Raw genomic sequence first — 144179 nt, forward strand, 5'->3', positions numbered from 1 at the left:
AAATAAATGCTTTTCTCCCATCCCAATATCTTCTTATTTCATCCAGGAATCAAAGTGTAAACTGAGGCCTTTTATGATTTGGATAATTATTTCTACTTTGGATATTAGCCAACGCTTAATTTAGCTATGTAAGTCTATATGTTTTTAAGATACAGAAATTTTGCTACCCCATTTTACCAGAATGAAGCCCAAATGACCATGAAATTGATGTGAAATTGTCATCTTTTATTTGGGAAAAAAAAAGCACTGAAAACTATCTGGGATATTAAAAACAGACAGAATAGGTCAACATCCCTCAGGAAAGAGAGTTAAAAGAGCAATTCCACCTGGACTGTGAGCTTAGTTCCCCTCTAGGAACTCCTGAATCTGTGTTCTTCTCTCCAGTCCTCTGGAGGGAAAGGTCAACTTCTATGAGTCAGATATCTCGGTCCTTGACACTGCACTCCCTACAATCCTGACCTGGTGAGCAAAGATATCTCAGTCCTTGACACTACACTCTCTACAATCCTGACAATCTCTACAATCAGATGCCTGCAAAGCCAGCAGAAGAGACACAATGATTCACAACTAACTTATCAAGAGAGAGAAGGTACTGAGTCAATAAAAAGAATTAGAAATGTACTATCCTGTTTTTTTAAAACCTGATTTATTCTATTCTCCAAAATAACTGAATAACAGTAGTTAAATTTTATAAAGAACCAAAAATTGTTAATAATAGCATACAAGAAAAAAGGCAGGATTTTTTTCTAGCTGCAAAATAATTATTATTAAAAAATGCCTTAAATTTTCCATCAAAATGGCAAGGTTTAAAGTCTGTATGTAGTGGCATTTTTAAAATGTTTTTGCAGATAACAGGAACCATGTAAGACATAATTTATAGTAAATATGTTACATATGTATTTTAATAATGTTAAAATGTACTCTCCTTTTTGATAATATATCTAAATAAAAAAATTCTTGGTATATACTATTTAATTCACTGCCAGACACTATACATTTCACTTTTGATACTTTTTCTCTTGCAAGCAACATTTACTTAAGTTAGTCTGTCACTCTTTATTCCTCAAGATTATCCATTCATTTCATATTCAAACTAAAAATACAGTTTCTTTCCTGTCTAGAACAATTCTTCCAGAATCCAATGGTCATGTAAATAACATAAATATCCTGCCAAAAGTGCATTTGGGAAGGGGTCTGAGATTTTTCATTTCCAAGAATGTTCCCAGGAGATGATGTCATCCATAGCAGATTATGAGCCATAATTTAATAAGCAAGGACTGTATGAAAGAAATATGAATAGATGAAGCCAGAGACTTTCTTATTGATATTATTATTATTTCCCATTCTTAGATAGTAAGCAATCATGGGAAGCTTATTGCAGCAGGAACCAAAAGACCTGGGTTGTAATGTTAGTTACAGCATTTAGTAGCAATTCTCCCTCAAGACCTTAGTTACATTCTATACATGAAAAAATTGGGAAAAGGCAGTAGAAATGTGCCTTTCAAGTAATTAAAAAACTTTAAAATATCCAGAATTTTTGTTGACTGGGTTTCATTTGGAATATTGTATGTTCAGTTCAGTTCAGTATGTCTAGGGAGAAGATTTATTAGGTACTTTCTAAATAAGCTGTAAAAAATAACAAATTTGAGTAAGCTCTAGTGAGGTGGATGAAGTAAGTCAGAAAGAGAAAAACAAATACAGTGTATTAACGCATATATATGAAACCTAGAAAAATTATATTGATGAACCTATTTGCTGGGAAGGACTGGAGATGCAGATGTAGAGATTGGACCTGCGGACACGGTGCGGGAGGGAGAGAATGGAAGAATGGAGAAAGCAGTATCAGCACATACACACTATCAGGTGTAGGATGGAGAGCTGGTGGGAAGTTTCTGGGTAGCACCTGGAGCCCAGCCCTGGAGGGATGGGACGAGGGGAGGGGAGGGAGGTTAGTGAGGAAGGGGATGCATGGATAATTATGGCTGATCTGAGCTGTTGTATGGCAGAAACCAATACAACATCATAAAATTTTTTTTTAATATTTAAATAAACAAAATTTATTGTTTCACTAGTGATTTAATCTTTCTCAAACCAAAGGTCTCTAATACCATGAGACAAAGTGCCTATTCTGCAGGTTTCTTAATGTGTTGGAATTGATTTCTTTCCATTTAATTCAGCAAGCCATTACTGCTTGCCTGAGATGAACACGGTTCTGTACTAAGTGTTGCCAGCCTTAGACGGTTAAGGGCATTTTATCTCATTCAGTGTAAATTTCTCAAAAATTTGAATTGTAAATTAGCATAAGGCATATTTTTTCAGTGTTGTGCTAGGGAAAGGAAATAAAAGGCACTTGAAATCAAAGTCTGCTGTAAAACAAGGAAGACAACGTAACTCTAAGAACTTTAGTCATCCCAATAGTCCAACTGGGAGAGTGAAAAAAGGTTTCTAGAACGAAATGATATTTGAGCTGAGCCTTGAGATTTTCAAGAGATGAAGGGCCAGCTGGAGAAAAGGGGATTGGCCAAACCACAGGTGTTTGCAGGGAACATAGAGACTACATGACCAAAGGTTGCTGGGGTATTGTAGATTGAAGGAAGGATTATAACCGGGGTTTCCATGCCAACAGATGCTGAAAAGATTTATCATTTATCACAGGCAAACTAGTGCTCTGATGTTCTAGCCAAGGCATGTTTTTCCAGACAGTTTCCAGGTATCCACCAAAAAAAGTACACATATATTTTATAAAACATTAATTTAGATCAATTTCCGTTGGACCTCATACTTCTTTGATAGTTGTAGTAAAGATTTTTCTCTTCTGCTTTTCAATAATGCTGTAGTTTATGGCTATTTATGAGAAAGATATTTACTATGGTTTTAATTTTCACTCTCCTTTCTCTCCCCGCTCTCTGACATGGAGTTCTCTCTGCCTATTTCTGGTATGTATTTATTGTCAGTTAAAATGTTTCTCCTGCTCCCAGATGTTTTTAAGAAGACTGTTTTCAAGGGGTTGTCTCTGCCCATTGCCAACTGCCATATGGTTTTATGAAGCTTGCTGACAGACTGTGATTCCATTTATTTAGAATAAATTAATCATTTGTCATAGAAATCAGTCACAGAAAAAAGTTTTTTTTTCTTCTCTTAATCTTACTTTTCAGCACAGCATTTGAATGCAGTCTACTTATTGTCATCCTTGGAATGGCTTCCAAGCAGTTTCTGTTATTGTAGTCTTCAAATATTCATTACAGTCTATGTAAGACATTAGAGAACTTACAGAAAATATCCAACATCATGGATTTTCATAAATTTCAAACCTTTGCTTATCTTTCCTGTTATACTACATATACCATTTACACTGTTGCACTATAGATACTAGTTCAAATTTTGAAATTACTCATAAAATCATACTTTTATCTTTATTTAATTAAAAAATTAACAGAAATCTGTTGTTTGAATGGCATCTGCTTTTTAGGCTAATTTAGAATGATTTATTATTTAGATGAATTATTTATTTAGAATAATTTAGAATGATTTTGGAGCTTTAAAAAATAGAATTTATATTTGAGACTTGGAGTTTAAGATCATTTTTTTAAAGTAGACACTATAAACATTGAAATAACTTTCTGACCAATGGAGAGAGAAATGAAACAGTTATTATTGGTGTAAGTTCCAGGTCTTTAAGTTGGTCCTACTTTCAGTAAAAAGTCTCTTTCTCCTAACTGAAAGACATAAGCAGAGACATTCAGAAAAGTCTACATTTTGAGAAGTGGATTTGAAACTTTACATAGTTCTCTTAAGCAGTTTTCTAACAGCTGAAATACTTTAGGCATCAGCCTTAGATGCCAGGAAGCATGGAACAATCAAAAGTTAAAGGAGAAAGTGAAAGCACATTTTTTATCAACCTTATCAAACAAATAAAAAATTAAAACATTTAATTTGAGTTAGTATATTAAAGAACTAACAACACTAATGTTTATTTTCCTTTGCTAATCCATCTGATTTTTTTCAACAGATAAAAAGGAGGAAAAACTAAATTTGTATAACAGTGTACTTTGCCTTCATGTTCATGAACTTAGAAGTATGTAAGTGTAGTTGTAAGTTGTAAGTCTCCAACATAGTATTTTCTTTAATTTTTCAGAGTATGTGAGTCAGCAGGAAGAACACTTCCAACTCTGCAAAGGTAAGGCACCAAACAATGTATAAGGGACGTTAAAGCCAGCAGAACCCCACCCTGACTTCCCTGATGACTTAGCGGGTAAGGAATCCACCAGCAATGCAGAAGACACAGGAGATGTAAGTTCAATCCCCAGGTCGGGATGATCCCCTGGAGCAGGAAATGGCAACTCACTCCAGTATTCTTGCCTGGAAAATCACATGGACAGAGTAGCCTGGTGGGCTACAGTCCATAGGGTTGCCAAGAGTTGGATATGATTGAGCACACATATCACTCCATCTTAACAGGGTCATGGACCACTGAGTGGGTTCTTATGCCACCCCTGCCACCATCTCCCAAAGGCACTTAGCTGAAAGTCCTGCAGCATTTTTTATTTGTTTGTTTGTTTTCCTTTTACTAATACCTTCATATCCATATCTGGACTCAAAATCCTTAGGTCTTATCTCACTAGCCTAAAGGATCAGTAAAATATGTTTAGAGAAAATCTCTCAGGTCTGCCTTTCTAAACGCTACTCTGGGAGTGATTCTTTTATAGCAGTATCAGAAGCAATTTAATATAGAAAGATACTTTCATGAACTGAGGTCCTGAAATTATTCGATTCTTCCAGCAAAGTTATAAGTGTATTGAAACAGTTGCTTTTATTGGAACAGTGCAAGTATTTTAAAACAGCCATAATTTGACATTTATGTGTATACTTATTCATTCATAAATATGCATCTAGTGCCTGCTACAAGCATTAACCTAAGTACCAAGATTTCAGGGAAAACAAGATAGACTAGTTCTTTGCCTCCCAGTAGAAGAGTAAGGCATTCCTATGATCAATATGAGTCATGTGAGATTTGATTGGCCAAAGTCTGTGAGTGGGAAATCTGTGACTGTACTGAGTCAGTCGGAGATGCAGGATGTGACACGGCTGCACGAGTTAGAATCTCAGATAAGGAAGAAGACTCAGGGAAGACAAGGAAGGGAAATGAAGAGTAGAAGATAGCGGAGGAGAGGAAGGGAGCAGACTATAGAAGCTATGGTTTAACCCATCGGAGGTGCCTGGTCTTCTGTGCACTTCAGTAGCCACATGCCATTTACAACTCTTGAACCATCTGTAGACTTTTTACAAAAGATTTCAAATTATTGAAAGAATGCAGAAGCAAAAACATTGCGATTTCACTTGGCTTTTGTGGATTAAGTATTTTTATATTGCAATTCAAAGGAGTTTCCAGGGAAGTGACTGTTTAAGGTGAAAGTTGACCCTTTTTTCTAAAAAAACAGCTTCATTGCAGTATAATTAATATGCTGAGAACTACAGAATTTGATGAGTTTGAACATACACAAATACCTGTGACACCATCACCATAATCAAGGTACTGGGCATATCCAACATGTCCCAAGGTTTTCTTGTGTTTCTCTGATTTTCTTGTTTCTTTGCGGTACACTTACCATGAGATACACCATCTTAGTGAATTTTCAAGTGCACAATTTCATCTTATTAATTATAGGTATTACGTCTTGCAGACTTCTAGACCTTAGTCATCTAGCATAACTGAAACCTTAAACACATTGAACAACCACTACCCAATTCTCCCAGTAACTAATGCTGTATTATCTACTTCATGAATCTGACTATTTTAGATGTCTCATGTAAGTAGAGTAAATCTTTAAAAATCTTCTGATATATTATGGGGAATAAAACAGCCAATAGATAAGCCCGCCTTGAATGAATAAAGAGAAGGACGAAATAGAAGAAAATTGACTAGAACAGGAAAGAGCGAGCAGCAAACAACTCAGAAAGTAAGCACCACTGATATAATTTTAAATATTTAAATATATTATAATTGAATTAATGACAGGTGACTTCATTGTACTTTCAGGGCTGAAATTTCCTGGAATCATTTTAAGAGGAGAAGAAACATTGACTTACCTTCCAAAAAAGGAGCTTAAAGAGATCAAGCACCATGGATCTAACTCACATTCCTGAAGATTTATCCAGTTGTCCAAAATTTGGAAATAAGTCCTGTCCTCCCACCAACCGCCATTTTCATATTCGAGTAATAATGTATTCAATTATGATCGGAGCCATGTTCATCACTATCTTTGGAAACTTGGTCATAATCATTTCCATATCACATTTCAAGCAGCTTCACTCTCCCACAAACTTTCTGATTCTCTCCATGGCAACCACAGACTTTCTGCTGGGTTTGGTCGTTATGCCGTATAGCATGGTGCGATCAGTAGAGAGCTGCTGGTATTTTGGGGATGGCTTTTGTAAATTCCACACAAGCTTTGACATGATGCTAAGTCTGGCCTCCATTTTCCACCTCTGCTCCATTGCTATTGACAGATTTTATGCTGTGTGTTACCCTCTACACTACACAACCACAATGACCATCTCCATGACAAAGTGGCTGCTGGCTTTTTGCTGGTCAGCCCCTGCTCTTTTTTCTTTTGGTTTAGTTCTATCCAAGGCCAATGTTTCTGGTATGCAGAACTATGAGATTCTCGTTGCTTGCTTCAATTTCTGTGCACTTGCTTTCAACAAATTTTGGGGGACGATATTATTCACTACATGTTTTTTTACTCCTGGCTCCATTATGGTTGGTATTTATGGCAAAATCTTTATTGTTTCCAAACGACATGCTAGAATTATAGACAACATGCCTGAAAACACAAAGGGGGACGTGAGAAAAAACTTATCCAAGAAAAAGGATCGCAAAGCAGCCAAGACCCTGGGCATAGTAATGGGAGTGTTTCTAGCTTGCTGGCTGCCTTGTTTTCTTGCTGTTTTGATTGACCCATATTTAGGCTACTCCACTCCCATGATAGTACTTGATCTTTTAGTGTGGCTTGGGTACTTCAATTCCACTTGCAATCCTCTCATTCATGGCTTCTTTTATCCATGGTTTCGGAAAGCTCTTAAATACATAGTGTCAGGAAAAATATTTAGCTCCCATTCAGAAAGTGCGAATCTGTTTCCTGAAGCACATTAAGAAAAAGGCCATTACAAGTGAACAGAGTATTGAAAGTGAGATTATTATTATTTCGACCTGAAGCATGTACATTACATCCCCAGGTCACTGCAAATATTATTTTATTAAATTTCAATAATTCTAGATACAAGAATAATTTAATAATATAATTCAAATCTATAGGTTCAACTTGTGTCTTGAAGCATGATATTTAGTAAGGACTACTTCATTCATTACAGTCTTTATTCCCTGTACTTGTTACATGCACCATGAAATTAAGACAATTGCTCTTTGAAGGAAAGCTATGACAAACCTAGATAGCATATTAAAAAGCAGAGACATCACTTTGCTGACAAAAATCTGTATAGTCAAAGCTATGGTTTTTCCAGTAATCATGTGTGGATGTGAGAGTTGGATCATAAAGAAAGCTGAATGCTGAAGAATTGATGCTTTTGAACTGTGGTGTTGGAGAAGACTCTTGAGAGTCCCTTGGACTGCAAGGAGATCAAACCAGTCAATCCTGAAAGAAATCAGTCCTGAATATTCATCAGAAGGACTGGTGCTGAAGCTGAAGCTCCAATACTTTGGCTACCTGAGGGGAAGAGCTGACTCACTGCACTCATTAGAAAAGACCCTGATGCTGGGAAAGATTGAGGGGGCAGAAGGAGAAGGGTTGGCAGGGGATGAGATGGTTAGATAGCATCAACGATGCAATGGACGTGAATTTGAGCAAACTCTGGGAGATAGTGGAGGACAGAGGAGCCTGGTGTGCTGCAGTCCATGGGGTCACAAAGAGTTGGACACAACTTAGCAGCTGAACAACAACAACAACTTCTTGGTAGAAAAGCAGATGTGCATAATAAATGTATAATTGGTAGCCAATGAATGTTTTTATGTTTACCAAAGAGCATTTATTAACCCAATCTGACTGCTGGTCTTGAAGTGAACATTTTAGGCTCTGTCCAGAAAGAGCCATATTAGGTTGTGAGGGCAAGGCCAGGATCCTTCTTCCTGAGAGTCTCGCAAGACCATGGACATGATCCTATTATGCCACTCTCTTCGCAGATGAGGACATTAAAACAGACTTGCACCCCCTTCAGTAGTACATACACTTCACGTCCAGTGATGGGTCTGCTCTGTTTGGCTTCCTTCATCCTTTAAAATTCTCATCTGTTTCTCTATTTCTGAACAATTTCTTTACTCTTAAAAACTTCATGCTCTGTGTGTTAGAGAAAAAAAAAATTATTCATGACATTTGTTAAAGACTATCAGGCAGACTTTATTCAAGGACAGCTTCTAAAATAGGGTTTTTGTAGTAAAGTAGAGAGATGGAATTCAGCTCTAACAAGGTGCAGTGGGGATTTGCTCCTATGGGACTGGGTTGTGAGTAGTGGATGGAAAATTATTAAGAGGAAATATCAAGGCGCATTCTTGCTAGACTGACTCATCAGAATTCTTGCTGAACGCGGGGCAGAGTGATAAGATAGTGAGGCTAGTCAGATACCAAGAGTGGGGGGTTTTTGCCAAACTGACTTAGCAGGATTCTTGCTCAGTCTAGAGTCTACCACGACAAAGAGGGAAGTCCAAGTTTGGCTTAGGCAAGCAGAGGAATCATAGGAGTTTGATTAAAATTTGATCAAAGGAGAGAGTCTTTGTCCTCTGTTTGTGTGTGTGTGTGTGTGTGTGTGTGTGTGTGTGTGTGTCTGTATATTTATGCCCATGTGCTTCTCACGGAAGCAGGATTAGGAATTTTCAAAGTGGGAAGGGAGCAGTGTGGGGATGGCCAGCTTTAGTATGTGGAACATTAGCATGTGATTATTAGACTGAACATATAAATCTATCTAAATATAAATGGGACAATCTATTAGAATGGACTTGGCTGGCTGTATAAAATATACTGGAGAAGGAAATGGCAACCCACTGCAGTATTCTTGCCTGGAGAATCCCATGGACAGAGGAGCCTGGTGGGCTACACTCCACAGGGTCGCAAAGAGTCGGACACGACTGAGCAAATATAGCCAAGAGGCTACAGGAAAATTGTCTACATTCACTGAGATAGATATTGCATACTCAATAAAGGATAAGAATATTTACTCAGAATTGATCCTCAGCATACGCCTCTTCTCCCACCATGTTAGCTAGTGTTCTTGCCTCCCATTTCAAAGCTTTGCAATCTACTCTGCACAACTATCCCAAGTTGACACTTTCCTCTTAAATATCTTACATGGTTTCCAAGCTAAATCCCTTCTGTTTGTCCAAGCCTTCTCCACGAACTCTGTGTAGAAAGCACAGATTCGGATTAGGATTTACAAGGTCTCTTGCCCTGGAGTGTCTGATGGATGGCATTTTACCAACAGGAAACACCTGCAGGAGATGTGAGGCTGGAAGGAGGGGCAATCAGGGTGCTTAACACAGGCCACCTCCCTGCCCAGTTACCCTGGGGCTGGCTGAGTCCTGCAGGAAAGGCCATTCAGACTCCTTTCCCAGAGAGCCATCCTCTAGTACTCCTGGAACCATCCTCATCTGCTATCAGTCTGGGCCCAGCCAAGGTAATGCTTCCGTGCTCATCATGTCTGCCTCTTTGCGACCTGATGGACTATAGCCACAAGCCTCCTCTGTCCATAGGATTTTCCTGCTATTGCTGTCCCTGGGTGCTAGAATTCTCTGTCTGGTTTCCTAAGCACTGCCCATGTCTTTGTTTTTGTTTTTTTTTTTTTTTTGGCCCATTTTTTGATTGGGTCATTTATTTTTCTGGAGTTGAGCTGGAGGAGTTGCTTGTATATTTTTGAGATTAATCCTTTGTCTGTTGCTTCGTTTGCTATTATTTTCTCCCAATCTGAGGGCTGTCTTTTCACCTTGCTTATAATTTCCTTTGTTGTGCAAAAGCTTTTAAGTTTCATTAGGTCCCATTTGTTTATTTTTGCTTTTATTTCTAAAATTCTGGGATGTGGGTCATAGAGGATCCTGCTGTGATTTATGTTGGAGAGTGTTTTGCCTATGTTCTCCTCTAGGAGTTTGATAGTTTCTGGTCTAACATTTAGATCTTTAATCCATTTTGAGTTTATTTTTGTGTATGGTGTTAGAAAGTGTTCTAGTTTCATTCTTTTACAGGTGGTTGACCAGTTTTCCCAGAACCACTTGTTAAAGAGGTTATCTTTTTTCCATTGTATATTCTTGCCTCCTTTGTCGAAGATAAGGTGACCATAGGTTCGTGGATTTATCTCTGGGCTTTCTATTCTGTTCCATTGATCTATATTTCTGTCTTTGTGCCAGTACCATACTGTCTTGATGACTGTGGCTTTGTAGTAGAGTCTGAAGTCAGGCAGGTTGATTCCTCCATCCATTTTTGATTAAAACTCTCCAGAAAGCAGGAATAGAAGGAACATACCTCAACATAATAAAAGCTATATATGACAAACCCACAGCAAGCATCACCCTCAATGGTGAAAAATTGAAAGCCTTTCCCCTGAAATCAGGAACAAGACAAGGGTGCCCACTCTCACCACTACTATTCAACATAGTTTTGGAAGTGTTGGCCACAGCAATCAGGGCAGAAAAAGAAGTAAAAGGAATCCAGATAGGAAAAGAAGAAGTGAAACTCTCTCTGTTTGCAGATGACACGATCCTCTACATAGAAAACCCTAAAGACTCTACCAGAAAATTACTAGAGCTAATCAATGAATACAGTAAAGTTGCAGGATATAAAATTAACACACAGAAATCTCTTGCATTCCTATACACTAACAATGAGGAAACAGAAAGAGAAATTAAGGAAACAATACCATTCACCATTGCAACAAAAAGAATAAAATACTTAGGAGTATATCTACCTAAAGAAACAAAAGACCTATACATAGAAAACTATAAAACACTGATGAAAGAAATCAAAGAGGACAGAAACAGATGGAGAAATATACCGTGTTCATGGATTGGAAGAATCAATATTGTCAAAATGGCTATACTACCCAAAGCAATCTATAGATTCAATGCAATCCCTGTCAAACTACGGTATTTTTCACAGAACTAGAACAAATAATTTCACAATTTGTATGGAAATACAAAAAACCTCGAATAGCCAAAGTAATCCTGAGAAAGAAGAATGGAACTGGAGGAATCAACATGTCTTTGTATAGTTTCTTTCTTTGTTATTTTTTTTTTTGTTTCTGTTTTTTTAATTAAACTCTCCTCAATCATACAGGCTGATTGCACCATCTGTTTCCCGCTGGACTGAGAACAAATGTAGCTTTTATTGTTCTGAGATAAAATTTTGAAATTCTCCTCAAAGACATCAGGTCTGTATCAGCCTGACTTGGCCTTTCTTTGTGCTTCTACAAAAATTAACTCTCTGTGTAGAAACAGTTTCTACACTTAGTCACTCTTCTGAAGTCTATCCTCCTCTAAAGGAAACCCTGGCCCCCTAATAAGTCATTCCCCCTGCGTTGGCCCTCCCTGGGGGAGATTCACCCTCCTCCACTTGGCAAACTTATTTTCTTTTGAAGATCAGTTGTCATCTTGAGATTTCTGGTGTCCTTTTGTGTATAAAAAAGACTATTTAAGATAATTTTGGCTTTTAGAATTAATATTTCACTTAGAAAACAATATTGAAGAAATTAGCTCTTCTTTTAAAATTTATTTAACTTATAATTTCTACTGAACTTTATTTAACTTAGAATATAAGTTATTCTACACTTAGTAAATTTTAACAACATCTTTTAAGAAGCAGTTAGAGACTTAGGTAATTGAATTCCTTCAATATTTTATTTACATTTATCAAATTAAAATTTCAAGGTCACTTTTTGAAAATTTAATTTAAAATTTAAAACATACATAAAACATTCCCCAGTACCTAACTCTTCCAAATTTTATGACTTACAAATATGGTAAATTTAAAAATCTTAACAATTATAATAACTTTAGTAAACTTAGCAAACTTTACTTCTTCCTCTCAACTTAAAAATCATAGCTAAATCAATGATTTAATGACATGTTTTTAAGTGGGAATCATAAAGCTATTGTAGTAAATGCTAAATTCCTGCAAACATTACAAATACTGAAAATGACAAATGTACAAAGCTTACTTTTAAACTGAACACAAACTATATTAATACTATGTGATTGATTTGCTTCATGTACCTGGGAAGAAATTGCTAAAGAGAAGTTTTGTAAACCCAGATGAACATGTAAAGAAAACAGTATTTTCTGATCATTCCTGTTCATTTTATGATGAAAATCCTTAGAGGCTGTAAAAGTTAATTTTGGCCAATTAATTTAAACATAGATAATTTGATTCTATTTTTTATAAATAAGCTTTAATAACCTCTAAGCATTGAGTATTTAAAATATAAGAATTCTGTGGTTTGATGGATAATAAAATTGTCATCATAAGCTTTGTGCACCATTGGAATTATGGTGCACTAGTGGATACACCTTCTTCCAGTGACTATGAAAATACCCACATAATGATGGAAGTTTCCCCTTTCCACTTGGTTGGTTTGAAGCATGGTTCTTATTGCCTTTTGTTTGGGCTCAGAAAATTATAGACAAAGCACTGCAGGGTGAATGAGCATCACTGATCTGTATATGGCAGCAAAAGGAAAAGATATATAAATTAGTCAAATTTTCACAGAAATTAAAAACCTCACTATTTGAAAACATGTAGCATCTGGTAATAAGTAGAGTGAGCATTAGTTGGATTTTAACTCCTTCCTTCCTTCCTCCTTCCCATCTTCCCCTCTCCCTTTCAATCTTCTCCACTTTTGCCTTGTGTGAGGCTAGTTCTTGATGCCCCTTTGGAGTCATGGAGATGATAGCACAAAACTTTTGTTCTCCCAGAGCCAATTCTCTGGTGACTCAATATAGCATTTCTGCTGACAACATGCCGAAGTTGTTAAAGAACACTCCTGTTAAAAGCAGAACCCTGGTAATGTAGCCACAGGAGGCATATTTTGTATATAAATACTGATGACAACACAGACTGCCAGGAGCCTACCAATATCTCAGGCCTAAGGGTCTTTTCTGGGGGAAAATCAGCAGGGAAGAGAGTGGTGAAGCATAAGGTTCATTTGCATGGTAAGACACCTTCGCACAACAAATAAATCACTTAGCCAAACAAATTCTGACAAGCAAAAGAGGAGTATATTAAGAGAGAGAAAAGATCAGATATATGTATTTATGTATGTATGTATGTGTTTATTTATTTCAAGTTCAAAGAACCAAACTTAAAATATTAATCAATAAATTCTACAAAGCATAAGATCTATAAAAATAAATTTGGATCATTTTTAAAAATCACTGGAATTCTAAAGAGGCAATTCTAAAGACCCACAGCAGTCATTTCTCACATCTAATTCACAAGTAATCTCTCTTACCTAGGAAATTATTGTTTGAGTGAGATAGAGCAAAGCAAGATAAAATTATCGTTTTCAGAAAAACAGTCTCAGAGGTGGAGTGTTTAAGCCTCATAACCAGTAAGAGGAGAAAAATCATTCCTGATAAAGCAAATATAAGTTCTCTCTTTATTTCTTCCATTTCATTTGCAATATATTATTGAGCTTGTTGGATATTTTCCTTCTTATTTGAGGAAAATACATATATATTAATAAAATTTTAAATATTTAATACTTGAGGGAAATTATCATATAATTTCTTTTTTCATATTTTCCTTAAAATTCTGAGGAAATTTTACATTTTTCAAAATTATTATTTCAGTGTCCTTGAGTCTGTTTATCCATTCTGTAATTTTTTCCCTGAAAGAATCAAATTTGAACTAAAAAGCAATACCGTTTTTGCTTCTCTCCAGAACTGCTAGTAAATATTTCTTTTTACTTCCTGGTAAAATTAACAATGTTCTATACTTTCCTTAGGCCATTCTTTGAAGTGTTGTCATTAATTTGATCCTTTTTTGAAATGTCAGTAATAAAAAAAAATAAGTGTAACAACAATGTCCCATGATAAAAGTCAGATGCCATAGAGGATTTAACTTTACATTGTTAAAAATTACTGTTATTAAAAAATTCTTTTCTGGAGGTGAATCTTCAACAAAAAGGAATTTTTACTTTGTTAAGTTTTTAAATAAAATCCCGTGCACTTAATAATTTCCTTTTTTTTTTTTTTGGACTATTTTCTTTTTTAACAAAGCAGTAGACTAATAGTAGTTATATTTGCATTTGCTTACTCATTTTGCAACTTTTAACTCAGAACTTAAGATGAAGGTTTAATTATCTTTGATATTATCTTAACAAATCTTCCGTGTATTACCTTTTAAAATACATGTGTCTTATTCTATCCTTTTGTCTTAATATGATAGTTAAATGTTGAAATATTTCTCAAATATACACAACCATTCATCAGAAACATGAAATAATACTATTAATTTCTAGCAGCTATTTCATAACTTGTCTTCCAAAACAAAAGAAACAAAATTCACTTTACAAATCTATGAGGTTAAATTATATCAATCCTTTGTTCATGGAATTTTCCAGGCAAGAATACTGGAATGGGTTGCCATTCTTTACCTGTAGGGAAGCCCATTAGTGACAAATGTATAAGTTATTTTGTGGTAATTGTTAGATATCTTTCAAGATAATTTTTAAAATAATTAAAGAAAAAAACTTTAATTCACAAGAGTAAAAAGGATAAAAATAATTTTTTAAAAGTTCATTTATTAAAGAAGTTGATTAGACATTTAAAATTTTATTATATTCAGTATCAGAGTTTAGGAACCAAAATGATAAGTAATCAAATAATTAGTGCTGGATACTCTGCAGTTTAAAAAACAGTTGAATAAATCTTTGTCTCTCACATTTTACTCTCTACATTTTGGTTTCTCAAGTTCAACCCAGTTGCATAATATTGGAACAATTTAGTTAAAATATATTTTAAAAAAATACTAGACTAAGAAATTAATTCACTATACCCAGAGCAAATAAAATGTGCCATAATATTAAGGTTTCAAATAATGCATATTGGAAAAATTTGTTAAGCTATGGTAGCAAGTATTGTAAATGTAAATTTATTTTCAAAGTTACATGTATTCTCACTAGCATCTTTTCCAAGTAAATCTGGCAAGGACTTGATGGTGGGTTCATTTTCCCAATGGACCAGTGAATGTTAATCTATTCTCAGGCTAAACTCCATTCTCCAACCTGGCCTTAGATCTCATGAATGCTTGTCATTTGTCATCAGAGTTACACATCCAGTCCTAGCACTGGAAAAACAAGTCAAACCCTTGTCATACTCCAGATGAGTCACTCTCATTATTTTCACATTTTAAGTACAACAGCATAAATTACATAAGGTAAAATCAATGAGCACCCTATCTGTCAAATTCGTTACCAATGCGAGACTTAAAATCTGTGGACAAGATGACGTCAATTTGAATGTGAGTTTATGAATGAATATGGCTGCCAAATGGAAGGAGACAACCCAGAGAATTTCACAATCTATCATTTGAGATATTTCCCACCCCTCTTTTGAGGCAATTCCTGTATAATCTTGTAGGATTTAGAGTATTTTTAGTTATGTATATAGTTCTAAACTCTGAAATCTAAATTGACCACAGTGAAGAGAAAAATATGTTCTTAATTGAATAGCATGTATTAATGGCAAGATGCAAAACATTTGCAAATACAACAGAAATTTTAAAAAAAGAAGATGCACAATCTTTAGATCACAATTCTTGTTTAAACTCAGCATTAAGGAATAGTTCCCGAGGTCCTGGTAATTCTTGAGGGGAATTATCCAATAAATCAAATTGATTAATAAAAGTGGGACAGGGAAAATTCCTGATCTGCCCATGTTTTCAGAATCCTGAGTAAGGAAAACATATTGTTACAATCAGAACATGCATTTACCTGGATTATTTAGATGGTTTTAACTGGGTTATTTAGATGTTGGGTGACAATATTCATATAGTTGTATTTAGTCCCTTTCTAATCAAGGGATGGTCCTTTGATTAATAGCACTGGCATTTCCCAAGAGCTGATGAGAAAAGCAGATTCTTAGTCCTCACCTCAGAACTAGAATCTGTGTTTTGAAAAGATCTCTAACTGATTCATATGCACATTGAAGTTATGAAGCATCACTCACCGTCAGTAGGGAGCTTATTCCAGGATCGAAAGTGCAGTTAGTTGGGCCTCTCTGAAAAGCTGCACTATTTTTATTGTTTTTCTTTCACAGGAAAGAGAAAAACACAGTATTTCTGCAAAAGACTCATAGTACCCACAAGACAAAGACAATGAATTCACTGGACATTTGGAACCCTTCAGAAGTACAATTCTGCTTTGCTCTGGTGAACAATTCATGCCCTAGAAACATGAGGTCTGGGCTGAGTGCCTATGCCATGTATGTGGTCATGATCAGTGCCATAGTAATGACCATGCTGGGCAACCTGGTTGTGATCATTTCCATTGCCCACTTCAAGCAGCTCCACTCCCCCACCAACTTCCTGATCCTCTCCATGGCCACCACTGACTTCTTGCTGAGCTGTGTGGTCATGCCCTTCAGTATGATCCGGTCCGTTGAGTCCTGCTGGTACTTTGGAGATCTCTTTTGCAAAGTCCACAGCTGCTGTGACATTATGCTCTGTACCACCTCCATCTTCCACCTCTGCTTCATCTCAGTGGACCGCTACTATGCTGTATGTGACCCTTTACATTATGTCACCAAAATTACCGTCTCTCTCGTAGGAGTCTTTCTACTCATCGGTTGGTCCATTCCCATCTTTTTTGCTTTCGGCCTGGTATTCTCAGAATTAAACATAATTGGTGCAGAAGACTTTGTGGCAGCCATTGACTGTACAGGTTTATGCGTGCTGATATTTAATAAGCTCTGGGGGGTGCTGGCCTCCTTTATAGCCTTCTTTCTCCCTGGGACGGTAATGGTGGGAATTTACATACATATTTTCACAGTAGCCAGGAAGCACGCTAAGCAAATTGGCACAGGTTCTATGATGAAACACATTGGGTCAGAAAGCAAAATGAAGGCATCAACCAAAACAGAAAGCAAGGCCACCAAGACTTTGAGCATCGTCATGGGAGTATTTGTGTTGTGTTGGCTGCCCTTTTTTGTCTTGACAATCACAGACCCTTTCATTAATTTTACAACGCCTGAAGATCTGTACAACGTCTTTCTCTGGTTGGGCTATTTTAATTCCGCTTTCAATCCCATTATATATGGTATGTTTTATCCTTGGTTTCGCAAAGCATTGAGGACAATTGTCTCAGGAACAATCTTCCTCCCTGACTCTTCCAGCCTAAACATATTTCCTGCATGTGCTTAGGCAATGCTTTCCATTCTCTACAATTCTTTCCTGCTAAGGAAACTGGACGTTCTTTCCCCCTAGAGGTAAGGGAGTGGATTGACCAGACAAGGATATTCTTCCAGTTGGTGTAATAGGCACCTGTGTATTAGTCACCCAGTTGTGTCAGACTCCTTGTGACACCATAGATTATAGCCCACCAGGCTCCTCTGTCCATGGAATTCTCCAGGCAAGGATACTGGAGTGGGTTGCCATTCCCTTCTCCAGGAGATCTTCCTGACCCAGGAATCGAACCCTGCATTGCAAGTGGATTCTTTACCATCTGAGCCACCAGCTGGTGTAATAGACACCTAGGTGGAATCAATAGATCTAGCCTTCTGGTTATACCAGAGTTCCCAAAGTGGTCAATTTCTGGGGTTGTGGGGGAGATACCTCCAATAAAAAGAAACTCTCTCCCAAGACTTGTTGATTCCCGAATTTCCAAAATTAGAGATTTAGCTTTTCACTCCTTTGGCATGTCAGATGGGGATCTTCTTTTTATCCTGTAAACATCAAAAGAGGAGTCAGTTGGACTTCACACTTTTAATAGCCATGTAGAGTTTATCTAAGTCTTCCCTGAGATTACTACATTTGGGGAGAGTGGGGAGAGCTTGAGAACATTGTGAGGCTGAATTACAGCGCATGTGAGGACACGGGAAGGGAGAAGGAAGCAGCTGTGGTTGCTTCCAGTTTTACTGATTCTGATTTAATCTCTTAAAAAAGAATTCAAGTGAATTTTGCAATAGTTTGATAAAACTGGACTGTCTCATTAAATAAGCAGAATGGATTTTAGGAATGTATTCTTTCTCTAACATATGTTTTTGATCTATAGAGTCACATGGCCTACATGTATACATACAAGTGCTGTGGACTTGTATGTGGACAGCTCTTTGGCTGTGTGTGCACATTTTATTCACCAATATTAAGCTTCATTCACAAAACTGAAGCTCCTTCCCTCCCTAGTGTTTTGGTTGATATTTACTGCCTCAGTGATTGTCTCTTCTCCATGTTGCTTTGCTTTTCTCCTCCTTCTCCTGCCCTAGAAACCTATTTCACCAAACTGCGTCCTTTATGATCTTTTCACCCTTCACACTGTTACTCTGTCTCTCTCACCCAGTGGTCTTTAGCCGGGCATAGTTTTACCCCTTGAGTGTGTTTGGCAAAGTCTAGAGACATTCTGGGTTCTTATAGCCAGGGAGGGAGTTCTACTGACATTTCAAGGGCAGAGGTAGAGGATATTGACAAAAATCATACAGTGCATGGAACAGCCTCCCTGACAACAAAGGATTATCTGGCCCCAAGCTTCAATAGTGCCATGGTTGAGAAATTCTGCTCTAACCTTATTTAGCCTCACAGGTTCAATTACTACCTCTCCATGTATTTCTCTCAAATGTATTTATTTTCAGTCCTATCATTTCCCCCAAATTTGAGCTTCTTGTTTCTTACTACCAGAAGAGGATCTTTTTGGTGCCCCAATAAGATGTTAAATTCAATGTAACTGACATCTTCCTTTTGTGTTCCCTGCCCCCCTTCACCCAATCCTGTCTCTTCTGCCTCCTGCTTTGTACTGGAATTGCATGATTAGCCATTCAGTTCAGTTCAATTCAGTCACTCAGTTGTGTCTGACTCTTTGCAACCCCACGAACCGCAGCACGCCAGGCCTCCCTGTCCATCACTAACTCCTAGAATTTACCCAAACTCATGTCCACTGAGTGATGCCATCCAACCATCTCATCCTCTGGCGTCCCTTTCTCCCGCCTTCAATCTTTCCCATCATCAGGGTCTTTTCAAATGAGTCAGCTCTTCGCATCAGGTGGCCAAAGTATTGGAGTTTCAGCCTCAATATCTGTCCTTCCAATGAACACCCAGAACTGATCTCCTTTACAATGGACTGGTTGGATCTCCTTGCAGTCCAAGGGATTCTCAAGAGTCTTCTCCAACACCACACTTCAGAAGCATCAATTCTTTGGCGCTCAGCTTTCTTTATAGTCCAACTCTGACATCCATATGTGACCCCTGGAAAAACTATAGCTTTGACAAGATGGACCTTTGTTGGCAAAATAATGTCTCTGCTTTTTAATTCATTCAGTTGCGTCCAACTCTTTGCGACCCCATGGACTGTAGCTTGCCATGCATCTCTGTCCATGGGGTTTTCCAGGCAAGAGTACTGGAGAGGGTAGCCTCTTCTTTCTCTAGGGGATCTTCTTGACCCAGGGATCAAACCTGGGTCTCTTGCACCGGAGGTGGATTCTTCACCATCTGAGTCACCAATACTGGAGTTAAGTATGCACAAATGTGTTGGTTGCTCATGTAGATTATGAGCTTCTTGTGTGCAAGACTCTTTATATTATTCATCTTTGTATCCCACAGTGATTGGTATAGTTCTTTTCCAGTAAAAATCACTGGATGCATTCACTGGATAACCAAAACATAGAAACTTTGAGGACAATGGGAGGGAGTTCCTCAAATTCACAGAAAGAAACAATGATAAAAGATATTGGACAGTGGGGGCTCCTTCTCTTGGCAAGGAAGATGGGGGAAAGTCCACTTGCAAAGAAGGAATTGAACTGAATCTGAAACATGTTCTAATGGGCTTTGGTCATATGTGTACAATATGTGCTGGGAAACTTGAGGACAAGGCCAGAAGAGGCACACAGTGGAAAATGCCTGACCAGCTCAGAAACACGTGCAACATTCAGACTACAATTTTCATGCTCACACAGTGAACTTCCTGAGGATAGAAATTAAGTCTCTCTTTTCCTAATGCCTCAGTAGTACAAGTGCTTTATAGAAAGGTGTGGTTGTACAGAAATATTGTTCACTATTCTATGTATTAGGTTGAGGGTTTAAAATTTATTTATTTTTAATTGAAGGATAATTGCTTTACCATACTGTGTTGATTTTTAACATACATTAACATGAATCAACCACAGCAGACTGAGATTTTTTTTTAATGTAAATCATTAGTAGGCTCATTCTTCCAGCCCAAATGGAATATAGTCACAAACTTAAAATCTGTTCACATGTAGCTAGAGCAACATATTCATCAACCTTAGTGTTTTTTTGCAGAAAGTAAGGTTGTTTTTCATAACAATAACCAAAAGTCACTGGCAAATTGCAAAAAGAAAACTTGTTACTTTTAGCGTGTATGTATTTGCTACAAATAAGTGTGTATTTGATTGTAGTAATTCTCACAGTGATATCAGACTATTTGGTTAACCAATCCTGCACCCCCCCCCCCCCCCACCATTCTCTGACCTGGTAAAATGACATCACACATCTATGCAGTACAGCTAATCCTAAAGTTTCCGATATTCATATAGGTAAATCCTAACGCTTTCATGAAACTTTTTGCTTTTTTAAAAAATCTATCCTTGTTTCAGTGTATCTACTGAGAAAACTACTCATTATTTTAAAACACCTTTAACAACATCTCTATTCAGTTGGAAATCCTCAATACCCTCTTGATCTGTGTTCCACTGAACATTCATAGCTTCCCAAAGTTAGTACTTGTAATTCAGTAGTTTGAATATAGCATATTTAAGTACTGAGATGTTTCAGCAAATTACTGTTATCACAGTACAGTACATGAAATCAAAACTGGGCATTAAGATGCTTAATAGAGAATTAGTTTATTCTGTTCTGAGAGCAGTAATGTTGTCATTCGGGAGGAGATTTTCTCCACCCATAATCCTGAAGGCAGTATTTGGAGGGTAAGGCACTTGTTTTGGAAAATCAAAAGAACAGGAATAGTTCCTCAGACTTCAGGCCAAGTTAGACCTCCTTCCAGGGACTGATGGGCAATAGACCACTTTATGATGACAGGAGCACTTTATAATCCACTTCCCATGATGAGCCTCTTTTCCTCTTTGGGGATTCAGCACAGATGTTTGGCTTGCTGAATCTGAGGGACTGAATAGGATGGGGAGCCATTCATTCAGCACATAGTTCTTTTCTTATTAAGATCACATAAAATGTGTTACCTAACATCAAGAAACTGGGGTCTGAGGCCATGGGGTGGTCCTTTTTGCATACCACCTAGCATTTTTTTTTTTTTTTTCCCACTAGGAGCTGAGCTAAATAGAGAAGAAATGAAGGAGCAGGTAGAAGCTTCTACCGCAGTCACAGTCTTTTCTTACCTCAATGGAAGACTTTTGTAGTTTTCAAAGGGTGTCCCATGAATGTTGTTAGTTCAGTTGTTTCACAAAACAGCTCCACATGCTCTTCCCAGGCCAGTCCATATAAAAAATGAATCATCCCACCCTTATTTCTAATCCAAAATAGATCTTCTATCTAGGTATTATCTAGGATGAACAGAGGAGTCATTTTCTCAAGAGCATGGTGACTGCCATGGACACTTTGTCCTCTTTGTTAAAAACCACTCAGTTCATTAAACATTTAATGGCATCTACTATGTGCCAAGAGCTGCCCTGAGCGCGTGTGGATCCGAGATGAATAAAACAAATCCTGGCCTTAAGAAGCTTGTGATCCGTAACCACTCAGTTCTACTGCAGGAAGCTAAGGCAGCGTGGAGGAAGAAAATTTAGCCAGGTTTGGGATTTAGAGAAGATGGCCTGCATTTTGGAGAAGGAAATGGCAACCCACTCCAGCATTCTTGCCTGGAGAATCTCATGGACAGAGGAGCCTTCTGGGCTACAGTCCATAGGGTCACAAAGAGCTGGACACGACTGAAGTGACTTAGCAGCAGGAGCAGCAGCCTGCGTTTTAGGCCAAAGGATTGTATCATCAGGTTCATTAAAGAACTCACTTCCAATCACTGCTGCTGCTGCTAAGTTGCTTCAGTCGTGTCCGACTCTGTGCGACCCCATAAAGGGCAGCCCACCAGGCTCCTCTGTCCCTGGGATTCTCCAGGCAAGAACACTGGAGTGGACTGCCATTTCCTTCTCCACCAATCAGACACAGGACTGCAAAGTCAGCGCTTATAGAGAAGTTGATGGTTAGCTGTTGTCTCCGGCTGACTGCTGCCTCGGTGCATCCTTCCAGGAATTTGGTGGGATATCTGAGGCTACCACTGGTCAGCAGTGCCAGCAGATAGGAGTGAGGCCAAGCTGGAACCTCTTACCTCTGTCTGTCCACCACTGTTATTGTTTAGTCACTAAGTTGTGTCCAACTCTTAGTGACCCCATGGACTGCAGCACGCCAGGCTTCCCTGTCCTTCACCAGCTCCCGAAGTTTGCTCAGACTTGTGTCCATTGAGCCAGTGATGCCATCCAAACATCTCATCCTCTGTGTCTGCCAGGGAAAAACAGCAGAATAATGACTGCAGCTTCATTTCTGCTTTCCAAATCTCCCCAAAGTTCCTCTAACGTGGAATCATATACATAAAGAGATTCTGGGAAACACATTTCTCAGGCTGGCAAAGCATAATTCATCACAAGGAATAAAACAAGCGAAAGAAAAAAGCAGCCAGATATTTGTGTGAGAACGAGTTTGGCCACGTGATATAGGGACATGAAACTGCAGAGATGTTGGGAGTGAACTGGGAGGAACTTCTATGCCTGATAAAGGGTGAATTTCACCCTTTAGGTGAGGGGGAGGCATTGAAATAGATTGAAATTTCCAATACTAGATTTTAACTGTTTCCTCCCCATCATATTATGCTTTGGTTTTAATATATATAAGAATAAAAGGATGCAAATTAGAGACAATTCAGGATAAATATTATATATAATACCACCTTTCCAGGATTATTGCTGAGCTAGGAAGTGGTTACATATAAGCTGTCTTAGCTACTCCTGTCTCTCATTACACTCTAGTCAAAATAATCCATGTGGACTCTTGAATGGCCTTTGGGATACCAGATGTGACTTGTTTAGAAGAAGGAGATGGAAGAAAAGATGTAAAACTAGGAGCTAGTATTCCTGAACAGTCTGTTTTGTGGTCTCGGTTCAGGAGAAATTATAGGCTCTACTTCATGGAAATAGCCTACACTTGTCCTTAAATCTGTATTGACTAGGAAAAGCTTATTTTTTTTTAATGTGCATTGTTTCAGAGGTGAGTGTATTCATGTGATGTTAATAGTTGAACCTCCAGTTCACAAGACAAATGAATTGTGTATCTTCTTGTGCTTGTCTTTTCTGTCTTAGTCCGTCACCTTAAAACCACGCACAAGGCAAGTTTCTGACAGTCAACACTGGGTGTGTCCCTGACTTTGCAGAGAAGGGGGAGGTACATGCCAAATTCCTTCCTTTCTTTTTGGACTTCCCACCTTGTCCTACACCCCTGCTGCTAGATGTAATCTATTGTTCCCCTTAGAATTCTGTCATTTTTGTGACATCAGTTTAATTTGCACTGTGGAATGATTTCTCCGAGGCCGAAAAGACACATTCCATCCTCTGGAGGTTTGGTACCAAGAAACAGAACAAGCAGAGTGTGATTGAACATGTTATTTTCCTTGATATTATCTCTGTGATATACAGACATATGAGTCTAATCGTAGGTCATCTTATTAATGGGGAAACAAAGGGAGGAAGACGATCAGTGATGACCTAGGAAGTGGCAGAACAAGAATCTAACTTTGTTATTTCCAGGTGAACTGTTTCACCTTCTGTGATTTCTTTAACCAGCACAAAACGGAGAGCTTAAAAAGAATCCATGATGAATCCCATGCAGGCGTCACAAACCAAAGGGCTTATGATCAATTATTCTCAATTATTTCTCATGCTGGGAGAAAAATATACAATCTTAAAGCAGAAGGGATATATGGAACATACTTAAAGTAAAATTAAGCAAAATAAAATGTAAATCCAGTGTCTTTAAATTTCATCTCTAATTAATTAGCAGGATAAATGATCCTATATTGAGAAGGAGCCTTAAACTACTGAGATGTGTGAACTGTGCAAACTAGGTCCCTGGGTACTCCTTCAGTACTAATTTGTTTCACATGCCAAAATAGAGGAGCAGTTTCTACTTGGAGTATAAAATCATTACCTGCTTGTACATCTGCCATCTTTGCTAAAGGAAGTGAATGCTATGTACCTTATGTCACCTGCTAAAAGAAGAACTCCTTTTCATGAAGTGATTCTGACTCTTCTGTAAGTAGCTTAAAAGCTCAGAATACAATTTTATTAGACTTTGTTTAAAATTTCACAGACTAGTAACTAGACTAGATAGATAAAATGGTTTTTTTATTTGTGACAGTTCCCCCAGGGTGTGTAAACATTGTGTTATCTTTAGAAATTGTGTAGCTCACAAAACTAAAATAGGGCAATTCTATTCATTTAAATTATTTGTATGCTGAATTCTTTTCCTGAGGAGAGTTGACATGTAATTCAAAAAGCTTATTCTTTGCAGAGAAGGGATGGAGACACAGATGGAGATAACAGACTTGTGGATGTAGCAGGGGATGGTGAGGATGGGACAAATTGAGAAAGTATCATTGACATATATCATTATCATAACCAGTGGGAAGTTGCCGTATAATGCAGGGAGCCCAGCCTGGTATTCTGTGATGACCTAGAGGGGCAAGAAGGCGGGTAGGCATAAGGGAGTTTCAAGAGGGAGGAAGTTATACTTATGACTGATTTGTGGTGGTGTACAGCAGAAACCAACGCAAAATTGTAAGCAATTACCCTCCACTTTAAATAATAAATTAAATGGAATATATTTTAGTCATAAAAAATTCAATCTTGCAATCTGAGACAACATTGATGGACCTTGAGGGCATTACGCTAAGTGAAATAAATCAGACAGAGAAAAATAAGTACTGTGTGATCTCACTTTTTATATGTTGAGTTTAAAAAAAGAAGCGCATAGATACAGAGAACAGACTGGAAGCTGCCGGAGACTGGAATTGAGTGAATGGGTGAAGGGTGTCAAAACATGCACACATCTGTTTATAAAATAATTAAGTCATGGGGATGATGACTGAAGTTAATATTACTGTACTGCATATTTGAAAGTTGCTAAGAGAGTAGATCTTAAAAGTTTTCATCATAAGAAAAATTGTGCAGTGTTGAATGCTAACTAAACTTAGTGTGCAGATCATTTCATAATATAAATATATATAAATATCAAAACATTATGTTGTTCTTGAAACCAAGTTAAGGTTACATGTCATTATGTGCATGTTAGTCGCTCCATCGTGCCCGGCTCTTTGTGACCCCATGGACTGCAGCCCACCAGGCTCCTCTGTCCATGGGATTTTCAGGCAAAGATACTGGAGTGGTTTGTCATTTCCTTTTCCAGGGGATCTTCCTGACCCAGGGGGATCGAACCTGGGTCTCCTGCACTGCAGGCAGATTCTTTACTGACAGAGCAACCAGGGAAGTCCCATATGTCATGATACCTCAATATAAGTAAATGAATTAAAAACAGCTTACTCAGTTGATTTTACTGTCAGCTTATTTAATTCTTAGAAGGTGGAGCTAGAAGTTACATCTCCCCAAGTAATGATTTATTAACAAGAATTAATTCTTCCCTGGTTCAGACTCAAAAATAATTTTGATTTTTCTCCAGTTTTATTGATATATAATTGACTTACAGTGCTGTATAGGTTGAAGTACTGTATAATTTTAAAATTTTTCCTTGTGAGGAGAACTCTTAGGATTTGCTCTCCTAACAATTTCCATGTATAACATACAGCAGTGTTAATTACATTTATCATGTATTTTATATCCCGGGTACTTATCCATCTTATAACTGGAAGCTTGTATCTTTTTGATTATTTTCATCCAATTCCCCCTCATCACTTATATCTCACTTTAAATTTGACAGCAGGTACGTTTTCAAAATGGAAGAGACACCTCTCAATAATTTTATACTCCCGACTGTGATGTAAATGGCAACCCACTCCAATACTCTTGCCTGGAAAATCCCATGGACAGAGGAGCCTGGTAGGTGTGAGGTTGCAAAGAGTCGGACATGACCAAGCGACTTTACCTACTTACTTACTTACTTACTGTGATATAACTAGCTTTTTCTTTGAGGAAATATGTACTTGCATCCTTCTTCTCTTTCCTTAAGGATGTGGTCTCCAGTACTTTTAAGAGTGCTTAGTCAAACAAACCAGGGCTAACAGAAGTAGCTCTTCTGGGACCTTGAGTCCCATGTTGTAGTTGATTTTCAAGGCACAGTTGATTCAAATCTTTCTCTAGTTCTTCCTATAGATCTCACTTTCTAGTCCTTTATCAGATAAATTTTGTTGTTGTTGTTGTTGTTGGGGACAGGCAACCCTTCCCAGAAAGAGAAGAACAGAAACCATAAATGAGTGTGGTCCTCAACCAAGATGCTGAAGAGCGCCCCGAGACGTTCTGTTACCAGGTGAATGGGTCTTGCCCCAGGACAGTCCATCCCCTGGGCATCCGGCTGGCCATCTACCTGTCCTGTGCGGCAGGCGTGCTGATCACGGTCCTAGGAAATCTGTTTGTGGTGTTCGCTGTGACCTACTTCAGAGCGCTTCACACTCCCACCAACCTCTTGCTGCTCTCGCTGGCCCTGGCCGACATGTTCCTGGGCCTGCTGGTGCTGCCCCTCAGTGCTGTCCGCTCCGTGGAGAGCTGCTGGTTCTTCGGAGACCCTCTCTGCCGCCTGCACACCTACCTGGACACCCTCTTCTGCCTCACCTCCATCTTCCATCTCTGTTTCATTTCCATCGACCGCCACTGTGCTATCTGTGAGCCCCTGCTGTATCCGTCTAAGTTCACGGTCAGGGTGGCCCTCAGGTACATCCTGGCAGGCTGGGGGGTGCCAGCAGCTTACACTGCCTTCTTGCTCTACACAGACGTGGCAGAGAGAGGGCTCCGCCCGTGGCTGGCAGAGTTGCCTTGTGTGGGCAGTTGCCAGCTGCTGTTCAATAAGTTTTGGGGCTGGCTAAACTTCCCTGTGTTCTTTTTCCCCTGCTTCATCATGATCAGCTTATACGTGAAGATCTTTGTGGTTGCAACCAGACAGGCTCAGCAGATCAACAACTTAAGCAAAAGCCTGGCTGGAGCTGCCAAGCGTGAAAGGAAAGCTGCCAAGACCCTGGGCATCGCCGTGGGTGTGTACCTCTTGTGCTGGCTCCCCTTCACCGTCGACACGATGGTCGACAGCCTCCTTAACTTCATCACGCCACCGCTGGTCTTCGACACGTTTATCTGGCTTGCTTACTTCAACTCGGCCTGCAACCCCATCATCTACGTCTTTTCCTACCGGTGGTTCAGGAAGGCGCTGAAACTTCTCCTGAGTCGGGAGATCTTCTCACCACGGACTCCCGCAGTTGACTTATACCAAGACTGACTGAATGCAAGCTTGTTTTCGGTCACTAAGTCATGTCTGACTCTGTGACCCCATGAACTGCAGCACCCCAGGCCTCCCTGTCCTTCACTAGCTCCCAGAGTTGGCTCAAACTCATGTTCATTGAGTCGGTGATGCCATCTAACCATCCAGGGATAGGGTTTTGCAAAAAGCAAGAGTGGAACTGTGAGGGTGGGCTGTGTCGTGTTGGAAGTTTGTGGGCAGGCTTCTAGGGTTTGAGCAGTGGGGAAAAAGACAAACCTCTTATTCTGGGAAGAGATACAGCATTCCTCTCCTTCCATGTTTCTACAGAATGTAGGGAAAGGAGAGAGTGCCATCCTCTAAATGTTTATTGGATAATTCAAAACTCTGTACAAATATTAATCTCCTCATTTATTACTTCCCTGAGACAATTAAGATGCAGAGGTGAGGGAAAGAAACCCAGAGGGCAGTTTTCTGGGTTCCTGACCTGGTCCTGTAAGCTGGCAGCACAGGAAAATATCTTACCCCTCCCCTCATCAGTTTCCCCATCAAAAAAAATCAGGGGTTTATACTCTTCACTATCTAAGATGTCCTTAAGTTCAAATAATTGAGCTTTGTATAATTGAACTTTGGGAAATATTGTTTGCATCCTAATTTTGCATCACTTTTCATAATCAGATCAAGTGTTCAGACTGTCTCTTTTTAAAAATGGTCCTTTTAAAAATGCTGTCTCTCTGGAACCCAGTTGCTAAACAGGTCAATGATAAGTCAGGTTTGTTTCAATGCTCATTGAGTAAATGTATTATATTCTTGGAGGAATGTTTTCTTTTTTCTTTAATAATTGAAAAATGAAAATATGTGGCATGTTTGTAAATTAATGATGTTCCACATCTCATCATTTTAATATTTTCTCCTTTTAAAAAATCATACAAGTTAGACCTATTTTTCCAGAGACACTGGTATGTGGATTTTCTTCAGAAAAATAAGTTATTTATGCCACATGCTTGCTCAGAATTGTATCATTCTTTACAGGAGCTATTATTAGGAAGGATGTTCCTTTTATGTGCATATTGTTTCTGTTTTCTTCCTAAATCTTTCCCTACAGGTCTCTAGTCAGTCTAATTCCATATTTCTTAGTGACTTTTTCAGATTAATAATTACTTACTTGGAAAACTATTTGTAAATTAATTTTAAGTGTCTGGAGTACAGATATATAGATGATATACAGATGCAGATACAGACGGAGACATAGCAATCAATAAATAAAGAAGTAAAAGCCATATTTTGGCAATGAAGTTAGCTAAAATGGATTTATTTCTTTTAATTTTTGATGGAAAAATAACTTTTATTGATCCCACTCTTTCATAATTAAAAAATACATTTGTTGTAAAAATATTTTCCAATATATTTTTAATGTTTTTAATTTTTTTTGACAACAAAAGCATTTTGTATTGGGTGTAGCTGATCATTGTATTAACAATATTAACAATAATGTATTAACAACATCATGTTAACAATGTTGTGATAGTGTCAGGTGAGCAATGAAGGGACTCAGCCATACACACACATGTATCCATTCTCCCCAAATCCCCTTCCCATCCAGGCTGGCAAATAACACTGAGCAGAGTTCCATGTGCTATATGATACATTTTTGTTGGTTATCCATTTAAACTATAGCAGTGTTCGTGTACACACTGCCTTATTCAATGTATTTTTTAACACTTAGTATGTCTTTGGAAGTAATTATTTTTTCTTTTACATTTAGCTCAAGCATTATGAGATAAATTACAAGTGAATTACAAATTCAAATTATCTTAGTACTATAGTTTTGAAACTTTAAGGAGCTTGGAACACTGTATCTTAGATGTAGCAATAAATATAATTTGCAAAGTACGTCAGTCATTATTTTTAAAAACACATTTTCCTCTTCCCTTCCTAGAATATATCCATACCCATTCCCAATCCATTAGGATTATAAAATAAGGATAATAAAACTTCTGACTTCATTTTTTTTTGCACATAACCATTTTATGACTTAATACATGTAAACCAAACCACTTATATATACTGTTTGCTGCTTGCCACCATTATAACGATGGCTGCATTAAAGTAACATGTCTTGCACACCTTAATCCATTCTCTGTGAGTCACAGAAGATACTTGTGGGTGTGTCTGGAATATCCATCATGTTTTAGGATGCACACATCTGTATGCCTACTGAATAAAAGTTATAAACTAAGGGCTGTGACTCAAATTCTAAGAAAACTGGTGTGAAGATGTACAGTAGGCTTTCTGAAGTTATATTCAGTTCAGGAAGTATGTGACTGTGATGAGAGAATTTGAAGAAGAACTTCAGAATATTTCCACATCTCCAGACAGACATGGGGTAATTAGCAAGAGACTAGGAGAGAAGGAGAGATGGAAGAAGGAAGATAAGAAAACAGAAAACTGACCAAGTACTCTGACATAACTAAAATCTTGGAGTCCTGGCTGAAGACACTAAAAAGGAAGGGATTTCAAAAGCAGAACTAGACTCCCTGATAAGTCTGTAATTTCTTTAAAGTGGAACCTTTTCCCACAGATAGAGGGAAAACCGATTATGGTACATTAGCTCTGAAATCTAAACAAGCCTAAGCAGCATGCTACATCATGAGCCACACATGAATGGTCTGAAGCACATACAGAGGGTCACCAGACTCACAGATCTTGAGTGGATTATTGTTATTCAGGCTGAGGGTACTGTGGACATCTTTTTTCCCATTATGAGAAATGTCTGTCTCTACCAGATAGAACATACAAAGACAATCCCAATGTACTCACATGGAAACCAGGTCATAAGCTTAGCATCCTGGAATGCTGATGCAATTATGCGAGAAAAAGAGTGGGGGGAAAAAATGCCTGCTATTGTTGCATTTAATCAAATAATCACAAAATCCTAGTTTGATAATATGGTGAATTATATTAATTGATTTCCTAATGTTAAAACAATTTCCATTCTTAGCATTGATTGAATCAAATTCATCATCTTTTTATATGTTGATATGTTTGGTTTACAAGCATTCTGTTTAGGATATTTGCATCTTTGTATACAAGTGAGATACCTTCTCATTTTCATTTTTCTGTCACCCCTGCTGTGAGGCCATTCTACATCAAACAATACGTTTTCACTGGAGATTATTAAATATAAGTTTCTTCTCTCTGTTCACACCTTGCAATACAGGGACTCCACCGTAGATATTTTGATATGGGCTCTGGCTGTTTCCTGGGGGTTTTTGTCACTAACTCCTCAGACGTTCTTGTAGGGGTGGGGGTAGTGAAGGTAACTAATAAATAACAAGTCACATATGTCTCACTAACTTTGACAATAAGGAATAAATCCAATATCCAGTCCAGGTAAAAATTTTTTTTCATAAATTACAATGCAAGAAATGTATTGTGGCGAAAGCAAATTTGCCACAGATTCGCTTAAATTCTTATTGGATATGGAAAGTTGTTTTCAACTATATTCTAAAGAATAAAAATAAAATAGTAATTATTAATAGTGGTATTTATTGAGAACTTAACTTGCATATATTATTATTTTATATGTTCTGAGCTTAAAATAGATATATGACAGGGCATTATGATAATATCTGATAACTGTAACATGGATATTTAGTTAAAGAGATAGAAAACTGCTCTATTTTATGTAATTGGAAAGGGCAGAATATCTCCAGATGTTTACATGCTGTTAACAGCAGCATCATGAATAGCAGTTCATCCACCCCTGCAGCTGTGCCGCTCTGTTATGAGCACCTGAATGGATCCTGTGTGAAAACCCCCTACTCACCCACATCCTGGGTGATTCTGTACATGGTGTTTGGCTTTGGGCTGTGCTGGCCGTGTTTGGAAACCTCCTGGTGATGACTGCCATCCTTCATTTCAAGCAGCTGCACTCACCAACCAGTTTTCTCATCACCTCTCTGGCCCGTGCAGACTTTCTAGTGGGAGTGACTGTGATGCCCTTCAGCATGGTCAGTCCGTGGAGAGCTGCTGGTACTTTGGGTGAACTCTCTGCACTTTTCACACGTGTTATGCTGTGGCACTTTGTTACTCTTCTCTCTTCCGCTTGTCCTTCGTCTCCATCGACAGGTCCATTGCTGTTACTGACCCTCCGGTCTATCCCACCGAGTTCACGGTGTCTGCGTCAGGGGTCTGCATCAGCATCTCCTGGATCCTGCCCTTGTGTAAAGCGGGGCTGTGTTCCTCACAGGTGTTCATGAGGACGGGATGGAGGAATTAGTAAGTGCCCTCAGCTGCACTGGACCTTGTCAGCTTGTTATAAATCAATTTTGGATTTTGATAGACTTTCTATTATTTTTGTACCTACTTTTGTTATGATAATTCTGCAAAGTAATATATTTCTTGTGGCTAGACAACAGGCTATAAAGATTGAACATATTCCTAACAAAGTAGAAGGATTATCAGGCATGTACAAAACCAGAGTGACTAAGAGAGAGAGAAAAGCTGCTAAAACTCTAAGTATAGCATTTTTGGTGATAGCATTTTTGATCTCATGGTTTATATGATTGATTCATTTATTGATTTTCTTGGGGGGTTTATAATGCCTTCATATGTTTATGAGATATTTTGCTGGTTTGGTTTTATAATTCTGCTCTAAATCCTTTGATTCATGCTTTATTTTACTCTTGGTTTAGGAAAGCAATAAAAGTTATCATAACAGGCCAAGTGTTAACAGACAGCTCATCAACCATTACCTTATTTTCTAAAGAGAGCTAATTTTCAAACCGAGGAATTTAATGATTTATTTGGAATTTCTCAGTAACCGTGGCATACAATACATTGTGTAAAAGTGTTCCATTCAGCTGGGGAGGAGAAACGATACCTCAATTTCAGCAGCATCACCTTCATGCTCTTACTTTTCTGATGAGTGAACATTTTTAATCATTTAACAGAAATATATTCAATAAAAATATTTGACACAAGTTGATGTTTTCTCGTTTCCTCAAATCTGCACGCTTCCTTGCTTCATTGTTAATGGTTTTCCTTTTCTGGGCCTCTCTTTCAGGCTGACCTTTCCTTCATTTTCAAAAGTTTCTTAGTTCCATGTCCCATGAAAGTCTTGTGTTCCCTGTCTTTTTTTCTGAACTCAGTTAACTTCGTTCTCATTTTCAGAGGCTTGTATTTTTGGGGAAAGGTCTTTTGGTCCTTGAGTCAAGTCAGGGACCTCTTGGTCCCTGAGTCATATGCATAAGCCATTTCAGACTCAGGGTTGGACTTATATCATTTGGGGATTTCTGTAAATGTGGGAATAGCCATGAACAGGTGGTGCTATTTCCACGAGAGAGATTATCTTTTTATGACTATTTTTCTCATCCCATCAAGTGTGTTATTTTACCTTCCAGTTATGACAGGGCAATTTTTTTCTATAAACACTATCCAAAGTTTGTCCACTGTTTGCTTTTTAACTTCTTTTTAATATTGTACTCCAGTACAGCCAGTTAACAATGTTGTGATAGTTTCAGGTTCACGGCAAAGTGACTTAGTCACACATATACATGTATTCATTCACCCCTGAAGTTCCCTCCCATCCAGGCTGCCATATAACATTGAGCAGAGTTCCCTGCACTATACATGTTCTTGTATGTATAACTATAGTTCCATACACTATATATGTTCTTATTGGTTATCCATTTAAAATAGAGCAGTGTGTATGTGTTGATCTCAAAAGATGTTTGCTTCTTTTCATTTAATAGAAATACATTTTGTGTGCATATTCCTAGTATATATTTTTCTTACGTAATGAAAATAAAATGTAACAGTGTTGGTACATTTTAGGGTTGTTGTTGTTTAATCTCTAAGTTGTGTCCAACTCTTTTGCGACCCCATAGACTATAGCCTGACTGACTCCTCTATCAGTGGAATTTTCCAGGCAAGAATACTGGAGTGAGTTGCCATTTCCTTCTCTAGGGGATCTTGCTGAACCAGGGATCAAACTCACACCCCCCTCCTTGGCAGGCAGATTCTTTATCACTGAGCCACCTGGGAAGCCCAATATTTTAGGGACTACCTCTTAAAGTGATTAAAACATCTCAAGAATTATTATATCTTACTGTATTAAAGTAGTTTAATATTGTTTTGCAGCATGTCTTTAAAGCTTCCGAGGTGGCTCAGTGGTAAAGAATCCACCTGCCAAAGCAGAAGACTCAAGAGACATGATTTTCACCCCTGGATTGGGAAGATCCCCCAGAGAAGGAAATGGCAATCCCCTCCAGTATTCTTGTCTGGAAAATCCCATGGACAGAGGAGCCTGGCAGGCTATAGTCCATGGGATTGCAAAGAGTTGGACATGACTGACCATGAGCATGTCTTTAAGATTCTTCTACTCTTCCTTCACTAAAGATCATGTGCTGCATGGTGGCTCTTTATTAATACACTAAGCCTGATTCTGCTTTACTCAACTTCCACACTGATATCACACACTTGAGATCCATTCTCATATATATTCCTTGGGTTTCTGTCAATATAGATGGGCAGAATCCTGTTTGGAGTTGCATGCCTTCACGAGTCTCACTTCGTACTGTTCCCGTTGGGTCCTGCTAGGACTGGGTCCTGATGATGGGGAGGAGATGAGGACAGGTGTGAGGGGTCGCCCTGAGGAGGGCCCAGGTGCGTTGTTACGGCAACTACCTCGGAGGAGGACCCCACTGCTCCTTCAGACAAAGGAAGACTGAATGTGTCAGGCAGTGAGGGGACGGCTGCTGCTTCTGCCAGAGAAGACTTGGCGAAATTAGAGGCTGGAAGTAACCAGTTTCATTAGGACCTGCCTTCATGTCACCATCCTAATTTCGAGAATCCCTTTCCTTGCTAATCAATGCCAGACTTTCAGTGAAAGAGGCTCTAGAAATTTGAGAATTCTGTTTGCCTTGTAATTTGGGGCCCTGCAGATTTCAGCTTGGAGTTTGGTTTTCAGAAACTCAGTTCTGTGACTCTAGGATATGAAGAGTTCTTTCAGAGCTTTCATCAAAGCTTTCAGGTCTCTTATAGGAATGTTGAGCCGGCACTTTAAAGCCTTTAAGCTCATCCCCCCCCCCCCCCCACCCCGGCCCCCACCAAGTTCTTCAGAGCAGTTAAAAGAAACTAATCAACACAAGAAACTGCTCATTTTTACCAAAATGTTTAAAGCAGCAAGAACCTTTGGCCACCCAGAGCCCTTACTTCTGTAGGCACTTGATTACAGGTGTCTACAGATGCTAATTTGGGTAAATGTTTTTCCGTATTTGACCTGATTCTGTTCTCTTGATACTTGTTTCTAGCTGTGCTCCTTATATTTTGTTTCTCTGTTCTTTCTTTCTTTTTTTTTTTTTATTTTGCTAAAATAATACTTTTAGTTTTGTTTTTTTCCCCTTTTGGCTTCCTAACCATGGAAAGACAAAACATGCATTTGGCTAGGTAGGCTCAATATTATTAAGATGTACAATCCTTCAATGTGAGGAAACCATAGCAATTTAAAGTTTAGATGCTTTGCAGCTATTTGCAAAGCATCTAAATTCATAAATCATTGTTGTGGTTGCTGTTGTTCGGTCACTAAATCATGTCCAACTCTTTGCAACCCCATGGACCACAGCACACCAGGCTTCCCTGTCCTTCACCATCTCCTGGAGTTCGCTCAAACCCATGACCCATGGAGTCAGTGATGCCATCCAACCATCTCATCCTCGGTCACCCCCTCTCCTCCTGCCCTCAATCTTTTCCAGCATCAGGGTCTTTTCCAATGAGTCAGAAAATCATACATGATGTAATTAAATGGGGAAATGAGAAAATTTACTGTCCCAGTCAAATATTCCAGTGCCCCTCTTCGTAATTGGTTTAAAGACTCAATTTTATAACACTGAACACTGCTGGAGTTTTTTTGGTTTTGTTTTTTTAGGGTTTTTTTTTTTTTTTTTTTTGTTTGCTTTTTTGACAAGGTGGTTTTAAAAGTTTTATAAAAACTAAAGACATAAGATGGCCAAAACAATTTTGGAAAGGACAAAAAAGTAACAGGTTTACACAACTTGGCTTTAAGATTCAAGGTAAAGTTTCAGTCAAGACAAAAGTGTATTGACCTCAATATAGAAATAGAGATCAACAGAATAGAAGAGAATCCAGAAATAAATCCACACACATATGGTTGATTGATTTTTGACACAAACAAACATCATTCACTGGAGAAAGATAGTCATTTCAAGAAATGCTGCTGGAATTAATGAATATCGTTATACTCCTACTCATTCTCCCAATAAATCTCAGACTCCTCCTCATAACATATTTAAAATTAATATAATGTAAGTCATAAAACACTAGCAATAAAATTATAAAGATTCTAGAAGAAGCATAGAAGAAAATAGTTGTGACTGTGTTAGACAATTTTCTTAGACAAGGAAAAAAAAACTAGAATTAAAAAAATAGTAAGTGGGACTTCATTAAAAATAAAAGCTTCTAATCTTTAAAAGACACTCTCAGGAAACTGAAAAGTCAAATATTCAAAAGATAAATGCCAAAAGAACTTGTGCCGGGAGCCCTTATGGGAGATCCCACCCATGACGAGGTCATGAGGAAAATACCTGACATGCAAGGCCGTTTCAGGATACAAGGGACCCTCCAGATTGGCCCCAGCCTCTATCCCACCCTGTATCCTCCCTCCTTTTCTGCTGTTGTTCTTGTTCGCCCTGCTGCAGATTCTTGTGTTGCCTGCCGAAAGCTCTCCTGCTCTTCTTTCACTGATTAAAGACCAACTTAAAACCCTAATTAATAAATCTCCTATATGCTGGTACCCTATGAAGGGGCCAGGGATGAAGGAGATGCTTCAATTCAAACCCTTTTGCTGGCATTCTGGCTTGTTTGATAAATGTGTGCTCTCATTGCAAAAAATGCTCATGATTGTTCTAAACATCCTAAGCACAGTACGCTAACAAAAGAAACTATTAAGCATAGGGCCCTCCGCGGCGTGAGAAAAGCTCCACAAATAATAGTCACAAATGTGCCTAGTAGAAAATACTTTAGATAGAGGTTAGCTGGTGACTTCTTGCAGGTAGTTAACTTTTAGACTAAGAGAATGTTTTGTGCTATATCTGCTGTTTTTGCAGTCCTTCGCATTTCTGTTCTGTAAAAATGTAATCCTATCTAGTTCCCATGGAGATGATGCCTATTAGAAAGAAAATAGATTAATTCCAAGAAAAACAGACATTTCTTAAGTCACACCAGGTGCAAGCCATAAAATGTTAGCAGGGTTGAAGGCCAAATGATAAAGAAGACTCTTGTAAATGAGAAATATGTGGATGACATCCTGTTTCTGTTGAAGGTCAAGTTGCTGCAATGTTTTGAGATGACCTGTGTGTAAGCAATATGCACTTCCCCCAAAAAAGATGTTGTTAAGGGCATAAAGGGGCAGTGCAAAAATAAACTTCAGACTCAGCGCCAGAGCTTTGTCTCACTGTGTCTCTCTCTCGCCAATGCCGTTCATCCTGAGGGTTCCCCTGGATCCTGCTGAGGCTGGACCCCGACAAACTTGTACCCAGTAAACTCAATAATAAGAAATCTTAGAACTCAAGTAAAACAAGGCAAAATTTTTAATGGACACGTCACCAAAAGTGGATACATTAGTAGCCAATAATAACATGAACAGGTTCTCAATACCATCATTCATTAAATTAAAAACATGAGATGTGACTATACACCATCTAGAATGGTTAAATTTAAAAACATGTCAATAGCAAATGTTGAAGAAGACTTGAAGAACACTCATCGATTGCTGGGGGGAGTATAAAATGCTACAATTACTCTAGAAGATAGTTTGTATTTTCTTGTACAGTTAAACATATATTTCCCATTAGGGCCAGCAATTTACCTGAAAGAAATGAAACACATGTGTATGCAAATAATTATAAATGAGTGTTCTCAGCAACACCTAATAACAGCCTTAAAGTGAGCAAGAGTCCAAATGAACATCAAAATATATATGAATGAAACAGTTGTGGTATGTTCCTACAATAGATCTCTCCTTAGCAAATAATTGGGAATGCATTCCTAATATACCCAATAAATGGATGGATATTGCACGGACAATGAACTGGGGCGTTGGAAACAGTCTATTCTATACCTTGATTGCAGGGGTGGCTACATGGGTGGATACAGTTACCATAATTCCACAACCTGTTCACTTTAAAAGTGTGAAAGTTTCAAATATAAAATGTACCTCAGATTCAGAAAGCTGATTTTGTAAAATGACTAGAAGTCACTCATCAGAAAAAAATTTTTTTCAAGTCTAAGCTGAGTCCTGTTCTAGAGCTCTAAGAGGAGAATTTGTCAATGGTAAAATTCAGAGTATAATATAGGAATATTCACATTCCAAAAATACATTTTTCATATTCTTTCTTTAATATATTCCTAACAGTTCCCATTTAGAAACAACAAAATCCCTCCCTCTCCAAGATAGAAATCTTAGCAGGAACTGCTTTTTAGGTGTACTTACTCTTCCTTCATGCATTTCTATGAGGAAACATTTTGGATTCTCCACACTCAGTTTTCCAAATCAGAGTTATTAAAACTAAACCTGAAACAGTCTAGATTTTAATATAATTCTGTATTTAATCTCTTTATAAAAACTAGAACTGTAAGACTTAAGAACGTTTTTGAAAGACTTCTAGTGACAAACAGGAATCAACAACAAGTAGTCCTTATAAAATGAAAATTGAGTCACCCATAATTAGTAAGAATAAACAATATGGCTTTCAAATCTTGAGTGAGTTTTTAAGGAGACTATTCCCATTCCCATTTCATGAAAAAGGTCAAATGTCATCAGGAAATTAGTAGGGCATAAAATTATTTTTAGCATAAACACAATCATGATTTAAAATTTCCTTTCTTTCTACACCTTTCACTGTGGGGATACCTTCTTAAGTGCTTTGGGTATTGGAATCATTTGGCTCCTTTCCTAAGGGGATAGAGTGTTTGGGGCATTATCCTTGCTCTGATAAATTAGGAAAAGAGTCCTGTAAAAAGTAGCATTTGAACAAGCATCATGTAACAGCTTCTTGAAGACCAGCGCTTCTCAGACATAAAGTACCAGGTAATGCAAAGGAATACATTTTTTTAACTTAAATAATTTAATGATGAAAGTTAGCTGTTTATGCATTTGGAAGTAAATTATTTTACAAGATGATATGAATCACTTTCTAAACATGAAAATAAGGATTTTGGGGACTTCGCTAGTGTTCTAGTGGTTATGAATCTGCCTCGCATTGCAGGAGATAGGGGTTGGATCCCTCGTGGGAGAACTAAGATCCCACATGCTGCAAGGCAACTAAACCCATGCACTGCAAGTGCTGAGTCCTCAGGCCACAGCCAGAGAGTCCATGCACTGCGACAAAAGGTCCCACATGATGCAACCAAGACGCTTCACAGCAAGTAAATAAATATATTTATTAAACAAGAAAATAAAGGCGGGCACTTGCAAAGATACAGAGACAGAATGTGCTGGCAATTACTAACATATTGTATTTCTCTTTTTTTTAAAAGGACTTTGAAAACTGGAATGACATCCTGGGCCACAGAGGGTGACAGGTTTCCAGGGACCATATCAGAGAATCATGAGCAGTGCGTCTCCTTCTGCTGCGGCTGTGCCGCTCTGCTACGAGCACCTGAACAGATCCTGTGTGAAAACCCCCTACTCACCGGGTCCCCGCCTCATCCTCTACACCGTGTTCATCTTTGGAGCTGTGCTGGCTGTATTTGGAAATCTCCTGGTGATGATTGCAATTCTCCACTTCAAGCAGCTGCATTCTCCTACCAACTTCTTGATCGCCTCTCTGGCCTGTGCGGACTTCTTGGTGGGAGTGACTGTGATGCCCTTCAGCACAGTGAGGTCGGTGGAGAGCTGCTGGTACTTTGGGGAGAGTTACTGTCAACTCCACTCTTGTTTCAATGGGTCATTCTGTTATGCTTCCATCTACCACTTGTGTTTTATCTCTCTGGACAGGTACATTGCTGTCTCTGACCCCCTGGTCTATCCAACAAAGTTCACTGTATCTGTTTCTGGCATGTGTATTGCCTTCTCCTGGCTCTTTCCCATTATTTACACTTTTTCCCTTCTTGGCACAGGAACAAATGCAACTGGGCTGGAGGATCTAGTAAGTGCTCTCACTTGTGTGGGAGGCTGTCAAATTGCAGTGAATCAAAGTTGGGTATTGGTGAATTTTCTATTATTTTTCATTCCCACCCTTGTGATGGTAGTTCTGTACTCCAAGATTTTCCTCATTGCTAAACACCAGGCTAGACAAATTGAGAGTCTGAGCAATAAGACTGGGCGATGCTCAGACAGCTACCAAGACAGAGTGGCCAGGAGGGAGAGGAAGGCCGCAAGAACGCTGGGCGTCGCAGTGCTAGCGTTTCTGATCTCCTGGCTGCCTTACTTCCTGGACTCCATCATTGACGCCTTCCTAGGTTTCATCACTCCCACGTATGTTTATGAAATACTGGTTTGGATTGCTTATTATAACTCAGCTATGAACCCCTTGGTTTATGCTTTCTTTTATCCCTGGTTTCGAAAAGCCATCAACCTCATCGTCACAGGCAAAGTCTTACGAGAGAATTCCTCAACAATAAATTTGTTTTCTGAGTAGGTTCTGTTCTTAGTTTGGGAGAACTGAAAATAGACTCACATTGGTCAGATAATGAGGAGAAAAAAGTTAATAGTGAAAGTGAAATTTTTGTAATATAAAATAACTAAATTGTAGTTCAACCCTGACTCAAATGCTTAAATTCAAGTTCGTAATTCTTTGATAAATATAACATCAAAACCTATTTGTAATGGGGACAACACAGCTTTGGAGCCAGAAATGCCTGGATGGCAATACCCACTCTGCTGTTGGAACACTAGGGTGATCTTAGGTGATCTTGGGTGATCTTAGGTGATCTTGGGTGATCTTGGGTGATCTTAGGTGATCTTGGGTGATCTTGGGTGATCTTGGGTGATCTTGGGTCTTGGCTCTTTCTGGAATTCATGGTATTTCTCTGGTTAATAACCTCTCCCTCCTAGTAGTCATGACCAAATTTAGGAGAATACAAGGAAGGACCTAATATATATTTGTTAATATAAATCCTTCTTTCAGTTACCTTATATTAGTTCAATCTCTGCCTAAATCTTTTGCTTCTTCCTTTGTATTATTTTTCTATTAAAATGTAAACACAACCACTTAGTGACGTGGTGCCTCCTTGCTTAGGGAGGTCAAAGCAGTGGGTCTGCTCTGTTAGGTGGTGAGATCTGTGATTCCCACGTTGTGGTTTCAGAGTCAGGTAATATCAATCAAGTGATCACTCTGTTAACTATAATATCAATTCAGTTATGTCCAATGGGAAAGATAATTTGCATCATAACACTTATTTATTCAGTGAGCTTCTTCCTTATTAGTAAGTCTGCTCATAAAATTATATTAGAGTTTAGAACCAGTTAGCAGATGTTTAAAGCAGGGTTTTAAGACTGTCATTCATTATGTTACTTTATTTTCAGATTAATTTATTCCATATTCATTTAGTTGTATAGTGTTCTAAAAGTAATTTATAGTGGATTTTGAGGATACACTTGAAAGCATAACTTAAAAGTGTGCTCAAAAGAAGAAAGAAAACTGAAGTGAAGGGCATAGAATGAAGCCAAGACAGAGGCTGTGAAATGCATTTTCTTATGACCCACAAACTCAGTTCTAAGGCAAAAAAAAAAAAAAAGGAAATGAATTAGTTCTGCAATTAACAGTGGATTAATCAAGCCAATTATTTCAGAGAATTATTCTTGATACTAAGACTGGAGGGTTCTGTGTGTCAATTAGACTTTAAGATTTTAAAATCAAATTATGATATCTTTGGGGCAGGAGAGAATATACATCAAAGTATTCTTGCTATATTTTAAAATTTTCTAGTTTGATGTAAATCAACATTACCTATTAACACATTATTTCTGACTACCATTACACAAATACTTTGAATTGGTAAGCATTTCTAGAAATAGCGTATTATTTCTTTTTTTTTTTAATATTAAACAGTGAATTTTTTTTCTCTTTTTTTTTCCATTTATTTTTATTAGTTGGAGGCTAATTACTTTACAACATTGCAGTGGTATTATTTCTAATTATACTGTTTCTGGAGAAGGAGATGGCAACCCACTCCAGTATTCTTGCCTAGGAAATACCATGGACAGAGGACCCTGGCGGGCTGCAGTCCATGGGGTCACAAAGGGTCGGACCCGACTTAGTGACTGAGCATACTGTTTCTATCTGATTTTACAGATAATTAAAGGCACCCAAGCCTGCATGGTATCAGTTTATACACAATTTTTCAGTTCTAAAACAAAATGTAATGAATTTATTTTGATTCCTTTGGTCTCAATATAGTAATTTTCCTATATAATCTTGGTTTGCAAGCTACTGCTGGAATGCAATTTATGTTTCAACTCAGGACAAGAAAATTTAAGCGTAATATACTCACTGCCCATTTTGTTGTTCAGGCACATTGGCAGGCAGATTCTTTACCACTGAGCCATCTGGGAAGTCCTTTTTTTTTTTTGCTTTTTACTTTTTTTTTATGTATTCATTTTAATTTTTTTATTTTTTCCCCAATTATTTTTATTAATTGGAGGCTAATTACTTTACAATATTGTGGAAGTTCATTTTATATACAGAAATTGTGTGTATGTCAACCTGTCTTCCAGTTTATCCCTCCACCACTTATACCCTAGTAACCATAAGTTGTTTTCTATGTCTGTAACTTTATAAAATACCACTTTTACTATTAAAAAGACTAATTTATCAGGATGGTGGTTCTTAGAAACGTGGGGTTCAGAAATAATAAGAATGGTGAAAAATTCAAGGAACCGACAGATTATTTCTGAGTGTTAACTTTGCCAACCAAGGACACCACAAAAAGCAGCAAGAACAATCATATATACTTTGCAATAATTTCATAAAAGAAAAGTGTGTTTACTTTAGGAGGAATCTAACTCCTCACTTTACAGAGATCTAGGGGTCAGTCCAGGTTTTACACAGAAAAAGCTTCAGGTCTCCCACCCCATCCGGCTTCTAGACCACAGCTAGACTTCTATCTCTCCCTCTTTCCCTCTTTCTATACTTCTGGTGTAATATTTCTTTCTCATTAAGTTTCTCTATGCTAAAATAAGTCTGAAAACCCCAACTATAGTTCCATTCATTTCCTATTTCCTTTCTCTGAGTATATATTCTATTTGCTATTGTTGTTTTTAGTTGTTCAGTCGTGTCTGACACTTTTACAACCCCATGCACTGTAGCCCACCAGGCTCCACTGTCTAAGGGATTTCTCAGGCAAGAACACTGGAGCGGGTTGCCATTTCTTTCACAGGGGAATCTTCCTATCCCGGGGACAGAACCCGCATCTCCTGCATTAGCAGGCCGACTCTTTACCACTGAGCCACCAAGGAAGCCCATATATTACATTAAAAGTCTACAAAGTTGCAGCAGCATTTTGGGTTTATTCTGTTGGCAGGAACTTCGTGTCTGCACCTGCCTGTCTAGCCAGCTACTACTCTCTCACACAATACAGCCTTTCGCCATTGTAATACTTCCCCCAATTTTTATTCATACATCCACTTATCTGCTTACTTGAAGGTTTGTTCTCCTTTCAAGACTGAAAGATTCATGAAGAAAGGGGTCATGTCTATTTCATTCATTCCTTTGTACCCAGCTCCTGGCAATCAATAACTATGCCTTGGATTAAAGAATTAATTACTTAATAAATTCAAATAATGGAGGGAGATAAAGTTATTTCTGTACCCCAAATGACAAGTGATACTTGTAACACTTGTGATCATGTGATACTTTTTTTTGCCTAGAATCATGGTTCTAAGTAAGGCAGATCCACTAATATATTGGGTTCAGACAGTAAAGAATCCGTCTGCAATGCGGGAGACCTGGGTTCGATCCCAGGGTTGGGAAGGAAGATCCCCTGGAGAAGGGAACAGCTACCCACTCCAGTGTTCTGGCCTGGAGAATTCTATGGCCAGGGGAGCCTAGAATGGACAGAGGTGTCCGTGGGGTTGCCAAGAGTCAGACTCAACTGAGCTCATTTCACTCATTCCTTCTCTGATACATTTGCCCCTCAGAGGACACTTCTCAGTGTCTGGAGATATTTTTGGCTTTCATAATTAAGGGGATTTTACTGGCATCTAGTAGCAGGGATGCTGCTAGATGCCCTTTGATGTACAGGACAGATGCCACATCAAAACTTATCAGAACTCAAATGTCAATAGTGCTGAAGCTGAGAAAGCCTAGCCTACACCTTTGTCGACTTAAAGTAACTGATTATTTTACAAAATCAAACTCTCAGAATACATTAGGAAGAATCTAAGAGATCATTAAGAGTATTTTTTGTGTGTGTGACTAGGAATCAAATGGCCGGATGAATTAATCATAATTCCTATAGCACAATTCAAAAGAACAAGTCCAGATATATCTTCAAAGTCAGTGGCCCTACAGTGGCCAGAGTCTGGAATCCTTGAAGAAGGCTGCGTAATACTATCTTTTGCTCTGCCCTGTCCCGACATTCCAAGGGTGGGAAATTACCAAGAAATGTATTGCTGTGTTTCAGTTTTCTGTTCATTGTTCCTTCGTTGACATTTTTTAGCACAAAGGACAGAAAGTTCTACCACGTGGATTCAGAAACGAATGTGAATCATTTGGAGGGTTTAATGTGCGGACTGCTCACATGGATGAGGAGACGCTACAGACCCACTTCCAATGATGTCTAGAGAAGAGAACACATCGTTTCTCTAAGAGCACGGACAGTCATAGTAGTTCAGAAATGTGGACATGTCTAAATACCATGGTGGTTTTTTTTAATGTTTTCCTGAAATGTAATCCATCCATCTCAAGTTGCTCACACTGTATGCTACCTTTCCTGTTTGTTAGCAGCCAATGCATAGGTAAAAAAATGATTCTTATTGGGAGAGAGAAGCTAAGTGTCGACTCGCAGTGTCTGTACCTTATTATATCTCTGTAACAAAAATCCAATAAGGTGGTCACAGCAGGACTAAAAATGGGGGAAAAGTTCAAGTGTGAGAAGAAAAAAAATCTTGAGCTCAAGAAACATAATGACCTAATTAAAATGCTTGTTTGTACAGTAACTTTCTGCACACTCACTACTGAAAATAAACTTCCAAGTTCACACCTTACACTACAGGGATTCCATCTAGGGATTTTCCTATTGATGGCGTTTATATATCTGGAAGGGCTGTATGCTTTAGGCAGTAAGGCAGATAAACCTAACAGGAGTTGATGCTATAATTACTTCCCATATCAGTGCCTGTTGCAAAGAGGAACTCTGAAGGTAAAAATTTTTTAAAGATATTTAGGACCAAAAGGAAATTTTATCAAATTCAGGGATCTGAGCTTTAGTTAGCTGAAATTCACTCCCAGTGACTTTGCCCAGTGTAAATTTTTTGCATTTTATTCTGTTACTGAACTTATTTAAGATTTATAATAAAAAAGGAAAATTGAAAAAACAATAGTACTAATGTCTGATAATTTCCTCAGGCATCCTACTGTATGTATTCCCCCAGAAGCATAGAAACTCCGTGGAAATCAAGAAGGACAGAATTCTTTGAGTGTAAAGGGCAGATCATGAGCAACTCGTCCCCCACCACAGCTGTGCCGCTCTGCTACGAGCACCTGAATGGATCCTGTGTGAAAACCCCCTACTCACCCGCGTCCCGCCTGATTCTCTACATGGTATATGGCTTTGGGGCTGTGCTGGCCGTGTTTGGAAACCTCCTGGTGATGACTGCCATCCTGCATTTCAAGCAGCTGCACTCACCAACCAATTTTCTCATCGCCTCTCTGGCCTGTGCAGACTTTCTAGTGGGAGTGACTGTGATGCCCTTCAGCATGGTCAGGTCCGTGGAGAGCTGCTGGTACTTTGGGCAAAGTTTCTGAGCTTTGCACACATGCTGTGATGTGGCATTTTGTTACTCTTCTCTCTTCCACCTGTCCTTCATCTCCATCGACAGGTACATTGCTGTGACTGACCCCCTGGTCTATCCCACCAAGTTCACGGTGTCTGTGTCAGGGGTCTGCATCAGCATCTCCTGGATCCTGCCCATCACTTACAGTGGTGCCGTGTTCTACACAGGTGCCCATGAGAATGGGCTTGAGGAATTGTCTAGGGCCCTCAACTGTGTAGGAGGCTGTCAGATAGTTATAAATCAAAACTGGGTGTTGGTACATTTTCTATCCTTCTTTATACCTATCTTTGTGATGCTAATTCTCTATGGTAATATTTTCCTTGTGGCCAGACAACAGGCTAAAAAGATTGAAAATACTGGTAGCAAAACAGAGTCATCATCAGACAGTTACAAATCCAGAGTGGCCAAGAGAGAGAGAAAAGCAGCTAAAACCCTGGGTATCACAGTCATAGCATTCATGATTTCATGGTTACCATACAGCATTGACTCATTAATCGACGCCTTTATGGGCTTCATAACCCCGGCCTATATTTATGAGATTTGCTGTTGGTGTACTTATTACAACTCAGCCATGAACCCTTTGATCTATGCTTTATTTTACCCTTGGTTTAGGAAAGCCATCAAAGTTATTGTGAGTGGTCGGGTTTTCAAGAACGGTTCTGCAAGCCTGAATTTGTTCTCTGAACAAATGTAAGTCATTGGGTTGAGGAAGTTAAAGATATCATCATATTTTACAAATGAATGAATTTTTAAAAATCAAGTAAAATTGTTACTACAGAGGAAAAAAATTGCTTTTCCAGTTTAATTGGATAAATCAATGTGTCAGTCGGTTAGGATGTACATTTCCCTTTTGCTTCTCCAAAAATATTTATTTGAGTAATAAATGTTAAACCCATTATTGTTAGCTGCTGTAGAATGCACCATTTCCCATTCCCTGCAGTCATTCCCCACCTTTTCTCTCTTATTCCATTGACTCTTCCCTTTGTTACCTGTAAACATGTCTGTTCCCTTTTGTTTCCTTTCTTTTTTTCCTTACAAACTGATCTACTCATTCCCAATTTATCAAAATTTCTCCGTGATTAACTTTCTCCAGTTTGCTACTTTTCTTGCTTTGGTTATTTTCCCAGGGAATTTTTTTGGATGCAGTTAAAAGTACTATGTCTAAGTCTGCAGGGTGTCTGTGTCAGGAATTGGCCTCAGCATCTTCTATATCCTGCCCCTGGCATACAGTGGTGCCAAGATGTACACAGATGTCAGAGATGATGGGATGGAGGGATTAGTAATCGCTCTCTGCTTAGTAAGAGATTTTCAACCTGTTTAAATCTGTTTTGGATATTGATAGAATTTCTATTATTTTTCACACCTGGCTTTGTTAAGATGCTACTGTACAGAAATATTATTCTTATGGTTAGAAAATAGACTTTACTCTGTTTTAGTCTTTTTAAAGATGGAAAATATTACTAGAAAATAAATTTGTTACCAGGGACTTGCAAGATCAGAGTGGCTAAGAGACAGAGAAAAGCAGTTAAAACCCTGGGCTTCACAAGGCAGCACTTTTGGTCTCATAATTACTTGATGTGTCTGATTCATTCACTGATTCTTCTTTAAGTTTTATCACACTTCATATGCTTATGAGATACTTTGTTGGTTCAGTTATTGCAAATTGCCCTAAATCATTTGATTTATGCTTCATTTACCATTGGTTTGGGAGAGCAATAAAACTTATTAAACTGGCAATATTGAAAGACAGTTTATGAATTATAAAACTAACTTCTAAAGCCTAAATTTCATATCAATGATTTGAAAAATTTCAAGTTGATCTGGTGATATATTGGAAATTTCTGTAGTGATTATTGCATGAAATAACAGACTTGAAAATGATCATTCAGTTGAGGAGGAGACATGGTACCTCAACCTTAGCAGCTTCACTTTGATACGTTTACATATTTTGAAAAGTGAACATCCTTTGAGCATTTGATAGAACCATGTTATTTAGTAGTGGTCGACACAGTGGTCATAATTTCTAGTTTCCTCAAATCTTTACACCATCCTGCTCTGTCAGTTGTTATTTTCTTCTTTCAAGCCTGTTCCTGTTTTACCTTTCTTACCACTTAACTTTTTTTTCATTTTCATGCTTCTTCCTTCTCTGTTCCCTGTTAATGTCAGGTTGTTCTGTGGGGACTCAGTTTGCAATTATTTTGAGCAAATTGATTCCTGGGGTCCAGTCTTCTAGAGCTCCTAGAGGTCTCTGAGACCTATCCATCGGTCATTTCAGACTCAGGATGAGATTCATGTTTTATATTTTTAGGAGATATTTTGTAAATGTAGGAATAACCACTAGCCAAATGGAAGCCCAGTTTCTATCATAGTTGCATCCCTTTATGTAACCTTTTCTCATTTCATGAAGTTTGTTGTTTTACCTTCCAGCTCATGATGGAGAGCAATTGTTGGTTGTTTTTCCTTCTATAGGTACTATTTGGAGCTTATACACTGTTCATGATAAAAAATACCACTATTATCTATGTTATTGGAAAAATGTATAACTTAGAAATGTTGTTGTATAAAACTTTTTGAAAAATTCTTAAGGATCTTGCTTCATGTATCTCACAAAATCAGAACTGATTTCTTCCAGATGTTAAAAAACCAGAAGAAAACATATATGTATATATTTAATTTATTGGTAGAATCATGACAGAAAATCCATATGGATTCAGGCACTTAATTTTTAAACGTCAAAGAAAAAGAACACCATGTTAAGGAAAAACAGACAAACTTGGAAAAACTATTGGTAGCATGCATGATGAAGAATTAGTAGATTTAAAAAATGTAAAAGCAATTTACACAATAGAAAGATGGAGGCAAATGTCCCACTAAACAAATAAACAGGAAATTTTACAGAGGTGTGGCTAATAAATACATTAAAATGTCCAATGTACAAATAATTTTAAAAGTTAGTTAAAATGTAATAGAGTTTCATATCTCAAATTGGAAGGACAGCATTGAAAGGATCATTAATATCAGATTAATTAGATTCTGAGAAGTTGAGCATACTGCTGAGAGTTGGGCATGCTCATATATACATAGGAAAAACACAATTTAGTATCTCTTCTCTTGGAGGAAAATTAAGACATTTATGTAAAATTTCAAATCACATGTCACTTGACTCTGTTCTTCCATTTCTGCCAAGCAAGCCTAAGAAGATAGAGTCAGGCAAGGAAGGAAACATGACAAGGACATTCATTGTATATCTCTCAATTATAGATTGAAATAAACTAGGATTGACATGGTGCAAATTAAATCAATTATATTCTACTTTTGAAATGGAACATTACAAAACCATTAAAAAGAACAAATGCAAAAGAAAAAAAAAAAAACAAATGCCCTGTAACATTTGTAACATGTGGTAAGACATGGAACATTGTAACATGTGGTAAAACAACCACAATATATTTTTTTTTCACTAAAATCGAAAGAAAACAGAAGCAAAAAAATCTGACCTAGATTATAAAACAATATATGGACTAGGTCCCCATATTACACTTTTACAAAATGTAACTTTATGTATAACACACAGTGTCTGTGTTTGGGAAGGGGGATTTACTTTGTAATTTAGCTTTATCATTCTAATGTTTGTGATTAAAATACATAGGTTAAAATTGATATTAATAATACCACCATTATTTTTATCTAAGCATCATTAGCTTTATCTGTGTGCTTGCTTGTTTTATTTGGGGGGGGATCTCTTTTGAGAATATATCTTTGGTATATTTTTGTCTTATCTAATGAAACTATGACATAGGTACATTAGTATATTTTAGAAACTGCACCTTATATAAAGTATCTAAGAAATTATATCTTAATATTTTTAAGTATTTTTACGGTTTTCTTTCAGCAGATCATTAAGATGTTCCAACTCTTCTTGTCTATATTAATTACGTGCTTTCTTTAACAGCGATGGAAGCTACCAAGAGTCATGGTTCAACGTTCCACTTGTGCTTTATTTCTGCTCTTCAGGTCATTTCTTGAAAAGCGATAATCAGGCACAGTAAATGTGTTGAGTAGATGCACATATTTTCAGAGAGACTTCACCTCCCAGCGAGGGTGGAAGGAGCATTTCCCCTCTGGAAGGGGGAACGTTGCCCAGCCTGCCCCTTGTTGTTTAGCCTCTTGTGAGTCTTGTCTTTTCTTTTGTGACCGGTGGACAGAGGAGCCTGGCGGGCTACAGTAGCTGGGATGTCCCAGGCAAAAATACTGGCGTGGGTTACCATTTCCTTCTCCAGGGAATCCTCCTGACCCAGGGATCACCCCACATCCCTTGCATTGGTAAGCGAATTCTTCTGTAAAGCGTCCGCCTGCAATGTGGGAGACCTGGGTTCGATCCCTGGATCAGGAAGATCCCCTGAAGAAGGAAATGGCAACCCACTCCAGTATTCTTGCCTGGAAAATTCCATGGACAGAGCCACCAGTGAAGATTATAAGTCTGCCCCGTAGAGGTAGAAAAATGCATTCCTCAGAAGACAGACCTCAAAGAACACCCACAGATACTAGTGTGAGACCAAGCTCTCCGAAGATGGATGACACTGTGGGGATAAAGGTCACAACCCCCATATTTACTGAGGTATTTTTCTTGTACCTGGTGCAATGTGAGGCTCTAGGTAGATTTAAGAGTATTGCAGAAAAATAAATCCTATCTAGCATCCCTGAGCAGGTGGAGTGAAGATTTGTATCTGTCACCACGGGTGACATGTCCTCGCCCCTCCTGCCCTCTGACCTCTGCAGAATTCCAAACAGCTCGTGGAAACTAGGGGGTGAGGTCAGGTTGTGCGCAGGGCTCCTGGAGCGCACGCCGCCGCCACACTGCGCCTGCGCGCTACCGCCGCTCTTAGCCTTGCGGATGCTCTCAGCCTTGCGGATGCGTCCAGACGCCATCTCCCAGCCTCAACACACACCTCTCTCTGCCTGGGAAAGCCCTGTCTGTTTTTACCTTACATATCTCCTCGATCCTCTCGACCTATCTTTATAGTCACCTGCTTGGTAAAATTGCCTGTGGATACAGTCCCCGCTTCATTGTGGTGACCCCCACTGCACTGTCTTGTGTCCGACCGTCACCACATTGAGTTGTCATTACTTGTCCGCATGTTGGCCTCTCACATGGAGTTGGAGAAGTAAGATAAAGTATAATGGATAAGCTTTGATTTATTCAAAAGTCTTTTAAGTCGATAGACAATCCACCAGGAGGAAAGAAAGATTTGGAGCAAACCAGAACACTCGTAGCTTGATGGTGGGAGTATACAATGATCCAATTACTTTAGAAGATAGTATATACTTTCTTGCAGATTTAAACCTACACTTTGCAATATGACAACCCCAAGCTGAACAGTCTGAATATTTATTAACTGGTCAGACACGACTGAGCAACTGAACAACAGCAAAATACGGATAAAATAATTGTGGTATATTCAGACAATGGAATTACATTTAGCAATAACAAGGAATGAGCTGAAAATGTACTCAGACATGGATGAGACTCACAGACATCAACCTGAGTGAAATAAGTCAGGCACCAAAGAGGACAAACTTTGTGACTCTTTTCATACAAGATTTTTTTAGGCCTTGAAAATTAATCTCTAGCCATAGAATGGAGATCCACGTTTTCCCCAGGACAGGAGAAAGGAAATGTGGGGTGAGATTAACTATAAAAGGGCCTGAAGAGAATTGTTAGGGTGTTGCTTTCTACCTTGGTTGTGGTGGTGAATATAAGGGTGGATACATTTCTCATGTCATCAGTCCATGCGTGCTAAAAATGTAAACTTTTCAAATTTATTTTATGCCTCAGTATGAAAAAGCTGATTTTTAAACATAGAAGCCATTCCTCAGAAAAAGTCATTGTATTTGTTCAGTTTAGGGCTGTGCTGGGTCTTCGCTATGGTGCAGGCTTTTCTCTGGTTGCAGCGAGCAGGCTGTTCCCCCAGCTGCAGTGCGCAGTCTTACCCCCCGTGGCTTCTCCTTGCCGAGCACGTGGTGCAGGGGCTTCAGAAGCTGCAGCATGTGGCCTCGGTTTGCGGCTCCCGGGCTCTGGAGCTCAGGCTCAGCGTTGCGGTGCATGGACTCAGTTGCTCCTTGGCCTCTGGGATCTTTCCTGATCAGGGATCGAACCTGTGTCTCCTGCACTGTTCCGGAGATTCTTACCACTGAGCGATCAGGGAAGCCCCAGAAAACACTTTTTAAAAAACTAAGGTGAGATCTGTTCTAGACTGCTGAGAGGAAAAGGAAATTTGTCAGTGGTAAAATCCAGAGTGTAACATAGGAATATCCACATTCCAAAAGTCCTTTCAACATTTTAATTTTTTAAATATCTTTCATACTGCTCTCACTGCAACTCCAACAACAACAGGAGCAGAAACAGTGCTTTGTTTGTACTTTCACTTCCTTCGTTCCCTGAGGCAAACTGCCCCACTTTCCCAAGTCAGAATTTTTAAAGGTAAACCTGAATCATTCAAATATTTAACATATGATTATTTAACTTCTTTGAGCTTTCCAGTGTGTGCTGTGGTAAAGAATCCGACTGCCAATACAGGAGACATAAAACACACATATTAGATCCCTGTGTTGGGAAGATCCCCTGGGGAAGGAAATGGCAATCCTCTCCAGTACTCTTGCCTGGAAAATTCCATGGACAGAGGAGCCTGGTGGGCTATAACCCGTGTGGTCACGAAGAGTCAGACACGACGGAGGGACTGAGCAGCTGGACCCACACGTTTAATTTCTTTAACACAAATCAACGCTGGTAGGGATAAAGAGTTTATCTGAAAGAGTTCTAGTGACATTCAACACAGAAATCATACATAAATGGTTCTAACAAAAGTGAAAGGGCAATATTTAATAATAGCAAATAATATGACTTTCAAATTCCACTCAAAGGTTTTAAGGGATAGGCACTATTCTGTTCCATGCAAAGCTAAAATGTCATTAGTAGGAAATTAGTAGGGCATAGACTTATTTTAGCATAAACATAATTGTTATTTAATTTTTTCTTTCTAAGCACCTTAAACTTATGGGGATTCAGTCTTAAGGGCTTTGGGAATTGAAATTATTCAGTTATATTCCTGAGGGGAGAGAGTGTTTGGGGCATTATCATTGTTCTGATAAATTAGGGAAATAATGCTAATAAAATGTGGCATTCGAACACGTATCATGTAATACCTTCTTGAAAACAACCTCTCCTTTGATATGAAAAACTAGGTAAGATTTTTTAAGTTAAATTAACAGCATTTTATGTAATGTTGAAAATTAACTGCTTATTCATTTGAAAGTGATTATTTTACAAGATGAGGATATGAATCACATTCTAAACATGCAAATAAAGATTTGCACTTACAAGGAATTAAAGACAGAATACACTGGCAACTGCTGACATTGTATTTATCTTTTCTTTAAGGACATTTTGAAAACTGGAATGACATCCTGGGCCACAGAGGGTGACAGGTTTCCAGGGATCAAATCAGAAAATCATGAGCAGTGCGTCTCCTTCTGCTGCGGCTGTGCCGCTCTGCTACGAGCACCTGAACGGATCCTGTGTGAAAACCCCCTACTCACCGGGTCCCCGCCTCATCCTCTACACCGTGTTCATCTTTGGAGCTGTGCTGGCTGTATTTGGAAATCTCCTGGTGATGATTGCAGTTCTCCACTTCAAGCAGCTGCATTCTCCTACCAACTTCTTGATCGCCTCTCTGGCCTGTGTGGACTTCTTGGTGGGAGTGACTGTGATGCCCTTCAGCACAGTGAGGTCGGTGGAGAGCTGCTGGTACTTTGGGGAGAGTTACTGTCAACTCCACTCTTGTTTTGATGGGTCATTCTGTTACGCTTCCATCTACCACTTGTGCTTTATCTCTCTGGACAGGTACATTGCGGTCACTGACCCCCTGGTCTATCCAGCCAGGTTCACTGTGTCTGTTTCTGGCATGTGTATTGCCTTCTCCTGGCTCTTTCCCATTATTTATTCTTTTTCTCTTTTTGGCACAGGAGCAAATGCAGCTGGCCTGGAGGATCTAGTAAGTGCTCTCACTTGTGTGGGAGGCTGTCAAATTGCAGTGAATCAGAGTTGGGTATTGGTGGATTTTCTATTATTTTTCATCCCCTCCCTTGTGATGATAGTTCTGTACTCCAAGATTTTCCTCATTGCTAAACAGCAGGCTAGACAAATTGAGAGTCTGAGCAATAAGACTGGGCAATGCTCAGACAGCTACCAAGACAGAGTGGCCAGGAGGGAGAGGAAGGCTGCAAGAACGCTGGGCGTCGCAGTGCTAGCGTTTCTGATCTCCTGGCTGCCTTACTTCCTGGACTCCATCATTGACGCCTTCCTAGGTTTCATCACTCCCACGTATGTTTATGAAATACTGGTTTGGATTGCTTATTATAACTCAGCTATGAACCCCTTGATCTATGCTTTCTTTTATCCTTGGTTTCGAAAAGCCATCAACCTCGTCGTTACAGGCAAAGTCTTGAGAGAGAATTCCTCAACAGTAAATTTATTTTGTGGGTAAGCCCACATTTTAGATGGAGGAATTGATAGTAGATTCACAGTGAACACACCATTGGGCAGAAAACTTAATCCTATACATGCAAGATCTTGTAAAGTAAAAGAATAAATTATGCTTCCAATATGACCTGAAGACAAATTCAGTTTCATCATTCTTTGGTCAATATAACATAAAAACCTGGTTATTATGGAAACAGCATGACCTTGGAGCCAGAAACATGGCATTTGGGCATCTTGGGCTGCTACTTGTCTCTGGACTTCACTGGACGTCTCTAGTCATTAATCCCCTCCCTGTAGCATTCTTGAGAAAATGTAAAAGAATGTATAGATAGAAACTGCAATGTTCTGTTATTCAAAGTCCTCCCGTTACTTTACAATACTTCAATCCCTGGTTATGGCTTCTCTTTATTCCTTTGAAATGTTTTTTAAATTAATATTACAGTGTAAGTGTAGCTGGGAATACTTAGAGATATTCTGGCTCAGGGAGGGCAAAGTAGCGACTGCCCTGTCAGATGTTCAGATTTGTGAGTCCAGAAATATAATCTCAGAGTTGGGTAAAATCAACCCAGAGATAAATGTATTGACTATAATATCTGTCCAGTTACTTACTATGGGAAACGTAATTGATGTTATAAATAGAATTCATTTGTTGAGTGGGCTACTTCCTGGTGATTGTCTGCTCATAAAATTTTGGCCGACTTTATAAATCTTACCAGTTAACATATGTTTAGAGCACACATAAGTTTTTAACATTGTCATTTGTTATTGTACTTTATGTTAAATTAGCTTACTGTTTTGTTCACTTTTGCATTGTTCCAGAGATTATTTATAAAGATTTTCAATAATATACATGAAAGCCCAAATTACAAATATGTTCCAAAAAATACAGAACTGAAATGAAGGATATAAAAAGATGACAGGCAGAGGCTGAGAAATGCATTTTATATAACCCACAAATTTGAAACTGAACAAGTTAAGCAATTCACATTGTATAGAAGCCAGTCAACTTTTCAGACGTGGAGACTTGTTTTTGGTACTAAGACGAGAGAATGCTATATTTCTGTATTTTAAATAATTTTTAAAATAAATTGCTCGATTCTCTTCTAATTTTATTTTCTAGCAATCAGATATCAAGTTTGAGAAATCAGAGCATCATATCATTGGGACGGGGATGAATATATGTCAAAATGTCCTTGTTTATTTCTCTAATTTCTCATTTAATGTAAATCAATCATATATTAGGGATGTCGTTTCTGATTATTATTAAACAAATGCTTTCAGTTGGTAAACCTTTTATGAGATTGTATATTATTTCTGATTAATGTACTTATGAGAAACTCTCTCATCTTTACTTGATAGCTAAAGATGAAACAAATGATTTAAAGGCACCCTAGACTGCTTAGCATTAGTTTACCCTCAACTCTTCAGTTCTGACAGTGAAAATCATCAATTTATTTTGATTTACTGCTTTCAAAAATACAATCTTTGTTGTTGCTCAGTCACTAAGTCACGTTTGACTCGTTGCAACCCCATGGACTGCAGCATACCAGGCTTCCCTGTCCTTCACTATCTTCCAGAGTTTGCTCAAATTCACCCTCTGTCTCTGTCACCCCCTTTTCCTCCTGCCCTTAATCTCTCCTAGCATCAGGGTTTTTTCCAATGAATTGGCTCCTGCCATCAGGTGTGGCTCAGCTGGATAAGAATCTGCCTGCAGTGTGGGAGATCTGGGTTCAATCCCTGGATTGGGAAGATCCCCTGGAGAAGGGAAAGTCTACCCACTCCAGTATTCTGGCCTAGAGAATTCCTCGACTCTATAGTCCATGAGGTTGCAAAGAGTCGGACATGACTGAGTGACTTTCACTTCACATCAAGTGACCAGAGTATTGGTGCTTCAGCTTTAACATCAGTCCTTCCAATGAATATTTAGGGTTTATCTCCTTTAGGATTGACTGGTTTAATCTCCTTGCTGTCCAAGGAACTCTTCTCCAGCATCACAATTGGGAAGCATCAGTTCTTTGGTGCTCAACCTTCTTTATGGTCCAACTGTCACATCCATACATGACTACTGGAAAACCATAGCTTTGACCCTATGAACCTTTGTCAGCAAAATGATGTCTTTGCTTTTTATTATGCTGTCTAGGTTTATCATAGCTTTCCTTCCAAGGAGCAAGCGTCTTCTAATTTCATGGCTGCAGTTACTGTCAGCAGTGATTTTGGAGGCCCCCAGAAATTCTAATTGCCATGACGTGATGGAACCAGACGCCATGATTTTAGTTTCCTGAATGTTGAGTTGTAAGCCAGCTTTTCCCTCTTCTCTTTCACCCTCATCTATAGGCTCTGTAGTTCCTCTTTACTTTCTGCCATTAGAGTGGCATCATCTGCATATCTGAGGTTATTGACATTTTTCTCAGCAATCTTGATTCCAGTTTGCAATTCATTCATTCTGGCATTTCACATGCCAGATTTACACATGCCAGTACATTTAGATGTACTCTGAGTATAAGTTAAATAAGCCGAGTAACAATATACAGCCTTGTCTTTCTGCTTTCCCAATTTTGAACCAGTCCTTTGTTCCATGTCCGGTTCTAACTGTTGCTTCTTGTCCTGCACACAGGTTTTTCAGGAGACAGGTAAGGTGGTATGGTATTCCCATCTCTTGAATAATTTCCCACAGTTTGTTGAACCATACAGTCAAAGGCTTTCATGAAATCAATGAAGGAGAAGTAGATATTTTTCTGGAATCTCCTTGCTTTCTCTGTGATTCAGTGAATTTTGGCAATTTGATCTCTGGTTCTTCTGCCTTTTCTAAACCCAGTTTGTACTTCCAGATGTTCTCGGTTCACTGTTAAAGCTGAGCTTGAAGGATTTTGAGCATAACCTTACTAGCATGTTAAATGAACAGAATTGTATGGTAGTACAATTCTTTGGTGAACATTCTCTGGCATTGCCCTTTTTTGGAATTGGTTTGAAAACTGACCTTTTCCAGTCCTGTGGCCACTGCTGAGTTTTCCAAATTTGCTGGCATATTGAATGCAGCACATTCACAGCATTATATTTTAGGATTTGAAATAGCTCAGCTAGAATTCCATCACCTGCACTAGCTTTGTTCCTCATAATGCTTCCTAAGGCCCAGTTGACTTCTCACTCCAGATGTCTGGCTCTAGGTGACTGATCACACCATTGTGGTTAATCTGAGTCATTAAGACCTTTTATATATAGTTCTTCTGCGTGTTCTTGCCACCTCTTCTTAATATCTTATGCTTCTCTTAGGTCCTTACCATTTCTGTCCGCTATCGTGCCCATCCTTGTGTGAAGTGTTCCCTTGATATCTCCTGTTTTTTGAAGAGATCTCTAGTCTTTCCCAGTCTGTTGTTTTCCTCTGTTTCTTTGCGTTGTTCATTTTAAAAGGTCTTCTCATCTCTCTTTGCTATTCCTGGGACTCTGCGTTCAGTTGGGTATATCTTTCCCTCTCTCCTTTGCTTTTCGCGTCTCTTCTTTCCTCACTATTTGTGAACCGTCCTCAGATACCACTGTGCCTTCGTCAGTGCAGTGACTTTCTCTGATCATGTGCCACCAGAGATAGAGAAACCGTACTTCCTCATTTCAACAATGAAAAAGCTAAAATCAAAGTTTAAAAGTCTGCTGAATATCTAAAGCTTCTGGATTCAAATGAGCACTCTAACATCTTGTTTAATGCATTTATACTTGTCTTTCTTTTGTTTTAGTAGACTTTCACATATATTAGACAAACATTTAGTTTTACCACTTCCTTTCCTAGGTCAACATTTTATTCTGTCTATAATTATAAATATTTTAGAACTTCCTTATTAAGAAAACAACAAGCACTTGCCCTCATCTCTCTCTTCTGTAGTTTACTCTGGCTCTGTGTGGACTAGTCTATGGGCCTTTGCTTCAGCGAACACTTACTGAGTGTTTCTGGTGTGTAACACATGAGCTTTGGAGTTGGCAGGGTACAGTGATAAAAGCCATCTAAACCTAAGAGTGCTTTGTCTAAGTCGTGGCTCTTTCACTGTGTCCTTGGGACCACCTTACCTCCCCACTCAGGCTTCACAACAGCTCTGTGTGCAAGGGAGTGTTATTACTCTATTATTATTGTTTTACATCATAAGTGAGGAACCTGGGGTATAAAAAAGTGAATCTCATGCCCAAGATGGCATATTCATTAAACAATAGAGCCAGTGTTCTGGCTTTCCAGGTGCTGCTAGTGGTAAAAATCAGCCTGCCAGTGCAGGAGACACAAGAGATGCAGGTTCGATCCCTGGGTCAGGAAGATCCCCTGGAGTAAGGACTGACAACCTAGTCAGGTATTCTGGAAAATTTCATGAACCGAGGAACCTGCCAGCCTACATTCCATGGAGCTGGAAAGAGTGAGATGTGACTGTGTGCGTACACACATACTCTGTCTCTCTCACACACACACACACACACACACACACACACACACACGCACACACACACACAGAGCCAGTATTCACATCCAGGGAGTCAGAAATTAAATGAAATAACCAGTAACTAAATTTTCTCCCCTGATGTGGCCCAGCCACTGCCATCAAGTCATTGGGAGCAATATGAAAACAAACTTTGTACTAATTATTTCAAAGGAAAAATTCAGCCATCATAAAGGAAAGGCTAAACAAAATTCTTTGGAGATATGGGGACACTGGTGGGAATAACCGATTTCCTGTGACATATCATTTCAACCTACATTTCTTCATTATATATTTTACTGTATGAGGTTCCCCCCTCTGAGGGTGAAGGGAGGATCATTTAGGTAAATTGCATCTTAATTTCAATGGCAGGATTGGTCTGCCCATCAAACAAATACAAACAATCTTGTTGTTTCTATTAATAACTATTTACTTCCTTTGAGCCTCTTCTCCACAGCAAGACTTCTACTTTCAAAACATTTCAAGGCACCTGAGTATTATGAATTTCCAAATTGCAAACAATTTTTTAATGGATATCATATATTATTATGACAAGGAATGATTATATTTTCAAATCTTGTGCTCCTTTAATAGCTCATTTATTTACAGTACTTTATAATTTTATTTTTTATTTATTTTATTTTATTTGACTGTACTGGATCTTAGTTGTAGCATATGGAGTCTAGTTCCCTGACCAGGAACTGAAAGCAGGCTCCCTGAATTGGGAATGGAGAGGCTTTGCCACTGGACCACCCGGGACGTCCCAGCACCACCTGGTAAAGTGTGTCTTCATTTTCTTCATGAATGAAAAGCTAGAACAATAGAGATTGGAAATGTGTATCTACATAGCCTCTGCCTTCTTAGGAACCACTTTGTTCATTTGGCTGTTACACTGCTTTCTGCTTTCTGATGATCTGTTGGGTATATTGTGTCCCCCTCTCTCCCCAAATGTGTGCTCCTCAGAGGAAGATAACCAGCTCTTCATATGAATACCTCTAAGGTGGACGTCCCACTGTTTGTGGAATATAGCAGAGAGCCAAACACTGGAATAGCAAATAGCATAGATTCCTCTAATAGGTTTTTCTGAGTAACAAAAACAATGTAGAAAGACTCAGCACAACTCTTTTCATAGTCGACATTAGATATTACTTTTTCTATGTAGTTGATTTCTCAGATACCTGCTTCTATTGGAAGACATTTCACTGTCTCAAAAGTTTGGAATTGACCAGAGGCTGCCCTGGTTTATTTTGAGGGTTATTTTATGCAAAAATACCACCTTTGTTATTAAAAAGACTAATATCTCAGAATGGTAGTTCTTAGAAACCTGGGTTTCAAAAATAAGAAAATTTGTAAAAAAAAAAAAATTCAAGGAACCAGCAGATACTTGCCAAATATAAACGTTGCCAACTCAGGACATCATAGACAGCAGCAGCAACCGTAGCAGGGACAGCTTTATGTTTTGGCAGAATTTCACAGAAGAAAAGTGTGTTTTCATATCAATATATAAGAAATAGATTATTTAAGAATAAAGGGCAGTTCTCATATGACCCAGCAATCCCACTTCTGGGCATACACACCAAGGAAACCAGATCTGAAAGAGACACGTGCACCCCAATGTTCATCGCAGCACTGTTTATAATAGCCAGGACATGGAAGCAACCTAGATGCCCATCAGCAGACGAATGGATGAGGAAGCTGTGGTACATATACACCATGGAATATTACTCAGCCATTAAAAAGAATTCATTTGAATCAGTTCTAATGAGATGGATGAAACTGGAGCCCATTATACAGAGTGAAGTAAGCCAGAAAGATAAAGACCATTACAGTATACTAACACATATATATGGACTTTAGAAAGATGGTAATGATAACCCTATATGCAAAACAGAAAAAGAGACTCAGATGTATAGAACAGACTTGTGGACTCTGTGGGAGAAGGCGAGGGTGGGATGTTTCAAGAGAACAGCATTGAAACATGTATATTATCTAGGGTGAAACAGATCACCAGCCCAGGTCGGGTGCATGAGACAAGTGCTTGGGCCTGGTGCACTGGGAAGACCCAGAGGGATCGGGTGGAGAGGGAGGTGGGAGGGGGGACTGGGATGGGGAATACATGTAAATCCATGGCTAATTCATTTCAATGTATAACAAAAACTACTGTAATGATGTAAAGTAATTAGCCTCCAACTAATAAAAATAAAAAATAAAAAAAATAAAGGGCAGTTCTGTAAATTGAACAAACAATATGACACACGCATCTTATTGTTCTTATTGTTCTCACTCTCCTCTGAACAATAAGGAGTTTGACCTCGTTCAGCACTGATCCCCAGACTGGCATCTCAACATAACTGAATTAAGATTGAAAGACATTACAAAGAATAAATATTGAGATTTAACTTTACAAACATATTTCCTTTTGTGTCGGTTCTGTGCACCTTTTAGGAGCCTGGTCTTCATTTGAGGTCTCTGCTCTTTCACAGCAGTGAGGGGGCATCCTTTGCATTCTTCCTCATGGTGGTGGAACATTCACCCCCCCCAACCTCCCAGAAACCCCCAAAGGTCATCAGATTGTACCAGTCTTGCCTCCCTCCAATATTGTCAACACTGGCACAGGGTCCTTCTTCCTTTTTGCACCTTAATGTTAATTCTGAGCACTCAGTCATTCTCTCAGAATTATAATACTTATATATATACTTATACATACATATATGTATAAAACATTTAAAGTGTGAACACTTGCTCTGTTAAATACTGAATCATGTGCTTTAGCAATACTAAGCCTAATAATCATCGTACTAACTCTTTGTTGAAGGTAAAATTATATCCCCATTTCACAGCTGAAAATACTGAGGCCTGGGCCAGTTATGAAGTTGGGGAGAGCCTGGATTCAATCCTGGGACAACTGGATCCAGAGTTTGTGCTCTTGACCATGCACTAATCTGCTTCACAGTTTCTAGAAATTCTCTCCTTCTAGAATATCACATGCATCCTGCCTCTGTCCTTACTTAGGATTGTAATTTACTAGATACAATCTTTTATCTGGAACCCCTAGGACTGTTAGAAATCAGACTCTTTTTCTTTTTTTTTTTTTCATTTAAAAGGCCTATCCATTAAATATTTGGAATATACCAGTGGATTGTATGAAGCACTTGTCATCAATGCATTATTTCTGCATCAATACTCAGATAGTCAAAACAATATTAATGTATCTGCATGAATATTCAGATAGACTGATAAGATTAACACTAGAAATAGCCTCATGTGTTTGTCAACAAATTAATTAGACACAAATTTTCAATGTTATAGATTTTAGAATTTTAGAATATGGACCTGTACTAAAACCTGAAATCCCTCCAATTTGGGTGTCTAATCACTGGCAGCAGTCTTTCCAGCTCACTTGCTCTAGGAAGCCAACTGCATTCTAGCATTCACCTCTTGCTTACAGGCATTCATTACTCACCCACCTTCAGTGTCAGCACCATCATCCTACTCAGTCCTCAGAAGTGAAGTTATAAACAGAAAGGAAAGATCCTGCACTTATTTATTATTTTTGCTAATGGTTATTATATCTCTAACTCTACTATGCTATGCTAACCTGTATTACTCTATATTATTGGTAATGTAATAGAGAAATTAATTGCATTTAAGCATAAGTTAGGTCTTTTCCTACCTTACCTCTATTCACACAGTTCTTTATGGTGGGTATTATCACTCTCAAATCAGAGCTGAGCAATCTGATGTCAGGAGAGTTCAGGTAAACTGGCCAAGATTACAAGTCCAGGATTTACCCTTGGTACTTTCTGATTCAAACCCCTGTACAGTCATTCTCTAGGGAAATTGTCTTCCCAACTTAGAAGATGGGCTCCCCCAATAGCTTATACCAAACTTGTGTGTTGTAGCTCATTACTTTTCCAGAAATGACATAAACAGTAGAAATCAAACTCAATGACAGCAGAATAACAGAAGATCTCTTCAAAATAATAATGCAATTGATAATAAAGCTCTGTGAAGTATGAGCAGCTCTACTCACTGGTCTCAGTCCAAACAGCTGTCCTCTCCGGCTCAGCTCGTCATCAACTCTCTGACCTTGGCTGACCTTATGGTGGGTGGTGGCTCTGACACTCAGCACCATGAGGAGAATGAAAGGAGGCCCTGGTGGTCCAGTGGTTAATACTCCATGCTTCCAATGCCAGGACATGGAAGCAACACTGCTGTCTCTCTATAGATGAATGGATAAGGAAGATGTGTACATACACATGGTGAACTACTGCACAAATGCGCTCATTTCACATGCTAGCAAGGCAAAGCTCAAAATCCTTCAAGCCAGGCTTCAATGGTACATGAACTGAAAACTTCCAGATGTTCAAGCTGGATTTAGAATTTTCTGTACCTTCCACACAACTTTGTTTTGAACCTAAAACTCCTCTAAAAATATTTTGTTTAAAATGAACATAATTATACGTACAGTATCAGGTGATGACTGCTAAATGTCTGACCATAGACACTCTCATTATGTGCAACTTGCCTTCAAAGCTATGAATCCAGTTTTTTAATGACTTGTATTGATTTTCACCCTTTGATACTTTGCTATAATTTCTTCCTTGCCAAGCATTCTAATGAAAATCATCCCAGAGAGTGTCTTAGTTTCCTAGGGCTGCCATAACAAACAGCCACAATCTTGCCGGCACTATTCTCTCACAGAAATGTATTCTCTCACAGTCCTGTAGACTAGAAGTCTGAAATCAAGGTATTGACAGGCCATGCTCCCCTGCCCTGGCTCTGGGTAGAGTCATTCTCTATCTCTTCCAGCTTCTGGAAGCTCCAAGCATTCCTTGGTTTGTGGTGGCATCATTCCATTCTCTGCCTGCATTTGCACAGGACCATCTTCTCTACTCTCCCTGTTTCTCAACTTCTGTCCCTTAGAAGGACACTGCTCTTGGATTTAGGGCCCTTGAACATAGTACAGGATGATGTGTTTATTAAATCCATGAAGGCCTGTTTTCCAAAGAAGATCTGGTTCTGGGGGTTAGAACATGGACATTTCCTTTGCAAGGGTTGGGGCGGGGATAACATGGAACCCACTACAGAGGGAAGGGGAAGTCTTCTGTTTGTGAGCATCCCACAGCAGCAGTGCAGAGGGTTTACACCCATTTCTCACATGGATGGAGAGACATTGCAGTCTGCTTCCAGTGACAATATCCTAAGAAGACAACCATCTTTTCTCTACCAGCGCTAACTATAGTAGAAGCTCAGAAAGGAGGGTGTGTCTAAACACAACGAATGGTGCTTCTAGTGCTTTCATTGCAAGTTGTTCCCAGTGTGTGTTCTCTTTGTTGTTTGTGGGTGTCCAGTGAAGATGCAGAACTGATTCTTCACTGGAGAAAAAAAAACAAGTGTTAATTTTCACTGCTTGTACCCTATTTTTTTTGTACCCTATTTTATCTTTGTAATAAAAATTCAAGAAAGTGTCCAGAGCAGAAGTGCAAATAGGGGAAGATTTCAAGTCTAAGAAGAAAAAAAGTCTTTGACTAACTTTATGCGAGGAGTCATTTTGTAGAATAACTGTCTTAATAATTACTCGTGAAAATAATCTTCCAAATTCACATGTTGCTCTACAGGGATTCCATCTAGGGATTTTCCTATAGATGGCATTTATTTATCTGGGAGGACTGTGTGCTCTAGGCAGTAATGCAGAGAAACCTAACAGGAGATGATGCTTTCAGTCTAGAATTACTTCTCATATCACTCCCTGTTGAAAAGAGGAACTTTGGAGGTAAAACATCTAAAAATATTTAGGACTTTACCAAATTAAGGGAACTAAGCATTAGTCAAAACTAACCCCTAGTGATATTGGCCAATGTAAGTTTTTGTATTTTATTTTGCTATTGAACACAATTGAGATTTCTAGTTAAAAAAAAAATGGAAAATTGAAAAACAATAGTACTAATATGTGATAATTTCCTCAGGCATCCTACTGTATGTTTTTCCCTCAGAAGCATTCAAAGTCCGTGAAATCAAGGACAGAATTCTCCAGATGTAAGAGCAGATCATGAGCAACTTGGCCCCCACCACAGCTGTGCCACTCTGCTACGAGCACCTGAACGGATCCTGTGTGAAAACCCCCTACTCACCCGCGTCCCGCCTGATTCTCTACATGGTGTATGGCTTTGGGGCTGTGCTGGCCGTGTTTGGAAACCTCCTGGTGATGACTGCCATCCTGCATTTCAAGCAGCTGCACTCACCAACCAATTTTCTCATCGCCTCTCTGGCCTGTGCAGACTTTCTAGTGGGAGTGACTGTGATGCCCTTCAGCATGGTCAGGTCCGTGGAGAGCTGCTGGTACTTTGGGCGAACTTTCTGCACTTTTCACACCTGCTTTGACACAGCATTTTGTTACTCTTCTCTCTTCCACCTGTCCTTCATCTCCATCGACAGGTACATTGCTGTGACTGACCCCCTGGTCTATCCCACCAAGTTCACAGTGTCTGTGTCAGGGGTCTGCATCAGCATCTCCTGGATCCTGCCCATCACTTACAGTGGTGCCGTGTTCTATACGGGTGCCCATGAGAATGGGCTTGAGGAATTGTCTAGGGCCCTCAACTGTGTAGGAGGCTGTCAGACAGTTGTAAATCAAACCTGGGTGTTGATAGATTTTCTGTCCTTCTTTATACCTACCCTTGTTATGATAATTCTCTACAGTAATATTTTTCTTGTGGCCAGACAACAGGCTAAAAAAATTGAAAATACTAGTAGCAGAACAGAGTCATCGTCAGACAGTTACAAATCCAGAGTGGCCAAGAGAGAGAGAAAAGCAGCTAAAACCCTGGGTATCACGGTCATAGCATTCATGATTTCGTGGTTACCATACAGCATTGACTCATTAATCGACGCCTTTATGGGCTTCATAACCCCGGCCTATATTTATGAGATTTGCTGTTGGTGTGCTTATTACAACTCAGCCATGAACCCTTTGATCTATGCTTTATTTTACCCTTGGTTTAGGAAAGCCATCAAAGTTATTGTGAGTGGTCAGGTTTTCAAGAATAGTTCTGCAAGCCTGAATTTGTTCTCTGAACAAATGTAAGCCATTGGGTTGAGGAAGTTGAAGATATCTTTACATTTTCTAAATGAAATGAATTTTTAAAAATCAAATAAGACTGTTACTGAAGAGAAAGCAGATTGCTTTTCCAATTTAATTGGAAAAGTCAGTATGTTTCAGTCTTGCTGGGATGCTCACTTCCTGTTGCTTCTCCAAAATATTTGACTCATAAATGTTAAATCCCTATGTGTTATCTACAGTAGAGCTCACTCTGTACCCCAATAATATAGAATAGTACACGTTAGTATAGCATATTACAGTTAGAGATATAATAACCATTAGCAAAAATAATAAAACAAGTACAGGATCTTTCCTTCCAGTTTATAACTTCACTTCTAAGGCCTGAGTAGGATGATGTTGCTGACACTGAAGGTGAGTGAGTAATGAATGCCTGCAAGCCAGAGGTGAAAGGTGGAATGTAGCTGACACTTTCCTCCTTCTGTTTTCTTTCTATTCCATTGACTCTTCCCTTTGTAACCTGAAAATGTCTTTTTCTTGATTTCTTTTCCTCTTTTCCTTACAGAAACTTTCATTCACTTCCAACTTGTCAAAAACTTCTCTATGATGACTTTCACTGGGCTATTGCTTTTTTTTTTTGGCAATATAACTTATCAAATTGGCCAATATTAAAGAAGAGTTCACCAAACATAAAAATTAATATCTCCATAATCATAAATTTCATATCAATAATTTGAAAATTTTGAAGTTAATTTGGTGATATATTGGGAGTTTGCCAATAACTATGGCATGAAATGCAGTGCTTGAAAGTGGCATATTAAACTGGGGAAGAGAGATGGGACCTCAGTTTCAGTAGCATCACCTTTATACTTTACCTTCTTGGTGATGTGAACTTCCTTGAGCATCTGATAGAAATATATTTCTTAACTCATGGTTGACAAAGCGGTCATATTTTCCAGTTTCCTAGAATCTGAGCACCTACTCTGTTCTGTGAGTTAATTATTTCTCTCTTCAGGCCTTGATTCCCTGCCACGCCTTTTCTACCAAGCTTACCTTTTCTTCACCTTCAGAAGTTTCCTCGTTCTGTGTTCCCTGGTGGTGCCATGCATTCCTTGTCTTTCTTTGGACTCAGTTTACTTTCATTGTGAGCAGTGTTCTTCTTGAATTCTGGTATTTCTGGACATCCTGAAGGCCTCTAGACCCACACATCAGCCATCTCAAACTCAGTGCGATGCTCAGATTTTGCAATTAGGAGGATACTTTGTAACTGTGGGAAAAACTATGAACAAATGGTGAAATTACCGTAATAGTAGTTATCATTTTATGTCATAGTTTTCTTATTCCGTGAGGTTTTTAGTTTTAACTTCCAGAGTCGACAGAGGGCAATTTCCTGTCATTTATTTCCTATAAACTCTTTCGAGTTTCTACATTGTCCGTGTTAAAAATGACACTGTCATTTATGTTATTAGGAAAAATGGATAATTTAGAAATGTTGATGTGGTATAAAATTTCTTGAAAAAGTCTTAAGTATTTTGTGTCACGTAGTTCACAAAACCAGATGTTAAGAGGCTAGAAGATAGCATAGTTTTTATAGTTTGAATTGGTGGAATCACAATAGAAAATATGGACTACATTTTTTAAACTTAAAAAAAATATAGAGCCATGACAAAGAAAAAAAGACAAACTTAGCTATTGGTGGCACTCATGATGAAAAAAGTGTTAGTAACTTGAAAATTTAAAAGCTTGGATTTCTCTGGTGGTCCAGAGAAACCATGTTTTAACCATGGTTGAAACTCCATCCTTCCAATATAGGGGGTCAATTTCTGGTCTGGGAAGTTAAAAAAAAATGTAAAAGCCTTTTACAAAACAGACAGATAAAGACAAACATCCCACTAAACAAATAAATATGCAATTTTACAGAGATGTGGCTAATAAATACATTAACAGGTCAAGTGTGCAAATAATCAAATAATGCTAAAAAATATAATAGAGTTTCAGATTGCAAAATGGCAAACTTTAAATGACTCAATAATATCTTTTATAATTAGAGAGTGGGAAATGAGCACTCTCATGAGAGCTGAGCATGCTTATATACATTTAAGGGAAATATAATTTAGGATTTTCTTTCTGAGAAAGATTAAGATATTTATGTAAAATTTCAAATTATCTATGTCACTTGACTCTATAATTCTGTTTCTGGGAAGTAATCCTAAGAAAAGAGTCAGGCAAGTAAACAAACATGATAAGGTTATTCATTGTATACCTCTCAATTACTAACTGGAGAAGAATGTAGATCAATGTGGGATAAATTAAGTATATATGGTCCACCTATGCAGCAGAATGTTACAAAGCCGATAAAAAGCTCTGAGAAGTTCTGTATCAGTTCACATAAAAAGACAACCACAATCTATTTTTTGACTCAAAACAAAACCATAAAACTGTGACTCAGATTACAAAACAGCATATGCAATATGCCCCCCATATATATTTTATATATACCTCTATATGCTTGTACAAGGTCTAACTTGATGTATAATGGACAGTGTATGTGTATGGGGGATCTAATTTATAATTTATCTCTTTAGGTTCAATATTTGTGATGAAATAAATATATGAAAATTGATATTACCATATACTTCTCTATTTTTATCTATGTATTTGGGTTAGGTTTATGTGTTTATTTCTTTCATTGTAGGTGACTATCTTTTCAGTATGTATCTCTGATATATTATCTTCTTATCGAATGAAATTAAATAGTAGCTGCATGGGAAGAGTTAAGAGACCATATTTTAAAGTGATGTAAATATTTTAGGTGTTATAATATATCTCAGTGTTGTTAAAGTGCTTAAAACATTTTTTTTTTTTGGTAGCAGTACTTTACGATCCTCCAACTCTTCCTCTTTAACATTAATCAGAAGCTGTATTCAGAAGCTGTGGATGCTACCAAGAGTCATTCTTCTAACTTCTATTTGTGTTTCATTTCTGCTCTTTATGTCATTTCTTGAAAAGTGATAAACAGTAATAGTAGATGTTTTGGGTATAAGATGGGGGAGATCTCATCTTCTAATACAGGAAGGCGGAGTCTCTAGAGAATCCTTGCACAGGGGTTTGAATCAGAAAGTGCTAAGGACAAGTCCTGGCTTTGTGACCTTGGACAACTTCCATAACCTCTTCCAGCTGCAGATTTTTTGCTCCTAATATGGGAATAGTATTACCTCCATATAGGGCTGTATGAGTTAGATAAGGTGGGAAAAGGACTTAAGTTATAGTTGGAGCTGAGTTACTATATAGTAACCAATAACATGGTATGGTGAAGTACTTGATAGTTGATAGATAATCATTAACAAAATAAAATAAATGCAGAATCTTTTCTTCCAACTTCAACTTCTAAGGAATGATTAGAATGATGGTTGCTGATATTTAAGGTGGGTGAGGAGGCAAGTGATGAAAGAAAAGTGAGAGGAAGTGAAAGGTAAACAGTGATTTGTAGCTGGCTTTCTAGAGCTAGTGAGACTGAAAGGCAGGCGTCAGGGATCAGATACCCAAATTGGAGAGATTTCGGGGTTTGGTATAGGTCCACATCCTGAAATTCCAAAAGCAAGAATATTGGAAGTTAGTGTCTGATTAATTCGGTGACAAACACTGACATGAAGTTATTTCTAGTTTTTATTTCTGACCAGCCTGTCCGAAGGTTCATGCTTTGCTGCAGAGATAACAGTGTTGATGAAAAATGCTTCACATACTTCACGAGTACATTCAAAATATTTAACAGAAGTGCCTTTTTCAATTAAAAAAAAAAATTCCAATTTCCAGAAGTCCCAAGGGTTTCAGATAAAAGATTGTAGCTTGTAGATTATAAGTCCTAGGTTACAGCTGAGGTAGGGTGGCAGTGATATCCTGAAAGGAAAGAATTTTATGGAGGCAGCTTTAGTGTGTGGACAGAACACAGAGTCCACTCAGTCTGCTAGGACTGTCTCCAGACTCTCCCTAACTTTGTAACCTCCTTGGCCTCAGTATTCTCAGCTGTGAAATGGGGATAATAATACTAGCTCCATTGGAGGCTTACTGTGATGACTATTGAGGTAAACATTTCTAAAGCACATGGTATAGAACTTAATATAGCAAGTGTTTATGTTTTAAGTATAATAAGTACTGAGAGTAGAACTAGAGAGAATGACAGAGTGCTGGGTATTAAAATTAAGGAGCAAAAATAGAAAGAAGGATGTGTTGACGGTATGGGAGAGAGGCAAGACTGGCACAGTGTGATGACCTTGGGGGGATTGGGTAGGATGGAGGGTGAATGCTCCACCACCACGAGGAGTACAGAGGATGCCCCATCATTCTCTCTGCCACTAAAGAGCAGAGTCCTCAGGTGAAGACCAGGTTCCTAAAAGTTACAGAGAACCTACATAGAAGGAAACATGTGTGTAAAGTTATACCTCAGTATTTACTCTTTGTAATGCTGTCTTTTAATCTTAATTCAGTTATGTTGAAATGCCAGTCTGGGAATCAGTGCTGAACTATGGCAAACTTTTCATTGGTCAGAAGGAAGAAATGAGGGAAAAAAAGAACAATGAGGCACGTGCCTCATAATGGAAAGTTTATTCAATTTACAAGATTGTTGTTTCTTCTGAGATTATGTTCTTCCTGATTTTGGGTATTAAATCACTTTTATAAAATTACGGGAAAGGGCATGAACATTGTTCCCACAGCTATTATTGCTGCCTATCGTTATTTGGCAAGTTAAAATTGGGTAATTATCTCTTGGTTCCCCTAATTTTTATCAATTTTTAATTCTGAAGCCCAAATTTCTTGGAACCAATTTCCTAATATTAGTATTTTTAATAGCAAAGGTGGTGTTTTCAGCAGGTAAGCCTTTTATTATGCCCCTCAGACAAACCAGGGCAACACTGGTCGATTTCAAACATTACACTCAGTGAAGTAACAATGAGGAGGACTAAACTTAACATGCTCCCAGGGAAGGAGGAGTCCAAGAAACCAGCTGCATAGGAAAAGCAACCTGAGAAGGAAAGAATTGTCCTGCATTTTTCCACTTTTTTTTTTTTTTTGCTACAACTCAGGTATATTAAAGGAATCTAGGTTCTTTTACACTTTCATCTTTGGGGTTAACCTCTAAAGAGAATTCGTGTCATGTTGAGATGAGATGTGAATTGGAGGCTCTTCCTAAGGCCTTCATAAGACCACTTTAGGTAAATGCATTTCATCAGATAAAGATCAAGATTAGGCAGCAGTCAAGTTTCTCAGGGGATTATAGACTAACACTAGGCAGGATTTGGAGTCAAACTTCTGTTGTCTTGCATCATCTACAGTTTTCAGTCTCATATCTACATTGGACCTTTGTTTATAGGCTTTGAACTTCTCTAAGACATTCCTCAAATTAAATTCTGTCTAATAAACAAATTCCCCAATGGCTAAGAATGTGAGATATTCCTCAGTTATGATGAAAGTGGGAGAAAGATGCATTAATGATGCTCTGTGGTCTTTCCAGTGCAAAGTCAGGAGCTTGCTAATGAGAAGGGGAGAGACATATTTTGTACTCTAGTCTCTTCGGATCAGAGTCGAGAGGTAACCAAACACAAAGCAGGGTCGGAGTGTTAGACTATAAATAAACAGCCATAGGCATTGGCCACTTTGATCAATATATCTAATTTACAGTCTAAGCAATTCTTCAAGTTGGTGCCTAACTGAATCAGTTCTTACCTTGATTCACCATACAGTCCATTTCTATTTAACAAGTATTTCTTAGAAATGTGTATAACTTGAAATAGATCACCAGCCCAGGTTGGATGCATGAGACAAGTGCTCGGGGCTGGTGCACTGGGAAGACCCAGAGGGATGGGGTGGAGAGGGAAGTGGGAGGGGGGATTAGGATGGGAAATACATGTAAATCCATGACTGATTCATGTCAATGTATGGCACAAAAGACCACTACAATATTGTAAAGTAATTAGCCTCCAACTAATAAAAATAAATGGGAAAAAAAAAAAGAAATGTGTATAACTGCTTATGGAATACTTTGGGGGTGAGAAACTGTACAAAATTAATTTTCTCCCATCACAGCCCAGTGTGGGTAACATATCTTCCTTCTTTATCCCTTCATTAGATCTCAGGCAGACCCCAGAGTTGTCCAGTCACTCTGCGTGTTAAAAATTTCCATTTTGATCTACACTAATTTAAACCCATGATCTCTATCAAATCAAGTATCTGCATTCTCGCTGAACCCAGACTAGGCAAGCCTCAGTTTAAAACTGTGGATTTTAGGGAAATGGCAAGTCTGATCATTTATTCCTTACCCCGCCTCCTTTTCTGCTCTACCCCATAGAGAGAAGAGAAGAAGAAAAAGAGCGCAATCATTCTGTGCTCAGTTTGTTTCCCTGTAACCTTCACTCCGTGGCCACGACCTCTGTGTATGACCTTCTAACAGCGTCCCACTCCTGCATCACATATCTGGGGGCCGCAGGCATCCCTGCAGGAGGCAGTCCCGCCCCAGCTGCCTCATCCTTGTGATCAGTGCTGGTTTGGCCTTTCCAGCCTCCTCCTCAAGTCCTGTGGGATGTGTCACAGATGCCTGACGCACCCTGAAGTGGGAGGCCTGAGGAAGGGCCAAACCAGACTGCCTTCCCCCTGGTCTCCAGACCTCACGAAACTGATGTGTCTTTGGCACCTGAATCATTGACAGAATGGTCTTCTCTCCCCACTGGCCCATTTCTCGTCCCAGGCATCTCTCTCCATTTCTACTTTCCTCTGCTCACGGCTTTCCAGGTGGTGCTAGTGGTAAAGAACCCACCTGCCAATGCAGGAGATGTAAGAGACGCAGGTTCAATCCCTGGGTGGGGAAGAACCCTTGAAGAAGGGCCTAGCAACCCACTCCAATATTCTTGCCTGGAGAATCCCACGGACAGACGAGACTGGTGGGCTACAGTCTACAGGGTCGCAAAGAGTCGGACATGACTGAGGTGACTTAGCATGCACGCATTACTTTTACAAACACAAAGCAGGTCAGCAAGCAATTGAAGAAGCAGATTTAAAGAGGCAGCCCAGCTTGAATCATCTTGCCAGTACCTTCTTCACTGGAGTAGTTTCCTGAACAAAGAACCCCAGAAGAAAAGTCTGCCTGGAGAGATTCTAAGGAGAAGTCAAGAGCGGTCACCTGGAGGGGTTCACCCCACGTTAGGGAACTGAACAGTTCCTAACAATTCACCTTTCGGTGAATTCCCCCAAAAGAAGTCATATGTATACCTCATCACTGAGCCTGCAGTTGGGCTTCTGCCACAATGAAGACATTGGTCATTAAGACCATGACTCTACAAGGCATGAGAACAGCTTTCATGTCTTTATTAATATTCTCTTGATTCTTCTTCCATCCTGGAGGGTGGTTGGGGCTCCAAGCAGACACTGGGAGTGAAAGGAAGAGGCCTAGGCCTGGAGGGCACTGACTGGGGTAGGAAAGATAAGATGACTTAACAGGATGTGATTTTAAAGCTTTACTGTGAATTAGAAAGACCTTATCATGGCTTCATAAATTTTGGAAATTGAATGGAAAGTAGTAATACCTTTCCAGAATGTTCTTAAAAGACGGAGAAGGGAGAATCAATAGAGTAGATTTGCCTGCTCTAGGAGATAAATGGTAAAGCTGTTTTATGTTTGTTATGCACCAAGTTCAGGCTGTCCCAAATCTAGTGACATATTCGATGGGCCAGACTTCCTAATCAGACTAGAAAAAAGGATGAAGCTAATGACTAGAGTTCTGTTCCTTCATGCTTTTCCTGAATAATTTGAAAACTTCTTCCCATCATCCCATTGTACATTTTCAGAAATCTCATTTATTTCTTAGAAAGTAAATAATAATTATTTAAACAATCACTCAGCACTTCTGAGTACATTCTTAATTTTCCCCTATTTAAGTTTTCATGATCAAAAGTAAATGTACTGTTGATGAAGTGCTCTTCTAAAAGTGACCACTTGATTTCTGGGTCAGTATTTAGGGCTGAGATTTCAAAACATGAAAAGGTCAATCTGCTAAGACATGAGCAAGGACCGGTCAGAAAGGATGCTCTTTTGAGAGGTAGTTAATCTGTGGAGACGCCCACCTTTGCTTTCTATTGATCTTTCATTGTTGGATCATGTCAAGGCTTGAGAGGTGTAGGAGGCTCAGGTCAACAGATATTTACCAACCAGCATTTAAGCATTTCATCATTTTCACAATGGAATGGTTGAATTGATACATACCATCTAAAGATTAGCCCTGTCAAGATAAGTGAGCCTATAATTTACTTACTTCTGAAATCCCAGTAAGATACCCTAAACAATATCCCTGAAAGATAAAAATGAGATAGGGTCAAACAGATGGAAAACCCTAGGGACAGAAAATACAACCCACATTAAACACAGTGAAGTTTGTAAGAAAGGTAAGAGAAATATTCTTTCCACAGGACCTGGGAGAAATTCTTAATCCCAGAAAAAACCAATCAAAGAATGAGCACAAGAAAATAGTAAAAATGATTCTAGAGAAAGTTTTCTCTGGGCTAAATAATCTAAACTCCAAATGCAAATGCCTACCAACTACAAAGAGACAAAACAAAACAAAAAATACAGGCACTAAATATAAACAAGTATAAAGAGAAGTTCTTAAATGTTCCTAGGAACAGAGGCCAGAGAGAACTAGTTGATGAAAATGGAATAAATACCATACTGGGACCAAGTTCTCATCAGTACACTAGGTCCAAGAAGACAATGGAGCTATATTTTTGAAGTTGCAAGATAATTTATTTTTGGAAACATAACTCTTGTGAAAATTAAAACTATAATTGAAATCCTATAAAAAAGTTTTTAAGCTTTTTGGAATTGTTGTTCAATTGCCAAGTCATGACCAACTCTTCATGACCCCAGGGACTGCAGCACGCCAGACTTCTCTGTCCCTCATTATTTCCCGGAGTTTGCCCAAGTTCATGTCCAATGAATTGGTGATACCATCCAACCATCTCATCTTCTGTCACCCTCTTCTCCTTTTGCCTCAAATAAGAAGTAATATATAATGGATAATTATATATAATATACATTTCTATATACCATAATATACAATATGGTGGCTCAGATGGTAAAGAAGCTACCTTCAATGCAGGAGACCCAGGTTCAATCCTTGGGTCAGGAATATCCCCTGGAGATGGAAATGGCTACCCACTCCTGTATTCTTGCCTGGAGAACTGCATGGGCAGAGAAGCCTGGTGGGTTACAGTCCTTGGGGTCGCAAAGAGTCAGACACAACTGAGCGACTAACATTTTCACTTTTCACAATATATTATAACAAATGTTTTATTATATTAAGTTATAATTAATATTACACATGATTATATAATAAATTTATAAATAAAATTTGTATTAGTGTAAAATAGAGCAAGAAATAGATGGTCATGGATCATCAGAACCAGGCAAGCCACATCTAAGTGAGTAGAGATGAGGCAGTTCTTAGAAAGGAGACCTTGTGCTAAGACTAGGGTGAGGAGGGGATGAAGGTAGATTTGTTGGCTTCCCAGCAAGGCCCAATCAAGCCAGACACCTGCTGGAGGGTGGCCAAGCCCACTTCGGTGAGTTCACGAGACTCTGGCTATCTTGCTCAAGTCACTTAAGTTGTGACCTGCATCTAGAAAGGGATGGTTCAAACCAAACTTCAGTCAACAGGTCCGATGAACAAACAAATTGTGCTCAATTCACACAGTGAAATGCTATTCCAATATCACAAAGAAAAAAAGACTAAAATACTGATTCATGCTTTGACATGGATTATTCTCCAAATTACTATGCAGAGTGAAATAATTCAGACAAAAATGAGTATATATAAGGTATAGCTGTATTTATATAAAATGCTAGAAGTACAAACTAGCATAGCATGACATAACGTGGATCAGCGGCTGCCTGGGGATGGAGGAGGGTTGAGTGTGTAGGGGGGAGCAGGAAGGACATTGCAAAGGACATGAAGAAACTTTGAGGAGATATGAATGTTCAGTCTTGATCTTGGTGGTGATTTTATAGGTGTCTACAAATGTCAAAGCTTATCAAATTGCATAGTTTAAATATGTTCAATTTATAGTTCATTATGAAAAATATTAAATTATGAGCTACTCTATTAAAAAAATTTAAATATGGGGAGTTCCCTGGTGGTCCAGTGGTTAGGATTCAATGTTTTCATTTCCATGGCCTGAGTTCAAAACCTGATGGGCTAACTGAGATTTCTGTAAGCCATGCGGTGCAGCCAAGAAAAATTTAAAATTACTTAATTAATTATTTCAAAGGGATGGTTCAGAATAGATCATCTCAAAGTCACCTTCAGTTTTATTATTTTGTACATTTATCACAGTAGACTAACAACTGAATGGCCAAGAAACTGTGATCAGCTTGATTTTCTTGGTATGCAAATTTTTCTGTCTCTGATTTCATCTCCAAATGTCTGACAAAGAGGGGTGCTCTTTCCAGAGGTACATCCCAATAACCACAAAATAAGTGTGAAGTGTCTGTAATTTGGATATCACAATAACCATTATGATGCATAAAGAATTATTTTTTTTATATACTCATGCACATAAATGAGCAGAAGCTTGTGCTTTTAGAAGGAAAGTTATGAAATACTTACCAAAATAGAATGATATGTTGATCTGGGAAAGAAAGGAGTAAAATTAAGTCATTTGTTAAATATATGTGAAAAGTGACTTAAAAAACAGAAAGACAAGTATAAAAGTATTAAACTAGATGCTAGAAGTGTTTATGCGAATCCAGAAGCTTTAAGATATTCAGCAGATTTTGTAAGCACTTTGTAGCTTTTTCTATTTTTAAAATGGTTGGTATGATTTCTCTATAGCTTGTGGCACAGGATTAGAGAAAGTTACTACATTGAAAGCATTAAATCAAAATAAATTGATGATTTTCAGTGTTGGAAGAGTTGTGTATAAACTAATACTAAGCTGTCTAGGGTGCCTTTATATTGTCTGTATCATCTTTAATCATAAAATGAAGATGAGGGAGTTTCACTCAAGCATAGTATATTCAGAAAAATTTCACTGTCTCAGGAAAGGATTACCAGTTTAAAGCATTTGTTTAATAATAGAAATGGTGTGCTAATATATTTCTGATTTATATCAAGCAAGAAATTAAAGAAAAATAACAAGAATATTTTGATATGTATTCACTCTTGCCCCAAAGATATGATTCTCTGATTTTTAAATTTTGATGTCTGATTACAACAAACCAAAAGTTAGAAGAGAATCAAACAATTAATTTACTCAATGTATGGGACCCTCCAATCTTAGGACCAAGAATAAGTCTTTGTGTCTGAAAAGCTGGTGAATGTTATGCAAAGTGAATAGCTTAACTTATCCAATGTGAATTGCTTAAATTAATTGTTTCAAATCTGTGGGTCACACAAAATGTGTTTACCAGCCTCTCTGTCATCATTTATCTCCTTCATTTCACTTTTCTATTCTTTTGGGTGTTTTTTAATTTAGACATTTCATGTGAATCATTGAAAGCCCTTATAAATAATTTTGGTACATCTAATCACTATACTTTAATAAAATAAATGTTTAAAAAATAATATTTTGGTACAATGCAAAAGTGAACAAATATTAAATTAATTTAAGATAAAGTACAGTCATGAGTGACAGTCTTAAAACCCATGTTCCAAACATATGTTAACTGGTAAAATTTCGGAACCAAAATGAAATTGTAGGAGTAGACTTAATCAGTATAAAGAAGCTTACTGAATAATCAATTACTGTTAATGACACCAATCACCTTTCCCATAGTAAATAATTAAATGGATGTTATAGTCACTCTTTCTCTCTGGGTTGATTTTACTGACTCTGAGATCATATTTCTGGACCACAAATCTGAATCCGTGACAGTGAGGAGTCACTACTTTGCCCTCCCTGAGCCAGGATGTCTCTGAGTATTCCCCAGCTGCATGTACATTTTAAAGGAAAAGTATTACAACCACAAAAATAAAAAGAGAATTAGTAACCAAGGTCTGAACTATTATAAAGCAATAAAGGGAGGATTTAGAATAATAAAGACATAGTAGTTGGTTTTTATTTTCTCTATGCATTCTTTTCGGCTTCTCTGATAGCTCAGTTGGTAAAGAATCTGCAATGCAGGAGACCCCAGTTCGATTCCTGGGTAGGGAAGATCCACTGGAGAAAGGATAGGCTACCCACTTCAGTATTTTGACCTGTAGAGTTTGGGATGGCAAAGAGTCAGACATGACCAAACGACTTTCACTTTCTTTATATATTCTTTTAAATTTTCTCAAGAATGCTACAAAGGAGAGGTTATTAACTAGAGACATACAGTGATGTTCAGAGAGTGGAAGCAGCCCAAGATTGGTGTTAAATTGCCATGTTTCTGGCTCCAAGGTCATGCTGTTTCCGTTACATACAGGGTTTTATGCTGTATACCAAAGGATGATGAAACTGAATTTAAGTGTTTGGGTCAAATTTGAAGCATAATTTATTTTACATTAGAAGACCTTAAACACATATGACTAAATTTTCTACCCAGCATGTGTTCACTGTGAATCTACTATCAATTCCTCCATCTAAAATGTAGACTTACCCAGAAAATAAATTTACTGTTGAGGAATTCTCTCTCAAGACTTTGCCAGTGACAATGAGTTTGACGGCTTTTCGAAACCAGGGATAAAAGAAAGCATAAATCAAAGGGTTCATAGCTGAGTTATAATAAGCAATCCAAACCAGTATTTCATAAACATACGTGGGAGTGATGAAACCTAGGAAGGCGTCAATGATGGAGTCCAGGAAGTAAGGCAGCCAGGAGATCAGAAACGCTAGCACTGCGACGCCCAGCGTTCTTGCGGCCTTCCTCTCCCTCCTGGCCACTCTGTCTTGGTAGCTGTCTGAGCATCGCCCAGTCCTATTGCTCAGACTTTCAATTTTTCTAGCCTGCTGTTTAGCAATGAGGAAAACATTGGAGTAAAGAACTATCATCACAAGGGTGGGGATGAAAAATAAAAGGAAATTCACCAATACCCAACTTTGATTCATTGCAAATTGACAGCCTCCCACACAGGTGAGAGCACTTACTAGATCCTCCAGTCCAGCTGCATTTGCTCCTGTGCCAAAAAGAGAAAAAGAATAAATAATGGGAAAGAGCCAGGAGAAGGCAATACACATGCCAGAAACAGACACAGTGAACCTGGCTGGATAGACCAGGGGGTCAGAGATGGCAATGTACCTGTCCAGAGAGATAAAACACAAGTGGTAGATGGAAGCGTAACAAAATGACCCATCAAAACAAGTGTGAAATTGACAGTAACTCTCCCCAAAGTACCAGCAGCTCTCCACCGACCTCACTGTGCTGAAGGGCATCACAGTCACTCCCACCAAGAAGTCCGCACAGGCCAGAGAGGCGATCAAGAAATTGGGTGGAGAATGCAGCTGCTTGAAGTGGAGAATGGAAATCATTACCAAGAGGTTTCCAAATACAGCCAACACTGTTCCAAAGCCAAACACCGTGTAGAGGATGAGGCGGGGACCCGGTGAGTAGGGGGTTTTCACACAGGATCCGTTCAGGTGCTCGTAGCAGAGCAGCACAGCTGCGACGCCGGGTGAGCTGCTGCTCATGATGCTGCTGCCCATAGCTCGTAAACATCTGCAGAAGTTCTGCCCTTTTTCAATCAAATAAAATAGAGCAGTTTTCTATTTCCTGGTGGGAGAGAAAAGATAGCTCTGAACTGATTATTTTTGTTATAATTACCAAACATTATAGCATGACCTGTCATGTATTTATGTTAGTTTTAATCTCTGAACATATTAAGTAACTGAATATTGAATTTGAATTTATTTTAATTTTAGAATATAAAAGTAGTATTTTTATACTTAAAATGTACCATGAAACAATTTTCTAAATTGAATAATAATTTAACTTCAGATAAATCTGTTGCAAATTTTCTTTTCCCACCAAAGATGTCTCGTCTTATAATTTATCAGCAATCTTTTATTACCTGGCTGATGTTTGGGGGGATGTTCCTCTTTGTCAAAGTTAGCATGGTGCGTATTGATTTGTTATTCATTCATTACCTTTTAGGGAAGCCCATATGATGCCAGTGGTAAAACTCCTGCCTGCCAATGCAGGAGATGCAAAAGGCACAGGTTACCTTTTACTACCCACCTCCAAACTATTTAAAAAGTTAATGCCAAAACCCCCCAAGGAAGCACAGCCAAATCCCACATCCAAAACCATCTACAGCGGAGTCCCTATGGTGCAAGTCGTGAAGAAGAAGAAACTTACACTTAATAATCTCCAATTAAAATTTATTGTTTGATGTAGAGTAGCATGGATACAAAACCCAAGGAAAAAAGAATGAACACTCTCACTCATAACGAAGCAGAAATCCTAAACAAAATAAAATTAACAGCGTACAAAGAGATGATACATCTTGATGAGAGTCTATGCCAAGGATGGAAATTTGCTTTAACAATTAAAAATCTATTACCATAATTCACCATTTTAGCAGACTAAAATTCTATGATCATCCAATGAAATACAAAATTCCATTTGATGTATTTCAAAATTTATTCATTGCTAAAAGGAAAAATTCTTAGCTAACTAAAAATACAAGATCTTATGTATCTGAAGAGGTCTACACAAAAAGGACCTATTGTACAGGATATACTGAAGAGAGATATTTAAGAAAATTATCTTTAAGATGAATAAAAAGTCAGAGACACTTTAGTAGGAGAAAATTTATGAGCTGTAATTCATGCAAGATATCTGTAAATTCAAATGCATTCCAGTCATTCATGCATACAACATTTATATTTATTTATTGTATAGATCTTGTCAAGGAAATGAGTTATCAAAGCAATAGTTCATGCAAAGATGGACACAATAAAGGATAGAAATGGTAAGGACCTAATAGAAGCAGAAGAGATTAAGAAGAGGTGGCAAGAATACACAGAAGAATTGTACAAAAAAGATCTTAGAGACTCAGATAACCATGATGTTGTGGTCATTTCCCTAGAGTCAGACATCTTGGAGTGTGAAATCAGGTGGGCCTTAGGAAGCATTACTATGAACAAACCTAGTGGAGGTGACAGAATTCCAGCTGAGCTATTTCATATCTCAAAAGATGATGCTGTGAAAGTGCTGCACTCAATAGGCCAGGAAATTTGGGAAAGTCAACAGTGGCCACAGGACTGAAAAATGTCAGTTTTCATTCCAATCCCAAAGAAGGACAATGCCAAAGAATGCTCAAACTACTGCACAATTGTGCTTATTTCACATGCTAGTAAGGTAATGCTCAAAGCTCTCAAAGCTAGGCTTCAACGGGGAATTGAGAACTTCCAGAGGTACAAGTGGGATTTAGAAAAGGCAGAGGAACCAGAGATCAAATTGCCATCATCCACTGGATCGCAGAAAAAGCAAAAGAATTCCAGAAAAACATCTGCTTCATTGATTATGCTAAAGCATTTGACTGTGTGGATCACAAATGTGGGAAATGTGGGAAATTGTTCAAGAGATGGGAATACCAGACCACCTTACCTGCCTCCTGAGAAGCTTTATATGAGAAGCCCTCCTTCAAGAAGCAACAATTAAAACTAGACATGAAACAATGGACTGGTTCAAAACTGGAAAAGCAGTACATTAAGGCTCTATATTGTCAACCTGCTTATTTAACTTCTATGCAGAGTACATCATGCGAAATGCTGGGCTGGATGAAGCACAAGGTGGAATCAAGATTGCCAGGAGAAATATAAATAACCTCAGATATGCAAATGACACCACCCTAGGGGGAAGAAAGTGAAGAGGAGGTGAAAGGTGAAAGAGGAGAGTGAAAAAGCTGGCTTAAAACTCAACATTCAAAAACTAAGTTCCTGGCATCTGGTCCCATCACTTCATGGCAAATAGAAGATAAAAATGGGAATGGTGACAGACTTGATTTTCTTGGGCTTCAAAATCACTATGGATGGTGTCTGCAGCCATGAAATTAAAAGATGCTTATTCCTGGGAAGAAAAGCTATTACAAATTAGCATAATAAAAGCAGAGACATCACTTTGCCAACAAAGGTCCATATAGTCAAAGCTATGGTTTTTCCAGGAGTCATGTATGGATGTGAGACTTGGACCATAAAGAAGGCTGAGCCTGAAGAATTTATATTTTCAAATTGTGGTGTTGGAGAAGACTCTTGAGAATCCCATAGACAACAAGGAGATCAAACCAGTCAATCCTAAAGGAAATCAACCCTGCATATTCATTGAAAGGACTAATGCTAAAGCTCCAATACTTTGGCCTCCTGACACAATGAGCTGACTCATTGGAAAGACCCTGATGCTGGGAAAGATTGAGGGCAGGAGGAGAAGGGGGACAGAGGATGAGATGGTTAGATAACACCACCAACTCAATGGACAAGAGTTTGAGCAAACTCAGGGAGACAGTGAGGGACAGGGAATCTGGTGTACTGCTGTCCATGGGGATCACAAAGAGTTGGACATGACTTAGCAACTGAACAACAACAGCAATAAAACAATGTTTATAAAATGTGATAATATTGGACCATTTTGTCTTTTACTGAACTCCAAAGAGATTGCTTCTAAAATTTCATCTCTCAGTGTATGCTGAATTTCAGTGATAGATATATTTTTATCATATTAAAGATGGAAACAATGAGCAATCAAAACTTTGAATAGAACTCAAGCAAGATCAAAGAGCTTCATTCTCATACTTAGTATTAACATGATCTGGTGTCTTTGTTATTTTTCTCTTAAGTAATAATATTATAGATTAATACCTACCTACTAATGAGTTTTCCTGGAATCATTTTGCCAACTCTAATTCAGTCATCTAAGGCTAAGGAGGTTATAATATGGTACCAACAAAAGCATTACATTCTTGTGTAATTAGAAAGCCATGATCAGCCAACCTGGGGTAGTCATATTTAGCAAAGACTATCCTGAAGTGATCTTCCCTGTAGCTCAGATGATAAAGAATCTGTGTACAATGCAGAAGACCTGGGTTCAATCACCAGGTCAGGAAGATGCTCTGGAGAAGGGGATGGCAATCCACTCCAGTGTTCTTGCCTTGAGAATCCCATGGACAGAGGAGCCTGGCAGGCTACAGATCGTGGGGTTGCAAAGAGTCAGACACAACTGAGTGACTAACACTGCTACTGCTCTCCTGAAGTGAATAAAAGAATCTGCTCTCTTGTTTTCTTTTTCTTTTGTTGAGTTCCACATACTCACTACATGCTCAAAAGAAATTTCATATTCAGAATTGTACTAGAGATTTTGGTATCACACATAACAATAGAATATTTTTCCTACCCATATGTAAATATTTTTAAAATCTTTAATTTTCCTTTGGCCTGACTATCTACAATTTAATTTAGTAACAGTGTAATTCTGTGTGACATTTACTGAATGGAACTATTATCCGACTCTTTCACTTAATTTTGTCTGTGTTGTCTGTGCTTTAAAAATAGGAAGCATGTCCTTTTTTAAAATCTGCTGCAGTTAATCTGATGTATTGAGGATAGCAAGTGATAACATGAAAATGTACTTATTTTTATGATGCTACTGGTCTACTTGTTGCCTTCCTCTTTTTCCAAGCCCAATCTTCCATTTATGGAAATTAATCCTACAGTCCCAAACTAATGTGCCCTTCTATTTGCCCACACAAGTCCAAACATGCTTGGGGATTCCTCAAAAGTCCTTTCTACTGAAAAGTAAGGTTGCTTTAACAACTTTTAAACCTGCAGGCCATGGGCGCATATGTGGGTGAGAAGACAAGGTTACAGGAATGACCAAATACCATGTGCCAGCCTTGTGATGGCGGTTCATCCTCTGCTCATAGGAGTTAGATCTGTGATACTTTCCTGAGTCTCAAAAAATATGTTTCAAAATGAATTGTCCATACTACCCACAAAATTATTTTCCTTGAGGAAAATACTAGATAAAATATATTTTTTTAATCCTTAGCTATCCTTGCACAGGTACTTACTTGTATATAATTAATGTTCAGTATTTGTTTGAAAACATTGAAAAGACTCAATGAAAACCAATGAGAAAAAATTACTTCAAATGAATGACAAGACAGAAAAATCCAAAAGAGAAAGACCTACATACCACTACTTGTGCTCCAATGGTTTCATTATACAAAATACACTGGACTTCCGCAATGGCTCAGCAGATAAAGAATCTGCCTGCAATACAAGAGATACAGGAGACATGGGTCGGAGATTTATACATTGTTTATGCTTTTTCTAATATTAGGTTTTCTGCAGCAAAAGCAAAGAATTTTTCATCCTACAACATCCTGGAGAAGTAACTACAGACTACACTTAGGTGAGGAAACTGCTGAGAATAAAATGAGAATGTGAATTACACATTGTTTTCAAGTGAGAGAAATTGATGCAGAAATGGTCCCTGCTAGTGATAATAGATAATTTTTTCACATGCAGATTTTATATTAGCTAATAATCATTATACCAGGGGTTTTTTTTTTTTTTGGTAAATTTTTCCCACAATTTTCTACTTCTTCATAATGTCTGTAACTAATACCTGATTCCAAAGCAGAATCACTATTTCCACAATACTACAAGTGAACATTATAAGATTCTTCCCAGCCGTTAAGCAGGAGAGGCTTACCTCCTGCTCCTAAAGCTCCAGGAAGATACAGAGGAGGTAGATCACAGGAGAGCAGTAAATAAACAGACCCTGAGATAATGTCCTCAAGCCTGAACTGTCTGATATGGGCTGAATCAGGACCCCTCACCCCCAATTCATATGTTGAAGTGCTAACTCTCAGTATTTTGCAATATAACTATATTTGGAGACAAGATCTTTAGAAAGTTAATGAAGCTAAAATAAGTTTTTGATCCTATATGACTAGTATTCTTAGAAGAGTAGATTAGGACACAGACTCATGTAGCAAGAACCAAGAGAGGACCCAGAGCGAAGACAGCCATCTGCAATCCAAGGAGAGGGGTCCTCTGAGCAAACGAACTCTTGCTGGCACATTGATCTTGGAATTCTAACCTCTCCATTTCTAAGTGGGAGAAATAATTTCTGTTGATTGAGCCACCCCACCTGTGACACTTTGCTATGACAGCCCTAGAAAATGAAATAATGTTGCAAAAGACTGAGAAAGAAGGATCATTGAAAGATAAATGAAAGTTGAGCTTAAATGAGAAAACGATTACAGATTTGAGAATGAAAAGTGAGATTCAGGATTCATAGAAATGGGAAGAAACAAGTACGTATAGTAAGGATGTGTACAAAGCATCAAGACAGATGACACAAATAAATACTTTATCATTTATTACTTTGTTAAGTCGCTTCAGTTGTGTCCAACTCTTTCTGAGCCTGTGGACTGTAGCCCCCCAGGCGCCTCTGTCCATGGGATTGTCCAGACAAGAATACTGGAGTGGGCTGCCCGGCCCTCCTCAAGGCCATGCCTTTATTACTTAGTGCAATAAATATCTTTATTATATGATGACAGCACCTGTCTGTGACTTTGCTCCTGGCTGATTTGAAAAATACATTTATTTCCCCAATTTTGAAAGGCTTTATTCATTTTTTGTATCTAATTTCATCATAGATTCATAATTTTAAAAGTAGTCCTAAATTTTTCAACTTAGTGCTCTCATTCATTCTGAAAATAAACTAATGGCTGATGAACTATCCTTAAAAAGTCCCCCACTTAAAATAGCCTTCACGGCTTTCCCAAACCAATGAAGCATAGATCAAAGGGTTCATGGCTGAGTTGTAATAGGCACCCCAACAGCAAATCTCATAAATATAGGCCGGGGTTATGAAGCCCATAAAGGCATCAATTAATATATCAACTGTATATGGTAACCATGAAATCATAAATGCCACTACTGTGACCCCCAGGGTTTTAGCTGCTTTTCTCTCTCTCTCGGCCACTCTGGATTTATAGCTCTCTGATTCTGCTTTGCTGCCAGTGTTTTCCAATTTTAGAGCTTGTTGTTTAGCTACAAAAAAGAAAAACTTCCCATTAAGAATTACCATAATGAGAGAAGGTATAAAAAATACCAGAACAATTATCAGAACCCATTCTTGATTTACAACAATTTGACAACCACCTATACAGTTGAGAGCACTTACTAATTCCTCCATCCCGTCGTCACTGACACCTGTGAAGAACACAGCTCCGCTGTACACCATGGGCAGGATCCAGGAGATGCTGATGCAGACCCCTGACACAGACACCGTGAACTTGGTGGGATAGACCAGCGGGTCAGTCACAGCAATGTACCTGTCGATGGAGATGAAGCACAAGTGGAAGAGAGAAGAGTAACAAAATGCCACATCACAGGAGCTGTGAAGGGCACAAAATCTGGCTCCAAAGTACCAGCAGCTCTCCACGGACCTGACCATGCTGAAGGGCATCACGGTCACTCCCACCAGAAAGTCCGCGCAGGCCAGAGAGGCGATCAAGAAATTGGCTGGCGAATGCAGCTGCTTGAAGTGAAGAACTGAAGTCATCACCAAGAAGTTTCCAAAGATAGCCAATAAAGACCCAAAGCCAAACACTGCGTACAGAACCACCCGAGATGCAGGCGAGTAGGGAGATTTAATACAAGATCTGTTCACATTCTCATAGCAGAGCTGCACGGTATCAGGTTGGGAAAGATTGCTGGCCATGGTTCTGCAGTTGGATGCTTGCTTTGTTTCTGCTTTTCAGAAAAATGGTCTTCAGTTCTGAAATTTTTTAAAAAATAAAGTAAAACTGCATACTTGAGTACTACTTTTGAAAACTGTCTCATATTTCATCCTTTTCCCATTTTGTTATGAAGAGAAACTAAAAGAATTTTTTAAACTCAGAAATACATTCTTTATGTGTTTACATAATATTTCTATAACTATATCTGAATTTCCTAGACAGTTAACTCTAAGCAAATCTACTATGATTTTTCATCAGCCCAGAAAACACATTGCCTAATAATTGAAGAAATTTAATTTAATTACTTGGTCCTTTATACCTGTGAGTTTATTCCTTACAAAGGATATGCGTGCATGCTTAGTTGCTCAGTCAGTCAACTGTGTCAACTCTTAACAACCCCATGTCCTGTAGCCCACCACTCCTCTGACCATGGCAATTTTCAGGCAAAAATACTGGAGTGAGCTGCAATTTCCTACTCCAGGGGATTTTCCGGACCCAGGGAATGAACTCATGTCTCCTTCATCTCCAGCACTGACAGGCAGATTCTCTACCACTGAGCCACCTGGGAAGCCCCGTTATAAAGAATAATCACACGCAACAATTGCATATTTAAAAAGTCCCATCTTAATAGACGTCCACCTTCACATCTGAGAAGTTAACACCCATGATGCTTTAAGAAGCCAGCCAATAAACTTGGCCCATGATAAACTCTTCACAAGCAACCGCTGTAGTGCAAGGTGTGATTCATGAAAGGAAACTTACTTTAGATTATTATAATTAAAAAGTTCTGCAGAACGTATTTCGCTGAGCCCTGTTATCCTTACGATTTTCACAACAGAGAAATTTCTTTTAATTCAACTGTTCTGAAATAGCCTTATTCTGTATTTGACAATAATGTTACCTATTCACTGTTTATAAGACTGGTTGCATAATTTGCGGGGTTGGGCAAAATAAAAATGTGGAGATCTTTATTTAAAAATATGAAAAATAGTGCCCTCAAAGTATCAAGCTTTTCCCCTTCTCTGCAGTTTCTCTCGACCTGCCAAGATGTTTGATTTTTGCTCTGGAATGCTCTCTCTCTTGGACACGGAGATATTAGCAGGGCACGTGCAGGTCCTCAAAGATGCCTGGAAACTCTGCCCCGTGATGCAGTGATCCAACCACTACCAGGTTCCCTCTCCCACCAACCGCTGAAATAATAGTCCAGGCTCAGGTCGGAGTGAGGAAGCTGAGTCAGGCATCTGCCCTTCTCCTAGGCCTGCCATCTCAACCAAAGGCAGACAGACAACCCCCTGGGAGGGCAGCCTCCACATCAGGACACACACAGGGCCTGCATTGGAGAAGGAGGGGCTTGGGCTCCCTGAATCTCTTAAGTAACTGCTGGGCCCTACCAGCCTGAGACAGGTGCGTTCCCTGAGACAGCTCAGTGCCCACCTGACCACAACCCTCCCCGCATCATATCCAGTCCTCAGACAGGGTGGAGGTAGGACTGGCACTGCTAGTAAGCCTGGGTGAGGACGGAGAGGCTGAACTGGGCCCAAAGAGCCAGGGGTTGGGGAGCAGGTAGATGAGAATCCCTCCCAGGAAAACAATTAGTCAATCATCTACCAAATTCTTCTGGGGAGTACTATCATTTCTTTTCTTTCAATTCTCAAATATAACTTCATTTCTTCCCACTCTTATTTAGTAACCTTGCCTCCCCCTTTTTTGATAATATAACATACAGAATTTAAAGACTGAGAGGGTGGAGAGGTTTGGGGTGCATAATGGCAGCAGGAATCAAGGACGGTTCCAGGCTTTTAGCTTGCCAACAAGAAAGATGCAGTAGGAGAAAGAGTACACTTGGGGGAAAGATGATGGGTTCAGTTGGGGTTGGTCAGAGGGACATAAAACTGAGGTTCTTTAGTGAGTGGTTTAGTCTGTAAATTTTTAGCTCAGAAAAGAAATTTTGCCTGATATGATCCCATGAAATTCTTCGGCATACTCATGTTTTGAAAAGTATATGTGATTGCCTGCTATACATCTGCCATAAAGCCTAGGATTTATATCTGATACTCAATAGACATTTGTTGACCAGTTTAGAAGGTATATAGTCAAAATAGAAGGAATTGGATGTGCACCAACTTCAAAGTTATGCCTACAAAGAAATACAGATGGTAAAAGATGAAAAAGTCGTCCCACAGACTCCCATGGGATGAAAGTGGTTCGTGAAGGAGAGAGTACCAAGAGCGTCAAAAGTTAGTGATGGGTCAGGTTAAATAAAAACTGAGAATTGTTTGTTGTCACTAAAAACTAGATCACTGATGAACATGATTCTATCTGTTCTGGTGGAATATTGGAGATAGACTCTAAATTTCAGCAGATTGAGAATTAATGGGAATGAGCAGGGAAGACAAGGAAACCATGAGCAACAGCTGATATTTTCATGTTAATTATAAAGAGGAAAAGAGACATGCATTTCTATTGGGAAACAGGTTCAGAGAATGCCATGTTGCTCTTTAGATTCTGTTTTGATTTGATTCCTGTTTATTTTGTTTGGGGATGCTGAAGTAGCTAATGATCAAAGACTGAGCTCTGATCAGAAAAGTTTTATTGCCAAGCAGGGACACAAACAAGCACAGATCTAGGCCCTGGGAGATTAGGGTCAAGGGAGTAGAAATAGAGATTTCTTAAAGCCAAGAGGCCATGAACGACCAATAATTTAGAAAGCAAAATTTCTGAGTGCTGCTGACAGGGTGATGGAACATGGGATCACTTGTGAGATAAGTACCAGCCTGGTTGGAAATCTCTGCAAACCTACCAGGAGTGGCTGACTCGGGATTTGGGCGTTGTACTAGATTCTCATTGTTGCTATGACAAATGACGACAAACTTAGTGGCTTACAGCAACACAAAGTTACTTTCTTATAGTTTCAGAGGCTAGAAACTGAATGGGTCTCATTGGACTAAAACCAGGCATTGACAGTACTGTCATCCAACTGGAAGTTCTACAGGAGAATCTGTCTTGTCTTTCCTGACTTCTAGAGGTCATTTGAGGAGCTTCCGTGGTGGCTCAGATGGTAAAGAATCTGCCTGCAATGCAGGAAGCCTGGGTTCAATCCCTGGGTCAAGAAGATCCCCTGGAGAAGGGAATGGCAACCCTCTCTAGTATTCTTGCCTTGAGAATTCCATGGATAGAGGAACCTGGTGAGCTACAGTCCAGTCCATGGGGTCAAAAAGAGTTGGACACGACTAACTGGCGTGGGCTCTAGAGGTCACCTTCATTCCTTAGCTTGTAGTCTCTTTCTCCAAACAGGATAGCATCTTTAAATCTCTGACTCTGACTCTCCCCTCATCTCCTTTTTCATTTTTAATGACCCTTGTGATTACATTGAGCTCACCTGGATAGTCAAAAATAATCTTGCCATCTCAAAATCCTTAACCACATCTACAAAGTCCACTTAGCCACGTAAGGGCCCTGTCTGGTTCACTTCAGGGATTAAGCTATCACTTGGCAACAGCAAATGAGTGATGAAGTAAACTCAAGTGGAGGCAACTACAAAAGCCAACATCCACAGGTTCTGAGGATTAGTATTAATACATTAAAAATCCCTTGATGGAATCCCTGTAGTGCAAAGTGTGAACTTGGAAGGTTATTTTCAAAAGTGATTATGGCCACAGTCATCAAGACAGTATGGTACTGGCACAAAGACAGAAATATAGATCAATGGAACAGAATAGAAAGCCCAGATATAAATCCACGAACCTATGATCACCTTATCTTTGACAAAGGAAGCAAGGATATACAATGGAAAAAAGACAACCTCTTTAACAAGTGGTGCTGGGAAAACTGGTCAACCACTTGTAAAAGAATGAAACTAGAACACTTTCTAACACCATACACAAAAATAAACTCAAAATGGATTAAAGATCTAAATGTAAGACCAGAAACTATAAAACTCCTAGAGGAGAACATAGGCAAAACACTCTCCGACATAAATCACAGTAGGATCCTCTATGACCCACATCCCAGAATTTTAGAAACAAAAGCAAAAATAAGCAAATGGGACCTAATGAAACTTAAAAGCTTTTGCACAACAAAGGAAACTATAAGCAAGGTGAAAAGACAGCCCTCAGATTGGGAGAAAATAATAGCAAATGAAGCAACAGACAAAAGGATTAATCTCAAAAATACACAAGCAACTCCTCCAGCTCAACTCCAGAAAAATAAATGACCCAATCAAAAAATGGGCCAAAGAACTCAACAGACATTTCTCCAAGGAAGACATACAGATGACTAAAAAACACATGAAAAGATGCTCAACATCACTCATTATCAGAGAAATGCAAATCAAAACCACAATGAGGTACCATTACACTCCAGTCAGGATGGCTGCTATCCAAAAGTCTACAAGCAATAAATGCTGGAGAGGGTGTGGAGAAAAGGGAACCCTCTTACACTGTTGGTGGGAATGCAAACTAGTACAGCCACTATGGAAAACAGTGTGGAGATTTCTTAAAAAACTGGAAATAGAACTGCCATATGACCCAGCAATACCACTCCTGGGCATACACACCGAGGAAACCAGATCTGAAAGAGACACCTGCACCCCAATATTCATCGCAGCACTGTTTATAATAGCCAGGACATGGAAGCAACCTAGATGCCCATCAGCAGACAAATGGATGAGGAAGCTGTGGTACATATACACCATGGAATATTACTCAGCCATTAAAAAGAATTCATTTGAATCAGTTCTAATGAGATGGATGAAACTGGAGCCCCTTATACAGAGTGAAGTAAGCCAGAAAGATAAAGACCAATACAGTATACTAACGCATATATATGGAATTTAGAAAGATGGTAACGATAACCCTATATGCAAAACAGAAAAAGAGACAGAGATGTATAGAACAGACTTGTGGACTCTGTGGGAGAAGGCGAGGGTGGGATGTTTCAAGAGAACAGCATCGAAACATGTATATTATCTAGGGTGAAACAGATCACCAGCCCAGGTCGGATGCATGAGACAAGTGCTCGGGCCTGGTGCACTGAGAAGACCCAGAGGGATCGGGTGGAGAGGGAGGTGGGAGGGGGGATCGGGATGGGGAATACATGTAAATCCATGGCTAATTAATGTCAATGTATGGCAAAAACCACTACAATGTTGTAAAGTAATTAGCCTCCAACTAATAAAAAAAAGTGATTATGAAGAGAGTTATTCTACAAAACAGTCTTCACATTAAGATAGATTATCAATATGTTTATTTGGCCAAAGACTTTTTTTCTTCTTAGACTTGAGCTTTTTCTCTATTCACAGTCCTAGCTGTGGCCACATTACTGGATTTTTGTTACAAAGATATGACAGGTTACAAGCAGTAAGAATCAATCCTTGACTTTTTTTCTCCAGTTAAGAATCATTTTTGTATCTGAACTGGATACCAACAAGCAGAAAATGAAACACACATTGCAAGCAACTTGAGAAGGATGAATTACATTACAGGAATGCATTAAAAACACCATGGTATTTAGACATACCCTCCTTTCTGAGTTTCTACAACTGTCGGTGCTGGTAGAGAAAAGATCATTCTCTTCTCAGGATGTTGTCACTGGGAGAAGATTGCAATGTCTCTCCATCCACGTGAGAAGTGGGTGTAAATACTCTGAATACTGCTGCTGTGAGATTCTCAGAGACAGAAGACTTCCCATTCCCTTCTGTAGTGGGTTCAATGCTGTGCACCACCCCACAAAGGATATGCCCACGTTCTAACCCCCAGAGCCAGATCTCCTTTGGAAAAGATGCCTTCATGGGTTTAATAAGATGAGATCATCCTGTACTACATGGATGGGCACTAAATCCAAGAGCAGTATCCTTATAAGAGACAAAAGCTGAGAAAGAGAAGAGAGAAGAGGGCCTTGGGAAGATGGAGCCATAGATTGGAATGATGCTGCTACAAGCCAAGGAATGCTTGGAGCCATCAGAAGCCAGAGATAGAAAAAGACTCTACCCAGAGCCATGGGAGGGGAGCATGGCCCTGTCAGTGCTCTCTCAAGACCTCTAAAATCAGAGGTTTTGATTTCAGACCTCTGGTCTACAGGACTATGAGAGAATACATTTCTGTGAGAGAATACATTTCTGTGAGAGAATAAAGCCAGCAAGATTGTGGTCATTTGTTAAGCAGTCCTAGAAAAGAAAACACTCTTCTGGATACTTTCCATTTCAGTGGTAGAATGGTTGGTGAAGAAGAAATTTCAGCGAAAAATCAAGGAATGAAAATCAGCACATTCATTCAAAAACCAGATTTCAGAGCTTTGAAAGCAAATTGTAAATAATGTGAGCTTCTATCGTCAGCCATTTAGCAGTCATCAACCTTATATTGAAGGTATAATTTAACTCATTTAAAAAATAAAGTACATTTTAGAGGAGTTCTAGGTTCAAAACATGGGGCTTCCCTGGTAGCTCAGCTGCTAAAGAACCTGCCTGCAATGCAGGAGACCATGATTCTATCCCTGGGTCAGGAAGATCTCTTGGAGAAGGGATAGGCTTATTCCAGTATTCTTGGGCTTTCCCTGGCGGTTCAGATGGTAAAGAATCTGCCTGCAATGCAGGAGACTGGGGTTTGATCCCTGGGTTGGGAAGATCCCCTGGAGAATGGAATGGCTACTCACGCCAGTATTCTTGCTTAGAGAAATCCATGGACAGAGGAGCCTGGTGGGCTACAGTCTGTGGGGTTGCAAAGAGTCTGACACGACTGAGCAAATTTCCCTTTCACTTCAGTTTCAGGTTCAAAATAAAATTGTGTGGAAGATACAGAAATTTCCCATGTTCAGCCTACCCCCATGGAAGCACATCCTCCCCCACTTCAATATCCAACCTATTCTGAAACTAGACAAGTTAATTTCAGCGACAGAGATGAAAGAGGAATTCAGGTTCAGTCCAAAGCCCTTGCTCTTTTCATTCTCCTCACTATGCTCAACATCAGAACCACCTCCACCAAAAATTCAGCTAAGGCCAGAGAGGTGATGAGGAACTTAGAGTGGACAGCTGTTTGAAATGAGACCGGTGAGTACAGCTCCTTGACCTGTGGAGTTTTATTATCAATTGCATTATTATTTGAAGAAAACTTTTGTAACTCTTCTCTCATTGTGTTTGATTTCTATTCTTTTTGTCATTTCTAAAAAGTAAGAGCTACAATACATGTGTTTGGTATAAGCTATATGGGGAAACCATCTTCTAAGCTAGGAAGATAGTGTCCCTAGAGAATGACTACAGAGAGGTTTGAATCAGAAAGTGCCTGGATATGCGATCTTGGAAAACTTACCTGAACTCTCCTGGCATCAGATTGCTCAGCTCTGACTTGGAAGTAATAATACCCACCATAAAGAGCTATGTAACTAGAGGTAAGGTAGGAAAGGATTTAACTTATGCTTAAGCTGAATTACTATGTTATCAGTAACATAGAATAGTACAGGTTAGTATAGCATACAAGAGTTAGAAATATAATAAGCATTAACAAAAATAAAACAAGTGCGGGATCTTTACTTCCAATTTACAACTTCATTTCTAAGGACTGAGTAGAATGATGGTGCTGACGTTTGAGGTGGGTGAGGAGAATATTAATGAATTCCAGCAAGCAAGAGGTGAAAGGTGACTTGCATTTGGCATTCTAGAGCAAGTGAGCCTGAAAGGCTGGTGTTGGTGATGCTATACCTAAACTGGAGGGATTTCAGGTTTTAATACAAGTCCACATTCTAAAATTATAAAATCGATAACATTTTATGTTATGTCTAATTCATTTGGTGACAATCACTGACATAAGGCTATTTCTAATGTTCATTTTTTATCACTCTATCTGAATATTCATGCAGATATATCAATATTGTGTTGGATATCTGATTACTGGTGCAGAAATAACAATGTGTTGATGACAAATGCTTCACACACTTCATTGGTTTATTCCAAATATCTAATGAATGTGACTTCTAAAGAAAAAAGAAAAAAATTTGATTGCTAGAAGTCCTGGGGGTTTTAGCTAAAAGATTGTAACTGGTAAATGACAAGTCCTAAGTAAGGACAGAAGCAGGTTGGAGGTGATATCCTAGAAGGAGAGAATTTCTAGACACTCTTAGGCAGATTAGCACTTGGTCAAGAGCATGGACTCTGGGGGCTTCCAGCGATTGTTCAGTGGTGAGGAATTTGCCTGCCAGTGCACGGGACACAGGTTTGACCCCTGATACAGGAAGAGCCCACAAATCTAGGAGCCACCAAGCCCATGGGCCACAACTACTGAGCCTGTTCTCTAGAGCATGGGGACTACAGCTACTGAGCTCCTGAGATGCAACTCCCAAAGCTCCCACATCCAGAGCCCATGTTTCTCAACAACAGAAGACACCGCAGTGAGAGGCCCTCGAACTGCAGAGGGTAGCCCCCGCTTGCTACAACCAGAGAAAAGCCCACGCAGCAGTGAAGACCCAGCAGAGCCTAAAATAAATAAACAAAATTATTTCTGTAAAAAGGGCATGGACTTTGGATCCAGTTTCCTAGGGTTGAATCCAGGCTCTCCCCACCTTGTGAATAAATTGAAAAAATAGAATATGATATATCATTGTATTTTCTCCAACCACGACTCCCAATGTCCTCTAAATATCTTCCTTCCTCGCTCTCATTAATTTCAGAGCTTCTAGTCATGTGTGAAATACCAATCTGGATGACTCCAGTTAACACAACCTAAATGTCACGGATACCCCTCTTCCCTTGCCAGCTAGCCAGGTTGAATTAAAATTCATTGTTCACAAAGGAAGGTAGAACTGGCACATGCCGTAGATAGCCCTGTCACGATCCATGTTTTACTTCCTCTAAAATTCTGTTGAAATGCCCAATTTATTTCTAATAAAAATTCATTGGTAACTAATGGTAAAACAGGTTAGGAAATACAACACAGCTATACACAATAAAAGTTACCATAAGCGGGAAAAAGAACGTCCTTCTAATAGCATCTGGTTTAAATCCCGAAGCAACGAAGGAAAGGACTCCACTCCAGTATTCTTGCTTGGAGAATTCCATGGACAGAGTAACCTAGCAGGTTACAGTTTTTGGGGTCAAAAAGAGTAATGACTGAGCGAAAAAAATATACTTCTTTTTTATGAAATGTTGCCAAAACATAAAATTATCCCTGCAGCTGCTGCTGCAGTTTGTGAAGTCCTTAGCTGGCAAAGTTATTATTTGGCAAGCATTTGTTTTTTCCTTGGATTTTTTCACCAATTTTATTGTTTCTGAAACCCAAGTTTTCAGGAACCATTAGTCTTCTCAATAGCACAGGTGGTATTTCAGCAGGTAAGCCTTTTAGAGCCTTAAAATAAACCAGGGCAGCCTCTGATCAATTCCAAATATTTAAAATAGCAAAATTTCTTCCAATAGACATATATGTCCAAGAAATCAACCACAAAGAAAAAGCAATATCTAATGTCTGCTGTGAAAAGAGAAGAGTTGTCTAGCATTTTTCTACGTTTTCTTTTTTGCTACCTTCAAAACTTATTAGAGGAACCTAGGTTACTTGCTACTCTCATGTTTGTTGTTAGTCAATTAAGGACAACTAGCCTTGTGCTGAGATGAGGTAAAAACTGGAAACTTCCTAAACCCTCCAAAATTCCTTCAGTATCTGACTCTTCCTTTTATGCGCATACATCTTGAGAAAGTGATCTGCCTCAAATAAAGATCAGATTAGACAGCAATCATATTTCTCAGAAGCAGTAATCAGATTTCTCATTCTATCCTTCTAATACCAAGGACAGAATTTGGAGGCAAATTTTGGTTATCTTCCATTATCCAAAATTTTCGGTCCCTATTTGGAGATTTTGAAACTCTCAGTCATTCTTAAAATAAAAATCCATTCAATAAAGTCTCTCCCCAGTGACTGATAATGTGAGACTTTCCTCATTAAAACAAAACAGGAGAAAGGTGCATTAAAGTTGCGATTTTCCAGCACCCAGACTCAGAAGCTTGTTAATGGGAGGGGTGAGAGTGAAATGCTTTGTACTCTTGTCTCTTTGGATTAGAGGCTAGATGTAACCAAACACAAAGCAGGGTAGAAGTGTTGAACTATGAATCAACAGCAATTGGCATTGATTACTTATTGGCACACAATAAGTAAACACACATTAATTATATGTAATACTAATATTCAATGCATTCTTACAAGTGAGTATGAAACTGAATCACACTTGGTTCTTTATAAATCAAATTATGAACTTGATTCTTTACATAATCTATTTGTGTTTAATGGGTATTTCTGAGAAATATATGTTAACCTCTTGTGGAATAAATTGAATGAAATAGGAAATGATATATCATTGTATTTTCTCCAACCACAGACTCCCAATGTCCTCTAAATATCTTCCTTCCTCAGCTCTCATTACATTTCAGAGCTGTCTAGTCATTGTGTGTGATAATAACTCAATCTGGATGACTCCAGGTTTAAACACAACCTAAATGTCACGGAATACCCCTGTCTTCCCTGTGCCCAGGCTAGCCAGGTCTGAACTTAAACATTTCATTGTTTTCACAAAGGAATGGTTGAACTGGCACATGCCCTCTGTAGATAAGCCCTGTTCACTGATCACAGTGTTTACTTCCTCCTAAAATTCTGTTGAAATGCCCCTGAAATATTTCTGAAAGATAAAAATTCATTGGAGCAAACTAATGGAAAAAGCAGGTTAGAGAAAATACAAACCACACTATACACAATAAAAGTTTACCATTAAGGTGGAAAAAAACGTTCTTTCTAATAAAGCATGGCAGAGATTCTTAATCCCAGAAAAAGCAAACGAAGAATGAGGACAGGGGGACTTTCCAGGTGGTCCCGTGGTTAAGTGTCTGCCTTGCAATGTAGGGGACGTGAATTTGATCCCTGGTCAGGAAACTGAGATCCCACGTGCTACACAGCAATTAAGCCAGCACGCCCTAACGACCGAGCCCGTGTGCTCTGGATTCTGAGCACTGCAATAAAAGATCCCACGTGATGGAATAAAGATCCTGCCTCAGCTAAGCCTGGATGCAGCCAAAGAAACAAAATGTATTTTTTTTAAATGAATAAGAACAAAAAAATCATAAAACAATGCTTGAGACATTTTATTCTGAGCAAAAGGGTCTAAACTTGAAATGCAAGTGCCTATCAAGTTTAAAGAAGGAAAACAGAATAAATACAGGCACTAAATATGGACAAGTCTAAAGAGAAATTCTTAAAAGTTCCTGGGAACAGAGACCAGAGGGAACAGGTTTATGAAAGTGATGTGAATATCATACTGGGATCAAAATTCTCATCAGTACACTAGGTCCAAGAAAGCAATGGAGTCATGTTTTTTAAGTTATCAGAGAATTTATTTTTGAAGCCATCATTCTAGTTAAAATTAAAATAATGATTGAAATCCTATAAAATTCTTTAAAGCTAGTTTGGAATTAAGAACATTAATTCTAATTGCATGTATATATAGTATGCATTTCTATGTACTATACATCAATATATTATAACAAATATTTTATTAAACTGAATCATAATTAATACAATATATGCTTGTCTAATTCAAATATGTAATTTGCATAAGTATAAAACAGAGCTACAAATAGATGGTCATGGATCATTAGAAGCAGGCAAGCCACAAATAAGCAAGCAGAGGTGGGGCAATTCTTAGCAAGAAGAGGCTGTGCCAAGACCTAAGGAAGGAGCAGATGGACTGGCTGTTCCAGCAGGACCAGATCCAGCCAGACATTCCCTGGGTGGCAGCTAGCCCCACTCTGCGAATTCATGAGACTCTGGGTATCTGGCCTTGCTCAGGTCACTTAAACTTCAGCCTGCATTTAAAAAATGATGGTTCAAACCCAAACTCAATCAACAAATAAGAAGAATAAACAAATTGTGGCCAACCCACACAGTGCAACACTACTCAGTCAGTCTCAAAGTCACAAAGAAAAAGGAACTAGATGCTGATTCATGCTTTGACGAGGCTTATTCTCCAAATTACTAAACACACTGAAATAATTCAGACAAAAATAAGTGTATATAATGTATGCTTGCATTTATATAAAATGCTAGAAAGTACAAACTAGTATAGAGTGACATGAAATTCAACAGTGGCTACCTGGGGACAGAAGGGGGCTGAGTTTGTAGGGATGAACAAGAAGGACATTACTAAAGATATGAAGAAACTTTTGGAGTAATAAATAAGCTTAGTCTTGATTTTGGTGTTGAATTTGCAGGTGTCTACAAATGTCAAAACTCATCAAATTGTATATCATTTGTATGTGTAGTTTATGTCTATTATGCATATGTGTTATGAAAATATTAAAATTTGAGTTCCTCTATTAAAAAGTAAAAGGTAATGGTTCAGAATAGATCATCTCAAAGTTACCTTCAGTTTTAGTGTTTTGTACATTTGTCGCCGAGGGCCAATGATTGGATGGTCAAGAAAAACTGGCTAATGTGATGTTCTTGGTCTGGGAATTTTTCTGGCCCTGAATTCATCTACCAAAGTCTGACCGAGAGGGATGCTCTTTCCAGGGGATGATCCCAAGAACCGCAAAATAAGTGTGTGTAGAGTCTGCAATTTTGATATTACTATAAGCACTATGATACATAAGAGATTTATGTGGTTGTGGATGGCAGGTATTCTTTCCTTCTTGAGTTCCCTCAAGGTTACCAGCTCGCTCTCTGTGGTGGCTGCAATTGGTGATGATCATAACCTCCACTGTTAGCTGATATGGCAGAAAATATTCCATTTCTTGCTTTTAATAATTTGATTTCAGTGGGTGGGCCACATCAGGGGAGGAGGAGTTACTACTTACTTCACTTTCTGACTCCTTGGACATGAACACTGACCCCTATTGTTTAACAAATATGTCACTTTGGGCATAAGACTCATCTCTCTTTGCCTCAGGTCCCACATTTGTGACCTAGAAGTAATAATAATTTGATATAGTCATAATATTTCCTCTCACAGAGTGTTGTTGCAAAGACTGAATAGGGTAGGTAAGATGGTCCCAAGCAAAGGATGAGTCTGTAACAAAGCATTCTTAGGTTTGCATACCAGAAGCACTCAATAAATGTTCACTGAAGCAAAGGCAAGTGGACAAATCCCACATGAGTGCAGTAATTCATAGAAGAGAGAAATGAGGCCTAGAGTGTGTTCTTTTATAAAAAACGTTCAGAAATATTTTAAAAAATAGACTAATACGTAGTTCTAGGAAACAAAGTGGTAAAATTGAATGATTTGTCTAGCATATGTTAAAGGTTACTGAAAAAGGAAAAATAAGCGCAAATGTATTAAACTAGATGTTAGAAGTACTTATTTGAATCCAGAAGCTTTATGGTATTCAACAGACTTTTAAACACTTTGATTTTAGCTTTTTCATGTTTAGAATCAGGAAGTATGACTCCCTATAGCCGTGGCACAGGATTAGAGAAAGTTACTACATTGAAAGCACTAAATCAAAATAAACTGATGATTTTCAGTGTCGGAACTGAAGAACTGTGGGTAAACTAAATACTAAGCAGTTAAAAGTACCTTTAAATCATCTTTAATCACCAAATGAAGATGAAAGAACTTCAATCAAGTATAGTATAATGTAATCAGAAATAATTCAGTATCTCAGGAAAGGTTTATTGATTTAAAGCATATGTCTAATAATAGAAATGATGTGCTAATATATGACTAAGGTATATCAAGCAAGAAAGTAGAAAAAAAGTCAGAATATATTGATGTGAATCCACTCCTGCTCAGGAGATATGATGCTCTAATTTTTAGATCTTGATGTCTAATTACAACAAAAGTAAAAATGTTTGTTGTTGTTTTAATTGCTAAATCAAATATGACTCTTTTTTTAACTCCATTGTACTGTAACTCACCAGGCTCCTCTGTCCATGGGATTTCCGAGGCAAGACTATTAGAGTGGGTTGCCATTTCCTTCATTAGGGGAGCTTCCCAACCCAGGGATCAAACCCATGTCCCCTGCATTGGCAGGCAGATCCTTTACCACTGAGCCACCAGGGAAAGATAGAATAGAAGCAAGCAATTTATCTAAAAAATTTTTTTAAATTTATTTTTAAAAACCCAGATGTATAGCATCCTCCAATCTTTGTAACAAAAACAAGGCTTCATTTCTGAAAAGCTGGCTGGCTTTTATCCAATGTGAGTTGCTTAACTCATTCAGTTTCAAATTTGTGAGGCATGTAAAATGTGTTTATCAGCCTCTGTCTGTCATCCTTTTATGCCCTTCACTTCAGTGTTCTATTTTTTTGAATACATTTTTAATCTGGGCTTTTTTGTGTATCATTGAAAACCCTTATAAATAATTTCTCAAACAATGCAAAAGTGAACAAAATTGTAAGGTAATTTAAGATAAAGTACAATAATGAGTGACAATCTTAAAAAACTCATGCATGGTCTAAACATATGTTAACTAGTAAAATTTCTAAACTCAAGTGAAATTTTATGAGCAGAGGATCACCAGGAAGAAGCCCACTCAACAAACGACTGCTAATTATGACATCAATTATCTTTCCCATAGTGAATAATTCAGCTGATACATGTGTGGGTGTGAGTCGCTCAGTCATGTCCGACTCTTTGCGATCCCACGGATTGTAGCCCACCAGGTTTCTCTGTCCATGGAATTCTCCAGGCAAGAATACTGGAGTGTCCTTCTCATATATATATATAATATCAGACAATAAATCTATCTCTGGATTGATTGTACCTGACATTGAGATCATATTTCTGACCTCATAAATCTGACCACCAGACAGGGCAGACTTACTACCTTGCTCTCCTTAACCGGGACCTCTCTAAGTATTCCACAGCTGCATTTACATTGTAATAGAAAAGATTAGAAAGGAATAAAGAGAAGCTATAACCGGGGATTAAACTATTATAAAATGATAAAAGATTTTGAATAAAAATATACTATATCCTTCCCCATATAGTCTCTTGCATTTTCTCAATAATGCTACAAGGAAGGGATTAATGACTAGAAATTGTACAGTGAAGTTCAGAGACAAGTAGCAGCCCAAGATCAATGGTAAAATGCCACGTTTCTGGCTCCAAGGTCATGCTGTTTCCATAACAACAAGGTTTTTATGTTATATTGACCAAAGAATGATGAAACTGAATTTAAGTCTTCAGGTCATATTGAAAGCATAATTTATTCTTTTACTTTACAAGATCTTGCATGTATAGGATTACATTTTCTACCCAATGGTGTGTTCACTGTTAATCTATATTCAATTCCTCCAACTAAAATGTAGACTTACCCAGAAAATAAATTTACTGTTGAGGAATTCTCTCTCAAGACTTTGCCTGTAACGATGAGGTTGATGGCTTTTCGAAACCAAGGATAAAAGAAAGCATAAATCAAAGGGTTCATAGCTGAGTTATAATAAGCAATCCAAACCAGTATTTCATAAACATACGTGGGAGTGATGAAACCTAGGAAGGCGTCAATGATGGAGTCCAGGAAGTAAGGCAGCCAGGAGATCAGAAACGCTAGCACTGCGACGCCCAGCGTTCTTGCGGCCTTCCTCTCCCTCCTGGCCACTCTGTCTTGGTAGCTGTCTGAGCATCGCCCAGTCTTGTTGTTCAGACTCTCAATTTTTCTAGCCTGCTGTTTAGCAATGAGGAAAATCTTGGAGTAAAGAACTATCATCACAAGGGTGGGGATGAAAAATAAAAGGAAATTCACCAATACCCAACTCTGATTCACTGCAATTTGACAGCCTCCCACACAGGTGAGAGCACTTACTAGATCCTCCAGCCCAGCTGCATTTGCTCCTGTGCCAAGAAGGGAAAAAGAAAAAATAATCGAAAAGAGCCAGGAGAAGGCAATACACATGCCAGAAACAGACACAGTGAACCTGGCTGGATAGACCAGGGGGTCAGTGACCGCAATGTACCTGTCCAGAGAGATAAAGCACAAGTGGTAGATGGAAGCGTAACAGAATGAGCCTTCAAAACAAGAGTGGAGTTGACAGTAACGCTGCCCAAAGTACCAGCAGCTCTCCACAGACCTCACTGTGATGAAGGGCATCACAGTCACTCCCACCAAGAAGTCCGCACAGGCCAGAGAGGCGATCAAGAAATTGGGTGGAGAATGCAGCTGCCTGAAGTGGAGAATTGCAATCATCACCAGGAGATTTCCAAATACAGCCAGCACAGCTCCAAAGATGAACACGGTGTAGAGGATGAGGCGGGGACCCGGTGAGTAGGGGGTTTTCACACAGGATCCGTTCAGGTGCTCGTAGCAGAGCGGCACAGCCGCAGCAGAAGGAGACGCACTGCTCATGATTCTCTGATTTGATCCCTGGAAACCTGTCACCCTCTGTGGCCCAGGATGTCATTCCTGATTTTGAAATGTCCTTAAAGAAAAGATAAATACAATGTCAGTAGTTGCCAGTGCATTCTGTCTTTGCTTCCTTGTAAGTGCAAATCGTTACTTACATGTTTAGAAGGTGATTCATATCCTCATCTTGTAAAATGATTCTCCTCTAAATGTATAAGCAGTTAATTTTCATTGTTACGTAAAATGCTGTTTACTTAAATTTTTAAAAAACTTCCTGCATTACCTAGTTCTTCATTTCAGAGGAGAGTTTGTCTTCAAGAAGCTATTACATGAGGCATGTCCGAATGCCACATGTTATTAGCACTATTTCCCTAATTTATCAGAGCAATGATAATGCCCCAAACACTCTCTCCCCTCAGGAACATAGTTCCATAATTTCAATCCCCAAAGCTCTTAAGACTGAATCCCCACAAGTGCAAGGTGTTTAGAAAGAATTAAATAACATTTTTATGTTTATGCTAAACTAAGTTTATGTCCTATAATTTCCCGATGTCATTTGACTTTTGCATGAAACGTAACTACCTATCATTTAACACCTTTGAGCAGAAATTGAAAGTCATATTATTTATTGTTATTAGTTATTGCCTTTTCATTTTTATTAGAATCATTTGTTTACAATTTCTGTGTTGAATGTCACTAGAACTCTTTCAAATAAGTCCTTTCTCTCTTCCAGTGTCAGTTTGTGTTAAAGAAAAAAATTACATAGAATCATATATTAAACAGTTGAATGCTTCAGGTTTGACTTTAATAATTCAGATTTGGAAAAGTGGAGGAGTAGTGGGCAAAGTCTTTGCCTCATGAAACAACCAAGGAAGTACAAATACAAATAAAACATTGTTCCTGCTGATGGTTTTCTTGTTGTAATGGGAACAGTGTGGAAGGTACTTAAAAAAATAAATTGCTGAAAGAACTTTTGGAGTGTGAGCATTCCTATATTATACTCCAGATTTTACCACAGACACATTTCCATTTCTCCTTAGTATTCTAGAATAGATGAGCTGATGTTTCAAAAAAATGTTTTCTGATGAGTGACTGTGTGGTGTGCTCAGCGCTCAGTCATGTTCAGCTCTTTGCGACCCCATGGACTGGAGTCTACCAAGCTCCTCGGTCCATGACATTTCACAGGCAACAATACTGGAGCAGATTGCTATTTCCTACTCTAGGGGATTTTCCCAACCCAGGGATCAAACCCATGTCTCTTGCCTATCCTGCATTGACAGGCAGATTCTTTACCACTGTGTCACCTGGGGAGCCCTCAATTACTTCTACTTATGTTGAAAAAATCAGCTTTTTAATATTGAGGCACAAAACAAATTTGAAAAGTTTACATTTTTAGTATGTACAGACTGACGACATGATAAATGTATCCACTCTTGTATTCACCACCACAACCAAGAAAGGAAGCAACAGCCTGTATGTCTCCTCAGGCCCTTTTATACTTAATCTAACCCCACATTTCCCTTCTCTTATCCTGGGGAACCACTGGTCTCCCTTCTGTGGCCAGGGATTAATTTCTGTGGCCTAAAAACCTTGTGTCAAATGGTCACAGTTTGTCTTCTTCTGTGTCTGGCTTATTTTATTCAGCTCAGCGTCTGTGAGTTTCACCCATGTCTGAGAACATTTGCAGCTCATTCCTCGTTATTGCTAAATGGAATTCCATTGTCTGAATTCAATTGCCTTCCAGTTATTTTATCCATATACGAGTTGATAAATATTTAGACTGTTCATCTTGGGGCTGTCATATTGGGAAGTGTATGTTTAACTCCGTAAGGAAGTACACATTTTCTAGGGTAGTTGGACCATTTTATGCTCTCACCAGCAAGCTATGAGTGTTTCAGTTTGCACCAAATCTTTGTTTCCTCCTGGTGGACTGCCTATCACCTTATAGGATTTTTTACTAAATTAGAGCTTATCCATTATACTTTATGTTACTTCTCTATGTGAGAGGCTAACATGTGGACAAGTAATGACAGCTCAATGTGGTGATGGCTCCGACGAACACAGTGCAGTGGAGGTCACCACAATGAAGCAAGGGAACTGTATCCACAGGTAATTTTACCAAGAAGGTAACTTATTTTATTTTTTTTTAAGAAGGTAACTTTAAATATAGGTCGAGAGGATCGAGGAGATATGTAAGGTAAAAACAGACAGGGCTTTCCCAAGCAGAGAGAGGTGTGTGTTGAGGCTGGGAGATGGCGTCTGGACGCATCCGCAGGGCTGAGAGCATCCGCAGGGCTGAGAGCATCCGCAGGGCTGAGAGCATCCGCAGGGCTGAGAGCATCCGCAGGGCTGAGAGCATCCGCAGGGCTGAGAGCGGCGGTAGCGCAGGCGCAGTGTGGCGGCTGCGTGCGCTCCAGGAGCCCTGGGCACAACCTGACCTCACCCCCCTCGTTTCCACGAGCTGTTTGGATTTCTGCAGAGGTCAGAGGGCAGGAGGGGCGAGGACATGTCACCCGTGGTGACAGATACAAATCTTCACTCCACCTGCTCAGGGATGCTAGATAGGATTTATTTTTCTGCAATACTTTTAAATCTACCTAGAGCCTCACATTGCACCAGGTACAAGAAAAAAATCTCAATAAATATAGGGGTCTGCCCCTTTATCCCCAGAGTGGCATCCGTGTTCAGAGAGCTCCGTCTCACAGTATCTGTGGGTGTTCCTTGAGGTCTGTCTACTGAGGTATGCGTTTTCCTGCCTCTAAGGAGCTGACTTGGCAGCATCTTTGCCTTCCCTGAGGGGTAGGGCTCCTTCCAGCCACGCTGGGAGGTTATGTCGTCTCTCAAAAGCATGTGCATCTATTCAACACATCTACTGTGCGTGTTTATCACTTTTCAAAAATGACCTAAAGAGTAGAAATAAAGCACAAGTGGAACGTAGAAACATAATTCTTGGTAGCTTCCATCGCTTTTGAGTACAGCACATAATTAATATAGAGAAGAAGAGTCGGAGCGTTAAAGATACATTGAAAGAAACCATTAAAAATACTTTAAAAATATTAAGATATAAATCCTGAGATACTTAAATCTCTTTAAGATGCAGTTTCTAAAATATACCAATGCACCTACAATTTAGTTTCATTAGGTAATACAAAAATATACCAAAGATATATGCTCAAATGTTAGTCCACCAAAATAAAACAATCATACAGATAAAACTAACTTCAATGCTTAGATAAAAATAGAGATGTGCATTGTTAACATCAATTTTAATATATTTATTTTATCACAAACATTAACATTTTAAAGATAAATTGCAAAGTAAATCCCCCTAATACACAGACACTATTATACACAAAGGTGCATTTTGTAAAAGTGTAATATGGGGGCTTATTATACGTTGCTTTATAATTTAGGTCAGATTTTTTGCTTTTGTTTTCTTTTGATTTTAGTCAAAAAAGTATATTGAGATTTTCTTTCCTTGTCAGTTGCTATTTTTAATGGTCACTTGTGCTTTTTAATGGTTTCATAACATCTCATTTCAAAGGTAGAGCATAATTTATTTACACCATATGAATCCTAGTTTATTGTAACTAATAATTGAGAGATATACAATGAATGTCCTTATCACATTTCCTTTGCCTGACTCTCTTCATATGCTTGCTTGCCAGAAACAGAACTACAGAGTCCTGTGACATGTGTGATTTGAAATTTTACATAAATATCTTAATTCCCGTCTTAAGAGAAAATGCTAAATTATGTTTTCCCTAGTTGTTTATGAAAGTGCTCAACTTTCAGCAGAGTACTCAACTTCTCACACTCTAATCTGATATTAATGATCTAATGTCAAATATGAGATACAAAACTATAATATTTTAATTAATTTTAAAATTATGTGTACATTTGACATTTTAATGTATTTATTAACCATACCTCTGTAAAATTTCCTGTTTCTGTTTAGTGGGATATTCAACTCCATCTTAATGTTCTGTAAATTCTTTTTATATTTTTGAATCTACTAATTCTTCATCCTGTTTGCTGCCAATAGCTTTTCCAAGTTTGTTTGTTTTTCTTTAACGTGACTTTCTTTCACTTTGAAGTTGAAAAATTTAAATTTTGTGCATGAATCTATATGGATATGCTGTCATGATTCCACCAATAAATTATAAAAACTATATTTTCTTCTAGTTTTTTAATATCTGGAATAAATCAGTTTTGATTTTGTAAAATACATGAAGCAAGATCGTTAAGTTTTTCAAAAAGTTTTATACCACATTAACATTTCTAAACTATCCATTTTTCAATATCATAAATAATAGTGTTATTTTTATCATGAATAGCTATAAACTCCAAATAGTACTTATAGGGGGAAAAATAAAAGACAAGCCCTCCATCATGAGCTGGAAGGTTAAAGCAACAAACTTCATGAAAGGAGAAAATTGTTACATAAAAGAAACTACTATTGCAGTAAACATATCACTCATAGTTATACCTACCTTTACAAAATATCTCCTAAAATATAAAATGTGAATCTCATCCTGGATCTGTAATAGCTGATGGATATGACTCAGAGATCTTTAGGAGCTCCAGAAAGACTGGCCCCCAAGAATCAATTTGCTAAAAATAAAAGCAAACTAAACTGAGTCCTGGGGTTGCAGAGAGTCGGACACGACTGAGCAACTGAACTGGACTGAGACTGAGTTCACAGAAAGACATTAACAGACAACTTGGAAGAAACATTTGAAAATGAAAAAAGAAAAGTTAAGCTTGGTAGGAAAGGTAGAAGAATAACAGGGACTTGAAAGAGAAAAGTAACAACTGACAGAGCAGGACAGTGTAAAGATGTGAGGGAACTAGAAATCATGACCACTGTGTCAACCAGTACTAAATAATATGTTTTTATCAAATGCTCAAAGGATACTCACTTCTCAAAAAATAACAGTATAAGACTGATGCTGCTGAAATTGAGGTACTGTTTTTTCTCCCCAATTTAGTGGATCATTTCAAGCACTATATTTCATGTAACAATTATTCAGAAATTTTCAATATATCACCAGATCACAATTAAATTTTTCAAATCATCAATATGAAATTTGTTTTAGAATTTAGTTTTGATTAATCAAATGTCCTTTAATATTTCCAGTTTAATAAGTTTTATTACTCTCTTAAACCAAAGTAAAATGAGGCATAAATCAAAGGATTTGGAGCCAGTTATAGTAACTGAATGAGCAAAATATCTCATAAGCATATTAAATGCTATAAAACTAAAAAAAAAATCAATGAATGAATCAATTACATTGAAAAATCATGAGACCAAAAATATGAAGCTATGATGTCCAGGGTTTTAGCCGCTTTTCTCTGTCTCTTAGCCACTCGGTTCTTGCAATTCCCTGGCAACAATTTTACTTTCTAGTAATGTTTAAATTCTTTTAATCTGTTTTCTAATCACAAGAATAGTGTTTCTGTACCGAAGAATCTTAACAAAGCCAGGTGTGAAAAACAATAGGAATCCTACCAATATGCCAAACTGATTTAAACAAGTTGACAATCACTTATCAAGCAGAGGGCAGTTACTTATCCCTCCATCCTATCATCTTGGGTATCTGTGTACAGTTTGGCACCACTGTAGGCCAGAGACAGGATGCAAAAGTTGCTGAAGTCAATTCTCAGACAGACACCAGTGCAGACCTTGAGCATAATAGATTTAACTGAAACCCAAAGTTTCCTGGGAATATGAGCAAAGCAGAAAAGGAAAAAGAAAAGGCAACCACCTTGAGAAAGTTAATCACAGAGAAATTTCTGAGGAGTTGGAAATAAGTACCACTTTGTAAGGAAAGACAAAGGAAATCAGAGACAACTGAAATGTTTACAGGGTACAAAAGGAATGGTTAATGGAATAAAAAAGTGTGTGGAGGGGGAGTGGACTCTCTGCAGAGAGTGGGGTATGGTGAGTTCTGCAGTAGTTAACAAATAAGGGAGTTAACATTTATTAGTCAAATAAATATTTTTGGAGAAGCAAAGGGAAGTACACATCCTAACAAGACTGAAATACAAGGGTTTATCCAGTTAAATTGAAAAAGCAATTTGTTTTCTTTCATGAAAAATCTTACTTGATTTTTTAAAACTCATTTCATTTGGAAAAGGTAAAGATATCTTCAGCCTCCTCGACCCAATGACTTACATTTATTCAGAGAACAAATTCATGCTCCCAGAACTATCCTTGAAAACCTGACCACTCACAATAACTTTGATGGCTTTCCTAAACCAAGGGTAAAATAAAGCATAGATCAAAGGGTTCATGGCTGAGTTGTAATAAGCACACCAACAGCAAATCTCATAAATATAGGCCGGGGTTATGAAGCCCATAAAGGCATCAATTAATGAGTCAATGCTGTATGGTAACCACGAAATCATGAATGCTATGACCGTGATACCCAGGGTTTTAGCTGCTTTTCTCTCTCTCTTGGCCACTCTGGATTTGTAACTGTCTGATGATGACTCTGTTTTGCCACCAGTATTTTCTATCTTTTTGGCCTGTTGTCTGGCCACAAGGAAAATATTACCATAGAGAATTATCATAACAAGGGTAGGTATAAAGAAGGACAGAAAATCTATCAACACCCAGTTTTGATTTACAACCATCTGACAGCCTCCTACACAATTGAGGGCCCTAGACAATTCCTCAAGCCCATTCTCATTAGCACCCGTGTAGAACACGGCACCACTGTAAGTGATGGGCAGGATCCAGGAGATGCTGATGCAGACCCCTGACACAGACACTGTGAACTTGGTGGGATAGACCAGGGGGTCAGTCACAGCAATGTACCTGTCGATGGAGATGAAGGACAGGTGGAAGAGAGAAGAGTAACAAAATGCCGCATCAAAGCATGTGTGAAAAGTGCAGAAAGTTCGCCCAAAGTACCAGCAGCTCTCCACGGACCTGACCATGCTGAAGGGCATCACAGTCACTCCCACTAGAAAGTCTGCACAGGCCAGAGAGGCGATGAGAAAATTGGTTGGGGAGTGCAGCTGCTTGAAATGCAGGATGGCAGTCATCACCAGGAGGTTTCCAAACACGGCCAGCACAGCCCCAAAGCCATACACCATGTAGAGAATCAGGCGGGACGCGGGTGAGTAGGGGGTTTTCACACAGGATCCGTTCAGGTGCTCGTAGCAGAGTGGCACAGCTGCGGTGGGGAACGAGTTGCTCATGATCTGTCCTTTACACTCAGAGAATTCTGTCCTTGATTTTCATGAAGAATATAGGATTCTGATTTTCAATACATCTAGGGGAAAAGCAAACATCCACTAGGATATCTGAGGAAATTATCAGATATTGTTACAATTATATTTTTTCCTTATAAGTCTCAAATGTGTTTAATAACAAAATGAATCACAAAAATTACACTGAATGATAACATTGGAATTAATTTCAACTAATTCTTCGTTCCCTGAATTTGATTAAATTTTTTTTATTCATAAATATTTTCCTATTTTTTTTTACCTCCAGAGTTCCTCTTTGCAACAGGCAGTGATATGGGAAGTAATTACAGAGTGAGAGAATCATCTCCTGCTAGGTTTATCTGCATTACTGCCTAAAGCACACAATCCTTCCTGATATATAAACGCTATCTATAAGAGAATCCCTAGATGGAATCCCTGTAGTGCAAGGTGTGAACTTGGAAGATTATTTGCAAGAGTGATTATTAAGAAAGTTATTCTTTAAAAGAGTTCCTCACATTAAGTTACCCATTATGTTTCTTTGGCCAAAGGCTTTTTTTATTCTTAGACTTAAACCTTTTGCCAATTCTCAATCCTGTTGTGGACACTTAACTGTATTTTAGCTAAAAAGATATAAGTGGGTACACACAGTGAGAACAAATACTTGGCTTTTTTCCTCCAGGCAAGAATCAATTTTGTATCTTCAGTGGGTACCAACGAACAGACAAGGGACCATACACCGTGAGCAGCTTGTGAAGGACGAATTACATTACAGGAAAGCATTAAAAACACCGCAATATTTAGGCACACCCACATTTGTGAGCTTCTGCAAAAGTCAATGCTGATCGAGAAAAGATCACTCTCTTCTCAGAATGTTGTCACTGGAAGCAGATTGCAATGTTGCTCCACCCACCTGAGAAACGGGTGTAATCCCTCTGAATACTGCTGCTGTGAGATCCTCACAGATAGAAGACCTCACATTCCCCTCTAGTGCGTTCAGTACTGCACCCGCCCGAAATGATATGTTCATGTTCTAACCCCCCAAATCAGATATTCTTTGGAAAAGACGTCTTCACAGGTTTGATAACACATAGTAACTACATTAATTATATGCAAGTTTTAAGCATTTTTGCAAGTCAGTGTAAAACTGAGTCAGTTATGAACTTGATTCTTTACACAATTTATTTCTGTTTAATAGATATTTCTTAATATATGTTAACCTCTTATGGAATAATTTGGGTGAAATGGCAAAATGAAACAACATTGTATTTTCTCCAACCACAGACTCCCCATGTCCTCTTCAAATCTTCCTTCCTCATCCCTCATTAGAACTCAGGCACACCCCAGAGCTTTCTAGTCACTCTGTGTGTTAATAATTTAGTTTGGACAACTCCAGTTTGAAACTACAGCCTAAATATAAAAAGAATATCCCTGTCTTCACTGTGCCAGGCTAGCCAGGTCTGAATTTAAGCATTTCATCATTTTTACAAGGGAATGCTTGAATCAGTACATAACCATTTGAAGATAAGCCCTGTTAACTAATCACAGAGTTCATTGCCTCCTAAAATCCCATTGAGATGCCCCAAAAAGTGTTTCTGAAAGAGGAAAATCTGGTGGAGTAAACTAATGGAAAAACCAGGGTAGAGGTATACAATAAAGTTTACCAGAAAGGTGAAAGAAATGCTTTTTCTGATAGATCCCAAAAGAAATTCTTAATCCCAGAAAAATCAACTCAAGAATGAGGACAAGAAAATAATAAAAACAATGCTATAAAAAGTTTCTTCTCAGCTAAAGGGTCTAAACTTCAAGTTCCTACCAAGTGCAAAGAGGAAAAATGATACAAATGCAGATGCTAACTACAGACAAATACAGACAGAAACTTTTATAAGTTCCTAGGAACAGAGACCAGAGGGTACCAGCTTATGAAAAAGACATGAATATCATGTCATGATCAAGCTTCTCCTCAGTACACTAGGTCCAAGAAGACAATGGAGTTGTGCTTTCAAAGTTATCAGACAATTTATTTTTGGAAACATAACTCTAGTTAAAGTCAAATTTTTAACTGAAATCTTATAAAATTCTTTAAAACTCATATGGAACTAAGAAGAAATATACAATGCATAATTACATACATAGAGCATATATTTCTATATATCATACAGTATATCAATGTATTATACCAAATTTTTATTCCAATGAATTATAATTAATATAATAAAGTACATGCTTATATCATGTAAATTATATTTAATATTTGCATTAGTATAAAATAGAGAAGAAATAGATGGTCATGGATCATTAAAAGCAGGCAAGCCACATGTAATGGGGCAGAAGTGAAGCAGTTCTTAGAAAGGAGAGCTTGTGCAGGGCTGGAGGGAGGAGCTGATGAAGGTGGACCCTGGGCTGCCCCAGCAGGACCAGATGCAGCCGGACACCCTCTGAAGAGTGGCTGGCCCCACTCTGTGAGTTCATAAGACTCTGGCTGTATGACCTTGTTCAGGTCACGTCAGCTCGGGTCTGCACCTAAAAAAAGATGATTCACACTCAATCTCAATCAACAAAAAAGGAAGAAACAAACATGGTCAATTCACACAGTGAAGTCCTACTCAATCAAAAAGAAAAAGAATAAAATGCTGATTCATGCTTTGACATGGCTTATTCTCTATATTATTCTTCAGAGTGAAATAAATTCAAACAAAAATGAGCACATACTATAATGTATGGTTGCATTTACATAAAATGCTAGGAAGTATATTCTATAAAATTCTATGGAGTCCCACATGATGGACAGGAGTTTGAGCAAGCTCCGGAAGTTGGTGATGGACAGGGCGGCCTGGCTTGCTGCAGTCTATGGGGTGGCAAAGAGTCGGACATGACTGAGTGACTGAACTGACTGAGGAAGTGCAAATTAGTATAGAGTGACATAACGCTGATCAGTGGCTGCGTGGGGATGCAAGAGGGTTGAGTGTGTAGGGATGAGCAGGAAGAACATTACAAAGGTCGTGATGAAATCTGGGAAGTGATATGTAACAAACTAGTGGAGGTGATGGAATTCCAGTTGAGCTATTTCTAATCCTGAAAGACAATGCGGTGAAAGTGCTACACTCCATATGCCAGCAAATTTGGAAAACTCAGCAGTGGCCACAGGACTGGAAAAGGTCAGTTTTCATTCCAGTCCCAAAGAAAGGAAATCCCAAAGAATGTTCAGACTACCACACAATTGCACTCACCTCACATGCTAGTAAAGTAATGCTCAAAATTCTCCAAGCCAGGCTTCAACAGTACATGAACGGCGAACTTCCAGATGTTCAAGCTCGATTTAGAAAAGGCAGAGGAATCAGAGATCCAATTTCCAACATCTGTTGGATCATAGAAAAAGCAAGGGAGTTCCAGAAAGACACCTACATCTGCTTTATTGACTATGCCAAAGCCTTGACTGTGTGGATCACAACAAACTGTGGGAAATTCTTCAAGAAATGGGAATACCAGATCACCTTACCTGCTTCCTGAGAAATCTGTATGCAGGACAAGAGGCAAAAGTTAGAACTAGACATGGAACAACAGACTGGTTCCAACTGGGAAAGGAGTACTTCAAGGCTGTATACTGTCACCCTGCTTATTTAACTTATATGCAGAGTACATCATACGAAACATCAGACTGGATGAAGCACAAGCTAGAATTAAGATTGACAGGAGAAATATCAGTACTCAGATATGCAGATGACACCACCCTTATAGCAAAAAACAAAAAACTAAAGAGTCTCTTGATGAAATTGAAAGAGGAGAGTGAAAAAATTGGCTTAAAACTCGACATGCAGAAAACTAAGATCGTGGCATCCAGTCCCATCACTTCATGGCAAATAGATGGGTAAACAATGGAAACAGTGAGATACTTTATTTTTTAATCCAAAATCACTACAGATGGTGACTGCAGCTATGAAATTAAAAGATGCTTGCTCCTTGGAAGAAAAGCTATGACCAACCTAGATAGCATACTGAAAAGCAGAGACATTACTTTGCCAACAAAGGTCCGTCTAGTCAAAGCTATGGTTTTTCCAGTGGTCATGTATGGATGTGAGAGTTGGACCATAAAGAAAGCTGAGTGCCAAAGAATTAACATTTTTTAACTGTGGTGTTGGAAAAGAATCTTGAAAGTCTCTTGGATTGCAAGCAGATTAAATCAGTCAATCCAAAAGGAAATCAGTCCTGAATATTCATTGGAAGGACTGATGTTGAAGCTGAAACTCCAGTACTTTGGCCACCTGATGCAAAGAACTGACTCTTTGGAAAAGACCCTGATGCTGGGAAAGATTGAAGACAGGAGGAGAAGGGGACGACAGAGGATGAGATGGTTGGATGGCATCACTGGCTCAATGGACATGAGTTTGCACAAGCTCCAGGTGTGGGTGAAGGACACGGAAGCCTGGCATGCTGCAGCCCATGGGGCTGCAAAGCGTTAGACATGACTGAGTGACTGAACTGAACTGAACTGAACTGAAATATATTCAGTCTTGATTTTTATAATAACTTTACAGGTATCTACATATGTCAAACTTCATCAAATTATAGAAGTATGAATAGATTATATCTGTTATGCATGTCTATTATGAAAGTATTGAAATTAGGGTCTATAAAAATAAAAAGGTATGGTTCAGAATAGATCATCTCAAAGTTGCCTTATTTTCTACATTTATCACAGTGGGCTAATGACTGGAGGTCAAGAAAATGTGGCTAATGTGATATGCCTGATTTGGACATGTTTCTGACCCTGAATTTACCTACAAATGTCTGACAAAGAGGAATGCTCCATCCAGGGAATGATCCCAAGAACTACAAAATAAGTGTCTGTAATGTCTGCAATTTTGGTTTTACTATAAACACTATGATGCATAAAGAATTATTTATCTAATGTATGTGAAAACATCTTAATGACCCAGATAACCACAATGGTCTGATCCGGGAGACATCCTGGAGTGTGAAGTCAAGTGGAATTTAGGAAGCATCACTATGAATAAAGTTGGTGGAGGTGATGGAATTCCAGTTGAGCTATTTCAAATTCTGAAAGATGAAGCTGTTAAGTGCTGCACTCAATATGTAAGCAAATTTGGAATACTCAACGGTGGCCACAGGACTGGAAAAGATTAGTTTTCATTCCAATTCCAAAGAAAGGCAACACCAAAGAATGTTCAAACTTCCACACAATTGCAGTCATTTCACATGCTCGCAAGGTAATGCTCAAAATCCTTCAAGCTAAGTTTCAACAGTATGTGAACTGAGAACTTCCAGATGCTCAAGCTGGTTTTAGAAAAGGCAGAGGAACCAGAGATCAAATTGCCAACATTCGTTGGATCATAGAAAAAGCAAGAGAATTCCAGAAAAGCATCTATGTCTGCTTCATTCACTGCACTAAAACCTTTGACTCTGTGGATCACAACAAACTGTGGAAAATTCTTTTTTTTCTTTTCTTCATTTATTTTTATTAGTTGGAGGCTAATTACTTTACAATATTGTAGTGGTTTTTGTCATACATTGACATGAATCAGCCATGGATTTACATGTATTCCTCATCCTGATCCCCCCTCCCACCTCCCTCTCCACCCGATTCCTCTGGGTCTTCCTAGTGCACCAGGCCCAAGCACTTGTCTCATGCATCCAACCTGGGCTGGCAATCTGTTTCCCTAGATAATATACATGTTTCGATGCTGTTCTCTTGAAACATCCCACCCTCACCTTCTCCTACAGAGTCCAAAAGTCTGTTCTGTACATCTGTGTCTCTCTTTCTGTTTTGCATATAGGGTTATCTTTCCCATCTTTCTAAATTCCATATATATGTGTTAGTATACTGTATTGGTCATTAACTTTCTGGCTTACTTCACTCTGTATAATGGGCTCCAGTTTCATCCATCTCATTAGAACTGATTCAAATGAATTCTTTTTAACAGCTGAGTAATATTCCATGGTGTATATGTACCACAGCTTCCTTATCCATTCATCTGCTGATGGGCATCTAGGTTGCTTCCATGTCCTGGCTATTATAAACAGTGCTGCGGTGAACATTGGGGTACACGTGTCTCTTTCAGATCTGGTTTCCTCAGTGTGTATGCCCAGGAGTTGGATTGCTGGGTCATATGGCAGTTCTAATTCCATTTTTAAAGAGATGGGAAAACCAGACCACCTTACCTACCCCCTGAGAAATTCGTATGCAGGTCAAGAGGCACCAGTTAGAACCGGACATGGAACAACAGAGTGGTTCCAAATCTGGAAAGGAGTACATCAAGGCTGTATATTGTCACTCTGCTTATTTAACTTATAAGAGGAATACATCCTGAAAAATGCTAGGCTGGATAAAGATTGGAGCTGGAAATCAAGCTGGAATCAAGATTGCTGGGAGAAATATCAATAATCTCAGATAGGCAGATGATACCACCCTTATGGTAGAAAGTGAAGAAGAACGAAAGAGCCTCTTGATGAAAGTGAAAAAGCTGGTGCAAAACTCAACATTCAAAAAGTTAAGATTATGGCATCCAGTCCCATCACTTCATGACAAATAGATGGGTAAACAGTGGAAACATTGAGAGTCTTTTCTGGGCTCCAAAATCACTGCAAATGGTGACTACAGCTATGAAATTAAAAGATGCTTGCTCCTTGGAAGAAAAGCTATGACCAACCTAGACAGTGTCTTAAAAAACGGAGATATTACTTTGCCAACAAAGGTCCGTCTAGTCAAAGCTATGGTTTTTCCAGTAGTCATGTATGGATGTGAGAGTTGGACTATAAAGAAAGCTGAGCACTGAAGAATTGATGCTTTTGAACTGTAGTGCTGGAGAAGACTCTTGAGAGTCCCTTGGACTGCAAGGAGATCCAACCAGTCAATCCTAAAGGAAATCGGTCCTGATTATTTGTTGAGGGACTGATGCTGAAGCTGAAGCTGAAGCTCCAATACTTTCACCACCTGATGTGTAGGCTGATTCATTAGAAAAGACCCTGATGCTGGGGAAGATTGAAGGCAGAATCAAAGGGGGCGACAGAGGCTGAGATGGTTGCATAGCATCACCGACTCAATGAACATAAGTTTGAACAAGCTCCAGGAGATGGTGAAGGAGAGGGAAATCTGGTGTGCTGCAGTCCATGGGGTCACAAAGAGTCATACAGAACTGAGTGACTGAACAAAATGTGTATTCTTATATAATCTATGAGAAATAGAATATGTCCTGCCATATCAGTAAACAAGAATGTTACAGTCGTCAGCAAATACAGTCCTCCAACATGAGCTTCTGAGTCCTGATGAAACTCAGAAAGAATGCCTACCATCTAATAACCATCACACTGTACCATTCCCTACAGTGATACCTGAGAATACTCAGAATGTGAAAATACAGGATACCGACCCCAGGCAGCTGAGGTGCATATCAAAGGAATGGTTCCAGTGAGCCCAGACTTTTACTTCTTCCCATTTATAGAAAAGCACTAAATTTCTTAACTTGACACATCTGGTTTCTTTAATTAACAGTAATTTTTTTATATTCCCAACTACCCACCCTTTGTTGCAAAACTCCTATATATCTAGTTCCTCCCCTTGCCTCCTCGGAGCAGTTCTTCAAAGCTCTCTGAAATGCCATCTCCTGGGCTACAGTCCTTGTTTTGCCCTAAATGAAACTTAATTCTCAAGTTTCATGCTGTGCAATTTTTTTCCAATGTCTATGAAGTATTTCTATATTTAAAGGAAACATGCATTTATTTATTCAGCAAATAGGTGTTGAGTTTCCCCTATATTCCAAGCAAAGTGGAAGGTTCTTCTTGAAGCTACTGATATGAACAAGTAGGTCATTTTCTTCTGAGACATGCACTATGGGGGAGAGATGTGCTTAGTCGATCAATCATGTCCAATTCTTTGCAACCCTATCGACTGTAGCCCGCCAGGCTCCTCTGTCCATGGGGATTCCCCAGGCAAAATACTAGAGTGGTTTGACATGCCCTCCTCCAGTGTATCTTCCCAACCCAGGGATCAAACCCAAGTCTCCCACATTGCAGACGCATTGTGGGCCACAGTGCAGGAGGAGAGATGGGGCACTATAAAATATATATATGTATAAATATAATATAAATATGTCCAACACATGATCAGAAAGCAGCAAGTAGTGTGATGGACAAATGAACAAAGTGGTTCCTAAGAAGGTAGGAGCTATTTAGATATATATTCAGTTGCTACTGTTTCAATTTCTCATTCACGAAAAAAATGAAGACAAACTTTACAACATATTGTTAATACATGAGCATAAAAGGTGAAATATAATCATTCACTATCATAATAATATACTATATCCATGAAAAAAAGTTAAATGCAATTTGGAAACCCACACCACAAAGATGGCATAAAGTGTTTTGAATGTAAAAGACTTGTTATGGAGAAGAGGCTCAAAGGAACCAAATAATCAGTAATAGGGAAAACAAGAGCCTGTATTTGCTTGATGTGCAGACCAATCCTGCTGTAGAAATTAAGATGTAATTTATTTAAATGAACCTCCCTTCACCCTCAGGGGGAAAACTTTGTACAGTAAAATACATAACAAAGAATTGTAAGTTAAAATGATGCATCACTAAATCAATTACTCCCATCAATGTACTGGTATCTCCAAAGAATTGTGTTTAGTCTTTTGTCTGTGATGACTGAATTTTTTCCTTTAAAATAATTGGTACAAAGTCTTGGGTTCATATTGCTCTCAATAACTTGACAGCAGTGACTGGGCCACAACAGGGGAGAAAGAATTATTGGTTACTTTACTTATTCTCTGATTCTTTGGATGTGAGTATCAGCTCTATTGTTTAACAAATACACCACCTTGGGAATGAGACTCACCTCATTATGCCTCGTGTCCCTCATTTATGACCCAGAAGTAATAGTAATATAACAATAGTATTCCCTCTCACATAGTATTGTGAAGACTAAGTATGACAGGTAAGTCAGTCCCAAGCACAGAATGAGTGGCCTATAACTCAAATAAAGCATTCTTAGGTTTGCATATCAGAAGCCCTCAATAAAGGTTCATTGAAACAAAGGCCAATGGATTAGTTCCCACAGAACCAGAGTAATTCATAGTAGAGAAAAATGAGAGCAGGAGCTTAATTTTTTTAAGAAGAAAGTTCTGATATAGTTATAAAAATAGAAGAAATGTAGATCTAGGAAAGTGGAAAAGTTAATGATTTGTCTAGTACATGTGAAGCTCTACTAAAAAAAGACAAGTGAAAATGTTTTAAACAAGATATTAGAAGCACTTGTTTGAATCTGGAAGCTTTATGATATTCAGCAGAGTTTGGAAGCACTTTAATTTTAGCTTTTTTATTTTTAAAATGAGGAAATATTATTTCTCTATAGCTGTGAAACAGAATTAAAGTTACTGCATTGAAAACACTAAATCAAAATAAGCTGATAATTTCCAGTTCAGAACTGAAGAATTGTGGCTAAACTAATACTAAGCAGTCTAGAGTGCCTTTAAATCATGTCTATCATCTTTAATCATCAGATCGAGAGTTTCATACAAGTAGAATATAATCAGAAATAATTCACTATCTCAGGAAAAGTTTACCAATATAAAGCATTTGTTTAATAATAGAAATGATGTGCTAATATAAGAATGATTTACAACAAGCAAGAAATTAGAGAAAAGTAACAAGAATATATTGATGTGTATTTACTCCTGCTACAAAGATATGACACTCTGATTTTTAAATCTTGATGTCTGACGACAACAAAGCTAAAGTTAGAATAGAAATGAGCAATTTATTTAAAAATTAAAAAATTTTATTTAAAAAAATATATACAACATCCTCTAATCTTAGTACCAAGAACAAGTCTGCATGTCTGAAAAGCTGGCTAAGTTGTATCCAATGTGATTTGCTTAACTTATTCAGTTTCAAATTTGTGGATCACAGAAAATGCATTTATCAGCCTGTCTACCATTCTTTTACACTCTTCACTTCAGTTTTCTACTCTTTTGGACACATTTTTAATTTGGGCTTTCGTTCGAATCTTTGAAAACTCTTATAAGTAATTTTTGGAATAATGCAAAAGTGAGTAAATAGTTAATTTAAAATAAGGTACAATAAATAATGAGTGACAATCTTAGAAACCAATGCATGCCCTAAACATAAATTATCTGGTAAAATTTCTAAACACAGCTGAAATGTTATGAGTAGACAATCACCAAAAAGAAGCTCATTCAACAAATGAAAGTTATTTATGCCACCAATTACCTTTCCTGTAGTAACTAATTCAGTTGATAGGATAGTAAACAACTCTGTCCCTGGATTCAGTTTACCTGACTCTGATGACCATTTCCCTGACTCAGAAATCTGGAAAGCTGATAGTGCAGATTCAATACTTTGCCCTCCCTAGACCAGGACCTCTGGATCTTCCCACTCTGTTTGCATTTTAATAGCAAAATATTACAAAGGAATAAAGAAAAGTCTTAACCAGGGATTGAACTATCATAAAGTAATAAAAGGGAGGATTTAGAATAATAAAAATATACTAGATCCTTGTCATGCATTCTTTTAAATTTTTTTAAGGATGCTACAAAGGGGAGATTATTGACTAGAGAAACACAGTGAAGTTCAGACAGAAATAGCAGCCCCAGATCTGTGTTAAACGTTTTTTACTCCAATGCCATGCTGTTTCCGTAATAACCAGGTTTTTATGTTATATTGACCAAAGAATGATAAAACTGAATTTAAGTGTTTAGGTCATATCGGAAGCATAACTTAATATTTTACTTTGGAAGATCTTGCACGTATATGATTAAATTTTCTACCCAATGGTGTGTTCACTATGAATCTATTTTCAATTCTTCCATCTTAAAAGTGAACTTACCCAGAAAATAAATTTACTGTCGAAAAATTCTCTCTCAAGACTTTGCCAGTGACAATGAGTTTGATGGCTTTTCGAAACCAAGGATAAAAGAAAGCATAGATCAAGGGGTTCATAGCTGAGTTATAATAAGCAATCCAAGCCAGTATTTCATAAACATACGTGGGAGTGATGAAACCTAGGAAGGCATCAATGATGGAGTCCAGGAAGTAAGGCAGCCAGGAGATCAGAAACGCCAGCACTGCGACGCCCAGCGTTCTTGCGGCCTTCCTCTCCCTCCTGGCCACTCTGTCTTGGTAGCTGTCTGAGCATCGCCCAGTCTTATTGCTCAGACTTTCAATTTGTCTAGCCTGCTGTTTAGCAATGAGGAAAATCTTGGAGTGCAGAACTACCATCACAAGGGTGGGGATGAAAAATAATAGAAAATTCACCAATACCCAACTCTGATTCATTGCAATTTGACAGCCTCCCACACAGGTGAGAGCACTTACTAGATCCTCCAGGCCAGTTGCATTTGCTCCTGTACCAAAAAGAGAAAAAGAAAAAGTAATCGAAAAGAGCCAGGAGAAGGCAATACACATGCCAGAAACAGACACAGTGAACCTGGCTGGATAGACCAGGGGGTCAGAGATGGCAATGTACCTGTCCAGAGAGATAAAGCACAAGTGGTAGATGGACGCTAAACAGAATGACACGTCGAAACAGGAATGAAATTGACAGTAACTCTCCCCAAAGTACCAGCAGCTCTCCACCGACCTCACTGTGCTGAAAGGCATCACAGTCACTCCCACCATGAAGTCTGCACAGGCCAGGGAAGCGACCAAGAAATTGGTAGGAGAATGCAGCTGCTTGAAGTGGAGAATGGAAATCATTACCAAGAGGTTTCCAAATACAGCCAGCACTGTTCCAAAACCAAACACGGTGTAGAGGATGAGGCGGGGACCCGGTGAGTAGGGGGTTCTCACACAGGATCCGTTCAGGTGCTCGTAGCAGAGCGGCACAGCTGCGACGCCGGGTGAGCTGCTATTCATGATGCTGCTGCCCATAGCTCGTAACATCTGCAGAAGTTCTGCCCCTTTTCAGTCACACAAAATAGAGCAGTTTATATTTCCTGGTGGGAGACAAAATATCTCGTTGCACTGATTACCTTTGTTATAGTTACCAAACATTATCCCCATCACTTGTCATATATCCGTATCAATCTGTGAATGTATGAAATAACAATATATTCCATTCAAATGTCCATAAATCTTACCTATTATTTTTCTTATAATTTAGAATGTAATTTGAAACAGTAGTATAAATCAAATAAGAATTTAACAGAAAATAAATTTCAAATATGCTTTGCCACAAAAGACTTCTTGCCTTACAATTTATCAACAATCGTTTATTACCTGATCTATATATGGGGAATATTCCTCTTTGCCAAAGGTAGTAAATGTGTGTGATTTGTTATTCATTGGTTACCTTTTGCTACCCAACCACCCTCCTCAGACTGTCTAAAAAGTTAATGACAAAACCCCTCAGGAAGCACAGCCAAATCCCATGTCCAAAATTATCCACAGTGGAGTCCCTATTCTGCAAGGTGTGAAGAAGAAGAAACTTACACTTAATAATCTCTAGTTAAAATTTATTGTTTCATGCATGGATACAAGAAAAACTCAAGAAAAACAAAGGAACACTCTCACTCTCTTCAAACTGAAGCCAAATACATATTAAAAGATGATACATCTTGATTAGAATGTAAGCAAAGAATGGAATTAACAATTCTATAATTCACCATTTTAACAGATTAGAATTCTATGACCATCCAATGAAATGCAAAAATGCGTTTGATAAATTTTACCTTTTATTCACTGCTAAAAGAAAAAATTCTTAGCTAACTTAAAATACAAGAGAGCTTTTGTATCTGAAGAGGTCTATACTAAAAGGATCTATCACATATGATATACCCAGCAGTGGAATTTGAGAGAATTCTCTTTAATATGAGTCAAAAGGCAAAGATGCTTCAATGGGAGAAGATTTATAGGGTATAAGTCATTGCAAGACATCCACAAATTCACCTGCATTCCATTCATTCATGTATGTTTATTTATTTAGAAATTATTTGGGTCAAGAGTCTTAAAGATAGGACAGTACACAAGAAACATCACCTGCCCTTAAAAGAGGTCTTCATGTAATATGAGAGACAGACAGAAAATAGCAATAATAATGTGCTTCAAGCTAAAATTAACACATATAAAAGACAAAAAGTGATGAGAAAAAGAACAAAGCTGGAAGTATCATTTTCCTTGACTTCAAGTGATACTACGAAGCTAAAGTGACACAGAAACAGATAACACAGATCGATGGCCTCTGAATAGAGGGCCCCAAGACAAACTCACACTTACGGTCAGCCAATCTGTGGCCACACAGGCAATCTATGACACAAATGGGGGAAGGACAGTCTCTTCAGTAAGTGCTGTTGGGAAAACTTCCGCTTCTCAGAGAAACTGATCCTTCACACTTAATCACATCTTCAAGAGCTTTCTTTTTTCAAATAAGATTAGCATTGATGGGTTCTAGGGTTTAGGATGTAGATCTCCATATAGGGCTTGGACAACCAATTACACAAGCTTATCATTTATTATGACTCTCAACTCAGACCATATTCAGGAAGATGGGATACTCTTCCCAATAGACCTGCACTATTTTCTGACTTATTTTTGTTCTCCAATTATCCTTCCTATTCTTATTCCTGGATGCAAGGAAGGTTTGCTATTGTCCAGAACTACCTCAAATCTATTGAACATCAGTTCTTCCTGTCCCAACAGAGTCTGGCCTTGCATGTCTGACGTGTTAGGAAAATAATCCTACTTATTCCCCATTTCAACCAAAGCAATCAGAACAGATGTTCTAAAGAGGTTTTTCAAGTTTCTCTTATTCACAACTTGACTTTTTCCCATATGGAAATTTTAAATTTTGAAACATGATGTTAAGAGAAGAATAGGAAGAAGAAAATGAGCATTGAAAATAATAGGGAGGTGAGCATGAAGGGTGAAAATACCAAAAAGTTTATTCACCAGAAGACTGGGAAATGGAAAAGTGAAAAATCTTAGCAGTAAGGAAAGATGACCTACATGCTTTTGGAAACACATTTCAGAGATGGTTGAAGAAACTCACTTTAAACAATGTTCGTTTCATTGAATTTGAGGAACAGCTTTTCCCAAATTTGAAATTAAACCCAACACTATATTCGATGCCATTAACAATGGAAATTTTTAAATTAAATTTCCTCATTTTAATTTCTTATCCAGAAAACAAATTTACATTTATAAATTTTTAATCTTGACTAGTTATATTAAGTTTTAATTCTCCCCTAAACCAAGGGTAAAGAAAGGAATTTAAAGCTGAATTTTTAAAATCCAATCCAATAAGTTTATTATAAATTTGAATGATTACTGTGTATATATTTAATATGATTGTTGGTGTGTTTGGTTTTAAATGGATTGTATTACTGTTTTTTCTAATCATCAAATTTTTTTCTTTGTTCTTTTAAGCCTTCTTGACTTATTTTAATTAATTTTTTTATTATTCAATCATTCCCTGCTATGAAACTATAAATATCACTTTTATCATTCTGTTGGCAGGTACCCAAGAGTTTCAATATGTATTGTTGATTAATTAAATTCTTCCATAAATTCATAAGTTTATGATAATATAATAGATTCATCCCTACCCACTGATGACTTTTTCTGGAATCATGTTGCCAACTCTAATGTAGTCATCTAAGACCAAGGAGGTTATAATGTGGTGTCAATACCATCAAGGCATTGTTAAGTTTTTATTAGAAAGCCATGATCATATCTGGGACAGTCACATTGAGTAAAGACTATCATGAAGTGTATGACAGAATCTGATCGCTTGCTTTCTTTTGCCGTAGCCCACATACTCACTTCATGTTCAAGTGAATTTCACATTTAGAACTGCATTGAGATTTTGGCGTCATTTGTAACAATATAATATTTTGCTTACCCATTGGATAAATTTTTAAAAGTTTAATTTTCCTTTGGCCTTGTCATATACATTATCTGTAATTTAATTTAGTAACAGTGCAATTCTCTGTGACATTTATTCAATGGAACTATAATATGATCCAACTCTTTCACTTAATTTTTTCTATTGTCCTCTATACTCTAAAAATAGTGAACATCATGTCTTTCCTTAAAAATCTACTACAGCTAATCTAATTTATTGAGGATAGGAAGTGATAGCATGAAAATGTATTTATTGTTACCAGGCCACTCATCTATTCTTTGTAGATTGTCTTTTTCTTTTCCCAAGCCCAATCTTCCACTTAAGGAAATTAATCCCACAATCCCAAAACAGCTTTCACACTCCGATCTGCCTATACAAGCTTAAACATGCTTGAAGACACCTCAAAAGTTCTTTCTACTCAAAAATAAGGCCTCTTCAACAATTTTTTAAGTCCTCATTAACAATTTTTAACAAATTAAAGCCATGGGACCGTATGTGGGTGAGGAGACAATGTTATAGGAAAGATAAACACCAAGTGCCAGTCTGGTAATAGCATCTAGTCCTATGCTTACAGGATTTAATATCTATGGTACTCTTCTAAGCCTGAAAAATATAATTGAAAATGCATTGTCCATATTACCTACAAGAAGTATTTCCCTTGAGGAAAATACCAGACAAAATACAATTTTTTTTTATCCTTAGCCATCCTTGACACAGGTACTTGCATATAATTAATGTTTAGTATTTGCTTGATTACAATGAAAAGACTTGGTGAAAACCAATGAGAAAAGTTACTTCAATCATTTTAACTGAAATGACAGCACAGAACAATTCAAAAGAAAAAGGCTTATATACCAGTACTTTATTACAACTTAGTTTCATTATACAAAATATTCCAGAAATGCATTCCAAAAACTCTTATTGAATCAACAGTGTAAAATATTCCAGAGATCAACATGTAAACATATAGCAGAGGCTTACCTCCTGCTCCAAAATCTCCAGGAAGGACCAGAGGAGATAGTCACAGCACATGTAAACAAGTAACACATTGTTTGTACTCCCATTAATGTAAAAGTTTTCGTAAAAAGTGCAAAATTTTTGATCCGACAATATCCCAGAGAAGGAAATACAGACTACATTTAGGTAAGAAAACTGCTGAGAAAAAATGGGGATGTGAATTACACTTTACCTTCAAGTGAGAAAAATTGGTGCAGAAATGGTCACTGTTAGTGATAATTGCTTTCATGTGCAGATTTTACATTAGCTAATGATCATTATGCCAGTCTTTTTGTGGTACAATTTTTTCACAATTTTCTACTTCTGTGTAATGTCTGTAAATAATATCTGATTCCAAAGCAGAATTACTGCTTCCACAATACCGCGAGTGAACATTCCAAGAGTCTGCCCAGCCACTAAGCAGGAGAGGCTCACCTGCTGCTCCAGAAGCTCCAGGAAGGTACAGAGGAGATAGCCACAGACCCGTGTGTGTGTGTGTTAAGCCCCTTCAGTTGTGACTGACTCTGATACCCTGTGAGGGGCTCCACTGTCCATGGGATTTTCCAGCAAGAATACTGGAATGAGTTGCCATGCCCTTCTCCAAGGGATCTTCGAAACCAAGGAATCGAACCTGTGTCTCTTAGCATCTCCTGCACTGGCAAGTGGGTTCTTTATCACTAGTGCCATCTAGGAAGGCTTATGTAATTTTGTTGAGCCTGGACTATCTGATATGGGCTCAATCAGGTCCCCTCACCCCTAATTCACATGTTGAAGTCCTAATTCCAACTATTAAGCAGTATAACTGTATTTGGAGACAAGATCTTTAAAAAGGTAATTAAGTTAAAATGAGTTCTTAAGGATGAGCCCTAATCCAACATGACTGGTATTCTTAGAAAAGGAGATTAGGATGCAGACTCTCACATAGCAAGGACCATGAGAGAACACAGACAGAAGACAGCCATCTGCAGTCCAAAGAGAGGGGTCCTCATAAGAAGCAAACTGCTGACACATTGATCTTTGAATTCTAATCTCTAAAACTAGGAGAAAATAATTTCTGTTGATTAAAACACCCTATCTGTTGATACTTTGTCATGACAACCCTAGTAACATAATATAATGTTGCAAAAAACTAAGAAGGACCATTGAAAGCTATATGAAAGTTGAGCATAAATGAGAAAATTATTACAGATTTGACAATGAAAAATGACATTCAGGACTCGATGAAATGGGAAGAGACAAGTGTGTGTGGTAAGAGCATGTGCAGAGTGTTGAGACAGGAAACACAGGTAAAGCACTTTATCATTTATTATTTAGTGCAATAAATATCTTTACAATGTGAATGTCTTTACATCTTAATTAAAACACCTGCCTGCAACTTCGTTCCTGGCTAACTTGAAAAAAATAAATATTTCCACAATTTTGAAAGGCTTTATTCATTTTTTGTATCTAATTTCATCATAAATTCATAATTTTAAAAATAATCCTAAATTTTCAACTTAGTGCTCTCATTCATTCTGAAAATAAACTAATGGTTGATGAACTATCTTTAAAAAGTCCCCCACTTAAAATAACTTTCATGGCTTTCCTAAACCAAGGGTAAAATAAAGCATAAATCAAAGGGTTCATGGCTGAGTTATAATAGGCACCCCAACAGCAAATCTCATAAATATAGGCAGGGGTTATGAAACCCATAAAGGCATCAATTAATATATCAACTGTATATGGTAACCATGAAATCATAAATGCTACTACTGTGACCCCCAGGGTTTTAGCTGCTTTTCTCTCTCTCTTGGCCACTCTGGATTTATAGCTCTCTGATTCTGCTTTGCTGCCAGTGTTTTCAATTTTTAGAGCTTGTTGTTTAGCTACAATAAATATCTTCCCATAAAGAATTACCATAATGAGGGAAGGTATAAAAAATATCAGAACACTTATCAGAACCCATTCTTGATTTACAACAATTTGACAACCACCTATACAGTTGAGAGCACTTACTAATTCCTCCATCCCGTCATCACTGACACCTGTGAAGAACACAGCTCCGCTGTACACCATGGGCAGGATCCAGGAGATGCTGATGCAGACCCCTGACACAGACACCGTGAACTTGGTGGGATAGACCAGCGGGTCAGTAACAGCAATGTACCTGTCGATGGAGATGAAGCACAAGTGGAAGAGAGAAGAGTAACAAAATGCCACATCACAGGAGCTGTGAAGGGCACAAAATCTGGCTCCAAAGTACCAGCAGCTCTCCACGGACCTGACCATGCTGAAGGGCATCACGGTCACTCCCACCAGAAAGTCCGCGCAGGCCAGAGAGGCGATCAAGAAATTGGCTGGCGAATGCAGCTGCTTGAAGTGAAGAACTGAAGTTATCACCAAGAAGTTTCCAAAGATAGCCAATAAAGACCCAAAGCCAAACACTGTGTACAGAATCACCCGAGATGCAGGTGAGTAGGGAGATTTAATACAAGATCTGTTCACATTCTCATAGCAGAGCTGCATGGTATCAGGTTGGGAAAGATTGCTGGCCATGGTTCTGCAACTGTATGCTTGCTTTTTTTCTGCCCTTTGGAAAAATGGTTTAATTCTGAAAATTAAATAAATAAAATAAAACTGCATACTTGAATAGTGCTTTTTAAAACTTCCTCATATTACATCTATTTTCCATTTTGTTATGTAAAGAAATTAAAAGAATGTTTAAAATTATGAAATTTATTCCTTCTGTGTTTATATAATTATTTCTGTGTCTAAATCTCATAGGTAGTTAACTCTAGGCAAATCTACTATGATTATTCAGAAATCACATTATCTGAATAACTGAAGAAATTTAATTTAAATACCTGGCCCTTCACACCTGTGAACTTCTTCCTTGCAAAGGATAGTCACATGCAACCATTGCACATTTAAAAAGTCACCTCTTAATAGACCTCCACCTTCATGTTGTCTGAAAAGTTAACACCTAGGGTGTTTTAGAAAGCCAGCCAATAAACTTTGCCCATTATAAATTCCTCATAAGCAATCCCTGTAGTGTAAGGTGTGACTGATGAAAAGAAACTTACTTTTGTTAATTATAAAGAAAAAGGTTTTCTGCAAAACATATTTTTCTGTGCCCTTTTACTTTATCAAAACACTTACAATTTTCACATCCAAGAAATCTATTTTAATTCAACTGTTCCAAAATAGCCTCCTTCTGTATTTGGCAATAATGTTACCTACTCCCTATTTATAAGACTGACTGCATTAATTTGCAGGGTCTGGGACAAAATAACAATTTGGAGATACTTTGTTCAAAAATATGAAAAATAGTGCCCTCACATTCACAAGTTTTTTGCCTTCTCTGGTTTCTTGCCAAGATATTTGATCTTTGCTGTGGAATGCCTCACTCCCTTGGACATGGAGATACTAGCAGGTCAAGTGCAGGTCCTCATAGGTGCCTGGAGACCCTGTTCCGCAACTCAGGGGCCCACCCACCGCCAGGCTCCCGCTCCCACCAACCGCTGAAACAATAGTCCAGGCTCTGTTTCGGGTGAGGAAGCTGAGCCAGGCATCCGCCCTTCTCCTGGGCCTGCCGCCTCAACCAAAGGCAGATAGACGCCTAGGAGGGCAGCCTCCACAGGAGGATCCACACAGTGCATGAATTGGGGGTAGGTGAGGGGCTTGGCCCGCTGAGTCTCTCCGGAACTGCTGTCCCTACCAACCTGAGCTGGGATGACACCTGCCTGCCTGCAGTGAGACTGCCGGGGTGCGCGCCCGGCCACGGCCTCCCCGACGTCACGTCGGGTCCTCGCACAGGGCGGAAAGGGGATGGCAACGCTAGTAGGTCAGAGTAAGGAAGGAGACACGGGGCGGGGCCAAAGGGCCAGGGGGCGATGAGCAGGCGGATGAAAACCCCTCCCAGGGAGAACGGGGCATAATGCAGACAATCACAGGTAACGTGATTCCAGGTTCCAGGCCCCACACACGCTCCATGGCCCCTTCCGACTTCACATGCAAATACAATTCAAAGATAAAATTATTACAAATTCCCAAACTGCAGCAACAGACCTCAAAGCCCGATAGCAGGGTTCAGTGCTGCTGGACTAGCGGCAACCCATGGAAGGGCCCTGTCTGATTTGCTTCTGAAACTAAATTATCTCTTTGTAACAGCAACTAAATGAAGCAAAGAATGTCAAGTAGAGGCAACTGCCAAACTATGATGGGACAATTGGAAGCTGAGGGCCAGGCAGTTCTGATGGTAATAGACTTTCTGGACACAGATTTTTGGGGTATCCACAGGAAATCAGAGAATTACAGAGGAAGACTAAAGACTGTAAAGTGTTAACCACTCAGTCTTGTCCAACTTTTTGGGACCCCATGGACTGTAGCCCACTAGGCTCCTATGTCCATGGAATTCTCCAGGCAGGAATACTGGAGTGCTGTATTAATGTACTTTTCAAGGTACTGTACTGTAAGATTAAAAATGTTTTATTTTTTGTGTTTGTGTTTGTTTGCCTTTTATGTATTATTTCTGTGGAAAGTACTATAAACCTATTACATTACAGTACTATATAACCAATCATGTTAGTTGAGTACCTAGGCTAACTTCATTGGACTTAAACAAATTTTGAATATGCTCTTAGAACAGAACTTGTTTCTATGTAGGAGATTAATTGTAATTGTATCCCTCGTCTAAAATAAAAAGGAAAAATGATGTGTTTGTCTACAGAAAGAAAAAAAATGGATACTGGAGTGGGTAGCCATTCCCTTTTGTAGGGGATCTTCCTGACCCAGGAATTGAATTCCAGTCTCTTGCATTGCAGGCAAATTCTTTACTGCCTGAGTGGTACCATTCTGAGCCACCCGATTAAAGTATTTCAAGTCTGAGGAAAAAAAGCTACCTTTGATCCTTTAAAGCAAATAGGGAGCAACCCTGCAAAATAAATGAGCGATGAAGAATTTTTTCCTTTACAGTATGTTTAACACTTAAAAGCATAATCTGCCATTAAGGATAAAAATAGTGAAAATAGCTTCATATAAAAATGAAACAGATATTAAAGATGTGCATGAAAACAATTACTCAATTAATTGCCATCCTAATTCTTCTGGGTAGTGCTATCTTTTCTTCACTCTCAATTCTCAAACCTAACTTGTTTTCACCCCATTCTTATTCAGTAACATTGCCTCCCTATTTTCTGATAATATAACATACAGAATTTAAAGACTGAGAGGATATAAAGATTTGGGGTGCAAAATGGAAGCAGGAATCAAGGATGATTCCCAGGTGTTTAGCTTGGCAAAAAGAAAGATACAGTATGTCGAACAAAAAGTGCATTTGAGGGGAAAGATGATGGATTAAGTTGGGATTGGGGAGAGGGACATAAAACTGAGGTTCTTCAGTGAGTAGTTTAGCCTACATACTTTTAGCTCAGGAAAAAAATTGTGCCTGATATGATCATGTGGGATTCCTCAGCATACTAGTGTTTTTGTGGGCATAGGAGTACATGTGATTGCCTGTTATCATCTGCCATAAAGCGTAGGATATATCTGATACTCAGTAAGCACACAAAAAAGATCTTCATGACCCAGATAATCATGATAGTGTGATTACTCACCTAGAGCCAGACATCCTGGAATGCAAAGTCCAGTGGGCGTTATAAAGCATCACTGTGAACAGACCTAGTGGAGGTGATGGAAAAAATTCCATTTGAGCTACTTCAAATCCTAAAAGATGATGCTGTGAAAGTGCTGCTCTCAATATGCCAGCAAATTTGGAAAACTCAGCAGTGGCCACAGGACTGGAAAGGGTCAGTTTTCATTCCAATCCCAAACAAAGGCAATGCCAAAGAATGCTCAAACTACCACACAATTGCACTCATCTCACATTCTAGCAGAATAATGCTCAAAATTCTCCAAGTCAGGTTTCAACAGTATGTGAACTGTGAACTTCCAGATGTTCAAGCTGGATTTAGAAAAGGCAGAGGAACAAGAGATCAAATTGCCAACATCCATTGGAAATCATCGAAAAGCAAGACAGTTCCAGAAAAAAAAAACATCTTCTTCTTTATTGACTATGCCAACACCTTTGACTATGTGGATCACAAAAACTATGGAAAATTCCTCAAGAGATGGGAATACCAGATCACCTGACCTGCCTCATGAGAAATCTGTGTGCAGGTCAGGAAGCAACGGTTAGAACTGGACATGGAACAACAGACTGGTTCCAAATAGGGAAAGGAGTACGTCAAGGCTGTATATTGTCACCCTGCTTATTTAACTTATATGCAGAGTACATCATGAGAAATTCTGGGCTGGATGAAGCACAAGCTGGAATCAAGATTGCTGGGAGAAATATCAATAACCTCAGATATGCAGATGACACCACCTTTATGGCAGAAAGTGAAGAAGAACTAAAGAGCCTCTTGATGAAAGTGAAAGAGGAGAGTGAAAATGTTGGCTTAAAACTCAACATTCAGAAAACTAAGATCATGGCATCTGGTCCCATCACTTCATGGCAAACAGATGGGGAAACAGTGAGAGACTTTATTTTGGGGGGCTCCAAAATCACTGGAGATGGTGACTGCAGCCATGAAATTAAAAGACGCTTGCTCCTTGGAAGGAAAGTTATGACCATCCTAGACAGAATATTAAAAAGCAGAGACATTGCTTTGCCAACAAAGGTCCATCTAGGCAAAGCTATGGTTGTTTCAGTAGTCATGTATGGAAGTGAGAGTTGGACTATAAAGAGAGCTTAATGCTGAAGAATTGATGCTTTTGAACTGTGGTGTTGGAGAAGACTCTTGAGAGTCCCTTGGACTGCAAGGAGACCCAACCAGTCCATCCTAAAGGCAATCAGTCCTGAATATTCATTGGAAGGACTGATGCTGACGCTGAAACTCCAATTCTTTGGCCACCTGATGCGAAAAACTGGCTCATTTGAAAAGACCCTGATGCTGGGAAAGATTGAGGGCAGGAGGAGAAGGGGACGACAGAGGATGAGATGGTTGGATGGCATCACTGACTCAATGGACATGAGTTTGGGTAAATTCCAGGAGTTGGTGATGGACAGGGAGGCCTGGTCTGCTACAATCCAAGGGGTCTCAAAGAGTTGGACACAACTGAGCCACTAAATTGAACTGAATTTACTGCTGTAATTGTAAGTTCTTCCTCTGCTCCTTTGAGATGTAAATCTTTTTAACAGCCTCTTCCTATTTTACAACCCACTACTGTCTTTCTATAGCACCTGACAACCATCCCTTTGAAATGTTAGCATCAGCTCCCTATTTTCCATTTCAGTTCACTTCAGTTCAGTAGCTCAGTCATGTCTGACTCTTTGCAACCCCATGGACCGCAGCTTGCCAGATCTCCCTGTCCATCACCAACTCCCGGAGTTTGGTTAAACTCATGTCCATCTAGTCGGTGATGCCATCCAACCGTCTCATCCTCTGTCGTCCCCTTCTCCTCCCGCCTTCAGTCTTTCCCAGCATCAGGGGCTTTTCCAATACTACTACTAGTGTGTTTCTGCTTTTTTCCAAGTACAGATGTAGCACTGAAGAGTCATCAGCTTCAAGGCTGATACTTAAATAGCTTGGAATGTGTCAAAAATCAAGAGTGAAAACGTAATGAAGAGCATTAGAGCTGAAGAAAACTAAACAGCAGCTTCGAAGGTTGTACACATGGGGATCTGTGAAATTCAGGTAAGCATCAATTACATCAGTAACAAAAGAAGAAATGTTGTTACAACAGTGACCAGTGAGTGGCACTGACAGTTCTCCAAGAGAAGCTAAATGTTAAGGATGGTCTATTTTGTCTTTGCAATGTGTTATTGATGGATTATTCACTGGCTTGATGCCCATGGATAAATTTGCTCTAATTCCAACCAACACTGAGGCAAATGACAACAATTGTTCTATAACTTTCTATTTCTGAACACTCCATTTCAATTTTTTTTAAATATACAATATTTTTTTAAAGTAGAAACTGTACTTTTAGTATCAACCGATTAAGAAAAATACATGTTGGACAAAAACAATTATGAATTCAATAATGCTTTTACATAAATGCATATTTTATTAGTAAAAATAAACATGCATTTTAATAATAGTACATGTATGTAGGACACATAGTATTTATGAAATCTACAACCTGAGGCATAAATGGATTAATTACATCTTTGCAATAACTGCCTACTTCCATCTTCAGGGTGTCTTGTTCCAAATACATCCATGTCTCTGCAGCAGTTTTGTATGGAGCTAGCCAAGAAGTTAATCTATTACTTGTATAAATAAATTAGATGTAGAAGAAAGGAGTGGTGCTGAGGTCATCATTGAGATAGTTTGGGGTACATAACCAAGTGTTGTGTTTTTTTCAGCCAAAAGACTTTTATGAAGAACTTCTAGGAGAGTAGAAAAATAAATAAGAAAGTACATTTGAAGGGTGTTCTTCACTCACAAGTGTGAATAAGAGCTTAAAGACATCACTGGACAGTGTTTATTTCTGCAATCAGTTCATCCAATGTTGCACTCTACAAAGTGCAAGTGAATACAACAGTATATTTATATATATTTTTAAGTCCCCCAGATCATTTTCCTTATTATATATGAGTGTCACTGTCAGTTTACACTTGCAATTAGGGAAGGAACACACATTTCTGTGAAGACAACATTATGGATTCACTATTGAAGGGACACAGTTTTGAGCTCTTCTTTGGAGAGAGTGTGAAGGACCTTAATTATGATCATTTGAAGGTGACCAGTAGACCTGTTCAGTGACATCATATCTGAACCACATAGGTGTTCTGCCATGAAGACTCTGTATTCCCTCCATCCTTTTATCTTTACTTTTTTTCTCCTAAATACTGTCAGCTCTATTTGAAAAGTATTAATGCATAGATGTGAAATAGCTTAACCTTCTGTAAAGTATTTCACAAAGTTTTATTTTATAAAACATACTACATACAAAGTTTATGTCACTGCTTAGTTATCTCTTCTTTTCACCTCATAAAATAAGTTTGTTATAGAAGAGTCTGTGAGAATGAGTGATCTAAATAAAGATTTAAGGCTGTGATTCAAAGATTTAAGAAGGCAAATGACCCTATTCTTGGTTTTTCAAATTTTTCTCCATCTCAAACACTTGACATACATGTTTAATTAAAATGAATTAAAACTCATGTGAGTAAGAAATGTTATCAGATGAGGAAACTAAAGATCTTCCTAGAGTCTATGATACCAACTTGGGTACTTGCTATTTTGAAATAATCCTTGGTTATATTTGGGTAATTTGGCTGTTATTAAAATTCAGATAATGTGTATCTCCAAATACAGTGTCTGATACAAAGAATGAACTCAAAAGTGGAACAAAATGTTCATTTGAATTGTCTTTTGGTGGATCAAACAGTAAGGAATCTGCCTGCAATGTGGGAGACCTGAGTTCAATCCCTGGGTTGGGAAGAGCCCCTGAGAAGGGCATGGCAACCCACTCCGATATTCTTGCCTGGAGAATCCCCACGACAGAGAAGCCAGACGAGCCACAGGGTTGCAAAGAGTCGGACACAACTGAGTGACTAAGCACATCACAGCTTATCCAGACTGTTAAAAAAGCAGTACCATCTTTTTGTCTACATGTTCATTTGACTGTGATAAATTATATTCTCCAATAGTAAAATGTTCTGTAATCATATAATTACTGTACATGTTTTCTGTGAACCCAGTGTCTATAAAATGGAGAGAAAGTATGACCAGGATTTAGAAAACACAAAAATTCAATCTTTAATTCACTAGAAAATTTCCATTGTACCTTTTGCTTTTTCTAAAGTCCTTTTTAGATTAACAAATTTCAAGAGTTTGTAATCTTACATTAACTCTCAAACAAAATATACTTTAAAGAAGATTTTTGTTCCCCAAAATCTAACTTCAAGTTAGGTAGCATTTTTTTTTAGCTTCTATATATTTTGGACAACTTAACATTGGTAACAAGTAGAAAGGAATCTACAAAATTCAAATTATTTGAAGAAACAATGAGAAATTTCAGAGACTAAGGTAGAGAATCAGAAAAGCAGAAAAGAATACGAAATGAGAGGCAACATTACTCATTTATCACTAAATTCTAAAATAAATGCCAAAATATCAACACATGAACACAGCAATATTTTGGAACAACTAACTTTTAAACATTAATACCCTCCTGGTTGGCAAATGATTACACTTGCATCTCTACATCCAAGTGCTTAATTTTGCCCTTGACCTTACTTCCATGTTAGGTTTTAAGTTCCTGAAGCAATCTTGTCAATCTATGTCTGCTTCCTCAGAAAATAAATTAATTGTGGATGAATCAACTCTTAAGACTTGGCCACTTATGATAAGTTTTATTGCCTTTCGAAACCATGGATAAAAGAAAGCATAAATCAAGGGATTCATAGCTGAATTGTAATAAACACACCACACTAAAATCTCATAAACATAAGGAGGAGTTATAAAATTCATATAAGCATCGATCATGGCATCAATAATGTATGGAAGCCAAGAGACCAGAAAAGCTGCCACGGCAATACCCAGTGTTTTAGCAGCTTTTCTCTCTCTCTTTGCTACTCTTTCCTTGTAACTCTCTGAGGAGCTCTGAGCTTGGCTGGCTGTACTTTCTATTTTCCTGGCCTGATATTTAGCCACCAAAAATATCTTACCGTATATAAACACCATGACAACAGTGGGTGTAAAGAATAGGAGGAAACAGAGCAGAACCCAATTTTGATTCAGTGGAGCCTGGCAGCCTCCTACACAGGAGACAGCAACTACGAGGTCCTCAATCCCTTCCTCATTGGCCCCCGTGTAAAAGATAGAAAAACTGTATGCGACAGAAAAGAACCAAGAGAGACCAATGCATAGCCCTGAAACAGAGACCGTAAACTTGGCTGGATAGGTCAGAGGGTCAGTCACAGCAATATATCTATCGACAGAGATACAGCATAAATGAAATAAAGAGGCAAAACAGAAGGAAGTGTCAAAACAAGTATGAAATTGACAGTAGCTCTCCCCAAAGTACCAGCAGCTCTCCACCGACCTCACTGTGCATCACAGTCACTCCCACCAAGAAGTCCTCACAGGCCAGCGATGCGATCAGAAAGTTAGTGGGTGTGTGCAGCTGTTTGAAGTGGAGAATAGCAATGATGACCAGCAAGTTTCCAAACACGGCCAGCACAGCCCCCAAACCCAGGACTGCATATAGAATCGCCCGAGGACCTGGTGTGTAAGGAGTCTTAACGCAGGACCCGTTCACGTTCTGGTAGCAGAGTTCCACAGCTTCGGCTTGGGAGAAATTGTTCACCATTGCCTTCTTGTTTGAAAGAGTTTAGGGTTCTCCAATCTCCTATTTCAGCAACTTAAAACAAGAAGGAAATAGCAATTTTAAAAGCTTCTGGAAGAAGAAAAAATTTCTGGTTAAAATAAATGAAAGTTAGTAACTTTCCTCCCATTTGGGGGAGCATATGAACTCTAACCTCTTGGTCTTTTCAAAAACTATTCCCAGGTTTTTAATATATTTAGAGTGGGAGTTGGTTGCAGAGAGTCATTAAAATACAGTCAGTCTCTTAGTCCAATGATATATTTTGTAGCATGTAATTAGCTAATCGTTAGAAAGTCCCTTTTTTATGTGTTACTTTACCTTTTGAAATCTTGCCTGTAACCTCCTGAGCTGAGAACTAATTAGGCTACCAAAAGCTGAATTTTATCTACTAAGTCATCTCCCCTGATTAGTCCACCTGTAATGATAAACTGTACTTCATTTTTTCAAGAAGGAAGAAGTAAATTACATCACCTTCAAATTATAGCCTCAAAAATCCCTATAGTATAGAGTGTAAAGACTAAGGAAATATTTACTCACAATAACTTGCTAAACTTATTTGGAAAGTATATTTCCTCCACTGCCTATATTATTAGAGTTTTTTGGGTTTTTTTTTGTTGTTGTTGTTTTTTGTACTCCTCCATGGTTTGGATTGCTTGAGATGAATAATTTGAGATTATTCTTCCCAAATTGATACTAATATATAATCAGTGTATAAGTATTATTTTGTTTAACAACCAGTTTTAGAAGCCAAAAATCAGTAAGATTGATTAAAATAAGCAATAACTCACCTAGCCCCTCACCTTTCATCCTTAAGAAAACAGAGGCCTATGTAACACCTGGAACGGTTTGGGTTAGGGTGGGGAGGTAGTTAGATTATCTAGGTCTCTGGTGGGAATGGATTCATTCAAAGGCATCCAGAATTCAAGGAGATACAAAGTTTGTTTCTCCCAGTGTCTGTTTTTATTTGCTTGTTTCTATACTGAAGAATACAGTGTTCAGACACTTTACAAAAGTCACGAAACAATTTAGTTCAGTTCATTCTCTCAGTCATGTCCGACTCTTTGCAACCACGTGGACTGCAGCATGCCAAGCTTCCCTGTCCATCACCAACTCCCAGAGCTTGCTCAAAGTCATGTTCATCGAGTTGGTGATGCCATCCAGCCATCTCATCCTTTGTCGTCCCCTCCTCCTCCTGCCTTCAATCTTTCCCAGCATCAGGGTCTTTTGCAGCATGTCAGTTCTTTGCATCAGGTAGCCAAAGTTTTGGCGCTTCAGCTTCAGCATTAGTCCTTCCAATGAAGATTCAGGACTAATTTCCTTTAGGATGAACTGGTTAGAAATCCTTGCAGTTCAAGGGACTCTCAAGAGTCTTCTCCAATACCACAGTTCAAAAGCATCAATTCTTCGGTGCTCAGTCTTCTTTATGGTCCAACTCTCACATCCATACATGACTACTGGAAAAACCATAGCCTTAACTAGATGGACATTTGTCCATAATGTCTCTGCTTTTATAATATGCTATCTAGGTTTGTCATAGTTTTTCTTCCAAGGAGCAAGCATCTTTTAATTTCATAGCTGCAGTCACCATCTGCAGTGATTTAGGAGCCCGAGAAAATACAGTCTGTCCCTGCTTCCATTGTCTCCCCATCTATTTGCCATGAAGTAGTGGGACCAGATGCCATGATCTTCATTTTTTGGATGTTATGTTTAAACCAGTTTTTCACTCTCTACTTTCACTCTCATTGAGGCTCTTTAGTTCCTCTTTGCTTTCTGCCGTAAGGATGGAGTCATCTGCATATCTGAGGTTATTGATATTTCTCCTGGCAATCTTGATTCCAGCTTATGCTTCATCCAGTCCAGCATTTTGCAGGATGTACTCTGGATATAAGTTAAATAAACAGGGTGACAATATACAGCCTGGATGTACTCCTTTTCCGATTTGGAACCAGTCCGTTGTTTCATGTCTGGTTCTAACTGTTGCTTCCTGACTTGCATACAGGTTTCTCATGAGGCAGGTCAGGTGGGCTGGCATTCCCATCTCTTCAAGACTTTTCCACAGTTTGTTGTGATCCACACAGTCAAACGCTTCAGCATACTCAATGAAGTAGGAGTAGATGTTTTTCTGGAATTCTGTAGCTTTTGCTATTATCAAATGAATGTTGGCAGTTTGATCTCTGGTTCCTCTGCCTTTTCTAAATCCAGTTTGAACATCTGGAAGTTCACAGTTCACGAACTGTTGAAGCCTAGCTTGGAGAATTTTGTGCATTACTTTGCTAGTGTGTGAGATGAGTGCAATTGTGTAGTAGTTTGAGCATTCTTTAACATTGCCTTTCTTTGGGATTGGAATGAAAACTGACTTTTCCAGTCCTGTGGCCACTGCTGAGTTTTCCAAATTGGCTGGCCTATTGACTGCAGCACTTTCACAGCATCATCTTTCAGGATTTGAAATAGCTCAACTGGAATTCCATCACATCCACTAGCTTTGTTTGTAGTGATGCTTTCTAAGGCCCACTTGACTTCACATTCCAGGATGTCTGGCTCTAGGTGAGTGATCACACCATTGTGATTACCTGGGTAATGAAGATCTTTTTTGTACAGTTCTGTGTATCCTTGCCATCTCTTCTTAACATCCTTTGCTTCTGTTAGGTCCATACCACTTCTGTCCTTTATTGTGCCCATCTTTGCATGAAATGTTCCCTTGGTATCTCTAATTTTCTTAAAGAGATCTCTAGTCTGACCCATTCTGTTATTTTCCTCTGTTTCTTTGCACTGATCACTGAGGAAGGCTTTCTTATCTCTCCTTGCTATTCTTTGGAACTCTGCATTCGAATGGGTATATCTTTCCTTTTCTCCTTTGCCTTTCACTTCTCTTCTTTTCTCAACTATTTGTAAGGCCTCCTCAGACAGCCATTGTGCCTTTTTGCATTTCTTCTTCTTAGGGATGGTTTTGATCACCATGTCCTGTACAATGTTATGAACCTCCATCCATAGTTCGTCAAGCACTCTATCAGATCTAATCCTTTGAATCTATTTATCACTTCCACTGTGTAATCATAAGGGATTTGATTTAGGTCATACCTGAATGGTGTAGTGGTTTTCCCTACTTTCTTCAATTTCAGTCTGAATTTGGCAATAAGGAGCTCATGATCTGAGCCACAGTTAGCTCCTGGTTTTGCTTTTGCTGACTGTATAGAGCTTCTCCATCTTCAGCTGCAAAGGATATAATCAATCTGATTTCTGTACTGACCATCTGGTGATGTCCATGTGTAGAGTCATCTCTTAAATGTTGAAAGAGGGCACTTGCTATGACCAGTGCGTTCTCTTGGCAAAACTCTGTTATCTTTTGCCCTGCTTCATTTTGTACTCCAAGGCCAAACTTGCCTGTTACTCCAGGTATCTCTTGACTTCCTACTTTTGCATTCTAGTCACCTATGATGAAAAGGACATCATTTTTTTTTTTTTTGGTGTTAGTTCTAGAAGGTCTTGTAGGTCTTCATAGAACCATTCAACTTCAGCTTCTTCTGCATTAGTGGTTGGGACATAGACTTGAATTACTACCTTGAGAACCCCGTGAATAGCACCAAACAATAGTAACTATATATAACTTCATTTAACCACGAAAAGTTACAACCTTGAACCTGAATCTTAATTGAACTAGAGACTAGATTACTTCCTTTCCTTACTGCCATCATACCGTCGGCTTTCCAAGTGGCTCAGTGGTAAAGAATCTGCCTGCCAGTGTCGGAGACACAGGAGATGTGGATTTGATCCCTGGGATTGGACGATAACCTCGAGAAGGAAATGGCAACCCACTCCAGTATTCTTGCCTGGAAAACTCCATGGACAGAGGAGCCCAGTGTGACACAGTTCATGGGACCACAAAGAGTTGGACACGCCTGAGCGGATGAGCACACCCAGCACATATATCTTGTATCATAGATTTGGCCTCTGTTGAAAGTGCAGCTTCGTATGACCCAGCAATCCCACTTCTGGGCATACACACCAAGGAAACCAGATCTGAAAGAGACACATGCACCCCAATGTTCATCGCAGCAATGTTTATAATAGCCAGGACATGGAAGCAACCCAGATGCCCATCAGCAGACGAATGGATGAGGAAGCTGTGGTACATATACACCATGGAATATTACTCAGCCATTAAAAAGAATTCATTTGAATCAGTTCTAATGAGATGGATGAAACTGGAGCCCATTATACAGAGCGAAGTAAGCCAGAAAGATAAAGACCATTACAGTATACTAACACATATATATGGACTTTAGAAAGATGGTAACGATAACCCTATATGCAAAACAGAAAAAGAGACTCAGATGTATGGAACAGACTTGTGGACTCTGGGAGAAGGCGAGGGTGGGATGTTTCAAGAGAACAGCACTGAAACATGTATATTATCTAGGGTGAAACAGATCACCAGCCTAGGTTGGGTGCATGAGACAAGTGCTGGGCCTGGTGCACTGGGAAGACCCAGAGGGATCGGGTGGAGAGGGAGGTGGGAGGGGGGACTGGGATGGGGAGTACATGTAAATCCATGGCTAATTCATATCAATGTATAACAAAAACTACTGTAATGATGTAAAGTAATTAGCCTCCAACTAATAAAAATTAAAAAAAAAAATCAAAAAAAAAATAATTATAGAGGTTATATTTCAATAAAAAAAAAAAAAAAGTGCAGCTTCTTTAAAAAAAGCTGGGTGAACACACGTGTGTATGTGTATCTTTTGTCTATATGTCTATATTCTGTAGTTCATAAGCTTTGCTAATCTGTGAATTATAAATGTATGTGTGCGGCATGTGTGTATATACGTCTGTGGCATTTTCAGGCCTTACTAGTCCATGAGTTTTAAATCAACTCATTTTTACTTTTATTTCTCAAGTTTATCCTTATTTAAGTCCTCACGGGTTTACTGGCATAAATCTAAGTCTCCTCCTTAGAACAGATCTCATAGTTACTCCTTGGATTCCCAAGGCAGGTGCACGCAAGTACTCATAAGCCAGTTTACCCAATAAAATGACCATCTGCCACGTCCACGTTTCCTTCTTCTGCCACATAATCGAGAAATTGTTTATTTAACAAAAGTATAAATTATGATGCTTGAAATCTAAATCCCTAAAATAGTAAGTAAAAGTATAAGGGGATTGAGGCATCTTAACTCATTATTTCTTGGCAGGTCTTTCAAGGGTAATGATGTCTCCGTTCTGTGACACTTTCGTTTTCCCTGTACTCTGCCGCCCTCTAGTGGTCACTCTGAGCAATACTGGGCTGACCAAACAAGATTAAGTTTAAGTCCAGAAAGAGTTTGTTCAAAAACGTCACCACCCAACCCCCTCCCCAAAATAAGCTCCACACCAAACCCTTTGAAAGGAGTCTCTGTAGTGACTCAGATGATAAAGAATCCACCTGCAGTGCAGAAGACCCTGGGTGGGGAAGACCCCCTGGAGAAGGGAATGGCAACCTACCCCAGTGTTCTTGCCTGGAGAATTCCAGGGACAGAGGAGCCTGGCTGACCGCAGTCCATGGTGCTGCAAAGAATCAGACACGATATAGCAACTGAACAGCAAACACATTGAAAGCATGCCAGCTAGAGGCTGCCCACTTTCTCCCTTCCAAGCTACCCCTCCATACAAACAAGTCAAAGAAAGATTTTTGAACTTGTCTTCATGTTCAAAATCACATGAGGTGCTTAAGATTTCAGGCCTCGCACCCAGAAGTTGTAGGACTGTGCTGAAGTGTGCTTTTTAAGTCATGCACCACAAATGATTCTGGCATTACACAGAACATTTCTTGAGAAACACTGCCCCAGGGGAAGCAGCCCTGGTAGAAAGGAAAATGCTCTCAACCCAATCAGAAAAATCAGGTCCATTCTTTCCACTCACGCTTGCTAAGCACTTTCTAGAGCCAGGCATCCATGTTTGTGCTAAGAATGCAGACAAAAGTCACAACCCCTAACCTGCTCATGGTCTAGTTTGGGAGAGGCCAAGTAAACAGTTACAGAGCTGAGATAAGAACTCGAGAGAGGGAGGAGGAGCATTCCAGGGAACAAGGAGGGGGTGAGGGGGGGGCTCCCTGGGAAAGGCAGGTTGGTTTTATTGCAGAATGTTCTCCAGTCAGAGACTCTGCAGTGAGTAAGGACAGGTTGTATTCAGGTTTCTAATTTCTCTCACCCTAAACCCATCTTCAAACTCTCTGGCTTTCAGTCTGTTATCTGTATGAGAAAAAGACAGATTACACACGTGCGGATTTGCCCATGTGGTTTTGCATACACGTTCAGCTGCTTCTGGTGCTTTTCACTGTTACTTCACGGCGTGCTTACAGTTTACACTAGTGACAGTGTTTCTAACAAGTACAGCGACCCCAAGATGCTGTTCACTGTCTCCAAACACCTCCCACCCGGTGTTTTCCGGTCCTATTTATGTGTGTGATCCAGACGCCTTGCAAGAACAGCTGGCTATTCTTTCAACTAAACCAAGGTCCTAACTGTTTTGTCATTAAGTTGTGCCCGACTCTTTTGCAACCCCATGGACGGTAGCCCACCAGGCTCCTCTGTCCATGGGGTTTCCAGGGCAAGAATACTGGAGTGAGTTGCCATTTCCCTCTCCAGGGGATCTTCCTGACCCAGGGATTGAACCTGCACCTCTTGCATGCATCTTGTGCATTGCAGGCAGATTCTTTACAACTAAGCCACCGGGGAAGCCCAAGGTCGCAATGGCTCATTGTATTTCATTATTAATCCATAATAATCTATCAAATAAAAATTTATAATGCATTTTTGTTTAATCTGATCATTGATCATGGCACTTCAGTGAATCCCAAGAAAGGTCCAAATGGAAAATAAAATGAGACAATGTGAGATGAGGGGAGATAAGAGGAACAGAGAGCAAAAGGCAAATGATAGATAAACAAAGGAAAGGATGAAGGAAACAGAAAGAGAAGTGATTCCCCGTCCCCACTGCACATTTCAGTTTCTCTTCCTCTTTCACATCCCAGCATCACAAAACCCTCCTCCTCCCGAAGTCTTTC

General features: G+C 38.6%; 13 protein-coding genes and 2 pseudogenes across 13 annotated transcripts; 8 read left to right on the forward strand and 7 right to left on the reverse strand.

The window, feature by feature from the left end:
• The first annotated feature begins 6054 nt into the window (after positions 1 to 6054).
• On the forward strand, positions 6055 to 7153 carry LOC110131624 (trace amine-associated receptor 3). Its single transcript, XM_070461593.1, has one exon. It carries the CDS (start codon positions 6122 to 6124, stop codon positions 7151 to 7153), a length of 1032 nt encoding a protein of 343 aa, XP_070317694.1. The 5' UTR covers positions 6055 to 6121.
• Positions 7154 to 16367: 9214 nt separating this feature from the next.
• LOC110131605 (trace amine-associated receptor 4) lies at positions 16368 to 17411 on the forward strand. Its single transcript, XM_020884362.2, has one exon. The coding sequence runs from the start codon at positions 16368 to 16370 to the stop codon at positions 17409 to 17411; it is 1044 nt and encodes a 347-aa protein (XP_020740021.2).
• A 9243-nt stretch (positions 17412 to 26654) lies between these two features.
• TAAR5 (trace amine associated receptor 5) lies at positions 26655 to 28011 on the forward strand. Its single transcript, XM_020884383.2, has one exon. It carries the CDS (start codon positions 26655 to 26657, stop codon positions 27666 to 27668), a length of 1014 nt encoding a protein of 337 aa, XP_020740042.2. The 3' UTR covers positions 27669 to 28011.
• A 3380-nt stretch (positions 28012 to 31391) lies between these two features.
• LOC110131611 (trace amine-associated receptor 6-like) lies at positions 31392 to 32426 on the forward strand (annotated as a pseudogene).
• A 6788-nt stretch (positions 32427 to 39214) lies between these two features.
• On the forward strand, positions 39215 to 40309 carry LOC110131612 (trace amine-associated receptor 7a-like). The gene has a single exon (XM_020884370.2). The coding sequence runs from the start codon at positions 39278 to 39280 to the stop codon at positions 40307 to 40309; it is 1032 nt and encodes a 343-aa protein (XP_020740029.2). The 5' UTR covers positions 39215 to 39277.
• Positions 40310 to 45319: 5010 nt separating this feature from the next.
• Positions 45320 to 46360, forward strand: LOC110131613 (trace amine-associated receptor 6-like; annotated as a pseudogene).
• A 6817-nt stretch (positions 46361 to 53177) lies between these two features.
• On the forward strand, positions 53178 to 54209 carry LOC110131614 (trace amine-associated receptor 7a-like). Its single transcript, XM_020884372.2, has one exon. It carries the CDS (start codon positions 53178 to 53180, stop codon positions 54207 to 54209), a length of 1032 nt encoding a protein of 343 aa, XP_020740031.2.
• A 10496-nt stretch (positions 54210 to 64705) lies between these two features.
• On the forward strand, positions 64706 to 65740 carry LOC110131618 (trace amine-associated receptor 6-like). The gene has a single exon (XM_020884377.2). It carries the CDS (start codon positions 64706 to 64708, stop codon positions 65738 to 65740), a length of 1035 nt encoding a protein of 344 aa, XP_020740036.2.
• Positions 65741 to 77983: 12243 nt separating this feature from the next.
• Positions 77984 to 79405, reverse strand: LOC139033014 (trace amine-associated receptor 7a-like). The gene has a single exon (XM_070461505.1). The coding sequence runs from the start codon at positions 79375 to 79377 to the stop codon at positions 78331 to 78333; it is 1047 nt and encodes a 348-aa protein (XP_070317606.1). The 5' UTR covers positions 79378 to 79405; the 3' UTR covers positions 77984 to 78330.
• Positions 79406 to 85423: 6018 nt separating this feature from the next.
• Positions 85424 to 86426, reverse strand: LOC110131620 (trace amine-associated receptor 8-like). The gene has a single exon (XM_020884380.2). The coding sequence runs from the start codon at positions 86405 to 86407 to the stop codon at positions 85424 to 85426; it is 984 nt and encodes a 327-aa protein (XP_020740039.2). The 5' UTR covers positions 86408 to 86426.
• A 15274-nt stretch (positions 86427 to 101700) lies between these two features.
• Positions 101701 to 102783, reverse strand: LOC139033036 (trace amine-associated receptor 7a-like). Its single transcript, XM_070461598.1, has one exon. It carries the CDS (start codon positions 102730 to 102732, stop codon positions 101701 to 101703), a length of 1032 nt encoding a protein of 343 aa, XP_070317699.1. The 5' UTR covers positions 102733 to 102783.
• Positions 102784 to 108909: 6126 nt separating this feature from the next.
• LOC110131619 (trace amine-associated receptor 6) lies at positions 108910 to 109944 on the reverse strand. The gene has a single exon (XM_020884379.2). It carries the CDS (start codon positions 109936 to 109938, stop codon positions 108910 to 108912), a length of 1029 nt encoding a protein of 342 aa, XP_020740038.2. The 5' UTR covers positions 109939 to 109944.
• A 10866-nt stretch (positions 109945 to 120810) lies between these two features.
• Positions 120811 to 121857, reverse strand: LOC110131616 (trace amine-associated receptor 7a-like). The gene has a single exon (XM_020884375.2). The coding sequence runs from the start codon at positions 121855 to 121857 to the stop codon at positions 120811 to 120813; it is 1047 nt and encodes a 348-aa protein (XP_020740034.2).
• Positions 121858 to 127333: 5476 nt separating this feature from the next.
• Positions 127334 to 128359, reverse strand: TAAR8 (trace amine associated receptor 8). The gene has a single exon (XM_020906277.2). The coding sequence runs from the start codon at positions 128357 to 128359 to the stop codon at positions 127334 to 127336; it is 1026 nt and encodes a 341-aa protein (XP_020761936.2).
• Positions 128360 to 135990: 7631 nt separating this feature from the next.
• On the reverse strand, positions 135991 to 137152 carry TAAR9 (trace amine associated receptor 9). The gene is given in 2 exon segments (XM_020906278.2): positions 135991 to 136867; positions 136869 to 137152. Coding segments are annotated over 2 exon segments (1038 nt in total). The 5' UTR covers positions 137126 to 137152; the 3' UTR covers positions 135991 to 136086.
• Positions 137153 to 144179: the final 7027 nt, after the last annotated feature.

The sequence above is a fragment of the Odocoileus virginianus genome, chromosome 34, assembly GCF_023699985.2.
Source record: "Odocoileus virginianus isolate 20LAN1187 ecotype Illinois chromosome 34, Ovbor_1.2, whole genome shotgun sequence".
Taxonomy (NCBI): domain Eukaryota; kingdom Metazoa; phylum Chordata; class Mammalia; order Artiodactyla; family Cervidae; genus Odocoileus; species Odocoileus virginianus.

Coding starts and splice junctions, on each gene's coding strand:
- TAAR5 (XM_020884383.2), top strand. CDS start 26,655: ATGAGTGTGGTCCTCAACCAAGATGCTGAAGAGCGCCCCGAGACGTTC.
- TAAR8 (XM_020906277.2), bottom strand. CDS start 128,359: ATGGCCAGCAATCTTTCCCAACCTGATACCATGCAGCTCTGCTATGAG.
- LOC110131612 (XM_020884370.2), top strand. CDS start 39,278: ATGAGCAGTGCGTCTCCTTCTGCTGCGGCTGTGCCGCTCTGCTACGAG.
- LOC110131624 (XM_070461593.1), top strand. CDS start 6,122: ATGGATCTAACTCACATTCCTGAAGATTTATCCAGTTGTCCAAAATTT.
- LOC110131620 (XM_020884380.2), bottom strand. CDS start 86,407: ATGGCCAGCAATCTTTCCCAACCTGATACCGTGCAGCTCTGCTATGAG.
- LOC139033036 (XM_070461598.1), bottom strand. CDS start 102,732: ATGAGCAGTGCGTCTCCTTCTGCTGCGGCTGTGCCGCTCTGCTACGAG.
- LOC110131616 (XM_020884375.2), bottom strand. CDS start 121,857: ATGGGCAGCAGCATCATGAATAGCAGCTCACCCGGCGTCGCAGCTGTG.
- LOC139033014 (XM_070461505.1), bottom strand. CDS start 79,377: ATGGGCAGCAGCATCATGAGCAGCAGCTCACCCGGCGTCGCAGCTGTG.
- LOC110131605 (XM_020884362.2), top strand. CDS start 16,368: ATGAATTCACTGGACATTTGGAACCCTTCAGAAGTACAATTCTGCTTT.
- LOC110131618 (XM_020884377.2), top strand. CDS start 64,706: ATGAGCAACTTGGCCCCCACCACAGCTGTGCCACTCTGCTACGAGCAC.
- LOC110131619 (XM_020884379.2), bottom strand. CDS start 109,938: ATGAGCAACTCGTTCCCCACCGCAGCTGTGCCACTCTGCTACGAGCAC.
- LOC110131614 (XM_020884372.2), top strand. CDS start 53,178: ATGAGCAGTGCGTCTCCTTCTGCTGCGGCTGTGCCGCTCTGCTACGAG.